We start from the raw sequence: 134,311 nt of genomic DNA, 5'->3' as shown, positions 1-134,311 counted from the left end.
AGTGTGGGAACATTCGAGCGCTTTGTGGAGATGATTTTATACCTTATGAGTTACATTTGGACTGGAGTCATAGGGGTCACATGTTGTGAAGCAATTGGGTCATTCACCTCATGCACTTGACATACATGTATAGGCATCCTCAACAAAGAAAATCACAGTTTTGTATTTTGGCATGGTGCATTATAAGCACTCTTCTTCTGGCACGGTATGGTATGATATGGTAAGCTTTTGGAGCACATCAGGAAGTGGTCCACTTTTGGCACGGTATGGTATGGTACGGTATGCTTTGGGAGCATTCAAGCACTCCTCACAGGTACAATACCGTTTGGTATGCTTGAGAGAATGCTCGAACACTCCTGTGGATTTCTTTTTTAATCTGGAGGCACTTTTTCAAGTACTCACTCTTGGGCCACCCTTGCTTGATGATTCCAACAAGTTCTTATTCAGAGAAATTTACAAGCCTGTTCACATTCAGTGTCTGTAAATTATATAGAAGTGCATGATACATGGTGTAATGTGATGGTATGTTCACATGTCAGTGAGAACTTCCGGAACAAAACATTTCATGCCTTTATTTGCTGTCTTCCAAATTCAATTCACTCCTATTGAATGTTTCGCTGAAGCCCTATACACACACTAATCCACTCATTGTGGCACATCTGAATGCCAGAAGCAAAGATAATTAATTTAAAATTCTAAGTTAAGATATTTGGGCACATCTCCAAAGGCCCTAAGGCTTAACCTTTTGTGTGTCACAGTGTAAACCCTCTGTGTATCACATTCTTCTGAGACCACAAAGCACGATTACTTTGCAAAGCATTCTGGTTTTCCAAGCCATGTACTCTAAAACGAGGAATGTTTGCATGCATTTTAATTTTGCGAATTTCGCAAGCGCCAACATTCACAAAATTAAAATGCACGCAAAAATTCTTGCCTACATTATATGCATTGGACGCCAGTGGCAATTCCCGAAAATTTCATGCCAAAAGAAAGGTTGTCATCCCCAATTCACAAAATTTTCGTTCTGCGAATTTATAGTGTTTTACAGTCACTTTTTTAGAAGCATTTATGCTGGAAATGCATTACAGCACTATTGTAGAGAAACTTACATGCATTTCTATGATGTAAATTTTATGACAAGGCTGGGACTATTTTTCTTGCAAATGGCCAATATTGAAAATGAATCGATTTGTGCGTGGTTGTGCATTAGAGCAAAATATGCCAAGTTCGCAAAGCGGTGACTGAGTTGAGCATGCACATATGGCACGCGAAGATTTAACTCTGTCATGTGTTACCACCTTCTGCTCACTTCTCTCATAATTACTGCAGTGTGAGGGCCCGTGACTAAGCTCACTCCTGACATAGATTGCACCAAGTCGACAGGAATTAGGAACTGTCGCCTTAATAGAATTTTACTTTAGTTTTGAGTCTATAATGGGGAAAATGAATTTGACAAAACTTGTATAAACAGCTGTAGGTATTGCAGCATTTTACAGAAATTGTGAATGGTTTAGACAAGGCCAGTTAAGTTGTATCATATGGCATTGGTTATGCGAAAGTGATTGTTTCGATGCTGTGCCAAGCACAGTTTAGATTCCCTTGAGTGATAATTACTATGTAAATAACTTGATGTGCATTCTCTGTCCAGGTGTATAGCCACAAGATGAGAGTAGCTAGGTAGTAGTCAGTTTGACTGATAGTTCACCAGGACAGAGGTTTGCTTATAGTTTATGAACTGCAATTGAAAGCTGAAAGCCATAGTAGAGAGATGATGACGTGAGTGGGAGGGAAAATACAGAAAGACCCTCCTCAAATTGGTAACCCATTCCATACGGGAACCTGGCGGCCTGTGTATTAAGTCTATGGGGATTTCAGAATTCAGGATGGAATGGGTTGATATTTTGAACTATCAGTTGGAACGCTCTGTATATGTACTGGCATATTCCCGATGGCAAAAGGCATCATGTGTTCAGATTATATGTGTGTTTACATCATAGTACTTTCACAGTAAGACATGCCTTCAAGTCAAACTTTCCCATGGTAGCCATTATTGGAATGTCAACACCAAGCCATTACCAGAGTTTGGTAGCTGTGCACAACTGTTGCATCAATGTTTTTCTTTCATGCTTAGCATAGGTCTTGGTATGTGTATTTTGTATTCATGTAGTTAGGTATCTTGAGTGGAGTGTATGACATACAGCTACCAATGTGTACTGTTTGACTAGTGGTACATTTGGAGTTCTTAAGTACAACATGAAGCGATTATTAGGACTTTGTGTCACAGTAATTCAATAGCTTTAAACAGGGCTCAATGCTTTTGTCTAATGGCCCATTCGGACCATTAATATCATTAGATTTAAAATTTCGGTGGCCCCAAAAAAGAAATGTAGGGGTGCTGAGTGAAATGAGAGGAAACATAGCAATCTATTTTGAATCTTATTTGCCCACTCAAGCCACCATATTATGCTTTTTAAAAGTTTGGTGGCCCAACACCAATTCTTAGTGGCCCTGGGCAACTGGGCCACCGTCAATGTCGAACACTGCATTAATCATGCCCAGTGTTGTGTTGTTGTTGTTGTTGGTTGCTTTTTTACATTACTCAATTTGTTTTCCTTTTTATATATGATCTGTAATTAGTGAAAAACTGATCCTGGTGATAATTGTGTGTTATGGGATCTCGTTTCTGGTTGACTGCATGTTGAAAAAGATTTCACGGAAGATCACTTCACTTTGTATGATAATCATTTCTATTTGACTGCTAAAAAAATGACTATGTATGTTTTACGTACAGGATGTTTCATGTTTAAAACATGCAGAAGATACTTTGCCGTTACACAACATACTGCATGATATTAATATTGGTTGTATAGTCGGGCCAGGTCATGTAATGTTCTTTTCTTTGATATGTCTGTATTAAAGAGAGTGACTTTTGCTTGTAAGACATTCCCTGTGTACAACGTCACAGGTAGGACTGCAGTTTGAAATATGTGGAAGCTGTTCCAACCATTTTCAACACTGCATCATTTTATTTTAGTGTGAAATATGGAGTCTTCTAAAAACTAGAGTTAGCAGCATGTAGTAGGAGTTATGACTTTAAGCAGCTGTGTTGAATTTCTATTGCAATATTCATTTACGAAGAGATTCTTTTGATGCATATTGTACAGTGCTTGTTTTTTCCTTCAAAAGGCAAAAGCTATATTGGTAGTTTTGACAATCAATTTTCAGAGAAAATGTGAGGACTTTCTTTACCAGTACTTATGAAATTATGATATACGCAAACTTAACACCATAAAATAGCAATTTATATGTTTGCTTTTTAAAAGCACATTGAATTTTTCTGAAATAAAATTACGCTGAGTTCCCTGTAGTGTGTCACGTGATGATATTATCATGTAGACAAAGTTTTAAAATTAGAATGTGATATTTCAATTCCATTATACTTGCCACCAAACATAGATATCAATATTGCAAAGTACTATTAGCTGTGATTGTTTTTGGTGTATACAACTCAAATTCAGTGCCATCATGGTGACTTACTGATTATAAGGAGGTACTTTTCATTGTTGATTTTTTTACCGTTTAGATAGGGTTATCAATGTCCTGATTGACTATCACAGATGCTGATGAGTGGCACTAATTATGGTATACATTCATTGTTGCCCGACTCCTCTGTTCGATTTCACAATCTTGCCGAACTATTAAACGCGCCTATACAACAGTACTCCAGATGTCTATGCCAACAAGGTTGCGGGGTCGATAAATGTTGCCCTTGAAAGGAGTGCAACTCAGTAGAATCTGCCTCACCAGAAAGCTGTATTTGTTTTAAGCTCACCTGAGCCAAGGGCTCAAGTGAGAGATTTATAACGTTTCTGGTGGATTGCTTTTGGGTTTTTTTGTTTGTTTTTTGGTGTGTTTTTTTTTTTTTTTTTTTTTTTTGGGGGGGGGGGGGGTTTGGTCATTTTTCTGTGTATATAATGTAACTATATCGTATTGGTTGGTAATGAATGGAATACCAGGAAATATTGCACTTGTTAGGGCCAAACTTGCACTCATCTTCAATTTGTGCAATATTCCCTGGTATTGATTCATAAAATAAAGCCATCCAATACAATCAGTTATTGTTGACATGACTGTATAATCATTATCTAGAGAAGGCATAAACTGTCAAAAGAAGTTACTAGAATTTGAAGTACTAGTAGACTCTCCATTTATAAAAAGTTTGTGACTTGGACTTGTACAAGTCATAGAAAGAGTTTGCACACTTAGTAAGCATTTACACACTCAGCAAGCGTTTGCGCAAGAGATGAGATTACAAAACATGATGTGTTATTGCATGACCACTTCACTACACTACATACTTGCCAACTAGTAAGATTTTATCAGATTCAGTAAGATTTTTTACGTTAAAAGTAGCAAAATCAGATTTTCTGTCAGAGAAATCAGATTTTTAAAAAATATTTAGATATACCTTTCATGTGTATTTTCTGAAGATTTGACCAAAAGTAAGATTTTTAACTTCAGTTTGCATATAAAATAAGATTTTTGCGATCCATGAGTAAGATATTTCATCTTGAAATGTTGGCAGGTATGTACACTAGCCTGTGGACAATTGACACATAAGCCTAGTTTCCATGTGTGGTGTCAGTTGTAGTTGAAAATATGTAGAAATCATGTTCAAATTATTGATCCTTGCACCAAGTTGTTTATATTGTAATTGATTGACAAATTGCATTCTATTAACAACAATAAATGCAATTATTCAATGTTTTTTGTAGTGTATAGTCATGATAAGAAATCATGGGCATACTGTAGATACTCTCTGTAAAAAAAATTCGCTGTTATAGTGTCTCTAGGAGAGCAACATTTCTGTATTATGTAGCTGATCAGCTTTTACACGTAGGATATTTTATGTGTTAAAAACATGCAAAAGTTACTCCACTTTATACAATGTATACTGCATGATTTCATTTGGTTGTATAGTTGGGGTCATGTAATGCTTTTAAAAACTCTGTTCTTTGTTTTTAATGCATGTGTATAAAGAAAGATACTTTGTGTTTAAGAAATTCCTTGTGTACAACATCACATGTAGGACTGCAGTTTAACCTTAGTACTCCCGGGGGGGGTGTCGACGTTTCATGCGATATGTCTGCAATGCGAGAAGCCATCGACACAGCGTTTCAAGACTATTTTCATTCAAGTCTCGAGCAACTTTTTAGACCAAATTCGTGATGCTTGGGTCTGCGGTTCCAAAGTGAAGCAACATTATGTATGTGCATGTCAGACCCAAAACTGCTCAAAAATGTGATTTAGTACACAAATCCAATGAAAATACAGTGCACTCCCGTTACAACGAACACGGTTATAACGAAATTTCGTTATAACGAAGTAAAACTTCTGGTCCCAAAATTATCGCCATTAATGTCTATGGTACAAAATTCGCTTATAACGAACACGGTTTTAGCGAAATTTTCGTTACAACGAAGTCTTTTCCGAGCCCCACGGACAAGGAAAAACAAAAGAAATGTGCTCCGTTATAACGAAATGCGGATCGCTTTTGAAATTCGTAGCGGAACAAGCATGGGCGAACGCTTTACATCACGGTGTGTTCGCTCCGTGTGTCACGCACAGTTTCCGTCAATTTTATGCTCTCTTTAATGTATGATTTTTTTATCCAAACGAAATTTAAAACGTACAGTGTACCATTCCGTTTCACATATCTTCACAGCGTAAGATGAGTATTCAACAAACGGAATAATTATGATATATGCGTGGTTTCCTTGTTTTTGTTATATATTGTATTTGTTCGGTTATAACGAAATTTCGTTATAACGAAAGAAAACTGCCGGTCCCGAGCATTTCGTTATAACGGGAGTGCACTGTACTGTGTTAAGCCAAAATTCATAAATGTATCATTATTTTGACTTTTACTAATTAAAATGAATGGATTTTATGTTGTTTATTTTTGAAATAGTGTCGCCGACAATTTCCATCCAAAAAAAAAAAATGAAGAACAAAAAGTCGAAAAACAAAGAAGTACATAAGAAATTAAAAAATAGATTACATAAGAAATAAAAAGATAATACCATTTTTTTTTTACATATGCATTCAATCAAAATCCCCAAAAGAGTGACTGAACAAAACAAAAACAAAAAACAAAAACAAAATGAAGCCTGGGGGTTTTACTTTAGTGATTTACAGCCAAATTCTAATTTCATTCATAAATTAGCATAATTAATTCTCATAAAATTGAATGAAAAGATTTAGTGAATTCTAACTATACAGTCCTTTAGATTGCATCATGAGTGACTTGCGTATTAATTTTAATTGCAATCGCGCAATCTGCGGCTGAGGTCTGAAGGGGGACCATAATGCCCCCCCTCGTAAATGAAAGTTGTGGAATTACCCTGAGAGTATTAGGGGTAAAGGGATCGTATAGTTTGGTTAAGACCTAACTTCAGGTTTCTAACATTTGTGGATGAGATATCAAGAAACCTCTTATGCAAAATGAAAGAGTATGTAATTCCAAGAGGGATTCAACGTTTGTTTGATGAAAATTGATCTTGAAATGGCTCAGATATCCAAAACAGAGCAATCCGTATAAAAGGTGGGGCCCACCTTTTATTAGCATCACTTTGTTTTACCTTGTTTTTGGATGTCTCAGCCATTACAAAACCAATTTTCATCACATAAATTTTGAGTTCCTCTTATAATGGTATGCTCTGTACAATTTCATAATTGGTTTCTTGGTATCTCGCAAAGAATTGAAAGCCCAATCCTCATTTCCACCAATACTGTACCATCCCTTTAAAACATGTGAAAGCTGTACCAATCATATTCAACACTGCATCATTTCATTTTGTGTGTGTGTGTGTGTAAAATATATGGAGTCTTCTGAAGATTAGAGTACAAAGTAGAAGGATGTAGTTGGAGTCATGACTTGAAGCAGCTGTGTTGATTTATTTTTTTTGCGATATTTATTTCTCAAGAGATTCTTCTGTTCCATGCAATGCATTTTTTCTTTTACATGTTAGGAAAATGCTTTGTTGACAATTTCGACAATCAATTTTCAGAGAAAATGTGAGCGCTTTAATTACCAGTACTTACCAGTACTTCTGAAATTGTCATTTACACAAACTGAACGCCATGAAATACCTGATATGATTTACCTGTTTACTCTTTAAAAGTACATTGTAATGTTTAGAAATATATTTTTGTCCTTGAGTGTGTCACAGGCTAATACTATCATGTAGGCCGAAGCAAAGCTTCAATATTTGTATGTGATATTTAAATTCCATAATACTTGCCGCCAAACTTAGTTTTCAATTGCAAAGTACTATATCTCTGTTTGTCCTTGATGTACACAACTGAAATTTATTGCCATGGTTACTCACTGATTTTAAGGAGGGTTCTTTTTGTTGTTGATTTTACTGTTCAAACAGAATAGTCCTGATCTCCTGATCTTGACCTCTGCTTGCCAAATCAAAACCAAATTTGTCCAAACTGTACAAGTATCTGTAATAGGTTTTGTCAAGTTAATACATGATGCACGTTCACACATGACTGTATAGCTTTAAGGTAAAACATAGCTTCCGTACACCTGGAGAAACTGTTGAAGTTTGCTCTGAAATGGAAGCATTATGTATGAGAAAGGTGCATAATGACGCTGTGAAACACAATTTCATGGGAATGAAACGCGGAATATCAGCCAAGAGGTTCGCCAACAGTATTGCAGTCCAAGAACATAATATGCAATCATGGTTGCACATATTTTATGAGCAATTATTGATTATGATTATCGAGAAGATAGGCCATAGCAGTTAAGCGGAAACTCGATATAAATTAATCTGATATGACAAAATACTTTATATAGCAAACTTATTTCTCTGGTCCCAATGAATTTATTTCCTTTGTTTTGTATTGTTTATTAACTACTAATAACAAAATATCTGTTCTAAAGAACAAATTGTCATGGTCCTTGGATCTCGTGATACTGAGCTTCCACTGTACTATATCTATTAATCCTTTGCGTGAGGGGTCCTATGCATGGGAAATATGATTGCTAGGGCACAATCACTATCAATCATCATGTATGTGGTGTTCTACCTACCTACTACTGATCGAGGGGGGGGGGGGGGCTTTTCTGGAATAAAAGTCGTGTGCAAACAATCAAAATTGTTTTGCTCTTTTGATCTCAAAATACCCCATAACAACTCATTATCCCTGCAATCATGTCAGCTAGGCAAGTTTTGTGGTAGGCCCTTTCAAAGTGTTTCAAGCAAATTCCAAATGGTGGAAGATATTCATCTGGAGAATTATAGGTCTAAAGGAAATTAATGTGTAGAGACTTTATCAGGCTGTTGTGGTGACAAATCACTAATGATTCACTATCACATCAAGACAACAGGCTGAAAGTTGGTTGAAAATATGTGAACTTGTTGTCTTTCATTTCATTTAGTTCTACAAATATCGCATTTATTAGAAATTTGATGTGTATTGCTTATCTTGAAATTGAATTCTTAGCTTTCTTGAGTTGTTTTTAAACCCTATTGACAAGCAGTAGCTATAACAGTAGGCAAAATATCAAGTCCAAAGTGATCTCTGCCCACCCATATCTTTTTATTTAAAAGAATGATGGTAATAATAACTGTGAAGAAATCATGTGTGAAAAATTAGGGTTTTCATTAAGTGATGAATTTAATGACAATAAGCAAAATGCACTCCATTGTATGCATGTGTCGTTGTTTTCCAGGGGGAGGGGTTCATTTGTTTGTTTGTTTGTTTTTTAATCTTGCCGATGTGTCAAAAAGTAATTGACTGGCATTACTAGACTTATAGGTATTATTCTCACTTATAAGATTGCATGATGTATCCACGCTGGAAGAGCACTTGGTAATTCAAATCTTTTCCTCTCATCAAGACTGGGAAACAACATTTCCAATGGTTACATGCTGCATCTTTTTTACATTTAGTTTTCTTACCTCAAAGTGTTTTCTAGGGTCAAGTTTGAAAAAAAAAAAAAAATTCCTTTGTTATTCATATAATTGTTTTGATCGCCAACTTTTAGGAAGCTTTTTAGTTGCCAGATCTATTCCTGATTTTAAAATTGGCAACACTTTTTGGCAAGTTGAAGGTTTTCATTTTCTCTCAAATTGGCAATTTTCTTGTAGATCTCAATGAAGAAAAAAAAAATCGTTAATTTAACTAATTAGTCTAAGTTCTTTATCCAACATATTACATGAAGTGAAATTCAGTGTAGCCAATTTAGTGATGACAAAATGATAATTTAATTTCCCTGACAGAAATCCCCAAGGACTTGATAGTTGAGCATGTATGTAGTTCCTGACATAGTGAGTTTTATCTAGTATGTGTGGGAATCGGTGGCATTGCATGGAAACTGAGAAAGAGGTTGTTTTATTGCCTTTGAGTGAATTTCCAGTAGTTGCAATTATACAGAATCAACATAGAATCATGTATAAGTATCGACAGTCTACCCAAGGGAATAGGATTTTTATTTTTGTAGCATTAGCCACTTTGTTTGGGCAAGTATGCTCTGTTGTGTCTTGCAACAGTCTGTGTCCAACATATGTTTATTTGGCAGTACTCAGAATTTCAAATAAAGAAATATTTACTCAGATGCATTTTCCAACAACTTTTGTCTCCCATGGCTCATCTATTTGCTGTACCTGAAATGATTGTGGTGTTGGTGTCTTGATGCATTAAACCAGACTATCTGGCAAGGGTCTGGCAGGGGATTTAACCCATCCAGTCCCAAAACCAGATTTCCATGAATTGGTGCTTTTACTCAGACTTTGGACCTGTTCCACGCGGAGTTATGACTGATCTTACGCTCAATTTTAAGACTAAGTGTAACTCAGTAAATGGAGTGTGACATCAATACTAATCCCAAGTCCATTTCGTACAGATACACTTTATATCAAGCAAGAGTTTTGAGCAGATTGAGTGTCATTTTTTAAATTGCTTCATTTATCTCTGGATCAATCTTTAAGAAACGGACCTGTTACCTTTTTAACCCGTTCCTTCCGCAATTCTCTGAGTGCCTTTTATGCCCCCAAACGAGATTCTTTTTGCCCGTCGACAGAGAGGCCGACAGGTTGGTAATCCACCTGTGAAGGCAGTCAAGCGGTACATTGTATCCCCCTTTCAACGGTCAACTACATGTGCCAGTGAACAATGGAAATATTGATTGGGTGCGAGGTATGAATAGAGCGTGCGCTGATGAGCTCACAGAATATTTTGTTCTAAACAAAACCAGGCACCTGAATGGGGTGACTGGGGTCAGCGAACGCAAAAATCTAACTGATCTCAGCCTTGATCGCTATGTACATGTTCGTACGAATTTACAGTAGAACAAGCAAAAACTAAATCAGGAAAAAGGTAAATAATACTGTGAAATATGCATTTTTCAAACAGAAAGAGAACAAATACAGATAGAATAAACTCTGATCTTTCTTATCAAACCCACTTTTCTGGGCATTGTAACACAGAGAAACATGAATGTAGGCCAAGAAAGCAGGCACTCTTGTCTTCATCTTCAGAACCTTGTACACCAGGTTCCCGTAAATCAGTTGCTCCCACGGGAACCTGGTATACCAGGTTCCCATAAGGAACGGGTTAAACAAGACTGACTGGGCCCACGTGGTTGCCTACAAAGGTCAACCACATCTAAGAACAGCATCCTGTGCATAAATGCAAATACCACATGAGATGACCTCAAGATATCTACATGCTCACTAAATACAGGTAAATAATCTTCTTTTTATTGATCTTATGAGATGATATTACTCTCCTGATACATGACATCATATAAATGTATCGCTCCGTGAGATTCATTCAATATTGACCTGAGTTACATCAGAGGGTGTGGAATACAGTTCAGTTACATTCATACAAATACACCGTGTATATATACACAACACATATCTACTATAGGATTATCTACTCATGATTAGATTAGATTTGTGATTGGTCAAATTGGTACCATGTGACATTCATTGATTTTTGTTATATTTCACGGTCGTGAATCAAACGTTTGATTCTTGCATGTGGCATCTTGCATGCATTGTTACTCTAGTGTACAGTGACATTTTCGCATGTTGCTAAATTTGGGATCCAACTGTGATTCGCGAATTTCGCGAAAATTAAACCCTCGCGAAAATAACCACTTATACAGTAGTCAAGTGTTGTGCATTCAAGATTATGTGCTATTTATATACATGTATACAATCAAAATGTTGCAGTTTGATGTTCAGTCTGTAGCAAATATGAAGTGCTTGAGATATTAAAAGCACAAGAACTATCACGGAATGTGGTTAATACCCCCACCTAAAACTCAAGATGAATTTGCTCAATCCACAATCAATTTGTATGCTCTTGCCTATTGAAAAATATGCTGTTACATGGCAACATATTTTGATATATACATTGATTAAAGGTGCACTTCGCTCATTTAAAAAACTGTGTGGGTCTCATGTGCCATATCTCTAGTCAAATGCTCAAAAACTGAGTGAGTGAGCTAAATTCAGTGGTAATTTGTATGATTTTCATTTTTTAGAAATGCTGTACGAAAGATAAGATTGCACAGCTACATAGCAAAGCAGTCACATGTGCCAAATTTCAACAAAAAAGTCGAAAGAAAATAACAGTAGATACATGCGTCTACGTCATAACTGTACAAGTGTTTACTTTGACCACAGAAGACTTGGCTTATGTAGATGCATTCACACTGCCATTTTGATGGGTTCTCTCCGAGTCTGGGCAAACTGTGTCAACAATAGCACTTGACCCCAAGTAGCCCCAGAATAAAGTGAGAGTCATTCATACTTTCATCCCAGTCTACACTTGGCTCAGACTGTTAAAGGTACAACAGATTTCTGGTACACTTGCAGAATTGTTGAATTTCGCTCCAAAATGTAATATGTTTTGTACACATATGCATAGTAAATGTGTGGAATGATGCTGTAATAACAAGAAATTCATTGGGTAACAATGAAAATGCAAAATATTAACCAAAAAGGTTTGCCGGAGCCACAATCTCAGTAACAGGGTCAGGCTAATTCGGACTCAAGGACAACTCGGCCTCGCTTGGATGGTAGGGCCGTGTTGTCCCTCTGGATTGTATAGTGTTGTAATATGGGAGCGCTTCACATTCTGGCTGGTCGCAGTTAAGGGCCGAGTTGATACAACGCGCATCAAAGAACCTCTTTGGCAAGCATACAAAATGAGCATGCGCCTATGCATAAGATATGGCGATCACAATCTGCACGTATTAATTGTCTGAAATAGGGCCGAGTTGTCCCCGAGACCCGAGTTAATTTGCCTGGATCCTTTTGGAATAACAGTCTCCACCGACTTTTATTTTTGCTCATGATCCTGGCAAATTGCGTCAGCCGGGAAAGTTTCTTGGTAGATCGACTCTTTCGATACATTGGAAGCAAATATGAAATAGTGCAAGACAGGTTCTCAAACACTTACCAGAAATATTTTTCATTTTTTTTAACTTTAAAGTGTCAGTATGAATGGGTATCATCACCATTGCAAAGAGGGTAGAAGCATATCAGACTCATTGCAAATATTAAAATAACCTTACTAAAAGTGCCATCACATGGCTATACACCTATACAACATAGTATATTTAAAGAAAATAACATGTGCAGACTTGGTCTGACTCTATTTGCTTTTTCATCAACTCATTCTCCTATCTGCTACATTGCACACTATGGTTATACACACTCACCCACAGCTAATATCTCCTTTATTTATCTTTATCTATTTTTCTATACAGTGTATATCTAATATCTATAAATCCATCTGTCTCACTCTCTACATAATGTAAATGTACAAACAAATTGACCTCATTGTATATATATATTGAATCCTGAACAGTATTGGATACAAATTTGTGTAATAATCGTAACGTTCAAAGCAAAACATAGAATACAAATAATTACGTTGAACAACTGGTGCTCCAGATATACGATAGGCATGACCTCGTCATAAGTAAATGACGTTAGATGTAACAATGCTCTACTGTACACCAATATCAGAAGTGATGATAATGTCTGCCTGCATAGTAATTCAAGCACCTTTCTTCCATCCACTCCCCCCCCCCCCCCCCCTCCCCGCCCATGCACAGCCACAAAGCTGTTTTTGAAGGTTTTATTAATTTTGTAATCAATTTTCCCTAAATATTTCTATTACACATTGTACGTGTTTGTGAAACAAAATAACTCAGCAGACTGCGTAGTAAGAGATTCAAATAAATTCCTACCATCTTTCTTCCCCTTCCCTTTCCTTTCACAGAAGCCTAGCTTCTTCTTCTTCTTTTTCTTCTTCTTTTTTTTTTGGGGGGGGGGGAAGGTACTTGCATACCTATACACAAATCTTGTATATACATGCAGTGTTTAAAAAAAAAAAAAAAAAAAAAACAAATTGCTGACAACTGCTTCTCCAATAATAGTGAGCCAGTGGCGCAAGTTGAGTAAAGTCAAAAGGGGCCTGACCCTGCATTCTTAGCAGATTCCTTGCCAGAGGCAGTTGCCTCTTGCAAAGATTCTGCTAGGATTGACAGTGTTAGCCTCTATTGCCTCTGACAAAGATCTCCTAGGTTAGAAAGGTCAGGCCCCCTTTGACTACAGATCTTACATATTCAAGGTAGGGAATCCCATTTGCATGCCTTAAATGAAGAGTTGTATAAATACAGTGGTATGTTGAAGAGAGTATCATTTTAGAAACTCCCATAAAGTATTGAAAGTGGAAGGTAACATTTAGTACATTTTTATTGACCGTTAGATTTTGAATTGATTTTTTTTTCGGGGCTCACCGTAAATTCCAGTACATTGCTAGGCTACCTTTGCAGACCCATGCACTGCATGTGTGTCCATCATATATATTTTGTGAAGAAAGTTCATCAAAACTTACAAACATTTCTATATACATTCTTGCCACACACTCTATTATGCTATTACATCAGCTCTTATACTTTTAGATTTGTGTTTATAGATTTAAAAAAAAATACAGAAGACTGCAACAAAAAGGCTGAAGTGTGGCTGACACACAGAACTACTGAGTAGTTGAGTTTTGTGCATTATTCAAATTGTAGATAACTGTTGACTTCCAAATTTTTCAGTAGTGGCCTAAACAAGTCCCCTGAGGTTCATATTTAATGTTTTGTTGCATTTTGGGAGGTATGTAAAAGGTATCCCCTACCTTTAAACATTATTGAACTTGCATAATACTATGTATACCATAAGATATTCCTCCTGCCATAATGGAAAAGCTTTTCACCCGTGTTGGTCCACTCCTGAAGGCATATCTCAGGTGCAAAACAGGGAAGAACTCCCATGTGAGCACACAAATATAAATTGACAGGATAGGCCTATGCATGGGGCAAAATTTCTCTAGCAATTCTGTGGATGCTTCTTGACGCATAACACACTGTGATGTGAGTATAAATTACCATGTACGTGTATCACATACAACTGATGTGGACCATTCAGCTTGCATTATCATGCTGTGCAGTTTGTTTCCATTACTCAGGACCTTTCATATAACTGGCTCACGCTGAGTAAGCAGGTAAAACACACATACCAGTTAATAAAATATGAATTAACTCATAAGCAAGCTGGTTTTGTAAAGATTTAAACCATTTCGGGGGTAAGCGAGAAAGATAAAAATTGAATTGGCCCATTGTTTGACATGTAAGATGACTTTGAACCCCAAAACTGGGTGGCCCTTTTTTTTTGTTTGATTTACTATCACTAATCAAAGTTAGCTTGGAATTGGACTTGAAAGTTTCTCTTTGAAAAGAGTAACTCCACAGTGTTAGAGCTTTTCAAAGTTTGATTAAAGTTTGAAGAACCACAGTCCTGACTTCTCATCACAAGTAGGGGTGCGTTCAGTCTCAAACACTAGCGCCTTGAAGAGAGTGTGCTGTCTCTTCTTGAGAAGCCCTTCCGGCACTTTTGAGTCTGAACGCATCGAGAGAAAAATCACGGCCTTGCTATTTATCCAAAGCTTTCTGGATATCGTTCTGCAGGCTGTGGAGACCAGTCTTGAACCGGTCTGGAATTCTCTTGTCCGTACGTGCAGCTTCCGCTCCGAGGAGCGCCCCCAGAGCAGCACCCCGATGGCAGTTCTCACCTGCAAAAGTACAGACAGACGAATAAACAGGTTTTAATACATCAAGACCCTGCATCACAAAACCAACAAGAAGGTCGCCAGACATGGATTTTTAGTCAAGGGCATATAGATTCCCAAAGAGCAGACTTTAAGCTTTAAAATGATGTATAACTCACTTCAAATGGACTATTCTTTGAGTACCTATCTGAATATTTGAAAGGACGCACACACGCTACAAAAGTGTGAACTGAGAAAAGAGGCCCCAAAGTATAGGGTCTATTCAAGTGCTTAATCTTACCAAGCTATGCTAGCTGAGCAATGAATGTGACAAAAAACAGGATGTAAAGCTCTGTAGCAACCACTATTAAGGGATTATCAGACTAAGCTGATCTTTTTTTTTTTTTTGCACTCATTAAGCACATTATACGGTTCCATGACATTTGCTCCTGCGACAATTACTCCCATGAAATATCTGTAGGCTAAGCCCAACATAAAACCTACTCAAACACATAACCCTCACCCTAATCCTAATCCTCACATCAAAATAAACCTGAAACCCTATCACAACCCTAACCCTAACCCTAAGTCCTTGGAGAAAATAAGACCGGAGCAATTGTTGCAGGAGCAAATGTCGTGTCACCCATTATACATGTATTCATGATTGGTGCCAACTTTAAACGCAGTGGCACAATCCTTTCAAAAGTGATCAGTTGCAAGTGAGGAGCATGTCAAGGGTTTTAAGAAATGAAAAAGGGCCTTCAAGACATATGTAAATTGTAATCACACTATTCAACAAAAAAGTGCTCCAGAAAAATTGGAAAAAACACAATTTCCAATTCGCTTCAAGATCCCAAACTTTGCTCTTTCAGAAATTATTAAAAAACTGAAGATCGACTAGATTGACCTCACTTCACTTTAATATTTTGATTCCTATTGTAAAATTAGGGTAAGCAACATTTTGTTGGTTTTGTGATCCACGATCACAATTATCAATCAAAAAAATTTACTGTCTAGATGACCACCAGACTATAATCACCATGTCTAGTGTTTCCCTAGAGCAATCATTGTATGTACAGATTTGGCAGGATGTAAAAATATTTGCTGCTCATTCACTATAATTATGAATTTTTGCATGAGAATATATGCTTTAAATGCTTTTATACATTGTTACACTTTATTCAACACTGGACTATATTCAAGCCAAATGCATAGATAGTCCTTGCTACCTTCTTAACCTTTTCATTAGGCCTGAGTGGCATCAAAAGCAATTTGGTTGATAATGTATATGTTGGGACATAACATGATATAGTGCATTCAAATTTTATTTTCTTTAAATCATCCACAATGCCAGTGCTCTACTATTTCACAGAACAAATTTCAACAGTGTACACTACTTTATAAATTCCATATATTTAGCAAGTATAATCTCAGGGCTCGACACTAACTTTTTTGTTTGGTGGCCCGATGGGGCCACCAAAATCCTCAATTTCAAATTTTCGGTGGCCCGAAAGAAAAGTTTGGTGGCCCCGAAAAAAACAAACAATAAAAAAACATTAAAAGTCCTGTTTTTTTAATGAGTCAAATATCTAAGTTTTATCCAGTCATAGTAAGAATAGGAAGTTGGACATACATCTACTCATAAATAAACCTCAACAAACTCGCAACACTCACTCTCAGGCACTCATTCAGTCCTTTTCATCCATCCTTTAAACAAATATAACTGCTAATTTCCGGCGCAAAAAGTTACGAATTAATTGACATACTTTTCAAAAAATTTTGGTGGCCCAAGGCGGGCCACCAAATTTGCCCTTTTTTGAAATTTGGTGGCCCGACTTTCAATTTTGGTGGCCCCGGGCCACCGGGCCACCGTTAGTTTCGAGCCCTGCTTCATGTATCGGGACTTCCAGGCAATCTCGAGTGGTTATCAAATTTGCAATCATGGGGTACAGTGGTGAACACAGCTATGTATGCTTGCACATCACATTCATGACGAGATAGGAGTTAATATTTTCGGCTTGTTAAATTTGTGAATAACACCAACTTTGCAAAATTCATGATTTTTTTTTTTTTTGCTCAGTTGTCATTTAGATAATATATATTTCCCATCAGTGTGTATTGAAAAAAATAATAAATCACAAAATATATGTCACAAACATTGGTCATAAGGCACGCATGCAAGTTTTTCTATGCAGGAGCACAGCGTGTTGGTCAATATACTGACCTCCACAATTTGTATTGGTGAGCACACCGCCTTCAAAGTCATCATGGAACTCATGGGCTAGGAAGAAGAGAGAGGTCATGGCTCCTTGGATGTAGCATGCCAGACCCATTTGACCCACGGCACTCTGGTACACTTCCAGGCGTCTATCAGATCCTTTACTGTACCTGGAACAAAATTCGACACAAGAGGGCGCCATGTGCCTTTTACTGAACACGAGAAGATTCACTGTACATTTGATGATGGTGACAAAAAAAGAAATGATGAAGGAATGATGAATGGGGGGAAATTCGGACATGTAAAAGTGGTTTAATCTATGTACTGCCATTCATAAGAAGGTAGTTATATTTTGTAATTTTACTTATTTTCAGATCTCTAACATAATGAAAGAGCACTTGACATATACCTTGTTTAGAAGGAAAGGGAGTGGAATTATCCATATTGCATATCATTACCCAGTTGAGGGAAATTTTTTAAAATCTGATATTGTGAAAATGAAGCTATTTTCTTGAAAAGGTGAATGTATAATACTCCTCACGCTGGGTAATTTGATGATGTGTCCCACTAAAATTATATGCATTCTAATGGATCTGCATATATAATGCTAGGGGAAAAGAGAATCTTTAACCCACCGAGGACAAGTTCGGAGTATATATCGAGCAAGCGTCTATGGGAAACGTGTGTTGTAGCAAAATCAGTCTGTCCTCAAGGGTTAAGGGAGGAAATACACAATAATCTTACTCATCTTTCAGCATAGGACTATAGTATCAAACAGGTTACTCAGTTGACGAGAGCCACGCAACCACATTCCTATCAGGTATCATACTTGAGAACTGAATCGCATCACCATTCATTCTTCCCAAGAACTGTAAGGAGATGGAATTCCCTGTCGTCAGAAATTGTTTCAGTGCCATCTGTGGGATCATTCCGAAACCGACTAACGGTTGATCACAGTGGCTAGTTATTTTCTTCATATTTTCTATGTGCTTGTAAACATCTGTAAATAAACTGTATTATTATGTAAATAGCACAGTACGCAAGAATCTTCAGCCTACTGAAGGAGGCTGACTTAATCAGAAGAAGAAGAAGAAGCTCGCTGCCCAAAGTTCACTTACTGGGCCGCCCTTCTGGAAAACTCCTGCACCATCCTCCATGTTCGCGCATTTCCCACAGGTGGTGTCTTCAGGGCTTCCTCCGCCTTCTCCCGAAGACTGGCCCCGTTCAGAACAGCGTGGAGGGTGCGGGCGTACACGTCCACAAATGGGTCCAGGTTGACCGAGCCGTGGGTCATTCGAACCAGCTTTACAGCTTGCTGTATGGCATACAAATAATTATGTATTTTATATGACAAGAGTCAACTCACTTTGCCATAGGAAAGGAATCTAGTTGCCAATGAGAGGGGACGGCACAATTAGCAAAAAAAAAAAAACATCAAGTCATCATATCCAATGCAACTGAAAAGCGAGTAGTTTAAATTACTAAATATGTGACACAGCAACAAGTGAACAAGTAGGATTTACATTCTTCATTTGTAATGAGAAAGTTAATAAGAGGTAAGAGATATTCAGTAAGGTTGTAAAAGCACATATTTCGTCATCCCAGATAACAGTAGTTTCTCTCAACTGACAGTATATTATATCTACCCTGGTAGATGGTGTTTTTGGTTGAAGACCAGTAACCAACCTTTCTCCCTCTCCCTCTTAAAACGGAACAAAACAAAACAAAACTTCCTTTCCTCATTGCGTTTTTGGTACTTTGCACAAGAACTTACAATGAACAGGATATAATATTTTTTTTTCTTCTTGAATCCATGTCAAAGAAGGGACTTTAGTGACTATTTGTACGTAAGCAGCTGGCATACTTGTGTAGATACGACATTAAAGGGCCCCTTAAATCCAAATACATGTTGATTTGTGTTGATTTATGATACCCTCAACATCACTTTTGCAGTGAAGTGAATATCTAGAAACATTCCATATTTTTTTAACAATTTTTTCTTTTATTTTTCTTCAGATTACTTGGGAACGCCCACGAAAAAAATCCTTCCAAACCAATATTCCTCAGATGACCTCATCTGTGATATTAATGTGACTAACAAAAGACATGGCGAGGGAACATGCAAGTTATGCTGAGTTGAGGGGAAGGTGCATTCCAATGTCTTTTGTTAAACATTTCAGTACTTTAGCAATAATTGACAAATGAGGTCATCTGAGGAATATTGGTTTGGAAGGATTTTTTGTGGGCGTTCCCAAGTAATCTGAAGAAAAATAGACGAAAACAAAATTGTTAAAAATATATGGAATGTTTCTAGATATTCGTTTCACTGCATAAGCGATGTTGAGGGTATCATAAATCAACACAAATCAACATGCATTTAGATTTCAGGGGCCCTTGAATACCTCATCTTGCTGGCATGTGTGGCTGAGACTGACATTACTGATCTGGAAAAATTCCCAGAACTTTTTAATTTTTTTTTGCCCAAAGTTAAAGAAATGAACGATTTCACTACTCTGTACATCTAACTTGATAATGCAAGCACATAATATACTCAACTTGAGCATGGACTGTGTTGTCACTAGGAGACTCCTGTGCCCACACTCAACTTTTCTTGTTGTTGTTTTATTCATTTTTTGCTTGTTGCTTTGTGTTTGGTAAGTTTGTTTGTTTGTTTGCTTATTTATTTATTTTACCCTTGCAGCTGTGTCTTCTGATTTGTCGGCATAGTGCAGAACGATAGGGATGGGTTGAACCAAGGCCCCGACGCTGTCAATGTTGTGATCGAGGTGAGTGGTCTCCAATACTCCTTGCCGCTCCTCGATGAATTTCATGACCATTTCCGGCTTGGTTGGCCTGCCTTTCATATCCCAGTCCCTGCGTGAAAAGTTGCAGACAAGAGTGTTCAACACTTCCCATCCCTCAGTGAAATACTGTATACACCATATATTTCAACAGGTTTTTACTTTTGCATTTTTCTTTTTTTGAGTCAGATGCTATTTGTAAATTTTGAAACACATAAAACATGTTAACTGTGAGCCCTACATGAATGTGATGTGCATTCATATATTTTTTTCAGCCTATTGCTGGACTCCAAAATTGCTGATTTTACCACTCGCAGTTGTCCACAAATGTCAATTCAAGAAAAATTAGAATTGCAATGTATATGGTATTTCTCATTTGTACTTGCAGTTGATATATATGTTTGTTTTTCTTGTGAATTGTAAAGAACTCAAAATCAACTGGGTCATAAGTATTATATACATTTTTTAAAAATAGGGTCATATTACTATTATTTAAAAAAAAAATGATACCTATGCTAAAATCCTCCATGTGACAAGGCTGTTTCTTCTACTCTACTGTTTTGCTCAACTGTTATCATCTTCTACTCCTCTTCTCACATTTCTCCATTTAATCATCATCTTTCTTTAATCTTTCTTGATTCCTTCTTTCTTCTCTCCCTCTCTTTCTTTCTCTCTCTCTCCTTCCATCTTTCTCTGAGTTTCCTTTTGAATACCCAATACTATAAAAAATTGGATACTCAATGGCATACAAACTGTACTTTTAGTCTGTGCCAACACAGGGGAAAACAGTGAAAGATGAGAAATCTATCATATTCATAATATAAGGCTTAAGAATAAAGTTAACCTGTTGAAGTCAGACTGGTTTTGCTCAAACACACATTTCCCATAGATACCTGCCTGACTATGCTCGGGACTCGTCTTCAATGGGTTAATAATGATCACATTCAAGGTCACACAATCAGCATCTAATAATTGACAGTTTGTATAACCCTTCCAAATGAAAGGGGACTGAGCTGAGAATAAAAGGGATATAGAAACTGTCCTGCCAAATGAAAGGGATGTTGATTTAAGCGTCATTTACGGTGCATTATGGGATAATCCGGTAGCAAAGTCACTTCCGTTCGTACGCGCGTGATACGTGACTTATGCTGTTTACACACACAACCGACTGTATTCTACGTGTACTTACTGTTTTCTCGGCTTGAATTTCAGCTTTAATATGATTTGAAATTTCTCCATTCTTAAGAAATTGCTGTCAATACGACTATGGGTTGTTCCTGCGAAGCTGCCATGTATAGATGTGTTGTTTGCACGACAATAAATGGAAAAATACTACAGAAATAGGTCCCTTCCTGGCATGCGAGATGTGACATGGCCGCATGGGTGAAGTTTGCAGGTGACTCCACAGCGCAGTACATGCGCACGCGACTTACTAGTAGTAGTACTTGCTTGGAAGAAATTGCTTCAGAGACAGGATAAGTTCGAGATCATGGTTCGTTCCCGATTGTGTTTGCGACACTTCGACAGAGAACAAATAAAAAAGATGGGCATAATTCCATGACGATATCGAGGTGGGTGAATATTTTCCAGCATATTTTCAGCGTATGCCGAGATGACTGATCAGTGATGTGCACATCGATCGCATGATCAAGCAGTACGATGTACCGTTATGTGTTAGCTTATGAGCTGAGCTGGGAATAAAAGGGTTATAGAAATTGTCCTTCCAAATAAAAGGGTCTACACTGAGCTGGGAATAAAAGGGTTAGAGAATTTGTCCTGCCAAAAGAAAGGATGTACACTGAGCTGGGAATAAAAGGGCTACAGAAATTGTCCTACCAAATGAAAGAGTCTGAGAGAGTTTGTATAACCTTTTTATTCTCAGCTCATTGAAAATCATTTCATTTGGTAGGAGGGTTTGTATAACCCTTTTATTCCCAGCTCAGTGTACATCCTTTCATTTGGCAGGACAAATTCTCTAACCCTTTTATTCCCAGCTCAGTGTGGACCCTTTAATTTGGCAGGGCAATTTCTGTAACCCTTTTATTCCCAGCTCAGTGTAGACCCTTTCATTTGGCAGGAGAGTTTGCATAACCCTTTTATCCCCAGCTCAGTGTAGACTCTTTCATTCTGCAGGACAATTTCTATAATCCTTTTATTCCCAGCTCAGTGTACATCCTTTCATTTGGCAGGACAAATTCTCTAACCCTTTTATTCCCAGATCAGTGTAGATCGACCCTTTCATTTAGCAGGATAAATTCTCTAACCCTTTTATTCCCAGCTCAGTGTAGACCCTTTCATTTAGCAGGACAAATTCTATAACCCTTTTATTCCCAGCTCAGTGTAGACCTTTTCATTTGGCAGGACAATTTCTATAGCCCTTTTATTCCCAGCTCAGTGTGGACCCTTTCATTTGGCAGGGCAATTCCTACAACCTTTTTATTCCCAGCTCAGTGTACACCCTTTCATTTGGCAGGGCAATTTCTATAACCCTTTTATTCCCAGCTCAGTGTAGACCCTTTCATTTGGCAGGAGAGTTTGTATAACCCTTTTATACACAGCTCAGTGTAGACCCTTTCATTTAGCAGGACAAATTCTATAACCCTTTTATTCCCAGCTCAGTGTAGACCTTTTTATTTGGAAGGACAATTTCTACAGCCCTTTTATTCCCAGATCAGTGTAGACATTTTCATTTAGCAGGACAAATTCTATAACCCTTTTATTCCCAGCTCAGTATAGACCCTTTCATTTGGCAGGAGAGTTTGTATAACCCTTTTATCCCCAGCTCAGTGTAGACCCTTTCATTTGGCAGGACAATTTCTATAGCCCTTTTATTCCTAGCTCAGTGTGAACCCTTTCATTTGGCAGGGCAATTTCTATAGCCCTTATATTCCCAGCTCAGTGTATACCCTTTCATTTGGCAGGAGAGTTTGTATAACCCTTTTATCCCCAGCTCAGTGTAGACTCTTTCATTTGGCAGGGCAATTTCTATAACCCTTTTATTCCCAGCTCAGTGTACACCCTTTCATTTGGCAGGACAAATTCTCTAACCCTTTTATTCCCAGCTCAGTGTAGACCCTTTCATTTAGCAGGGCAATTTCTATAACCCTTTTATTCCGAGCTCAGTGTAGACCCTTTCATTTGGCAGGACAATTTCTATAGCCCCTTTATTCTCAGCTCAATGTGGACCCTTTCATTTGGCAGGGCAATTTCTACAACCCTTTTATTCCCAGCTCAGTGTACACCCTTTCATTTAGCAGGACAAATTCTATAACCCTTTTATTCCCAGCTCAGTGTACACCCTTTCATTTGGCAGGACAAATTCTCTAACCCTTTTATTCCCAGCTCAGTGTAGACCCTTTCATTTGGCAGGAGAGTTTGTATAACCCTTTTATCCCCAGCTCAGTGTAGACTCTTTCATTTGACAGGGCAATTTCTATATCCCTTTTATTCCCAGCTCAGTGTACACCATTTCATTTGGCAGGACAAATTCTATAACCCTTTTATTCCCAGCTCAGTGTAGACCCTTTCATTTGGCAGGACAATTTCTATAGCCCCTTTATTCCCAGCTCAGTGTACACCCTTTCATTTAGCAGGGCAATTTCTATAACCCTTTTATTCCCAGCTCAGTGTAGACCCTTTCATTTGGCAGGAGAGTTTGTATAACCCTTTTATCCCCAGCTCAGTGTAGACTCTTTCATTTGACAGGGCAATTTCTATATCCCTTTTATTCCCAGCTCAGTGTACACCATTTCATTTGGCAGGACAAATTCTATAACCCTTTTATTCCCAGCTCAGTGTAGACCCTTTCATTTGGCAGGACAATTTCTATAGCCCCTTTATTCTCAGCTCAATGTGGACCCTTTCATTTGGCAGGGCAATTTCTATAACCCTTTTATTCCCAGCTCAGTGTACACCATTTCATTTGGCAGGACAAATTCTATAACCCTTTTATTCCCAGCTCAGTGTAGACCCTTTCATTTGGCAGGACAATTTCTATAGCCCCTTTATTCTCAGCTCAATGTGGACCCTTTCATTTGGCAGGGCAATTTCTATAACCCTTTTATTCCCAGCTCAGTGTACACCCTTTCATTTAGCAGGACAAATTCTATAACCCTTTTATTCCCAGCTCAGTGTACACCCTTTCATTTGGCAGGACAAATTCTCTAACCCTTTTATTCCCAGCTCAGTGTAGACCCTTTCATTTAGCAGGGCAATTTCTATAACCCTTTTATTCCCAGCTCAGTGTAGACCCTTTCATTTGGCAGGAGAGTTTGTATAACCCTTTTATCCCCAGCTCAGTGTAGACTCTTTCATTTGACAGGGCAATTTCTATATCCCTTTTATTCCCAGCTCAGTGTACACCCTTTCATTTGGCAGGACAAATTCTATAACCCTTTTATTCCCAGCTCAGTGTAGACCCTTTCATTTAGCAGGGCAATTTCTATAACCCTTTTATTCCCAGCTCGGTGTACACCATTTCATTTGGCAGGACAAATTCTATAACCCTTTTATTCCCAGCTCAGTGTACACCCTTTCATTTAGCAGGGCAATTTCTATAACCCTTGTATTCCCAGCTCAGTGTTCACCCTTTCATTTGGCAGGACGATTTCTATAACCCCTTTATTCCCAGCTCAGTGTACATCCTTTCATTTGGCAAGACAAATTCTCTAACCCTTTTATTCCCAGCTCAGTGTAGACCCTTTCATTTAGCAGGACAAATTCTATAACCCTTTTATTCCCAGCTCAGTGTAGACCCTTTCACTTGGCAGGACAATTTCTATAGCCCCTTTACTCTCAGCTCAGTGTGGACCCTTTCATTTGGCAGGGCAATTTCTATAACCCTTCTATTCCCAGCTCAGTGTAGACCCTTTCATTTGGCAGGAGAGTTTGTATAACCCTTTAATCCCCAGCTCAGTGTAGACTCTTTCATTTGGCAGGGCAATTTCTATAACCCTTTTATTCCCAGCTCAGTGTACACCCTTTCATTTGGCAGGACAAATTATCTAACCCTTTTATTCCCAGCTCAGTGTGAACCCTTTCATTTGGCAGGGCAATTTCTATAACCCTTTTATTCCCAGCTCAGTGTACACCATTTCATTTGGCAGGAGAGTTTGTATAACCCTTTTATCCCCAGCTCAGTGTAGACTCTTTCATTTGGCAGGGCAATTTCTATAACCCTTTTATTCCCAGCTCAGTGTAGACCCTTTCATTTGGCAGGACAATTTCTATAGCCCCTTTATACACTGAGCTGGGGATAAAAGGGTTATACAAACCCTCCTGCCAAATGAAAGGGTCTACACTGAGCTGGGAATAAAAGGGTTATAGAAATTGCCCTGCCAAATGAAAGGGTGTACACTGAGCTGGGAATAAAAGGGTTATAGAATTTGTCCTGCCAAATGAAAGGGTGAACTCTGAGCTGGGAATAAAAGGGTTATAGAAATTGCCCTGCTAAATGAAAGGGTGTACACTGAGCTGGGAATAAAAGGGTTATAGAAATTGCCCTGCCAAATGAAAGGGTCCACACTGAGCTGAGAATAAAGGGGCTATAGAAATTGTCCTGCCAAATGAAAGGGTCTACACTGAGCTGGGAATAAAAGGGTTATAGCAATAACCCTTATAACAATAGACAATTTCTATAGCCCCTTTATTCTCAGCTCAGTGTGGACCCTTTCATTTGGCAGGGCAATTTCTATAACCCTTTTATTCCCAGCTCAGTGTACACCCTTTCATTTAGCAGGGCAATTTCTATAACATTTTTATTCCCAGCTCAGTGTTCACCCTTTCATTTGGCAGGACAAATTCTATAACCCTTTTATTCCCAGCTCAGTGTACACCCTTTCATTTGGCAGGGCAATTTCTATATCCCTTTTATTCCCAGCTCAGTGTAGACCCTTTCATTTGGCAGGAGAGTTTGTATAACCCTTTTATCCCCAGCTCAGTGTACACCCTTTCATTTGGCAGGACAATTCCTATAGCCCCTTTATTCTCAGCTCAGTGTGGACCCTTTCATTTGGCAGGGCAATTTCTATAACCCTTTTATTCCCAGCTCAGTGTACACCCTTTCATTTAGCAGGGCAATTTCTCTAACCCTTTTATTCCCAGCTCAGTGTACACCCTTTCATTTGGCAGGACAAATTCTCTAACCCTTTTATTCCCAGCTCAGTGTGAACCCTTTCATTTGGCAGGGCAATTTTTATAACCCTTTTATTCCCAGCTCAGTGTACACCATTTCATTTGGCAGGAGAGTTTGTATAACCCTTTTATCCCCAGCTCAGTGTAGACTCTTTCATTTGGCAGGGCAATTTCTATAACCCTTTTATTCCCAGCTCAGTGTAGACCCTTTCATTTGGCAGGACAATTTCTATAGCCCCTTTATTCTCAGCTCAGTGTGGACCCTTTCATTTGGCAGGGCAATTTCTATAACCCTTTTATTCCCAGCTCAGTGTACACCCTTTCATTTAGCAGGGCAATTTCTATAACCCTTTTATTCCCAGCTCAGTGTTCACCCTTTGATTTGGCAGGACAAATTCTATAACCCTTTTATTCCCAGCTCAGTGTACACCCTTTCATTTGGCAGGGCAATTTCTATAACCCTTTTATTCCCAGCTCAGTGTAGACCCTTTCATTTGGCAGGAGAGTTTGTATAACCCTTTTATCCCCAGCTCAGTGTACACCCTTTCATTTGGCAGGACAATTCCTATAGCCCCTTTATTCTCAGCTCAGTGTGGACCCTTTCATTTGGCAGGGCAATTTCTATAACCCTTTTATTCCCAGCTCAGTGTACACCCTTTCATTTAGCAGGGCAATTTCTATAACCCTTTTATTCCCAGCTCAGTGTACACCCTTTCATTTGGCAGGACAAATTCTCTCACCCTTTTATTCCCAGCTCAGTGTAGACACTTTCATTTAGCAGGACAAATTCTATAACCCTTTTATTCTTAGCTCAGTGTAGCCCCTTTTATTTGGAAAGACAATTTCTATAGCTCTTTTATTCCCAGCTCAGTGTACACCCTTTCATTTAGCAGGACAAATTCTATAACTCTTTTATTCCCAGCTCAGTCTAGACCCTTTCATTTGGCAGGAGAGTTTGTATTAACCCTTTTATCCCCAGCTCAGTGTAGACTCTTTCATTTGGCAGGACAATTCTATAACCCTTTTATTCCAAGCTCAGTGAACATCCTTTCATTTGGCAGGACAAATTCTCTAACCCTTTTATTCCCAGCTCAGTGTAGACCCTTTCATTTAGCAGGACAAATTCTATAGCCCTATTATTCCCAGCTCAGTGTAGCCCCTTTTATTTGAGAGGACAATTTCTATAGCCCTTTTATTCCCAGCTCAGTGTGGACCCTTTCATTTGGCAGGGCAATTTCTATAACTCTTTTATTCCCAGCTCAGTGTACACCCTTTCATTTGGCAGGGCAATTTCTATAACCCTTTTATTCCCAGCTCAGTGTAGACCCTTTTATTTGGCAGGAGAGTTTGTATAACCCTTTTATTCCCAGCTCAGTGTGGACCCTTTCATTTGGCAAGACAATTTCTATAACCCTTTATTCCCAGCTATGTGTAGACCCTTTCATTTGGCAGGGCAATTTCTATAACCCTTTTATTCCCAGCTCAGTGTGGACCCTTTCATTTGGCAAGACAATTTCTATAACCCTTTATTCCCAGCTATGTGTACACCCTTTCATTCGTTCGGGCAGTCTATATCACTTTTTTATTCCCAGCTCTGTGTAGACCCTTTCATTTGGTAGGACAGTTTCTTTAACCCTTTTATTCCCAGTTTTGTATAAACCCTTCCATTTGGAGGGATAGTTTCTATAACGCTTCTATTCTCAGCTCAGTGTAGACTCTTTCACTTGCCAATACATTTTCTATAACCCTTCTGTTCCCAGCTCTGTGTCAACCCTTTATTTTGCAGGACAGTTTCTACAATCCTTTTATTCCAAGCTCAGTGTAGTCCCTCACTCACACATTCCCAAACTCGTGCCTGCTAAGTCACACAAAACTTTCTTACAAATTATAGAACGTACCTGAAAAACTCTCGATGCCACGACTCGGCGTATGTGTCGTTGTGAGTTCCTGGCGTTGTCATGAACTGGACGTAGTCTGTCATGACGGCTGCTAATAGGTCATCCTCCTCTGAAGCGGGCTCGGAGTCTAATCTTGAGGCTTGAATTGCTGCCCTGGCTGCACAGTGTAGGTTGAGGGTGTTGTCCCCAGCTGACATGCCTGTAGAGAATGAAAGAAAGCCTCAATCACAGTAGATAGGAAGACAAAGTATTTGCATTAACATGACATGTGACAGAGTTCATACTGAATTGGCAACTTTATTGGTTTGGTTATAAAAATCAGATCAACACGACTGAATTTATTTTCTTTGCAAATTACATTTACTCATCTCCTTTTTATTTTTTCCTTCTCTTTTGTTTTATGACATTCATTTTAGGAAGATTTATTTATAGTCAGTGAAGTCATAATAATTTTAAGACCTGAACGTTCTAAACCAATTATGTTTCAATGTAAACTGGAAAGCTTCCACTAATCACATTTCACTCATTCCCAGGGCATTGTACCCCTACCTTGATGGTAGTGAATCGATCGATCATTCTTGGTCCAGAACTTTAGTTTATTATGGAGTATCACATCACCAATGACAGACTTTTTCTTCCCACTGAAAGTCGATCTTCCTGCGCCACCTACCAGAGAGAAACACAAAAACAAACAAACAAACAAATGATTTATTCATTATAAGCAAACATTCATATCTTTTGCTTTCTCGGTCATTTAATTATTGTCTGTATGTATATGTCTCTTACACTATATGGTAGCTCAATATTGAAGTATATAATAAATGCAATTCCATTCAGAGAAAGAAGACCAAACCTATAAAGCCCAATCCTCAGAGTGGCATATACACTCAGCAAAAAAAAAAAAAAGAAAGTAAACACTTTTTCGAAGTCATATTTTTCATAGAAGATTTTTATGAAATCAATGTATTATATACCATGTTAAAGGTAATTTAATTGGCTAGTAAGCTAACAGGTTAATTACAAAGAAAACTTCAGGCATGAGTGAGCACATTCGTTTTTGTCCTCCAAAGCACAAAATCAAAAATTGCAAAAATTGACATGATATCTTTCATTTGCAAATGCCCTTCACGATAACATTGACAACAAAAGACCAGTTTTACACAATGAGAGACATGAATGAAATAGGAAAAATATGTTTTTGTTCTCTTTATCTCTTTAAAACCTCTAAGAAAAACAAAATGGGAAACTAAAGGGGAATAATAAGAATTTTCTTTCAAGTGAAACTTCAAATGACATAGGGAATAATAAGCATAAAGACGGTTAAATTAGCAGAATTTCTTTATTTATTTCTTTTAATCTAGTGATTTAAGAGTCCATGTGACAATTTCAAGAACCAACCATTATCTACAATTTCTAAATTTGACAAAAAACCCTCATATTTCTACCATTTTTGTTAATGTTTACTTCTTCTCTTATTCATTTGAATTTGGATTTGACATAAGATGCTTTATTTTCCTCCATTATTTTTGGCCTTCATTGATCTTTTGGGCTTTAGACATATCATAGAGATCAAAGGTTTATTTTTGCAACTTCACTCATGTTTCTTTTTGAGTGAAAGTTGTTGTTTCTTATTATTGATCCATGGAAGAGCACATACGCATCAATGACAACTTGTTCAGTTTTGCAATTTTTACTTTTGTGCCTTGGAAGAGAAAAACAATTGCGTTCACTCATGCGTAAAGTTTCCCACTTTGTTAACGTACCAGGTTGAAAGCCAATTAAATTACCTTCAATATGATATATAATACATTTGCTTGCAGCCAAATATTGTATGGGAAATCTAAACTTGAAAAAGCGTTTACTTTTTTTTTTTGCTGAGTGTATACATGCTTGTTCATATCTTTCTACTCTTCACAAATCTGCTATGGCAAAAGAAAATGATCAAGTTCTAAAAGGCTGACATGGACAAGCTGAACAGAGAAACAAGCAACTAGAGTGCAACAAATATAGGGTCGAAACTGTCGAGTGAATTATGTTACTATATGAATGAATGGAATTTGATGGAGTGACCTAAAAGTGAGTGAGGGATACTCGTGCCTAGCCTAAAAGCCTTTTATTCAAAATGTCCTCATAATCGTGATATATCTCAATATATCACCATTTCCCATTCTGAAGTCTGAGTCATAAAATAAACAAACAAACAAAAAGATACACAGCTATTGAGCAATGTTCATTATGATTGATTTTGAACTGGAAGGCAAACCAGTCCAAGCTGTGTTTTCCTTCAACATATAACAATAATAAAAATAGTAACAACTTCCTGGTTCCTAAGCAAGCTACTGTAAAACCAGAAAGTTTTATGTGCATGAATATTTAATAAATTTTGTGAGGAGCCAAGATTTGCAAGAGTAAGATGCACACATTTTTTTTTCCTTACACAGTGCATTGAATGCTAGTGGCGATTCAAAAACGTTTCATGCAGCAAAAAAGGCCGTCTACTCCAATTCGCAACAAGTTTCATGCCACAAATATTTCTAGTTTTATTGTAAATCGATCGAATCACTGACAAAACAAAAGCAGAACTAAACTTTCTCATAATCTTTTAAACAATTTCCTGTATTTACAAACCTGTGGCTGAAATGGTGAGAATGCTGCTTGGGTGTCTCTTGCGAGGTGCCGCGTAACCCGTCAGCCACCCATCGAAGTCCCGCTGGATGTCATCGGTGTTGTAGTACCAATGGACTGGCATGGAGAGGGCATCAGCTACAAACATACCCCAGAAGGCTTCTTGGCAGGTCTTGCTACGTAGAGACATGTCTGGCAATCTGAACATTGCATGCGATGAGTAAGAATCAAAATGAACAAAATTCAGTGAGCTCTCAATGCAATCATAGCAAGTTACACAATCATTAATAATTGCAATAATGATTGAGGATTACTGAAAACTCAGAGACATCTGCATGGCATGAAACTATAAATTGGAGCTGATGGCCTTTTTTGCAGCATGAAACTTTCGTGAATTGCCAACCTTGAAAAAATTATGAGTATACTACAAGTACAAGCATTCAATGCATTGTGCAGACAAAAACTTTCATACTTGCACTTTCCTTTAATAGTAAATCTCGACTCCTCGTGAAATTGCCAAAGTTTCTTGCACATGAAAATTTCTGGTTTTACAGTGTTACTACATCTCAATACCTGTAGAGTTGTTTTATCCCCAATATTTAGTCAGCTCATTTGCAAACTATCTGTCATTTCTCTACTAGTGCAACAGCCCATCACCTAGATACTCATCCCAGCCAACAAAATAAGAGATACTGTAAAACGAGGAATGTTCGTGTGCATTTTAACCCGTTTAGGACGTGTCCCGAGTATACTCGGGCTGACGTTTTCCAGGCTGTGGACTGGTCCCGAGTATACTCGGGCTGAGAGAGTGAAATGAACACGCATTTTTAAACTTAGAATTTCACCAACAATACGATGCCTATGTTGAAAATGATTTATATTTTGTGGGACTACATACATCAAAGTTGTCATCTGTGAACATTTTGTGATGATTGGTCATATCTTATGTCTATAAACAAGCAAAATATTGACAAACATAAGTGCAATTTTCACGACATTCAGACCTTCGCAACGGTCGGGAAACTGACCAATGACGAGCGACCAGCCGCACGCTCTGGCGATCTCATTTGCATCGGTATGCAAATTGTCACACTCAAGTGAAAAGCGTGCGTGCGGCGGTCAAGACCGTTGCGTGCACGCACCTACCTTATTAGCACACATTTACATGATAAAGTATTGTAGCATACTACTTCGTGTTATATCAGTAATGCAATGTCGTACTTATGGATTTTCTATGAAAGCCATCTCGGCATGGCAACCTGCTTACGATTATTGGCATGAAATGTTGGCCTTCTTCTTCCGCTGCCGAGTCCTGGGATTTACCAAAACTCGGCGAATTGAATAAATTCAAAAGTAAATCTTTTGCGTGTCCCTGCATGCATGTGATGTATGTGAATGTTTTTGTGTCTGTTTGTTATCATGACAGCGATGTTACTTGTAGTTGTTTGAAGAGTTTTACCGTCATGAATAATATTCTGATTATGTTATAAAATCATAAAAAAAAAAAGAAACCACTTGGCCAAGAACAAACCGAGTAGGGGATGTACTGCATACAAACAACGCAGTCGATTGTGCTACTTCATCGAAGTCGTAAATTCATCATGGCGTAACACAGCGTCACATGTGCACGTCATCATGGTAAAACACAGCCTAACATATGTGCGTGTTTTAGGCAAGAATACTTTGAATAGACCAGGTGGCCAGAGTATCAGGTTACATTGTACCTCCTTGAATAGACAGGATGTTGATACAAAAACATTCCGAAGACGCACTCGTAGATGCCATCTCAAAAGTCGGGGATTATGAGCATAATAGAGAAGTTCAAAGGCCGATTACAGACAGTCTCTTTATTCTGCACCGGTCCATAGAATGCATTAATAATGATATGCATCGTATGTATTACGTAACCGCTTTTACGGACCCCAATGATTTTATGGTTGTTGGGAAGCGAATGTGCAAGTTCTCATGTGGTTGTAACCAACATATATGTATAGAATTTAAACTTCGACAACGAAATACGCTGCAATAAAGCGAGTAAACAAGACATATGGCATTTTTTTTTTCTCTCATACGCTTAGCATTCGCCAAAAAATTGTAGATATAATTATGATGTTCGGTATTTGATGTTTGCACCATTTCTAAGAAGCAGTCAAAATAAAATAATATCCCATACAAAGTGTATTTCGATGATACCGACGATGGTGATGTCGACTGTTTAGTCTTTTTTGTTTCAGTTCTGTATGAATTCCTCATAATATGCTAATATTCGACTATAGTCGCTCTGTCAATTACTTGTACATTTAGAAGTCTGAAGTGTTTTCAGTCCACTTCTTTCGTAAGTTCACGAGTCAATTTTTTTTTTCGATCATTGAGTTCAATCCATTTATAATCAGTCAAATATGACAACTTATACCGGAAAAAAAACCCGATTTTTCTTTTTTTTTCTTTGTAGAAAGCGCTCCAAATTTGCGAGGTGGTGATTCAATTTTGCGAGAGACGGAGATGTGATAACCACATCGCTTCAATTGAATACTTTGTTTAGGAGCAAGGTTTTTCGGGCAATAAAAACATGAAATTAATGTTCTTGTCTTATCTCATGTTTATCGATGTAATCAATTTTTTTTTCATGTTGCTATTGAAGTAATTTATGCACTTATCGTGCCTGTGTATTTTTTATGTCTACGTATATCTCTGCATTTAGGTATGCCTACATTCATTCATTCCATTAGACTTCGTGAAATCGCATTGAAGCATTTTCATATTCATAAACGATTGCAGCAAATGCTCATTTCCTTTATACATTATGCTTATTGAATGAGATTGTTAGTACTTCATTTTTGTTTTTGTCCTTTATCGGGGGATGACTGGTATACACAATAAAAAAATATTGTTTTACACTCATGACATAAGAGAAGATCATTTCAGCAAAATTAGCTGTCTGTTATGAGATATCAAAGAATGCCGGGAGAAATGTCGTTTATTTCAACAAAAATATCGTCTTTTCCTTATTTTCTGAAGTGATGTAATAACTTTAGGCCTTCAAGCCTGTGTGGCTTGTGCTTGCCATACTTCCATGATCATGTCGGCTTCTTCTACAGCTGCCGGATGGCCAACCTTTTTTGTTGCTTAATTGAATGAATTTCTCCGTCGAACTCGGGAATGCTCACCTGCGACCCTGTTTGAAAAGACGCTCTCTCATATTGAGACGAATTTGAATTCTCAATGGACATTCTAATTTGAATTGTGTTAAGGCTACGTAATTTGAAGTGATAGGATATAGTGAAAGGAAACTGAGATTGAATGAACATCTTCATTGCGCGATTTTTTTTTTTTTTTTTTTAGGCGATTTTGAATTACCTAACTGTGAAATTAGAAGACAAACGTACACACACACACACACACACACAAATGACTGCAAAATCTTTGCATAATGTTGAACCATTTTGAACACTCGAATATGCCGTTTTGCTCTTCCTTTGTAATACATTTGCCTCGATTAGTGCTGCTTCGATTTATCTCATTGCATCTCATTACTTTCATTTCCAGCTATCCACTTCTTCATTCCCATCATCTACAATTAATCGTTTAGATTGAATATCCCCATTGGTGGTGGCGATCACCTTTCCAAGATACTTTGCCCGTATTATTATATATAATCTCATAAGATATCACCATAACACAGATTATAGACAAACCTAGCCGTGTGTAATATTTCATTTCGTTTGCAAAAGTGTGTTCAGATTACCGTCCATGGAACTAAATTTAGAAGACCAGCCTATTTTTTTTATCTCTTTATCTCTCAATCTTTCTTCTTGTCGCATAGACTCCGATGTTTCGTTTGCAGACTGGAAGAGCTCATAAATGCTCCATCAACTGACTTGAATAGGTGTATATATATATATATATATATATATATATATATATATATATGAAGGGTTTGTTTGCAAAAACCGATAAGTCCATTTTTGAAGATTTTTAAGTACGATCTCTGTCATAAAGTACAAAATAATACCTTTTAAATGATATATTGGTCACTACATATAAAGGTATATTTTTGAAGTTATGGTCAAAAGAAGCAAAAATTTTCTTATTATTCTCTTTATTTTTCTTGACCTTTAATGGCAAATATCTCCATTTGGCAAATATGGACTTATCGGTTTTTGCAAACAAACTCTTCATATATATATCAGGCCTCGAATTTCGCCAGTTTTAGGGACAGGCAATTTTTGGTTTTAGGGGCACTCTCTCTCAAAATTTTTTAAGGGCAGCAAGGAAAAGCTGCAGTAAGCATGGTAATTTTGAGAGAGGCATTGCGGCAAGTAGATAGGGCATTGCGGCAAATTGCCTTGTGCCTCCCGGGTAATTCGAGGCCTGTATATACATATATATATATAGCAATAATCTATCCCGTTTGCTGATGATTATCATATCACTGTGTGACATTTAATTTCAAGTGATGTGCAGTGAACAATACCTTCCCGCCATTACGGTAGAGTTGTAAGGAAATCATGATTGCACATAAAATTTGCAACATAAAACCCGACAGTAAACTTACAAATGCGCTCGTTGATCTCCTTTATTCATCTCATGGAAACCTAAGTCATATAATTATGGTCGAAATCTGGAGGCAGTCATGATGGATAATTTCACAAAGCAAACGTCTTTATACAAAAATGCATGGAGTTCGCAGGTTTAGTCACCATTAGCTGTCAAAGATTGCAAGAAAGATGCAACGATTTATCTGAATATTGAACATCCCATCCCTGCCATCAGGCTCTTGTCAACATTATGAAAATTGTTGAAACAAAACCAAGAAACAAACTCAAATGGAAGATTGGTTTGAGAAAATCAACGTCGATGTTGCTTGAAGCTTTTTTTTTCTCTCTCTCATACTTATGAATGACAGCGTGATTATGTTATAAGATCGTTCAAAAAATCTACTCGGCCAACGAACCAAATAGAGGATATACTGTATAATAGTCATCATTTTCATACAATGCAAGAGCCGATATTGCCACTATGGGGTCTTACAATTATATTCATCATGGTGAAACACAGCCTAACATGTGCGCGTGTTATAGGCAAGAATACTTTGAATAGACCAGGTGGCCAGAGTATCAGGTTACATTGTACCTCCTTGAATAGACAGGATGTTGATACAAAAACATTCCGAAGACGCACTCGTAGATGCCATCTGAAAAGTCGGGGATTATGAGCATAATAGAGAAGTTCAAAGGCCGATTACAGACAGTCTCTTTATTCTGCACCGGTCCATAGAATGCATTATAATGATATGCATCGTATGTATTACGTAACCGCTTTTACGGACCCCAATGATTTTATGGTTGTTGGGAATCCAATGTGCAAGTTCTCATGTACTTGTTAAGAACATGTATTACAGAATTTAAACTTCGACAATGACATACGCTGCAATAAAGCGAGAAACAAGACATACGGCAGAAGTTGTCTTTTTTTTTCTCTTTCTCTCTCTCATACGCTTAGAATTCACAAATAAAAATATTGATGCTCAGTATTTGATGTTTGCAGCATTTCAAACAGGCAGTCAAAATAAAATTACATCCCATATTACGACGATACCGACAATGGTGATGTCGACTGTTTAGTCTTTTTTGGTTCTAGTTTTGTATGAATTCTTCATAATATGCTAATTTTCGGCTATAGTCGCTCTGTCAATTATTTATACGTTTAGAAGTCTGGGTTTTTCAGTCCATCTCTTTCGGAAGTTCACAAGTCAAATGATTTCGCGATCATTGAGTTATAGTGGTTTTAGCAACACACTACCGTTTTGTATCTCAATCGATTTATAATCAGTAGAATATGGTAACTCATGCCTAAAAAAAAAATAAACCTTTTTCATGTATATTTGTAGAAAGCACTCCAAATTTGCGAAGTGATGATTCAGTTTTGCGAGAGACGGAGATGTGATAACCCGTCGCTTCAATTGAACACTCCTATTTGTTTAGGAGCAAGGAATTTCGAGCAATAAAAGCATGAAATGTTCTTGTCCATCTCATATATTGATGTGATCAAATGTTTTCATGCTGCTATTGAAGTGGTTTATGCACTTATCGTGGCTGCGTATTTTTTTTTAATAATAATTGCATTATACATCTCTGTATTTAGGTAGACCTACTTGCATTCATTCCTTTAGACTTCGTGAAATCGCATTGAAGCATTTTCATATTCATAAACGATTGCAGCAAATGCTCGTTTCCTTTATACATTATGCTTATTGAATGAGAATGTACTTCATTTTCTGTCTGTTATCGGGCGATGACTGGTATACACAATAAAACAAAATAATATTGATTTACACTCATGACATAAGAGAAGATCATTTGAGCAAAATTAACCGTCTGTTATGAGAGATCGAAGAATGTCGGGAGAAATGTCGTTTATTTCAACAAACATATCATCTTTTCGTTATTTTCTGAAGTGATGTAATGATTAGACCTTCAAGCTTGTGTGACATGTGCTCGCCGTTCTCCCATGGTCGTGTCGTCTTCTTCTATCAGCTGCCGGGTGGTCAACCTTTTTGTTTCTAATATGAATGAACTTCTCCGACGAACTCGGAAATGCTCACCTGCGACCCTGTCTGAAAAGACACTCTCTCACATTGATGCGAATCTGAATTCTCGATGGGAATTCTAATTTGAATTGTGCTAATTCTACATTTTTTGTAGTGATAGGACATAGTAAAAGGCAAACGAGGTTGAATGAACATCTTCATGGCGCTATCTTTTTTTTCTCTCTTTTTTGTTGTTGGCTATTTTGAATTACGTAACTTCGAAATTGGAAGGCAAACGTACACAGAAAATGACTGCAAAATATTTGCATAATGTTGTACCCTTTTGCCCTTTTTTGCCGTTTTGCTCTTCCTTTGTAATACATTTGTCTCAATTAGTGCTCCTTCATTTTATCTCATTACATCTCATCACTTTCCTTTCCAGCTATCCCCTTCTTCATTCCCATATACAAACATGTAGATTGAATATTATCATTGATGGTGACTCTCTTCTCCAAGATACTCTGCCCATAAAATTTATATATGTATGTATATTATATATATATATATATATATATATATATATATATATACATATACATATGTATTATATAAAACGTAGAAAGATATTACCAAAACACAGGTTGTAGGCAAACCTCATCTTGTATAATTTTACATTACGTTTGAAAAATCTTTTCAGATTATCTACCGTCAATCAAACAAAATTTAGATGACCAGCCTATTTTTCTCTCCTTTTTTTTTTCCTTCTCATCGTATAGGCTCCCCTGTTTCATCTGAAGAGCTCATACATGTTCTGTCAACTGGCTTAAACAGGACCGGTGTTTTATTCTTAGTTTTTTTTTTTTCTATGTAAGAAATAACGATACTCATCTAGGTTGGTGATTACTTTTTATGATAATTAAATGTATGTCTTGTATCACTGTGTGAAATCTCATTTTACTTGATACATAGTGAATAATCATTATCTTCCCGACATTACGTCGAAGTTGTAAAGGAATTGTAAGATCGCACAGAAAAATAGCAGAATCAAACCCCGATAATAAACTCACAAATCCACTCGGTGATATCTTGTATGCATCCAATGAAAACCTATTATAAGTCGCATGATCGAAATTTGTAGGTAGTCACGATTGATAATTTCAGGAAGCAAACTTCTTTATACAGACTTCTTCAGGGGATGGCAGCTATCGCGCAAGCGTGGATTATGCATTTCTATTCGTCTCAACGAAAGTTAGAAAGATGCAAAGATTTGTTTGAATATTGAACATATTCCAGGCTCTTGTCAATTTTATGGGAATTACTGCAACAGAACCAAGAAATAAACTCAAGTGGACGTTATTCTATTACGAAATTCGACTTTGATAAATCAGTATCACCAATTCTACTTGTGATATTACATCGTTGATGGTTTGCCTAGTGTTGAAATAAAGCAACGTGCTTCTGTTACAGACACGCGAGCTTTGTATTTGGATACAAGTAGCGGGGACAAACAAGGTGTAACAGATTTTCAAATGTTGTATACAATGAATAAACTTCCTTCTGTTTCCAAAATTCATTGACTAGCTATGGTAAGGAATTTTGTGAACAACAGGAAGTCAAGAGTGGGTTCGTGTGCCTTTGATATCGCCACAATACGAGATTTACTTGGCGTGTCTTACAGTCGTGTAAATGGAAATACGCAAGCCTTATACACAATCCTCCGATCAATCGCTTTTCATTGAAAGACTTTGAAGGCTTGTGATCAACGGATTACAGTTTCCATAAAAGATTGCCTCCATGAATCAGTAAATTCAAGACAATAACGTAGTAGAAATTTCCGACACCCTCGGCATAGCCTGGTGCCCAATAATAAAAGACGCTATTCATTTGAGTTGACGAGGGAACGTAAATTGACGATCGTACAGTACGTGAAGTTCAAACCGCGCGCGCGAACCCAGATAGCGAAGGGAAGCGACATTATTATTCATGAGCGGTCGTTATTCATCCAATCAGAAAGCGGATTCCTACACCGCATACACGGCAATTTGATGATTGGGTAAAGTGGGACCGTAAGTCACACCCCCTTAGTAACCCTCGGTTCGGGCTCGATTTTGGAAAACCTGTCCGTCTGTGGGGGTGTTCGCTCGCCAAAGCAAACCGTCCTAAACGGGTTAATTTCGCGAATTTTGCAAGCGCCAAGATTCGCAAAATTAAAATGCACGCAAAATTTGTCTATACATGCAATGACCGCCAGTGGCAATTTGCGAAAATTTCATGCCACGAAAAAGGCTGTCGGCTCCAATTCGCGAAAATTTCGTGCCGCAAATATATCATGTTTTACAGTACACAATCATACTAGTTAGTAGTTGACAAAATGACTGACAATCTACAATCTACACATATGTACATACCCCTAAGGATCTAATCCTGGATATCAGTGCCCATTCTAATGCTCAGCGGCAAATTGGCTGTACACGAAATAAACATGCCTACAATTACAATAGAGGCCGAGTGCTCAATCATGAAAATCAAGCATTACTGGTACAATTCTACGTAACGGCAACTATCCAGTCAAAACTGGTGGCAGGGTACAGACCTGTTCAACTGGTGATTGGATGATGATTTCTGAGGATGTCTTGTGGGTGTTGGATAGGACAGATAAGAAACCAGTCCTATCACAGATGCGGCAACAGCAAGCACAAGTCCACCAAAGTTTCGCCTGCCAAGACTCATCTGTATGAGCATACGGAACACAAGAGTTGTCACTTATCTCCATACTGGATGCAGTACTTCTCATTCAAACATTATTTTCAAAATGAGACAGTACCAAATTCCTCAACCACACAATATCTCTTACCTAGATTCCTACTTTTAATAACCTGTTGAAGACAGTTTGATTTTGCTACAACTCATATTTCCCAAAGACCCCTGCCCGAATATACTCAGACCTCATCCTCAATGGGTTAATTTGTCATGCAAAATTCAACTAGATAAGTTGAGATTAAATCTTGAGCAAAAGAAAAATTACTCTTTTTGAGAGTTACAAATTGATTTTTTTTTAATATATATCCATACATGTGCACCACATAATTTGAATTTGAGAGATTTGAACACTATCCTTTCTTTTTCTTTTTTGCAGTTAATAAGAATACTAGTCTGTTATTATGGAGAGGATCTGAGATGATCGAGAGAAACAGGACGACAAATACAGGTATGGTACATTGTCTACTGGACTTTTTCTCTAACCCCAACAATTAACAGATGAGAATTAACCCTGAAGAGTACTGCGGTAAGTTGAAATATACTATTTTTAGTAGAGAGTAAAAGAAAAACTGAACAGATCAAATAAGAGGCGGCATGCATACACCTGCAGTTACCATGGTTAGTGACTAGTTAGTAAATTACTAGACAGAAAGATCCATCTGTCCAGAGGAGTCTTCTATATTTTTGATGTTATCACTCTCCTTGGAGGGGATCCGTGAAGCCAGACCCAGTCTCCGCAGAACATATCCCCAACGACCTGATACAGACCGATCTTTCAGTCAAGCAGATTACTTACTACAGTACTCCTTCTAGACTATAAAAAAGATTTTAAAAAAAAAACATTAATTGTAATAATTCCTTGTTACGATATAATCCAATTCCAGGCTTGTTTGTTTCTTCAGAGACAATCTCGATCATACAAAATGTTAGACCCTCTAAAGGCTCTATACCGAGGCTATACCTATACCCACCCTATTAAACTGCGACCAGCCTGAACGCGAAGCGTTCAGTCCCATAGATAGTATGGACCTACCAATACAATAGGGGTTGGTAGGTCCATGGACATGACTGTGTACAAGGAGTGCCCCTGGGTGAGTATATCCACCCTATCACGCATTCTACCTAGCCTAGTAAGTAGTATGATACTGTGCCTGTGCCTATTGATTGCAATTGGATACATCTGTCACTGATCTGTTCCAATGCCACAATGACAATGACAATGGCAACACGCAACAGCTTGAACAGGATGTCGTGAATTCGGAAGAAAACATGTTACGATGAAGAAAAAAAAGTAAATATTCGAAGCACAGAAGTGCCACCGAATAAACTACCACTTACTGACTATGTAAGAATAAAAAATAATGCTCTGGCAAGCTTCTGGGACAGGTCGATGACGATAGCTCGATTACCGACCGGTATGCAACCACTGCCTACCCCACTTCTGCACTGCCAATCCTACCACCGCACCGGCGACGCACCACCACTGTCGCACACCCGCCACACAACACAGCGCAATTTTACGTACACGGGACTGTAGATAATAAAGTTACACAACTCTCACGATTTCGTCTCGTAAAATCATAATATTTGCATGTCTCACCTTCACTGAAAACTATTGTACGCGGTCACTTGTTTTGAAACTTACCGAACAATTTGAAGTGTTGACAATTATATTCTGTCACCTGATATTCGACTTGAACGATCGAGTCTTCCCACTTTCTGCTGCGTTGTGTAATGTGGGTATGCTCGAAGATATAGATGTCAAGTAGGCCTACGGGTCGTGTGCACTGCACCTCCACCAGCCGTCGCGTGCATAGTGCCGTATGTACTGGTCGCGTGTAGTGTAGCAGACAACTTTGTGGTTACGTCATAATGTTGTGCAACCTACACAGTCCTTCTAGTCTTTATCACCTAAATGCAACTTTTCAACATCATGTCCTTTCATTCATGAATGAGATAAGAAATTAGCCATGTGTAATGTCTTTTGGGTACTAAACAATATGAAGTTAAGATAGTTCACGTAAATGGTATTATGTGCCATCAGAGTAAAAGACTGAACCTGCTGGAGTTATAAATTTAATGCAATCCCCGGGCTGAAATCACGTCTAATACTACTACATGTACTTGTATAATCTTTTTAGTTATTCCTTGTGCTTATCTAATATAAGTTATTTATCCAAGGTTGTCCATTTATAGATCTATAGCTGTTCATCTATTTCTTCTTTTTTTTTAACGAAACCACTCATCATTGTTCATTTCTCTATCCATTAACTATACTTTTTTTCTAGATTCTTTCATTCACTTATACTTCATTCCATCTTTTATTCGGACCTATACAAACTTGAGCCCTTGAAAGCGAGGGACAACAGTGGAGCTTAACCAATAGGGATTGAAGGACATCATCATAATACACAACTTGAAGAATTTTTATTGCGATGGGTTTGACTTCTGCCGAAACTCAAGATTCAACATTCTATATCTCTGCGACATCCCCTGCTCAACTTGACACCCCAACAAACAAACAAACAAACAAGCAAACAAACAAACAAACATTATGGTGGATATGACGATTGTGCTTTTAACTTTTTGCGACATATAACCGAAACTACTTATGAAATAGTACAGACTACAGAGCACACGACTATAAGGAATTGAAAGTTAAGATTTATATGATCAAAACTTATCGGTTTTGGAATGGCCAAGATATCCTAAAACAAAGTAAAACAACGCAATTTCCATCAAATAAACGTTGAATTCCTCTTGGAATTACATCCTCTTTCACATATATCTATTAGAGGTTTCTCATTATCTCACCAAAATTGGTAGAAATCTGAAGCTATTTCTCAACCAAAACTCTACCATACCTCAAGATTTAAAAACAAAATTTAACAAAATAAAGCAAAATCTGAAAATCAGTAAAAAAAGTTATTTGCTTTTTGAAGTTTTGAAAGAGAATACTATACAGCACTTCAAGATGCCACAGTGCGGGGAATATTTAGAGAAAATGAAAAGAGATTTCCACAAACTATCATTTTTTCAAAAATAGGTAAAAGTTTTAACATTCCTTCTACTTGTCACTGACGTAATTTCACTGTTAAGGGTAATCCATTCCTTTTGAGTTCAGAAAGAGTTAGGTCAAGCGCTCTTTTATTAGAAATATTAATGTAGCACCCGCGCCGAGGGGCGGCGGGGTGGGCTGTTATACTCAATCAACTTGACAAAAGAAGAAGGGAGGAGACACGTCTTAGTGGGTTGTATGGGCACAAGCAGCAATCAAAAAGTGATCATTTATTCATAATCATTCACTGTTATCCGTTCGATAACTCTCTCTCATACATTCTCATAGTTATCATATGGAGCATCAGCTCGCAGTGAATATATCAACTCTTACAATAAGTCTCCATTTACAATATTTGATATACCACCATGTATGTGTAATCTTCTATAGTAAACCTAAGCAATAAAACAACACACATTCTTAGCATTTACTGATAACTAATTAATAAAATGAATTAACATTACTGTCCTTTTGCAATGACGCTTTGATCTATTCTAATCCAAATGAATGTAAAAACATATCCATGCCATGATCCTTTAACCTGTCATTACCAATACTTATCTAGTATAACATATATATACAACCTAGTTATGATGTTGCAACTTATGCATTAAATAGCTTTGATATTAATCTAACTCATCATAACTCAATAACAACCAAAAGGAGTTAATCAACACTATAACTATGTTCACCATGATTTGTCAAACAACAACTATTAAAAGGTAATCACATTCTGTTAATAAATCTACTAATCTAGTCAATAATGTACAATGCTACTAAAAATGCTACTAAACAATCATACCAACAATAACTTCACCCAACACATCTTCTAGTACTCTGTTCTGTGAGTAGAATGGTATAAATTGTAAATGGAAATAAAATAAAATGGAAATGGAACTGATATTATACCTTCTTTCGCATATTATTCATGTAAGGCACTGGACATGAGATATCAAAATAGCTACACTCAATCTGATTTCATTTAATGCTTTACAAGGGATGTGCAGTTTCCTTTAAAAATGAGGAACCACACAAGTGAGAAAAGCACGGAAAACTGTAATCTTCTGCAGCAAGTTCAAAGACAAAGAATTTGTAAACTTGTACCAGCAGGTCTACCTCATTCCTTGGTACAGTACTGAATAGTTTATGTTTCAGACCCTGTATCCATAAACCACTTCTCTATTCTCATTTATAAAACCTTTAATACACTATATATACAGGTATATATTTATTCTACTTCAACTATATTGAAGAATGCTCCTTCATTCCAATCACGCATCCAAATAATTATGTTAGAGACAAGTACAACATACAAATTATATATCATATTACTGAACAATCTTAATGGGTCTAGTTTGTGGGACTAGCGCGTGGTTGGAGACAAGCTCTGCCAGAGTTTCTATCAGCCCCAGCTTATCCCTTTATTCTAGCTGGACAGCATCCACTATAAAGAACACCTAATTCACACCTTACATTAAGTGTGCCTCCTCTGTGAGGAGCATGCTGCTACCTTTATTTTGTCTTAGCAAATGTGTTTACACAGACCAAAGATGCTGAATGCAAGGGGTAGGGGTATTAAGGTACTAATTTCTGCCCTCACTCTACCCTGTTGCACACACACACACTTTGCTGGCTTTGTTCTCATCTACTGGGTAGTGAATGGAAGGTGGTGCAGGGGGAGCAGGCAAACAGATTAATCTGATTCAGGCTTTGTTTCCACTTCCTTTGCTATATAACTCCCCTGGCCTGTTCTCACAATATACACCAAGCATGTTCACATTGCTGTCTTATAGCTATTCCCAACACCTGTTAACTCTATGCTGTACTAACTCCCGTAACTACATATTGCTCTCCAAACTAACACGAACATAGATAAATATTTATATACATGGTTATGTACAGAACATATAAATATATAGGCAAAACGGTATGAAACATATGAGAATGCACATATTATATTCATGTGTATTCTCCTACAAATCCTGATACCAACAAGTCTTCTTTTTTAATATACCTTGTTTGATATATTTCCCTCATTTAACACTTTAGGATGCACTTATAATGAAGATGGATGAAGTAGAGACATACTCAGAACAAGTTACCATGTATTAACACACCCAAAATCTATCTAACATAAGTTCTCTAACTTGATTATATCGCCCGTCATTCAAGCTGTAATTCATTATTACAAATTGACACAATCACACTTATAACTCACATCTTTCACCATTGACTATATATATATATCATACATACAAGTAGAAATATAATTGAATATGGTGTATCAAGAAGTTTCTTACCTTGACAAAAGAAGAAGGGAGGAGACACGTCTTAGTGGGTTGTATGGGCACAAGCAGCAATCAAAAAGTGATGGGTTAGCTGATGCTGCTTTGGCCACATGTTACCCTCTCCTTTGTTCTCGACTCTTCCACTCTTGTGTAGGGGTGAGAGAAGATCTCTCACAGAGGGATTATATGTTTCACATAGGACATAGCTTATATAACAAAAAAATGGGGGGGGGGCATATTTTCCTGTGGGTTCTACATTAAAATATGTTGAATTCTTTTTGAGATTTTGTTGAATCGTTTTCCTGCATGCTGTGACATCATGGAATGTTGCAATCTCCTCAGCCAGCAATGGGTACATGCATGGATTTGATCAAAACTTTGAAAAAATAACAACTTTTGAGCGGATTGTTGGTTTTCCTCATAATTATACACTTGTTTTGGGTAGAGTTTAACCCTTATCATAAGACCATATTAATTGGGCTAAGATCCCCTTTAATGAAAGAAAAAAATCATTTAAAGAAATCGGTATGAGAGAGTGAATAACCATGTTATCAAATCATTATGTTTTACGTGTTTTCAAAGAACACTGATATCAGTGACAATAATAATTTATACGTCATCGTCTTGCAGGTATCCCATCTACCATCCTATATAGCTATTTTGACTACTTGAAATCAATAACGATAAGTTTTTGTTTGCTTGTTTTTTCTGTTAGTTTATAATAAGCCTATACCTGCTTTATTTCTTCATGTTTCCTCGAAGAAAAAAAAAACATGATCACCAAATAGTACAATAATAAGACACATATTTTTGTAACACTATGTGAATAAACAAAATCATGCAGCAATACATAGTTACCTGCACTTATGGGTTTGTTTGTTTTTTACTCTATATACTTCATCTTGCCAATGGGAAACGTAAAACAGAAAAAAAAATGGAGGAAACCGCTATAATATATCAGAAGCTACAATTGATGCTTGGCAATGCCATTATTCTCTTTTGGATAGGCATTGTCTTACTGAGGCCGGAGCTAAGGTCAAGGGGTTGGTCCTATGACTTTCCTAGAGATTTCTTTGAAATTATTGTTCTACAGATGAGACATAAAGAATATTGCTGTGTTACAGAGTTACTTTAATAGAGATGCTGGATGGCGCATACAAAAATATTACAAAATTGACAACTTTTGAACAAATCATCATAAATCATAGCCGAACTTTCACTGAGTGATTCACCAATCTTCAATTAGCTGAAACCCTGTATTTATACCTGCGTTGTATTGTGCAAAACTGTGAGAACCTATCATCATAATGCCTATGGAGAATGATGACATGGCCCAGCATAGCAGCTTCTGATGACGGTTTCCTTCATTTTTCTGTCTTATAACACAACAATTATTTATGTCTCAGTTGTGGTTAAGCAGTTGTGTTAATGTTTTTGTTTGTTTATCTGTTTTTTGTTTTGTGTTACAGAGCGAAAGGTACCTGCCGTGCGCTGATAAATGCATAAACGACGATAGGAGGCGTTACTCTCGAGAATCACTCGACCCGGAAGTCGTTGTTGTTGTTGATGTTGTTGTTGTTGTTCTTGTCGTTCTTGTTCTTGTTGTTGTTGGGTTTTTGTATGTTTTGGCTGTTGTTGTTGTTTTTTCTTCTTCTTTTTTCTCCCCGGTTGAGCCCACTGCTATTGTTTTAATAGAAAAAGAAAAGAAGAGAGAGAAAAATGGGACCCAATTAAAAAAAAAAGTAGTAATAACCTTTTGCTTTCAAACATCACTGTTTGAAAGAACAAAAACAATTTCTACATGATGAAATCAGATCAAAGGAATGATAAAATAAATCTAACAAGTCTTAACATTAACCTTTTAAAGCAACAACCATGATATTTAAAACTACACCCCTCGAGTTGCTATGCTCTTTTACAAATTACATTGAAAAATATAAAGATAGAACAAACTTAAGATTCACAGTAAGAATGGAAATAAATACCCTCTTTACAAATCATATCGAAAAACATGAAAAGGTAGCACTCATGACACAAATTCATGTCATGAGGAGTAAACTGTAATGCACAACCAAATCATCAAAATATGAAAGTAATACGAGAAACTTCATAAGATTACAAACCTAAGCAACAAAATTGAATTGAAAAGAGAATTAAATAGAAAACTGTTGATAAAGCTAAAAGAAATCCCTGCCTCCTCATAATTCCCGAGATATGAAAATTTTCTTTCTTTTTTTTTTTTGATAGAAAATTGTCCAAATATTTCACCATGTCACGATGAGGAATAAATTGTAATACACAACCATATTATCAAAATACATGTATGAAAATTATACGAAAAACTTCATAAAATTCCAAGCCTATGATAAGCAAGAAAACTTGAATTGAAAGAGAGAATATAATAGAAAACTGTTGATAAAGCTAAGAAAAATAAAAAAAATAATGGAGTAAATTAAAGGGAGGCAGAATTCACTCTAACAGGTCACGTATGCTCGCGATAATCCAGCGGTGTGCTTCCTAAAATGGCCGCTTTTTTCTTTTTATTTATTCTGTTTTAACCAAAAATAAAGAGGGGGCGCCCTCACACGACGTAAGACGTGGCAGGTTGAAGCTGGATACCAAAGAGCACTGCCCGGCAAAGAGCGTGAAGTGCGCCAAGAGGGTCTACCCTCGTTAACAGGTGTAGTAAGCCATGGAGCCCAACAGTGACCATTTTAGGAAGCAATAAAGGGGAAGCACCTTTTTAAAGACCTTTTTTCTTTTTATTTATTTTGTTTTAACCAAAAATCAAAAGGGTGCCCGGTGCGCCCCCTCTGGATCCCAGAGCTTAAGGCTCTGCTGGCTGCCGATATTCGGAAGCAAATACATGCAGTGGATGGTCTGCACGAAAGACTAGATGCGGGCTCACGGTACTGGTGTGCATGCGATAAAAAAAAAGGGGGGTGGTAACAGGCGAGTATAATAGGTAAGGGGGGGGGGGGGGGCGGAAACACCAAAGGCGAAATGATACTGTAGGCCTAAACCTAAAGTCATTTAGTTGGCTCTTTCCAGACCCGGGCTTCCCAACCTGGTGCCCCCTTACCACTCCAATGTACAATTTTCTGATTTCGAAAAATGTATTTGTGATTGAAAGCCGAATAAATAATAATAATAATAATAATAATAACCATAGGAAATCCAGTTCAAATGTAAGTCAGTCTGATAAAAAAGAGTACAATAATTTTACGAGTTCGATGGTAAAAATTTGACTGAAATCGGATGAAAAATAAAGAAGTTATGAATTCTTAAGTTTTGATAATTTCTCCAAAACAGTTCTTGTACAGTGGATATGAATATGCAAATGAGTGAGCTAACCAATTGGATGTCATACCCTCACAATTTTCCATTGATCGTCTACAAAAAAAAAAAAAAGACGAAAATTCAATGTTTCTGTCATTGAAGTCTGAATAATGACGTTATTCCTGGCTGAATAACTTCAGAATAGTGATCAGTTAGATATATGAGGATTTGAGCCTCGGGCATAATTGCGTTTGAATGAAAAAAAAATGGAAATTTCAAAATTTTATCAACAAACTATATGGGGAGTTGTGAGGGAATTAATGACACGCTCACTTTGCCATTTGCATATTCATATTGACTGTTCAAGAACTGTCCCCCCCCCCAAAAAAAAAAAAAAATAGCGAAACTTCAAAATGTCATAACTTCCTTATTTTTCCTCCGATTTCGATCAAATTTATCCCGTTGAACTTATAATATTTTACTCTTTCTTATCAGACTACCTTATATTTGGACTGGATTTCCCCTTTAAGCGGGAATATAGCACCCGAAGACGGCAACAACACAGCGAGGGGATGTGGTGTGTCATGTGCAAGTGCGGTGTGTGTGTGTGTGTGTGGAGGGGGGGGGGGAGGGGGTATATTCAACGATCTGGTGCATGCACACTTCAGGTGAAAATTCTCAAACCAAAAAGATGAATTTCGCACGATTATGTTTATGAGCACACACAAACACAACCTGAAAGTGCTACACTAAAAAAAAAAAAAAAATAAAAAAAAAATAAAATAAAATAATAATAATATGGTTAGAAAAATAAAAATGATAGGCCTATGCATGGGCAATCATATTGTAGGCCTAATTCCATGGCTCAATCGCCGGGTACAAACCATTCTGTCAACTCTTGTTCCGCTTGTGCATCTTTCACTTTTTTTCTTTTTTTTTTATACTAAGTTCGGTAACCGAAAGGAAAAGGCTGTAGGAGGGATATTCCAGGACAAGGAATCTCAGAATGATAGGCCTATAGAATGCAAGAAAATTCCACGAAGTTCATTATTTCATGAAAAGTTTGTCTACAGACCTTATCATTCCCTCTAGGTTATTGTTACTGACATATATTTTGAGGAGATCCTGTTTTCAGAAAGAGTTGAGTCAAGTATTTTTCATGCTAGCAAATTAAATATGTTTAATTCATTTTATGTCATTTTTTTTTTCATATCGTCCTGATGGCGAATCTGAAACTTTAGAAAAAAAATCACAACTTTTGAATTGATTACTTTCCATCAAACTTCACTGATTTAATCCATGATATGAATTATAATTGGGTATGACTATTATTCTTCTGGGTCGCAAGAACAAGATATATTTGCAATTGGGGTAATCAAACTGATGGTGGATGATATCTGGAAAAATTGAAATCTGACATTAAATAACATTAGGCCTGCTTATTACTCTGACAGTTTAACATTCTCGTTATGCAAGCTCAAACAGATAAGCTCAGATAAAACACAAACAAACACAATACTAATATCGTATTTCTCGATTACGCCATATCCGCAACCTTTACCAGTGAATTGAAATACGGAAACCCGTCACGAGAAAAAAAGCTATAAATACAGCAACAGCATCTGTACAGTTGCCAGTCGCTCTGTCAGCGACGGGCATGAAAGCGACCCATAAGCTGTGCTGAATTCGTGCAGAGTGATTACTAAATAGCTGTAGCCTTGTGAGATGGTGTGATAAGCTTTCACTTTGTACCTCTTTCTCTTGTTGGCTAGGTTACTTAAACGTGAACGTTGAACGAGTATTGCCTGTTTTGTGCCGCAGTTTGACAGTCTTCAAACGTCCAAACTCATCGGAAAATGGCGACTCTTCAGTTTCACGATTCTAAAGCGCCGATGCGCAACGTACGGCGTGTGCAATTCGGTATCCTCAGTCCAGATGAATTGGTAAATACAGCACTCGTGAACTTATTGCCTCTTGTTTTAGCATTGCAGGACAATCATGAACCTAATATCACACAATTAGAAATCTAGACCCTTCTTTATACTTGTAAACTGTGTCATGATGATCTTGACTTTCGCCTTAATTTAAAACAGTTAGGCTAACTTTAGATGAGAGCCTACTCCGGTAATTGGCCTAACTAACATTGCTATTTAAACGTTAGATTGATGTGGCACTCGGTGCGGATGAACACATTGTCATTGACGGTCATTGTTGGCAATGAATGTATGAAACTATGATGGGGGATTGTGTCCCCGGACACTTGTTGAGATTTAAATGAATTTTTCACATTGCCATTCTCAATAAAATTAATATTCCAATACATGATGATGAGGTTCTGAAAATGATACTTAACAGTTCTTCCAAAGCAAAGCGAACAAAATCAATTTTTGTCGTAATTAACCATAACAGTTAGGTTCTAGACTGTCTATCGGCCTCGTCCATATGTTCATGATTTTTTTTTAGAGAACTGAACTGATACCCTTGCAAATATACTGTAAAAGTGGAAATTTTCACGGTGTTGAAATTTTCACGCATTTCGTGCAACCAGAAACTGACGTGAAAATAAAAGCATGCGAATATTTTTGCTTGCCATGTATGTTCCTGTGCGTGATGTCTTGATTCCACGGAATTAAAAACAGGCGAAACTCTTCCTAACGTTAGAGATCCGGCCAAGCGTGAAAAATTAATCGCGCAAAAATATCCACTTGTACAGTATTTTGAACGTTGTAGCCAGCCTGCGTGTATTGTCTGTGGGAATGGATTAACACTGAAGTTTGTTGTTTCTGACTTGACGCGCACAAGCTCAAGTTTCACATTGCGCATGTATTGCGCACTTCTTCTGCTGGTTGACAAATCATGAAACAAATCGCCGAATTCTGCTTTAGTGAAGTTACCTCAAAAATTGGTATAAAATATTTATTCAAAAGCCACTGTATTTTATGCTTATATTTTATGGGATTTTATTGTGTTTGTGGAAGTAAATTTTTAGTCCGGTCCCACAACTTGTCCGGTCCGACCAAGTATGGTCATACACTCACAGCTAGTCGAGTGGCTGCACAGCTCAGCATGCGCATGTACAACTGTATGGTTGGACCTACTAGTAAATATACTACTGTTATACTCATCGATCGCCTAATTTTTATTTGCTTGATAAGAATACTTAACACTGAAATTCACTTAAAAACTTGACCTACATGATTGAGAAAATCCAGCACTATCAAATGCTGTTGTTCCCTTTTCAATTCAAAGTTTCAGTGCAAAAATATTGCCGTCGAACTTGAGTGGCCTCTTTTCAGCTTCCCGCGGTGCCACTCCTTTTTTAGATCGACTGCTGTTTTTGCATCGACAATGCACAGAAACCGAGTTGTATTGAACACTATGCTGTGCGAAGCTTTTTAGAAAATGCATTGATTGACATTACATTACGATTCGGTTAAAATATTCATTCGAAATTTTGTCCTTGATTAAAACCATTAATGAAAAGTGAATTTTCACGTTTTCCCACACATCCTCATCAACGGTCAAAGCCAATACATTTTTATGTGCTCTGCGCGCAGTGCAGTGCGTACTAAGTATAGCGTTCTGTGCGCCAAAACTATGCTGTCGGTTTCAAAAAGGGTGGTCGATGTGTAGTAGAGCTACCGTACATGTGTAGCAATAGCATGCACTGCTTTGAGCTGTGTCTGATGCAGCAATGTAAATCCAAAGCAAAGGGCGCTAGTCTTTGGCCATGCAATGCAATGTAGACAAGCCCCGCACAGGTTTATGGTACTTGGTAGATAATTCCCAACATTTGGAACAATGCACGAAGGCCTTGCTAGAGTCCATATGTAGATCTGGAGTCTATTTAAACTTTGTTGAAGTAAATTGGTTGTCAGAAAGCATCAATATAAATTGTGACTTGTGTAAGCTAGATGCTATGCTACGAGCGAGAGATTTGAAACACTTCAACACCAACACTGCGTTGTCACTCGAAACAACTCTCTCTAGTCTTTGCGAGATCGAGAGATCTAGAAATCTAGCTGCCCCGTAACCGTTAGATCTAGCTTTGTCTTTGCCTTGATCCGCCTGCGCCTGACTTTTCGCAATTAGTCTAGAACGTAATCTGAACAAATCCCAAAAGACATATTACAGTAGAGTCTACCCTCCCATTATAAAGAACACAGTTATAAAAGTAACAAAATTCTGGTCACAACGCAATAAAAATTCAGGCTACATCATTATCCTGTCTTTTTTTAAAATTATTTATTTGTTCATTTGGAACAAAATTTCGATGTACACTTTGTAACGAAAGAAAATTGCTGGTCCCAAGGACTTCATTTTAAAGGGCCCACTGTACCAGCCATTGCCCATAGTTTCGTGATGTATTTCTGAATGAAGATTAATATGTTGTACTCTTTGATTTTGCAGAGGCGTATGTCTGTGACAGAGGGTGGCATCCGATACTCTGAAGTGATGGAGGCAGGCAAACCTAAGCTGGGAGGTTTGATGGACCCCAGACAGGGAGCCATTGACCGGACGTCAAGATGCCAGACCTGTGCCTGTAACCAGACGGACTGTCCTGGTAGGAAATTCTTTCATTGCATCATCGATCATTTCATTTCATTGAGTAGAAAATAATTTGCGCCTGTCAAACATATTAGAATGGCCATGGATAAATGAATCTATCAGTGAGTAATTGAGTTTCCCAAGTTGTGGAATTAATGCTTTGTATAAGCCAGGAGTTCGTAAGGGCAAGGAAACTGCAATTCTAATATAGTTATACCCATATATTTATATGACTGACTGTTCATTCCAGAGAGGAAACAATTTCCCGGCTTCTTATGAGATGCATAGATTCCACTCAATGTAACATTTTGATAAAAGACTCAAACCTTTTCCTCATCTGGTAACCAGGGCCCTGTTGCATAAAAGTTGATATCAAATATGAGTACCGACCTCTGAATACTTAGTTTTTATTGGCAGATACCTGAATTATATTTTTTTATTTTTCTGACATGCATTTTATTACGTCATTTTTATGCAACAGGGCCCGGGTTTCGTAACACTGCTGAGCTGTTTCCTTTTATCAGTTAGCAATTATTGCTTTCTTCTATCAAATACAGCTTATTCAAGGAATTTTGTGTATGTTCTATATTCTCTAGTTAGTTTGATGTATCATATCAATTTTGTTTTTATCCTTAGGTCACTTTGGCCACATGGAGCTGGCCAAGCCAGTGTTCCATATTGGATTTTTGACCAAGAGCATCAAGGTTCTGCGATGTGTGTGCTTCTTCTGCTCCAAGTTGCTTGTCGATGCTGTGAGTGGTTACATTTGTAGCTTCTTGTAATTGTCTCCCCAGTTTATCATTTGCGTGTGAAATCCGCCCACGCAGCTGGGAATACTCTGCCAAATATTCAAAGGTGTTTTATGTCATGTACTGTATAAATAAGGGGGAAAAATAACAGAAAGAAAGACCTGTATACTTGATATACCCAATCCGTAAATGGGCTGGCCAGTCTATTACAGTACTTTATTGTTGCGGTCGCACAGCATCTGAGATGCCAAAACTCACTTGACTAGTATATACATTGTAAAGCCTTTTAAAGGCATAATTTACCATTTGCAGATGAAAGCATTAGTGCTATAAAATAGTTCTAAAATGTGAGTTAGGGATAGAAACAACCGCTGTCAAAATTTGAATCCGTATAATCGATGTTAAGTGTTGTTAAATACACAAAATGTGAACAATAGTTATAATAAAAAAATTTCCAGACTAAACCGTATACAGTTACGGTTTATTGAGAAAAACCCTGATATCTCCTTATATTTTAGGTTTTATTGCAAATATTTCATATGGTAGGATGTTTTATGATACAACAGACCTACACATATGCATCAAATATGATATCTTGAAAATTTTTGAAATCACTGCTCCCAAAGGTAAACTGGACCTTTAACATCCTGTATAGCATTCACAATTCAAAAAGTAATATTAGTATTGTCCAAATATTCAAATAGATCAGTCAGTGCAATTATTTATTATTGTTGAGAGTTATATTGGTTTAATGGTCCTAAATTCACCTGTGATAGTATTTATTGGTTTTATCATCATTTTCCAAGAGATAGTAAAAGAAAGCATGTTAAGTGTAGAAACTAAATTCTTATTTACTGCAGAATCACCCAAAGATCAAGGAGATAATTGCAAAAACAAAGGGGCAGCCGCGAAAGCGACTGACTCACGTGTACGATCTGTGCCGCAAGAAGAAGTTGTGCGAAGGAGGAGAGGAGATGGACCAGACGTTTGATGCAGAACTGGCAAGGAGGGATGGGGAAGAGACTGTGGAGAAGAAAGTGGTGAGATTGTTGGGATACTGATAATGCTCCCTGGGGTTTTACCCTCTTTTCAGGGATTCTTACTGCAAAATCTTATCAAGTACAGAATGTTATTCTGTGGTTGGAAATGATCAGAAACACATGTTTCTGGATATATGGAGAATGGTGTATGTGATCTGCAAAGCTTATGTTAAACTTTCTTTCATTATTGCGTGAGAGAAATAGCGTTATGAAGGAAAAGATCATGCAGATTGCCATATTTTGTAGAATGAGAATACGATAAAAGTCACCTTAATATGAAGAGTTAGCAATAACGGTTAGTGTTCTGCCTTTTTGTGTTTACTGTGAAAAAGAAAATCACATAAGGCAGGGCTCAACACTTATTTTTTTTTCTTTCTGTAATGGCTTATTTGGTCCATTAATAACCTTGAATTTGAAGATTTAGTGACATAAGGGCTATTTACTCAGAGATGACACTAGCGCAAATTGTAGTGTACAGCAAGCATGCATAAAGTATTTTCAAATTTCTGTGGTCTATGTGATAAACAGTATATGAACAGGTGTGAATATGTGTACTAAATGTAGAGTACATATTCAGTGTAAGGTATATTTTAATACACTGTAAGTTACAGTGAATGCGTGATTCAATCTGATACTGTCTTCAATCACCAATTCCAGAGTCATGGTGGTTGCGGGCGATTTCAGCCGCAAATCCGCCGCAGCGGTCTGGACCTCACCGCAGAGTGGAAGCACACCAACGAGGACTCCCAAGAGAAGAAGATAGCACTCACTGCAGAGCGCGTCCATGAGATCTTCAAACGCATCACGGAAGAGGAGTGCATCGCCCTGGGCATGGACCCAAAGTTCACCCGCCCCGACTGGATGATCATCACAGTCCTCCCAGTCCCACCCCTGTGTGTCAGACCAGCGGTGGTCATGTTTGGCTCCACCAGAAATCAGGTTATTCTTCAAATAATGAATGCTATGCTGGTGTAAAGGTTCAGCTCTGAAAAGGGGCAGTGGTCTCTATGTAGTTCTGAGATTTGTTTTAAATCTTTACAGATATCTCGCAATGAACTGTGGTGAAACAGAAAGCTGATGATAATATTTTGTTTAAATTGGTTTTAACGTTGAAGACTTTCTTTGCCTTCAATTCCAACAAAGCATGATTTGACAAAACAGTTTCTCATATCTCAGACAGCTCTGGCATGAAATCGCTTTTAACAATCCATTACAAAAGTTCTGAGTTAAATTGATTTTACATCTGGACCTTGGAGTACTGTATACGCCAAATATTTCGCGAGATTTTTCTTTTTCGCGAGTTAGGTGCTATTCGCGAAATTAAAGACACGCAGATCCTGATGTAAATGTGACGTACGCGTGTACACTTCTCTGTTCAGTACAGGACTCCATGATGCAAATTTAACCACTCGCGAAATCGACGGGAATTCCAGATTCGCGAAATATGTGGCATATACATTAGTTGGAGGTTTTAGGAGCATATAAAACCTGGCCCAGTTTTGATTGAAAGTCACACTTTTTAACACATCTGTTTGTTCAAATTCATTCTCTCCATACAGGATGATCTCACGCACAAGTTAGCAGACATCATGAAGGTCAACAATCAGCTCAGGCGAAACGAGCAGAATGGGGCAGCAGCACACATCATAGCTGAAGATGCCAAGATGTTGCAGTTCCATGTTGCCACTCTAATCGACAACGAGTTGCCAGGACTTCCCAGGGTGAGCTCTCCAGAATCTCTGCTCCTAGACTTGGGACAACAGAGGAGCTGTTTAAAATGCATTGATACTTACTTTGAAATGCAAGCTTGTTGTGAAGAAAATGTTATGTGCAATTAAAGAAAAATCTAAGCTCACTAATTACTTCTCCTAAACGGGGACAAAGGAGATGTTCAAATGAATATTTTCTTTGCAATGGAAGCATGTAACAAAAAGTTCACAAAGCATACTCGATGCAAGTACACATTATTTCTTAAATTTACCAGTCATGATGTCTGCATTGTAAAATGGATTAACATACCATCTTCTTGAAAAAAAAAAAAGAAGAAAAAACGGGGGTGGTAGGAAAAATGTATGGCATTTTAGATAAGTCTGGTATAGATTACAGTAGGGGAGTGAAGGCAACTAGAACACATGCTTTCAATTACCTTCTGTTGGCATTCTTTCAGGCCATGCAAAAGTCTGGGAGACCGCTCAAGTCCATCAAGCAGCGGCTGAAGGCCAAAGAGGGTCGTATCCGTGGTAACCTCATGGGGAAGCGTGTGGACTTCTCTGCCCGTGCTGTCATCACGCCAGACCCCAACTTGATGATTGATCAAGTGGGCGTGCCCAGGACCATTGCCACTAACCTGACCTACCCCGAGATTGTCACACCCTTCAACATTGCAAAGTGAGTGTGTGTTTGTTACTGGAGGGGAAGATTGCTCTATTTTGTGTTGCACTGTGAATTCATTGTCAAATGGTAACTAAAACAACAACAAAAAACCTGTCGTTGAAAGTTTTGGTACAAAATTCAAGAAGTACAGGGGAATTGTTGAGACAAATGCTCATTTCATCATGCAAGTTATTTTTATGGGAGCCAAAGGACATTGGGGGTAATACAGTCAACATCATCAAGTAGGAAACCTTGAAAGTAGATAGAGAAGAACATGTTTGTTATTTGATAGGTGTGATGTCATGCTGGTATGTTGTAAATGCTTTGTATTATGAAGTGTTCATGTAAGTCTAAAGCATGACTGTATCATCTTGCTTCAGGTTGCAAGAACTTGTTTCCAGAGGTCACAACCAGTACCCAGGAGCCAAGTACATCATCCGTGATAATGGTGAGAGAGTCGATCTCAGATTTCACCCAAAGCCCAGCGATCTCCATCTTCAGTGTGGCTACAAGGTAATGCTCTACTATGTAACAACCTTAATGAACTTGAATGAATTACACTAAACGGATCCCTGCACACACTCAAACCTGCCTGTACAGAGCAACCAAATCAAGGCTTGATTCAAGCGAGTCAATTGTACAGGGCACTTGCTGATGAAGTGAATGTATAAGCACTGGCCTGATTGTCAGATGACTTGAGGTAGAAAAATGTCTGGCTTTGTCACTTGTGTAAGAATCAATGTATATGTGAGCTATTTTGCAGTGCAGTGTGCTGTATTAAGATTTCAATCTTGATCACAGACTTTCTATGTAGCAGAATATCACTATGTGATTGTGATAAATTAATTTCCAAAACATCATAAAGTGGTTCCCAAGACAGACAGGTGTGTTTGCACTCTGAAATGTCAGACTTCAAAGTTAGCTTTTGTCACCATGTTTATGGTACCAGGAGCAAAGTGGTGAATTCTTCACTTTTTTGAAGCTTGTGTACTAAGTATAGAAAAAGGAGGAGAAAGGAGGGAGCTGTTAGTGAATGATGACTAACTTTACCTTGTCACATTCACACATTATTACCTTTCTGTACTTTTCTCTCTGCAAGGTTGAGAGGCATCTCAGGGATGATGATGTGGTTATCTTCAACCGCCAACCCACCCTCCACAAAATGTCCATGATGGGTCACAGGGTCAAGATCTTGACGTGGTCCACCTTCCGTCTCAACCTCAGGTGAATATCCCCATTAATGTTCTGACCATTGTTGCATTATTACAAGTAAAACCAAAGAATTGTTGACGGATGAAGTTACAGAGCTACCAAATGTCCCTGATTCTAAAGGAAGCTACTTGAAACATTGACTATCTTTTCACGTGTAGACCAAGAGAATGTAAATGCCTCCCTGACCTTGGTATTATTTTGCCTGTTGAGATGCATGCAAGAAACAAGTATGTCCATGAAAGCCTTTGGGAATCTTCCTGAGTTGATACAAATGTTGGCTGCCCTGAAATTACATGAACAGAGATTGACTGAAAAATAAAAAGGTGGCTGCTTCATGTCATGCAGGCTAAGCCCCGGCAAAGATGTTGGGATTTTGTAGATAACTGAAAGGAATAAATTTTGTTATGAAAACGGTGGTTTTGCCAAGTGGTGTTGTAATAGTAGGGGTACTAGTAGTACTGGAATGAAAGTTTAAAGCAAGTGCTGTGCTAATGGGTGCTGTTTGAGCTGTGCCCATGCATATTTTTAGCTGCAAGTACTTAATCTTCAATCTGTCTCCATCTCTTTCAAGTGTGACAACCCCTTACAATGCCGACTTTGACGGTGACGAGATGAATCTCCACGTGCCCCAGTCGATGGAAACGAGGGCAGAGGTCACAGAGATCATCATGGTGCCTCGCCAGGTCATCACACCCCAGTCCAACCGCCCTGTCATGGGTATCGTGCAGGACTCCCTCTGTGCCATCAGGAAGTTCACCAAGAGGGACGTCATGATCGACAAGGTAAAGGATAAAGAGCTGTCTGTACCTTCCCATGCAGTTCCGAAGATTTGCATGTTCACAACCAGTAATAACAACATGTTAATCTTCAATTTTGTGTGTTGCCTGAATAGAAGATATGAGACATATACACCATAGATTGTTTTAGTGGACGGTAAAATAGTTTATGCATGACGAGACACCCAGGAATAATCCAAGAGACCAAAAGCATCTGTCATTTATCATATTCCTGTGAAATAAATTTTATCATCAAGATTTGACAGGAATATTTTCTGAAGTATGTATGTACTCTGTATGTGAAGAGAGCAAAAACTTTTGCCCAACCTGTGCATTGTATGGAAATACTTGCAGCTAGCTGACAGACATGCAGTTATAGTAGGAACCATGCCTATGCATTATGTAGTTCTATGACTGTGCAGCCCTTGAATGAAACTTTGTTCAACTTTTCTCTTTTTGAAGGAGATAGAACGAGTGGATATTTTGTTAGAAGGCAAGTTGGGGGAAATTACTTTTTCTCTTTTTGCACCCAGGCCACTGTAATGAACCTGCTCATGTTCCTACCCAACTGGGATGGCAAGATCCCCAAGCCAGCTATCCTCAAGCCCAAGCCCCTGTGGACGGGCAAGCAGCTCATGACACTCATCATCCCAGACAACGTCAATCTGATCCGTGCCCACTCCACCCATCCTGACGGGGAGGACAGGGGACCTTACAAGTGGCTGTCGCCTGGAGACACCAAGGTGACCCATCATCTTCATGCATATTCATCCAGCTTTCAACCTACCCACCACCTCCCCCACACACACACATACATACATACACACACAATGTGAGGGATGCTATCACTGTGTTTGTCTGTCAAGATCAGTGTGTACCCTGCAAGAATATGTAGACACAATTACTTACCTTTCAGTTTCAAAACAAAAGCAGTTCCTATTTTCCAAGATGCTATTTCTTCAGTGCTAAAGAAAAAAAGAATGAATCAGGGTCTTTACACATATAAAATGGTCATAATGCATTTGTGCAGTTGATAGGGAGCTTGAAAAGCTGAATAGATTGAAGGCAAGCGGTGTTTGGCAGGAAATTAAAATATATATGTAGATATAGTATTTTGTATGCTGCTGTGTTCAAACTAGTGCATTACTCTGTATTAGACATTGAAAATATCAAATGTATTTCGTAGCAAGCCCAATTTGAATAGGCATATGTTACTGCATTCAGTGTCTTGTATTTCAGAGTCATCACCCCAATAGGAACCAGATAATCATTGACATGTTGCTGTGCAGGCAGAGAGTGTAGTCAGCAACAGTGCCAGTCATAACTGAGAGGGACGTACGATTTCACTCATGGCACTGATGGCCAATCCTTGCTTTCTACCCTGGGTATACAAACGTAAATCAGATTTGTCTGCTGACATACAAACAAAGGCCATTGATATCCTCTCCAATTTATGATTTTGTCACAGGTGTACATCGTGAATGGAGAGCTGATAACTGGCATCATCTGTAAGAAGACTGTTGGTGCCTCCGGAGGCTCCCTGGGTCACGTCATCTTCATGGAGAGGGGCCACGAGATCGCCAAGGAATTCTACAGTATTGTGCAAGTGAGTACCATGTCTACCAAAATGGACCATCCTCACAGGGTTTCTTAAATGTGGTCCGCTACCCGTCGCACTTAAAATAGCACGCCAGGGTGTCGGTGGCTGTTAACATTTCTGGTAAGCCAGTGTAAACTCATTGGATGTTTGCATGTGAGGTATGCAGGTCGTATCAGGGCAATTACCCCCCGGCTGAATACTGGTTAGTGGTAAGATTAGAGTAAAGATTAGGGTGAGGGTTAGGTTTAGGGTTGAGAGTTGAGAGTTTGGGTTAGATTTAGGATTAGGATTAGGGCCAGGGTAAGGGTCAGGGGTAACTGCCCTAGACCCATGCACATAAACACACAAGGAAGACTTTATCAGTAATTCAATCCCTACTCTGTCACATATGTTCTGCAGCCATCACTGTCGGTCCACAAATGTCATATGAGGAACTCCTGCAACTCCTCTCTTTCAAACAGGTGCTGGTGAACAACTGGCTTCTCCTGGAAGGGCACTCCATTGGTATTGGTGACTGTATCGCCGATGCCAAGACATATCAGGACATTCAGAACACCATCCGCAAGGCCAAGCAGGAAGTGATAGAGGTTATCGAGAAGGCACACAATGATGAGCTGACCCCAACGCCAGGCAACACTCTGAGGCAGACTTTTGAGAATCAGGTGAGATCTTGGAAGGATAGGATATATGTCTTGGGTAACAAACATACTGCTAGTGAGATTGTTTTAGAGAGAGCTGGGGCTCTCCTTTAATGGATGCCTTAGTGACATTGAAGTCTCGTTGCACTTGAATGGTTTTTGGTAAGGAAGATGTGGGTAAAAATAAATGGGAAGCAGACTGTTTGAATACAAACAAAATTTTATATGATTTTTACAGATATTTAACAGTCGATGCATATGGCACGTGGCAGTTTGATTAGATATCTTTCCACAGAGTGAGACCAGTTTCAGGAAAAGTGTTTACAACAACTTTGTACTTATGGGAGTTGGAGAGTTCAACTGAAGAATGTATTGGGACTATCGGTACCCTTATGAAAATACAGAAAATTGCACACAGAAGTACCCCCCCCCCCCCAAAAAAAAAAAAAAAGGAAAGAGAAAGCAGAGGGTATGTACCATAAATCCCGATAACTTTTTCTTACCTGTCACAGGTGAACAGAATCCTGAATGAGGCTCGTGACAAGACCGGTGGCAGTGCCCAGAAGAGTTTGTCCGAGTTCAACAACTTCAAGACTATGGTGGTAGCAGGCTCCAAGGGATCCAAGATCAACATCTCTCAGGTGAGCATATTGTTAAAGTACTCCACCTCTTCAGATACTTAGAGAATAAGTGTGTGCTACCACAGACTGCACGAATACTACAAGAGGTTTCATGAATGACACAGATATTCACTGACAAGAATCATTCAGTCTTGGAGACACTGAAAGGAATAAGATGCTTTTGTATTTTGTGGCTCATGAAAGGTGAGTATACAAGGGTTTTTTATCCTTCATTTTTTTTTCCCACCCATTGTAGGTTATTGCCTGTGTGGGGCAGCAGAATGTTGAGGGTAAACGTATCCCATTTGGCTTCCGCCACCGCACCCTGCCTCACTTCATCAAGGACGACTATGGTCCCGAGAGTAGAGGATTCGTGGAAAACTCGTACCTTGCCGGTCTCACCCCCTCAGAGATGTTCTTCCACGCCATGGGAGGTCGAGAGGGTCTCATTGATACCGCCGTGAAGACTGCCGAGACTGGTGAGGCTAGCACTCATGGGCAGTTTTATAGTACAAGTTGGGCAAGAAAATCAGAACTAATTTAGCCTCTATGCAAGGCTATTAATGGCACGTACATGGAATACTATCAAATTGGGCTTTTCAGAAAACATTGAGAATTTTCAAATGCAACAAAGAGTTGTGTATGGATAAAGGGACTACAAGATCAGAGAAAATGGAAGTGACTGAGACCAAACAGCGATTTGTATGCTGTCTTCCTGCATACTGTAGTCTTTAAAAGAGCTTTCTCTGGACTTCATGGTCGTGCTCACTCAGAGCAATTCTGCGACCATGTTGTAATGTTTTGCATTACTGCATTTAAAGTGAAAAACAAGCAGTGACAACTAATTACATTCTTTCTGTGACAATTTTTGACAGGTTACATCCAGCGACGTCTGATCAAAGCTATGGAGAGTGTCATGGTACGCTACGATGGCACCTGCAGAAACAGCAATGACCATCTGGTGCAGCTGAGGTACGGAGAAGATGGACTAGACGGAACATCGGTAGAGTTCCAGAACCTGGCCACGCTGAAGCCATCTCACAAGGACTTTGAGAAACGCTTCAAGTTTGACTACTCTAACGAGAAGTGAGTAGGGACTGATCCAACCTCTTGGGTAGTTATACTTTGGTTATAGACTTGTTTTTCCTTCTGTCTGGATGAAAATAAGAATTCCAATGTTTTTAATATTGTGCACCCCTGCAGCCCAGTTTTGTTCGGTCCTGTATCTCATGTTTTGCTTATTCTGTGGCTGTTATGGCTGTGAGATAGTAAATGAGCCAGAGTCATACTCATGGTGTCATCTGTTATCATCCCAGTACCTTTCCTCCAAGGGACATCTGTTGAGAGAGCTGACATGATTCCAGATGTGGTGTAGTTCTATGCCAATTGACTTGGTATATTACAGATATATCGCACTCCTGTTATAAAGAACACAGTTAAAACGAAGTAAAACTGCAGAGATATTCGCTTTATGTTTTTTATTGTTTATTTGTTTCGTTACAACGAAATTTTGATATAACGAAAGAAAAGTGCCAGTCCCGAGGACTTCGTTATAATGGGAGTCCATTGTATTTTGTCGTAAATTTGATTGCCCTTTGAGAGATGTGTTGGTCGTACTGTTTAATCGGTGACTGAACCATCATGGCGTGTCCTTTCTCACTGGCAGGATGCTGCGGCGCTGCTTCAATGAGAAAATCGTGAGGGATGTGGTTGCCAACGCCCACGTTCACATGGAGCTGGAGAAGGAATTTGAACAACTGAGGGAGGACAGAGAGATTCTGCGCAAAATCTTCCCCAAGGGAGAGAGCAAGGTGAGTGGAAGTCTCTAAATTGCTATTTCATACTTGCCAACTAGTAAGATTTTATCAGATTCAGTAAGATTTTTGTCCCCGCCGAACGAGTTCGAGCAGGGGACTATGAAACGGGCTCCGTACGTGTGTGTGTCCGTCCGTGTGTCCGTGTGTCCGTGTGTCTGTCCGCGTGTACGTCCGTGTGTGATCAAAATGTTCAAAATGCTACTCCTTCGCCATTTCTGACCCGATTTTGATTCTGTTTGCTTTATATGATAGCACTACATGGGAGCTTTGAAACTTCTATACAGAATTTCAATTGTGACCTTTGACCTTGACCTTTGACCTATATTGTACATTTTGCTTCAAAATGCTACTCCTTCGCCATTTCTAACCCGATTTTGATTCCGTTTGCTTTATATGATGGCACTAGGTGAGGGCTTCAAAACTTCTACACAGAATTTTGACCTTTGACTTCTTTGACCTTTGACCTTGATTTTTGACCTATATTGTACATTTTGCTACAAAATGCTACTCCTTCGCCATTTGTAACCCGATTTCAATTCCCTTTGCTTTAAGTGATGGCACTTGGTGAGGGCTTCAAAACTTCTACACAGAATTTTGAACTTTGACTTCTTTGACCTTTGACCTTGATTTTTGACCTATATTGTACATTGCCTACAAAATGCTACTCCTTCACCATTTCTAACCCGATTTCGATTCCGTTTGCTTTATGTGATGGCACTAGGTGAGGGCTTCAAAACTTCTACATAGAATTTTGACCTTTGACTTCTTTGACCTTTGACCTTCATCTTTTTACCTATATTGTACATTTTGCTACTAAATGCTACTTCCGGCGGGGACATATATTACGCACCGCGTAATTTCTACTTTTCCTTGTTTATGTTAAAAATAGCAAAATCAGATTTTCTGTCAGAGAAATCAGATTTTTAAAAAATATTTAGATATACCTTTCATGTGTATTTTCTGAAGATTTAACCGAAAGTAAGATTTTTAACTTCAGTTTGCATATAAAATAAGATTTTTGCAATCCACGAGTAAGATATTTCATCTTGAAATGTTGGCAGATATGCTATTTGCAAATTGAATGTCAAGTCCTGCTATTTATATCACTGCCCCTAATGAATTCAGTTGAATTTTCAGTCCAGATGTTATAATCATTTCCACATGTTGATGTTTTTAAATTTATTATTTTTTTTTCCTGTAAGTTGTGTTAGCTAAGCTGTAGTCATGTTGATGAGTGGACATATTTCTCTCTTGAGTCTGTCCCAAAATCTTCTGTTTCATCGAATGACTTTATTATTCAGCATGTGACGACAATCACAATATGCCATAGTTCATTGGAAGAGACAAAAATCCTCACAATCCAGCACTTGTATGAGTGAAAGATAGCCATAGATAATGTTGGTCACAGATATTTCTTCACATTTTTCTGTTTTGTTTTACAGGTGGCCCTCCCATGCAACTTGGATCGTATGATCTGGAATGCTCAGCAGATCTTCCACATCAACACAAGACAGCCATCAGATCTGCATCCCATCCAAGTAGTTGAAGGTACAGGGTTTGGTCTGATCACATTCCTGACATGACACTCTAATGATGCAACAGCAGATTTAAAAGGAAAAAGGAGGTTGCTTGTTATGTGAGATACACTTTGCAAAAAAAAAGAAAAAAAAAAGTATACATAATATATTACAGCGGACTTTCCTAATGTGAGACGAAGTATTTTATGCACCCTGCACTGGGAGATAGTAGTCAGAGAAAGATACTTCATATATTTTTCTTGTTCCTCCCTCTTTAGGATAGTGAAGATTAACCAGATGAAATATATGCAGAGACACTCGGGAACAAGAAGTTTTTAAATGTTTTGCAGTATACACTTAAAAAACATACACCCATGAAATAAGATTTTATTAACATGTCAAAAGTTCTGTAAAAGGGATATAACTCAACACAACAGTGAAAGGACAGCCGTAAGAAAGTAAAACAAATGCTTTTTTTTTTTAAATTCAAAACAAGCAAATACTTTCAAGATTTTGAATGTAGTTTGCAGGAAAATTAGTCTGGGTGGTTCCATGACCTAGGGCAATTCATCTGGTAGGCTGGTGTAGGATTTTCCATGCAGTGCGATTACCCAGTTGATTTGATAATGCTCTTGATCACTACCGCCTCAACTGCACCCCCTCAGGTATTCGTGAGCTGAAGAAGAAGCTGCTGGTTGTGAAGGGAGAGGACCGCATCAGTCGGCAGGCCCAGGAGAACGCCACCTTCCTGATCAACGCCCTGGTCCGCTCCACCTTCTGCTCCTCCCGAGTGGCCATCGAGCACCACCTGTCACCAGAGTCCTTTGAGTGGCTCCTGGGAGAGATCGAAACTCGCTTCCTACAGTCCCAGGTGAGGCATTTTAGTGCACTCAACAAATTGATATTGCACCATTTATATCTCTCTTACCTACAGTGAACTGCAGTCTCGTGTCCCCCTGTAAGATTATTAGTCAGAAGACTTCAAGAGGTCAAGTAACTGAAGAGTTACCTCCAAAGAAGTCATTTTAAATGAATGTACCTGTAGTTAACAGACACACCAACAACAACATAGTGTTATGCAAGTGAAAGTATTCCAATTTGATAAATGCCCATTGTAATGTTAGTTAAAAACAACAACAAAGCTAACATTTCTTAATTACGTTTGTTAATTATTTGACATGTCAAGCATGAGACTGTACATGTACTTCATGCATGGCATAAGAATGTGGGCACAACAGGCAATGTGTGGGTCACAAGTGATATAAATCTTATATTGGTCTTTACGTAGGCTGCTCCGGGTGAAATGGTAGGCGCCCTCGCTGCCCAGTCGCTGGGAGAGCCTGCCACCCAGATGACACTGAACACCTTCCATTTTGCCGGTGTGTCCGCCAAGAACGTCACCCTGGGAGTGCCCCGCCTCAAAGAGATCATCAACATCTCCAAGAAGCCCAAGACCCCGTCCCTCACCTGCTTCCTGCTCGGCAAGGCAGCTCGAGATGCAGAGCGGGCAAAGGTGGGTGTGACCCTCAACATCCCCTTGGTTTAGATCCATAGTTCAGAGATGGTGATCCCTCAGAGTCGGTGGTATTTTGAAACCTCAAAGTTTTGAAAAAGTCAACCACCAGCAGTAACTCTTCGGCAAGCAAGATGATGAAGAATTTCAGAGGCTGTTTACTTTCCATATTTCCATGCTTTTTAAGATTGGTTGCTATCGAGATTAATTCCCACTTTGTAAGAAATCCTTATGAAATCTGAGTGTATATGCCACAGGGCAAAATTGCTGTGTTAAGTTGTCATTTTCATAATACGGCTGTGTGTGATTCACCTTTTTGCGATTATGTATGAGAACAGTCACAAATTTGCATTTATGTAATGGAAAGTTGCCAGTTGAGTTCAATGTATGTTTAATGTGCAGATGTGTGAGGGACTTTCCAAATGATGACATTCACTGGACTTCAGATGGTGCATTTATCTTGCTTTGCTCATTTATATGACCGAGGATATTGCTTTGGTCAGAGATTTGAATGAAATGGAAAATGTATGCATGAATTTGTGCTGGACCTCTCCCACAGGATATCCTATGTCGCCTGGAGCACACAACTCTGCGCAAGGTGACCGCCAACACAGCCATCTACTACGACCCTGAGCCGCAGAACACTGTGATCGCCGAGGACCAGGACTGGGTCAACCTCTACTACATGATGCCTGACTTTGACCCTACGCGCATCTCGCCGTGGCTGCTTCGGGTGGAGCTGGACAGGAAGAGAATGACAGACCGCAAGCTGAGCATGGAGCAGATTGCGGAGAAGATCAACGCCGGCTTCGGCGACGACCTCAACTGCATCTTCAACGATGACAATGCGGAGAAGCTGGTGTTGAGGATACGCATCATGAATAGTGACGAAAACAAGTTCCAAGATGTAAGAACATCTGCAAATGTATAGAGACATTCTGACGGATTAGTTTATAATTTCAGTGTAGCAGAAGAAAGGAAAGAGGAATGCATGTATGAATTGTTGCTGTCTCAGTAGTGAGCACTGGTGGCTACACTCATAGCATACTTGCCAACTAGTAAGATTTTATCAGATTCAGTAAGATTTTTTACATTAAAAATAGCAAAATCAGATTTTCTGTCAGAGAAATCAGATTTTAAAAAAATATTTAGATATACCTTTCATGTGTATTTTCTGAAGATTTGACCGAAAGTAAGATTTTTAACTTCAGTTTGCATATAAAATAAGATTTTTGCAATCCACGAGTAAGATATTTTATCTTGAAATGTTGGTAGGTATGTCATAGGTCTGTTATGAGTGTGTAGAATATATACGTATCTGTAATGCTGTCTAGACAAGTAAACAGCATGCGTAGTCATTTACAAATCATACATTATCGGCATTTACCTCTTATTCAAACCATTTGAACACTTTTCAGTTAGACAAGGCTACTAAAGTGGCAAAAAGAAAATCTTATTCTGTGACTGTAAGCATTAATATTGGACTGCTGTTCGACTTTGTGGATATTAACTGCCTAAGTTTTTGACCCCACAATGTACACTAGATGTGCAGATTCTAAAATAATGAAGGCCTCTTCGTCCAGAGTTAATCTCACAAATATTTGTATTCATTCTTTCCAAACAGGAGGAGGAACAGGTTGACAAGATGGAAGATGATGTTTTCCTGAGATGCATCGAATCCAACATGCTGACGGACATGACACTGCAGGGCATCGAACAGATCAGCAAGGTATGCATATTGGATGGACAATTCCAGTCGCTATGTTCCAGTCCTCTATTATTTGTTTGTGTTTGTAGTTTTCCCAAGTGGGACCATGAATTTTTGACATCTGGTTTTACTCACAATTACCTATAAACATTTCACAGTAGCTTAGTGCACCAAATTAGTAAGGTTTAGTTAGGGTTGCGTTTTGTTTGTTTGGTGGGGGGTACCTGCAGTCATAAACTTCATGCGTGCGCAAAACAAGGAAAAACTGATAACCAGAGTTGTTTATGATGTATTGTTGCTACTCATCCTTCCCCGAAAGTGATTTACAGGAATGGCTTCAAGTGGATGTTGCACAGGAAGGATCTAGACTATCTGTTTTATATCTATTTTCACACTGCATATGTTTTGTTTGATGCATTTGAGTAAAATTTACCTCACATTTGTACCAGTTTGGAAATAATAATACTCATGTACAGAGATGCATGAAGTCTTATTTCCTCTCCTATTCTGTGTGACAAACTGAAAAGATCTTTATGTGACTTGTAAATTTGTGGCGGAGTTCTTTTTAAAAATTGTTGTTGATGGTTTATAGAACGAGTGTTGAAGTGATATCTTAATCAGGCATGTACATTACAAGTAATTGCTTCCCTCCTGCCACACAGGTGTACATGCACCTGCCGCAGCAGAACAACAAGAAGCGCATCATCATCACGGAGGAGGGCGAGTTCAAGGCCATCGCTGAGTGGATTCTGGAGACTGACGGAACCAGCATGATGAAGGTCCTCAGCGACTCAGAAGTGGACCCCATCAGGACGTTCTCCAACGACATCTGTGAGATCTTCCAGGTCTGCATATATGCTGTTTCATTGACCATATGTGACATAGGCAAGCCTTGGAACCTTTTCTGTGATAGAAAGCAGACACTCGTTTCTCGCTATCTGAGCTTGCGTGTTATCTGGTCTTATCATTTGGGTCCAGGTTTATATGAGACAGTGATGTGTTTTGCTATGTCCTGTCAGATTTGATAACAACAGCTGCCTGTAAGTGGCCAGCAGGATGTGCCTTATTTTGCTCGAGTAGATTTATTACATTGATGTACCAGTTTGAATTAGCCTTTAGTTATGATGTGAAAATTTCTATTGCTTATGTTTCATGTGACCAAAGGTGTTTAGGTAATGACACACTATTAGAACATGGCTTCCTGTGGACTCTTTACTCAACCTTCAAGTGTTGGATGCTTTGTTTGTCCACTCCCAGGTGCTGGGCATTGAGGCTGTGCGCAAGTCAGTGGAGACTGAAATGAACCATGTGATCTCCTTTGACGGCTCCTACGTCAACTACCGACACTTGGCCCTTCTTTGTGATGTCATGACAGCCAAAGGTCATCTTATGGCCATCACACGTCATGGTATCAACAGGCAAGATGTGGGCGCCCTCATGAGATGTTCCTTTGAAGAGACGGTGAGTCACCTTTTTTCTTCTTTTTTTTTTTGACACATTGTACTCATAACCAACCCTGTGTACATTGTATTTCTATGGTATGTATGATTTTTTTTTTTCATTTATTGTGCATGTTTATATCTTACTCGAATGCCAGATCTATAGTAGGATGATCATCATGTCAACTTCTCTTAACCATTTTTACCTGCAAGGGACTCGAGAAAATGTGTAATATGCTGTGGGATTTTTTGTGTCAATCAGCAGTCAAAGGACAAAAAGGGTTGAGCTAAAAAAAAATCTTTGTAGAGGGTTGATATTTTAGAACAAGTAAGGGCATAAAAAGTGTGTTTTGTCAGACTTTCTCACTGAATGGACAGCATATGTTCACCATTTGAACATGCAGACTAGAATCAAACTACTCAAAGGTGTTTTTGGTGAAAAATGTCAGAATTAAGCGAGAAAGGCTTCGGCTTTGTGAACTTGACACTCTGTTGAGGGATTTACATTGAAGGGATTCACAGTGATGACTCAACACTGTGGACATGTCACCTACTGCGTGAACAAGCTATTTGATATAATTTTGTGGAGACAGGAGTACATCACTGCCTTCTTTGTATAATTTATGTGGTGCATCACACCACATGTAACAGATAAATGAGTCAATTTAGCACTAAAGATGATTGGCCATTAACTGTTGTCTTATGTCACTGCTCTGCTGTTCAAAGGTGGACATTCTGAATGATGCCGCAGCCCACGGAGAGACGGACTACCTCAAGGGAGTGAGTGAGAACATCATGATGGGCAAGCTGGCCTCCCTGGGTACCGGTTCCTTTGACCTCCTCCTGGATGCTGAGAAGTGCAAGCAGGGTATGGAGATCCCCATGGGCATGGGACCGGGATACGGTGAGTGTTGATCTCCCATTTGTAGCCAAGTCAGTTTCCTTTTTGGTGCACACTGTCCTGAAAATAACTGTCCTGCCAAAAAAGAAAAAAAATCTGAAGTATCGTTCAGGCACTCTCTGATAGTGTACTTGAAGTGAATTCTCTTGAATTTGGAAATGTTACTTTATGGGCATATATTGCTGTTTTTAATTTCACCTTATGGTGGTTTTTCAGATATATGTGAATATTAATGTTAGCTTTATGTTTAGAATATGTGACATATTTTATGAGCATGATCATTTCATAAATTACAACAATCTGGCTTGTAGCTTCAGTCACTTTTGCAAACCAGAGTGACAAAATGGCAAAGTATGCATTACCCCTTTCCATGATCGAAAGTGTGGTGGTTTTTCACCACAGAGATGATAAAAATCGCATATTGAATCACAAATAGGCAATACTTTGGTGTGTTTTCGAATTTTACATTCAGTCAATATGGAACATCCAAGAGAATAAATCCACCAAAAAAGACATTGCATATACAGTGTTTGACCATCTCTTTGACAAGACAATAGTGTGCTTTTTTTAGTTGAGCAATATCTAATCTCTTCTTTTTTTTTTCCACTAGTGGGTATGCCTGGGATGCTGTTTGGAGCCATGGGATCACCATCACAAAGTATGTCGCCTCAGATGACACCTTGGAACCAAGGGGGCACACCTGCATATGGTACCCAGTGGTCACCAATGGGTAAGACTGATACTTATGACTTTCTAGTACATTGCCTTCAAAGAATGCATTGATTTTTGGACCTCTGATTATTGGAGACAAACTGGTCAATTTTTGTCAAGCCCACCGGAGGTGAGGGGAGACTAAGGGATCGCCTGCCGTGTCTGTCTGTCCGTCGTCCGTCCATAACGCTACAAAAACTTAAATTACTTTGCACTGAGTGCTTCAAATGCAATCAAACTTTGAGTGAAGAGTGTTTATGCAAAGTGACACATGTTACCAAACAGGAAGGTCACCTTATGGTCAAAGATCATAGGCAGGGGTCAACAAACTTTCAGGGGCCAATGTTAAGTTTTTACAGTGAGTTTCGATTATGGCTCATAACTTTTGATTGGTATGTCCGTTTGTGACCAAACTTATATGGTAGGTGTCCCTTGGGGAGTAGAAGGTCACCACGAGGTCAAAGATCACAAACACAGGTCGATAAACTTTTAGGGGCCAATGTTAGTTTTTACAGCGCACTTTAATTATGGCTCATAACTTTTTATTGGTATGTCCGTTTGTGGGGCCCTAATGTATAGGGCCCCAATTTTTCTCTCTTTCTCTTCTTTTTTTTTAAACAACAACATGATGTCCAAGGTGTCCCTTGGGAGTTGAAGGTCACCACAAGGTCAAAGATCTCAAACAGGGTCAACAGACTTTTAGGGGTCTATGTCAAGTTTTTATGACGCGTTTCGATTATGACATAACTTTTGCTCAATAGGACTGTTTGCAACCAAACTTTATGGTAGATGTCTCTTGGGGAGTTGAAGATCACCAAAAGGTCAAAGGTCACAAACGGGTCAACAAACCTCTAGAGCCCATTGTGAAATTTTAAAGGCACGTTTCTATTGTGGCTTGTAACTTTTGATCATGCTACTGTATACAAAGGGATGCAGGGAAGGACAAGTCAGCAACCCAAAAATGTTGCATCACTCATTCATGATACTAAGGTACCAAACTGTATTCACTTTATGGAAGTTAGAAGTTATTTTCTCTTTCTTTGAGAATTTTCTTTGTTGCTCAATAATTGTTACTTTACTCTTTTTGAAGTTTCAGTTTCAAGTACTGATAATTTGTTGTGGTCATCTTTGTTCTGATTGAATGAATTCTAAGTTTGCTAATGCCTTCTCTTTCAGATTCTTGTTTGAGTATGTTCAGTTGTTCAGCTATGTTTATCCACACTGATTAAACTCTCAACACTTTGTTGACTGTTTATATATTTCGGCACTTGCCTTGTTCTTTTTTCTTTTCTTTTTTTTGCCATTTCTGAATTGTAATGCTGTTAGTGTTCTGTGATTAGAGACATTCAACATGCATATTCAGAAAAATGTCTAAACTGTTTAGGAATGCTTCATTTCAAAAGTCTTTATGCTCTCTGTTTTGAGTTTGATACATGTGAGGTGTACACAGCTGAATAACAAGAAGTATTCAACAAAACTCTTTTACTCAATAACAGTTGTCATCCATATGACTCCACTTTACAAAGCTTAAAAATTACCAGAGCTTGATATGTGCTGTGCCACCATAGCAGAGGAAATTTATTTGAATTTTCCTATTGAATGTTTCATTAAGCTGCAGGCATGATGATTACTAGATAATCATGTCAGTAATTCATGGTGTTCAACTATCTAGAATTTTGTTTCTTTTGTGATGATGTAGGCGGTGGTATGACTCCAGGAGGTGCAGGCTTCAGTCCTTCTGCTCAGTCCGATGCAACAGGCTTCAGTCCTGCCTACAGTCCTGCTTGGTCACCACAGCCTCAGTCTCCAAGTTCTCCAGCTACCAGCCCATACATTCCATCTCCCCTGGGCCCAATGTCACCTAGTTATTCGCCAGCCTCGCCTTCCTACCTTCCAGCATCACCTGCTACACCACAAAGTCCCGGCTATTCACCGACATCGCCATCGTATTCACCAACCAGCCCTGGCTACTCACCAGCCAGCCCAAGTTACTCACCAACAAGCCCAAGTTACTCTCCAACATCTCCCAGCTACTCCCCTACAAGCCCGAGCTACAGCCCAACCAGCCCTAGCTACAGTCCAACCAGCCCAAGTTACTCACCAACGTCGCCGAGCTATTCCCCAACCAGCCCAAGCTATAGTCCCACATCTCCAAGCTACTCGCCAACAAGTCCTAGTTACAGCCCAACCAGTCCTAGCTACTCCCCCACAAGTCCGTCGTACTCGCCAACTTCACCAAGCTACAGCCCAACATCTCCCAGCTACTCTCCAACAAGTCCCAGCTATTCACCCACGAGTCCCAGCTACTCACCAAGTTCGCCAAAGTACTCACCCACCAGTCCAAGCTACTCTCCCACCTCGCCAAGTTACAGCCCCACATCTCCAAGCTACTCACCAACGAGTCCATCATACAGCCCCACTTCACCCAGTTACTCTCCCCAGTCACCCAGCTACAGCCCTGGCTCCCCCAGCTATTCTCCCTCAAGTCCCAAGTACTCGCCTACTAGTCCCTCTTACAGCCCCACGTCACCAAGCTACAGTCCCACATCGCCTAACTACAGCCCAACTAGTCCCACCTACTCCCCAGCTAGCCCTAGCTATTCTCCCACTAGTCCCAAGTACTCCCCGTCAAGCCCCAAGTACTCTCCCACTAGTCCCACCTACTCCCCAACTTCTCCTAAGTACAGCCCAGCCTCGCCTACCTATTCTCCAACCAGTCCCAAGTACAGCCCTAGCTCCCCCACCTACTCACCAACCAGCCCCAAGGGATCCACCTATTCTCCTACCTCCCCGTCCTACTCCCCAACATCACCATCCTATAGCCCCACAAGTCCAGGCATGGATGATGATGAGGATGATTAGACAAATAGTTTTCAAGCAGCTGTTCTTGCGTGTTAATGTGCAGAGGCATTTAGTCAACTTATTTCCTTTTTTGAAATTTTTCAGATGCCTGCTGCAGAAAGAGTGTATGTTTTATGGTATCAAGGTAACAACGCAGTCATAGGGAACATGGTATTTCACATGATTATTTCCCATGTAAAATATTTATGAACAATACTTCATTCAAGGGCAATGTGTGAGCCGGTTACTTATAGTGTGACAGTGTAGGGCAAGCTCCCCACCATCAGCAGGTTCAGATTTATGTATAGAGAGAATTTGTAATTTTGGATGAGTTGTGTTTCTGCCATATCAAGTGCTAACTGTACTCCTTGTGTATAGGCCATATTTGTGGATGAGCTTGCTCTATGAAAATTGTGCCTTTGTTGAGACAAGAGAAGAGTTTGTGGAAGCATCATGCCAATACAATCATGACCAGCAGTGTACAGATTTTACTGGTGTTCAGTATCAATAGTGTCATGAGTCAGTTTACCCAGGAAGTCACTGGATTTTGCTGTCAAGTGTGGGACAAACTCATGGTTTTGATTTAATGTGTGGAGGAAATGGCACCCTTTGTATGCTATTGTGTCTATTCATTGAGAAATTAATGGAATAAGATAGCCATACATATCTCTATGGCATCACATGTTGCTGTTTTCCAGTGTATGCCAGTTGTCGCCACATTGAATGTGCACTGTGTCGAGGATTCATGCTTTTTATATCAAAAGCCATGCCCAGTTCCCTTCACAATGCAGTCGATTGTAAGTGAGACCTGTCTGTCCTCAATAAGGGCATATATACAACATGTATGCCTTCCATATCTCTCGCCACATTTTGATTTCCAAGCACCCACTTTGTGTACAGTTCTTTACTAGTGATGCTGAGCTGTTTGATTGCAGGCAACCAACCATTCAGCTTTGCCAGTGAGAATATCCTTAAAGCCATCTTAATGGCAGTGAAAATGTGTGATCCAGGTACTTGCTGATACATACTGGCATATGCGTACACATCTGAAAAAAACCCCCGATGGATGTGTATTTTGTCTCAGTTGCAATTTGATTGAGGAGGCATTATTTGGAGGTTTCTGTGCTTTACCTAAGATGTAAAGGATGTGGCATTACTCTGACTTGTACATTAACCCAAGTTATTACTTATTGCAAGAGCAGGTAAATTTGTTTCCTTTTCCCTTTTGTGATTATCTAGTATGGCAATACAGCTGCCTCACAGAGGTTAGGAAATGCTATTTGCATGTTTTTAGAAATCACATCATTTTGGATGCTTTCTTTGAAGCTTATGATAGTTATTGTACTTTTCAGTGTTGGAAGAACCATTCAAATTCAGTTTTGCTCACATCTGTGTTCAGTCTGAAAGACATCAGTGTTTGCTAAGCATTTAAGAAAGCCTGTTGGTTGTCTCTGTTAAGAATTGTTTTGTTTTTGCGTTTTTTCAGTATGGAAAGAAGAAAAGAATGTCTACACAAAGTGGAAACTAAAAACTAAATGTGCAACTGTTCATGTATAGTATCTTTAAACATCCACCATTTTTGAAGTGTTGCTTGTTGCTTTCTGACAGTGCTCAAAAAATGTAATGAACAGTTGACATCTGTGACTTGGCGACAAGAAAAAAAAAAGAAAAAAATAATGAAAAAATAAATATGTAAATGATGGTTTGAGGCATGTCACATGTATCTCTGTAATGTAGGACTGAAACTTGTAAGATTTACCAAACAAAAACAAAATTGCAATTTTTAATGTGATTTCCTATATTTAACATGCCAGGGAATTCAGATATGGTATGGTAGAGGCAGTTCTTTGGACTTTTGTGTACAGACTCTATACTTTGTGAAAGAATTACAGTTTTTGATTTCTGAGTGGTACACCTGGGTATGTAGAAACCATATAAAGAAAAACCAAGACAAAAAAATTACCAGCACATCTATAGTGTGAAAGCAGAAGTGTTGCACTTTGATGTACATCGGCATATTTTATCAATGATGAGAAGGCAGGAATATGTAAAATTTTAAAAAGATCGTGTGTTTCATTTCTCTACACATGTTTCCTTGGTATTAGGAACCTGTCTAAGCCATGACTTGATTGAGGTATTGATAACAAGTGCACATGACTTTTTCCTGTGTTAAGTGCACAGCAGTGAAACATGTATGGCAGGCCAAACTTCACAAATCATTGTTAGATACATTTTGTATGTATTTGATGGCCATGGCCATAGGGAGCATACAGGATCAGGATGTGGCTCTTTATCTGATAGTGTAAAGTAACCAAGAAAGACACCCTTGACAGTGAGTACTTGACCTTGTTACACAATAATGTGAAATGTTGCTTCCAACATGGAGGTAGAAATGTCTACGAAAATGATTATTTTGTACAGTATTATTGTAGTTAAGCATATTTTGTCATGTACAAACATCAATAAACTACCAAAAAAAAATGATAATATTAATAATTTTTTTTTGCGTCTTCATTGTTCAGCTGTTGGCAGGCATGAATTTGTTGGTGCAATTGTACATGTACTATGCTTCTCTTTGGTGTTTGCTGTTTACCTGTGTTTGTGTGTGTGTGTGTGTGTGTGTGTGTGTGTGTATATATATATATATATATATATATATATATATATATATATATGTGTGTGTAAATGTATATTGGCAGCTCCCATTGTAATGAAGACCTCGGAACAAACCATTTTCTTATGTTGTATTGAAATTTCATTATAACCAAAATTAATGTTATATAACGTGTGTGTGTGTGTTGATATATATAATGTCCGGTTATTACACCTTAATCGAGAGGAGAAAGAAAATGCCAATGCACTAAAGGGGGGGGGGGGGGAGGCAAGTGGTTAGTCCCTATGCATTTCCATGTAGGTCCTATTAAAAAAAAAAAAAAATGGAGGGGCCTTAGGCCCCACCCCACCCCTGTTGCGCGCGCAGGCCTTCGGGGTCATATTTATGATCTCTACCCCCAAAAAAGAATAAACGATATCTTCTTCCTCGGTGAGGAAAAGACAAAACAAAACAACAACAATCAATCATTTGAATCTAGAAGAATAGAAAAATGTATGAATTGTGTATATTGAGTGTCTTGGAATGACAAATGAGCTTATTGATAAACATTAAGAAGGACAATGAGATTTCTGTACTACTAGTACTTTGTATTTCAATCACATTCTAATTTCATACATGTATTGCCATAGTTTCATATCTACTGAAGATAGTATGCAGTGGAATGTGTTAGCCAATCAAAGTAAAGCGATTTACAACACTTTCGAACGAATGAAAATCGGCAATTTAACACAATGGGTTACTGTACTGTGTCATGCAAATTTTTAAGGGCTAGAGCGATATTTCGCCCAACATCAATCATCCCATTAACTGCTACAAAAGAGATAAACATGATTATTGAAGAAAAGAATTAGGGCCTACTATTTTGACATACGACGATGACATGACAATGATATTCATCACATTCTTGTTTTTTTTTTTTATTATATCTATAATTTCTGTTAGATGAATGAATGAAACATTATTTGCACATCTGACGGAACAAAATGCGTAGGTATCATATCACGATATTACCTAAAATCAATGTGGGTCATACGTCACAATGGAGGTCATATTGCTGCGCGCGCGTATCTAATGCTCTTGCGTACATTGTGATGTAATGGAATCTTCGGTTATAAATGATCATCATAATTTGTTTAAGAGATTTATTTTCAACAGTTTTCTTGTCATTGCTTTAAATGCCAATCTTAAAGACTGTTTCAATAGAACTAAGAATCATTACTCATTATTACTCTGCCTTGCCTTGATAACAGATAAATGGAGAACTGACAGAAAAACAAATAGTTATGTTTATTTCTTTGTTTGGTACCATTTACAATGTCTGCGTTATCGCGTTATGATAGCGCGTTAACTGAATGACGTCACAATACGCTATCCCTGTATCCATGTGTAAGCAAACCAAGGCCAAACATTATTTTCTCATCGGATGACCGAATCACTCGAGAAATTAATTTTATTGATCAAAATGGGCAATAATTTGACCAAAGTTGATCGCATTGTGGACTTATTGGCATGTTGCAAACCGAAAAGGGGTAAGTGACAAATTAACAACTTTTTGTCCGAATTTCGCTTATATTTCTTGAGATATGAGGGATTCTATGGAAGCAGCCTATTCATCATTATACTACATGACCTTATGAGTGATACATACAGCGGTAAGTTTGCGTTTCATTTGTGCGTACAAAATATATGTACATGTTAAGCGAAAGCTGAAAGGAAAGCTAGAAAGAAACTATTATGCAAGACACAATGAATCAATATTAAACCTGAATGCATTCACCGGAGCTACATTGTTAGCGAGGCTACTATTGAAATTGCTAATAATGAATTCATTATATCCGCGAAATAAAGGATAACAGGGCATTTAAATTCAATTTCCTTCTTTTATCTTCCAAATGGTTGAGAGTTTTTGACTGGACACCTTGCTGCGTTATTAATCACGTTCAATTTCCCACATTATACCATTTCAGCAGTTATTTTTATAATATATGTGTCTCTAATTTCTCTTTCAATCTAGTTAATCATCCTCGAACTGCAACCAGCCAAGTAATTCATAATCCTTATAATTTATGAGGTTTGTGCGTGTCTCTGTATTTTCATTCAGGTCGAAAACAGAGGGCATGGAAGACCCGCTCTCTCCCTAGACTCGCACGCCACACAGTCATCCTTGCATGCTCGTATGGGATCGGGTGAGTTATTTACCATTAGAAAAAAGAAATGACGTGTAAGAAGAAAGAATATGCTTACACTAACTTATTAGTTGTGATGTGAAAGGGCACAGAACATGTTCGAATAGCACAGACACAACAGATAGATATTTTGTCTTCTTACTATATGATGAATATATGACTGTAACCCCCGTATAAAGCGCCATGGTTATATAAATACAAGATAATGATGATGATGATGATTATGATTATTATCATGATCATTATTATTATCATTACTATTATAATTTATGACAGTGTCATTTTTCCTATATCCTAAGTATTTTTTTTTTCGAAAGATGAATTTACATCTAGATTTTAGGAGTTTCTCGTTTCCTATTTTGTATGCTTTAAACGAAATAATCATTGGTGTGGTTAAAGAGAAACACGACGCCTCTTGAAGGTATGGTGCTTCATAGAGCTCAAATATGTGGGGATAACTGCAAGATCTATTTCTGTTTTTATTTATTCTCTTGCTGCAGAAACACAGCCACAAAGAAGGACCTAGAGACTGCACATTTTCAGGTAGTGACCCGTACATTTCCTAACGTGAAGCTGTACAGTGTACTTCTGCAAGAGCGCGGTGACACTATAGCCAAGTCTGAAGCATGAACGAAAGAAAAAAAAAATAAAAGTTCACGAATTATCAGTTTTAATCGTTATGATAGAATTATTTCATACAAAATATACGATATATATTTGTCAAAAAGAAAATAAAACATAATGGTATTTTAGTTATAGTTTAAAGTAAATACAACAGGTTCAGTTGCGTCATTTGTAAAACAAGATTATCTTAATTAGAAGTTTGGGATGGCTACAGTACCAAACTTCGCTGTACCTTTACAAGTCCTGTTTCTATCATTCGCAATTACAGTAATACACAAATGTTTCGGCGACAAAATGTGGCCTGTGATACCATCTTTTACTGGGTTCAATAATCTTTTTGCTCTCAGGAGGGGAATGGTCACCAGGCTGCTGCAGAATCAGGAGCAATCTTCCTTGACGATGTGCTCGAGGTGAGAACCCTCAATGTTTCCCTTGGTCTTTTTACTATTCAATTACTTCACCAAACTTAAAGTCGAATACAGTGAAAACAAAGGGAACAAGTTTCACGTTTGTGTTCGCGAACTATAATAGAATCGCCTTGTTCTGCAATAAAGGAACGTTCAGCAGAATTATTGGTAATGTTTTATGCATGGACATTTCCAACGAGATGGCGTTAATTATAATTAGATAAACTATTGAAATTGAATTAAAATTGAAATTATGTTGTTTTTCTCTTTCTTTTTTTCTTTTTGCATGTTTTGGGTTTTCGGAAAGTAGATACTGAGTTTCTATTGTTGTCATTTCCTCTTGCAGAAAGTGGGAGCAGAGGAGGATCTGAATGTACAGTCTAAGGTCATTGTCCAGAATGTGCACAAGGTGAGTATAAGGGATTTTATCGGCTATCGCCGTATGCCAGTTATCTGCAATATCTGATGTGTTTATGAAAGGCAAATAAGGGCAACACACCATCGCCATTCACGCGTTCACGTAAAATTAACGTAGTTTATATATGTATGGTTAGAAAAGATACTTAAGTGCCCGGGTATAAAACTTTACTGAATAAATCCGAAGCAGGCTTCCATTACGTCAAGTTAAAAATAGCAGATCAGACATTGAAGACATAAAACATGTGAAATCAAAAAAAAAAATCAGAACAGCCTATATAATTACATATAATGATACCTAACATTGATAGTCGGGAGCGCGAGCGTTGCCGTTAATTCAGCGTTTTCAATGCATGATACATGATATTACAAGTTTCAATGAACTTTTCCACACTCAGGTAGCGAAGGACCACCAAGCTGCTGAGGAATCAGCAACACTCTTCCTTGACGATTTGCTCGAGGTGAGAAGCTGCGGAGATTTTTCCTTTTCAAGCTTGTATGGACTTCACCGAAGTTGTGAAAACACAAGCCGGAATATAAACACTACAATAATGAGTTTCTCTGATACATTGCAAAGCAACACAAATTTGAGTTACTAATATTAGTTAACAATATTCGATGTCGAAATTATTATCTACCTTTGCAGAAAGTGGGCAAAGATGTGGATCTGAAGGTACAGTCAAAGGCCATTGTCAAGAATGTGTACAAGGTAAGAGAATACATTATAACGACGACATACGTATAACGTTAAAGAAATCTCTGTATTTTTGTTTACATAAAACCAAATTAGATAAGCTACTTAACCGAGTGCTTGGGCAACTACCTTTAGATACAAGACCCAGTAATTATAGGCATCCGCTTCCTCATTCTAAAAAAGGTAAATAATATAACATATTAGCTTAGTTTAGAAATGTATTCATTGATTGTCTAAGATTAGGGAGAGGGTAATTATTCTTCACTAGCTGATCAATATCTAGCAATTTTGTTTGTTAGTTTGTTTTGTCAGTATTATATGTTTCTTTCGGTAGCAACCTAACGTGAATGAAATATAAATTTTGTACATGTGGTATATTTTGTTTTATGTGTACATCAATTATGTAATTGTATTGTGCTCAGTATATGTGATTTTTAATTAACAAACTCGCCGAAAAACAGCCATATGGCTGTGTCCAGTACCGTGACAAAAGAAAATGAAATGAAATCATATGAAATGATGTATATAGAATGTCATTTTAGACATTTTGCAACCGTTTTCAGATTAGCCTGTGATGTCTTCAAGTGATAATATGTCCTTGGACGTATCTTATCGAGCGTGTCATCTCTGAAACAAAAGAGTGATAAAACGCTTTCTAAAATTCATAATATTCCGGGTTAACTACTTTTTTGTTACTCGCAGGCAGTGGATGCTCACCAAGCTGCAGAAGAATCTGCAACGATCTTCCTTGACGATGTGCTCCAGGTGAGAATTAAACGACGTCAGTTTCCTAGCTCTCTAAGTACACTCAGGTTTTGAAAGACTCCAACAAAATGGCAGTAAGTGAATGGGAGAATAAATAGATTGAAGGTGAAAAATGAAAGAAGCATATATCGGAATTCATTCTACCGTGGTTTTTTTTTTTTTTTCAGGAAGTTCAAAAGGAATTTGATTTGAAGGCTCAGTCAAAGGTCATTGTGGAGAAAGTGTACATGGTAAGAGAAAAACTATATACTGACATAAATGAACACAAAATTGACGAAAAATAGTATCGTATTCACAGTTTCTGAACCTCAGTATTTGCAATTTGTGCTCGCCTTTATCTTTTCTTCGTCAACTCGAACGTCACCACACTTTTGATATATTGTAAATAACAAATGACTTCTGGTTTTACATTTCTTGATCAGTGAAGTATCAAAGGAGGAAAAAAAAAAACAACCCAAAGTAACGTAAAATGTGAAGTCGCTTTTAATCATTGTGGTATTGTGATCATACATATACCACAATGTAATCAAATTTATTTGAACTGCAAATCTTTAAGTAAAACAATAGCTGAAAATATAAAAGTCTATATGCTTCGCTCCTCATGTATATGATTTCAACTGATACTTCTTTGTTTCGTAGGAGGTGGGCGAGGAATTTGAAACGAGGGCACTGGCAAAGACTGTTGTGCAGAATGTATACGAAGTAAGAGTCCATAGTCTGTCTTTCATTTGTTTTCTATGCTTCGGTCACAGCAATAAGAGTCTACAGAAGTGTTATTAAATGGAAAGGGGGAGGGGAGGGAGAAAATAGAGAAATAGAAAGAAAAAAAGTGACAGCCTTTAGCTGGTTACTAAATCCGTCTTTTATCGAAATACCTTTATTCCACGTCACATATTATGCTGGAGTCTTCCAATACGTCTTTTTTTTCCGCAGGGGGTTCGCAAGGAATTTGAAGTGAGGGCGCAGGCAAAAGCTATTGTGCAGAATGTATACGAAGTAAGAATCCACCGTCTTTCTTATGTTTTCTAAGCTTCATCTTCAGTTTCATTGAGATAAGATTCTGTGGCAGTGTCGTTAAAGGCACAGGTAGAGAAAGGGAGGGGGTAACAGAAATATAAAGAAAGGAAAAAACAAAAAGTGAGAACTATTAGCTGGTTTCCGAATTAATCTTTTATCGAAATTACTTTATTATTCAAGTAACATTTATGCTAAAGTCTTCAAATACGTCTTTATCTTCTTCTTTTCCCCCCACAGGAAGTTGGCAAGGAATTCGAGCTGAAGGCACAGGCAAGGGTCATTGTTCAGAATGTACTTGAGGTATAAAAAGATACGCTTTTTGCTTGTTTTCAAAATTCACATTTCACATAAAGGAAGGGCTTTTATTACTTGTCACTTCGAAGAAAGAGATGCTTGTGTGTGTGTCGGTGTGACGGTTCCATGATTATTTACTCTTGCTACAATTGCTCCCATGAAATGTATACATAAAATCTACCCACAAACATAATCCTATAAACCCTAATCCTAATCCTCACATCAAACTAAATCTAAAGCCCTATCACAACCCTAAGTCCTAAGAAAACCTGAGTAATTATTGTAGGAGCGAATGTCGTGTCACCCGGTCTGACAGAAAGAAATATACATAAATACAATATTGTATAAAGAGAGAGGGAGAAAACTCTAAATTCGAACAAAAAAACGTGATATCAGTTATAGCATATGCAAGAGCCTCCTAATGTAAAAAAATATATTGTCTTTATCTTACAGGAAGTTGGCAAAGAATTGCAATTGAGGACACAGGCAAGGACTATTGTGCAGAAGGCATATACGGTAAGAATGCATTTTTTTACATGCTTCCTGGTTGCTCTTTCGTAGACAACAAATTTTAGGAGAGATTTCGATAAATTGAGAGATGCAGAGGGAGACTGGTGGAGAAAGCAAGAGAGAGATTGAGAACTTAACTTTCAGATTCAAACTTGCGTTTATCTTCAAATTTTGCTTCACAAAGAAGCTATTTCCAGTCTTGGAAATCTATATCGTACATTAGTGATTAGAATGATTAGAATGATCGACGCAATGACGAGAAAGTTGTAGAAACTTGCAATTAGACCAGCATAGATACAGCTCATTTCATTTGTTTTTCAACTGATCTTGGCAATTAGATTATTGTCATATTTTCTTGTAATATGTCTATATAATATGATATACGAACGTTCCTTCTCGGTTCCTTTCCAGGCCGTCAGTATTCACAAAGACGTCGAAGACTCTGCACAGGCATTCCTCGATAATATCCTTAAGGTAAGAAATGCTTCTTTGTAAAGCATGTCATAAATCTTTTCAGCGTGATAAAGATTTCAGATCTCTTCCCATGTGACCCTACAAATAATTATGTCAATTACAGATAGAAGCAACTTCAGTCGTCTTTCATTTTTCACCTTGTGAAAGAATATCTTACCCCGATTTACTCACTCCTCGTTTCTGTACACAAAATGTCGAAAAGGTGTCACAGCTGAGGGAATGTACACAAACTGTTGTACACAACGGCGTATCTAGGGGCAAGGGGGGCACGTGCCCCGGGCTCCACTCCTCGGGGGCGCAAAAAACGAAAAAAAAAAAAGAAGAAGAAGAAAAAAAACGAAAAAAAAAACGAAGAAGAAGAAGAAAAAAAGAAAAAAAGAAAAGAACAAGAACAAGAACAAGAACAAGAAAAAAACTCGCCCGGGAAGGGGGGGGGGGGGGGCAGAAAACCAAATCAAACAAGATAAAAACAAAACATGATGATGACGCGGGCTTATTATCTGTGTTCACACAAGAATTCCATGTTCTGTAAGTAAGCTGATCTACAAAAATTGTCGGCTCGCTCGCTGCGCTCGCTCGCCAAAACTTATATAAAAAAGAAGGTAAGAAGAAAATGTGATGATAACGCGGGGAAAATGACAATGTCTATTGTGTTCACACGTGTCATTTTATATTTAGCAGGCAAAATGTTTCACAGAGCAGCGGCTGCAATTTCTTCCGTTCTGAAGCGATCGCCAATTGGATCAAAAGAAGGCGCCAACGGTTTCGAACAAACGGAGGGGGGGGGGGGCGCAAAAAACCCCAAGATAAGAACAAAACGTAATGATGACGCAGAAATATACAAATTTCGGCTCACTCGCTCGTACTAATTTAGAGTATTTTTTCAAGTCCTCAGTTTGTTGGTATAAATCGTTATCTATATTATAATGTCGTCACCATATCTTGATTAGAATTGTAAGATTTAATAAGCAAAAAATGACAAGAATTCCATGTTTTGTAAGCTGAAATACAAAATTTTTCGGCTCGCTCGCTGCGCTCGCTCGCCGCAATTTATCAAAAAAAACCCAAAAAACAAGAGATAAGAATTAAACGTGATGATAACGCGGAAATATACAAATTTCAGCTCAGTCCTCAGTTTGTTGGTATAAATCGTTATCGTCGCCACTATATCTTTATTAGAATTGTAAGATTTAATAAGCACAAAATGACAAGAATTCCATGTTTTGTTAGCTGAAATACAAATTTTTTTCGGCTCGCTCGCTGCGCTCGCTCGCCAAAAAAAAAAAGAAAAAAGAAAAAAGAGAGAGATAAGAACAAAACGTGATGATGACGCGGAAATATACAAATTTCGGCTTACTCGCGCGTACTAATTTAGAGTATTTTTTCTAAGTCCTCAGTTTGTTGGTATAAATCGTTATCTATAAGGCCGTCACTATATCTTTATTAGAATTGTAAGATTTAATAAGCACAAAATGACAAGAATTCCATGTTTTGTAAGCTAAAATACAAAAATTTTCGGCTCGCTCGCTGCGCTCGCTCGCCAAAATTTATCAACACTCATTACATTTAAATCAATCTCAAAAGACCCCTTTTAAGTGCTTGAAAAAGCATATCATGTGGACTTTGTTTAAAGTCCCTACCGGGATGGGGTTGGGGTTGAACACTTTTTCAGAAATTAGGGGCGCAATTTTCGCGCTTGCCCCGGGCGCCGTTTTCCCTAGATACACTTGTACGCCACGGTACACAACGTGTTCAAAGTAATTAATCGACCTTTACTCAGTTTCTCCCAACATGTCCATCAATGTCTTTTGCTGTATTCGGAAGATCCCGATCCTGTACACACTCGGAAGCATCCAAACGCAGTCATCCAATGGTTAAAAAAAAAAACCCAGCTTATTTGCTTTTTATGTCTTTTTGTGGAACATGACGTGTCCCTGTGTAAATCTAAGATTTAACTGTGGTGATGATTCACTTTTCCACTTCCAGGAAGTGAGTAAAGACTTCTTACTACACGCTCACACGAGGGACAGCGCCAAGAAAGTTGACCAAGTAAGAAATGTCGCTGATTCATATCGAGTAATTTCTTATGCACCTATGGTACACTATATTGCATTTTAGTATCATATAATCAAATGACTGCTGCATTCATTCACAGAGAGACAAAAAAGAAATGAACAGGGGCCTGTTTCATAAAGATTGACAGTAAGTTGCTATTAATCGCAAATTGCGTTTCATAAACAATTTTGGAATTGATCGCAAGTAACGCTCAATCGAAAGTTACGCTTGATTTAGTCTTGAAATCAAGCGTGTCTTTATGAAACGGGACTTGCGCTCATTATTGAACTTACGCTCAATTCAGCGAGTTACGCTCAATAAATTTTGCGTAAGATCATTCGCAACTTTTTATGAAACAGGCCCCAGATATCATCAAAACTGTGAACTCCAATACGGCATATGTGACATTATTTTGGCTCAAATCTTCTGCCTTCTCGTAGGGGAACATTATAGTCACCAGAGCGACACAACACGACCATTTGTGTCTTAATGGCCCGAATTCACGAAGGTGGTACAAATGAAACCATGGTTTAAACCATGGACAAAAACCATGGAGCGCCAAGTGTCGCACGGAATATTTCGTTACAAAATTGGTCATTTCGTCGACAAAATGACCGTTTCGTTAACGAAATGTTCATTTAGTTACAAAATATTGTCATTTCGTTACAAAATAATCATTTCATCGACGAAATGACTGATTTCGTAACGAAATATTCCACATGTTCCATGCGACAGTTGGCGCTCCATGGTTTTTGTTCACTGTTTAAACCATGGTTTCATTTGTACCACCTTCGTGAATTCGGGCCAATGTGTCAGTGCTGATGAAAAATCATTGCTGTAGAGTAAAATGCTCATGTCGTAACACTTCGTTCATGGAAAGGGAGATGATAGATAAGCAAGCTTTGGGAAGCGCTCTTCTACGTCATGTATTATTATGTGTTACAGGCCTAATCTTAAGAAAAATACTTCTGTTTGTTTTACAATCCCTTTAACTGTTATATTTTGAGAAAAACATATCAATTATTGAAAGTTGCATCGCTTATAGATGTGGTACTATGACTGATATATGCAATAATCTGCACACCTGTCATTCTGTATCATAGGTTGACTACTCAGACCTTTGCCTTCCTCAAAGCTATTATCTCAGTGGGATAAAGATTGATACCACAAAGCTTCAAGCGAGAAAGGAACTGCTGTCCAATCGCGGACCATGGCCCGGGAAGGACGCTATCACCTACCAAGACCAGTTCATCACCGACCTGAGAGCTGTGGAGAAAGAAATTGCATCGGGAAAGACACACGACCGCGTCCAAGACGATCGACACTCCGACGATCCTGACATCGACTCCGTCTTTCCTGGGGACACTGGAGGCGAAAGCGACGACGAGGATGAAGACAGTCTGACGATCTCGTTCATTATGGGGACTGCAGAGCACGTCGCCTCGTTAGATATCATACAACACAATGAGGAGTGCATAATTCTCTCCCAAGACTGTGACGATGATGATGACGATGTGGATGTCGATGGCAGTGGAGGAGAACTTGGTATCTCCCAAGCGAAGATGAATGACTGCCTTGGAGATAACGCAACCGCCGAGACCCGGCATCCTTCACCTCAAGGATTCGCCCTTCCACTAACGGCAGTGTCAGTCTGTTTGCCCCCGATCCCTCCTCCCCTCACTTTCCGGGATATCAAAAACCTCGAGGGAGTGGCTCTTCAGAAGATGATCAAGAAGGAGAAGATTCACTTTCCTCCTCCTTACCTCCCCTCATCACTGTCTTCAAACATTACAGTGAATGGTGGAAGTTGCTTCATGGTTCCACCTCCTTCCCGCCCGGTGATGCCTGCTGCTCAACCTCTCCCAGGCAATGTTTCTTCAGCACCAAATATCTGTGCCTACCACCAGGAGCATGCACTGAACAATGGGAGGATCACCGGGTATCCTATCAATCCCCTTCTGCCACTCATTCCGCCCAAATCACCGTTGGTTGCTCCACCCCCATATCCACCGCCAGACGAGATGTCTCGGTTACTCCAACTTGCACAGGATGTCACAGAACACGCTGACCAGGAGCTAATCAATCAAAACCTGCCGCATCCACATAACCAGGTATTGCATTGTTTTTATCACACTATATATATTGCCCCTCATACAATAAATTCATGGTCTTTTATACATATTAAGAACCAATAAAAGTATACTTTCTTTTCTCTGTAACAGTTTGATTTATTGCTATTTAAGTCTTACATGTTCTCTACAACCATGTTTATTTTTTTTTTCAAAGAATGTGCACCTGTTCTACAATTTGCAGAACATGCTTGTGCCGAAAGGATGGGTTGGGTAGTGGCGCGTCGCGTTAATGGGAACCCCACCCTTCGTCCAAAGCCTCCCCCCCCCCCCCCCCGGTTTTGCCGAAAGGGTGCGTTGGGAGCGTTGGGTCGCGTCGCGTTGACCGGAACCCCACCCTTCGTCCAAAGCCCCCCCCCCCCCCCCGGTTTTGCTGATAGAGTGCGTTGATACTTTTTCTCATGTAATATCAAAAGACGAGTTTTGAATTTATATCTAACCTTCAAACAACCATTTCAAAGAGGCTATCGTCCGGATCGGTTTACACTCTATTACCACTTGGTCTACAGCCAGTTGGTCTAATAGACCGTTTAATATCAATTGTTCTAATAACCAGTTGGTCTAGTCATTATTTCTTCCAATTGCTGTTTGATCTAATTGTTATTTGGTTTAATTACTATTTGGTTTACAGTCAATTCGTCTAATAATAGCCATTTGGTCTATTTTTGGTCTATCATGAGTTGGTCTAATTCCATTTCGTCTAATCATCAAATGGTCTAAAATAAAACCAAATTTGTCCAATATAAATTTGGTGTACACATCAATAAAAAGGCCCCCCCCCCCCCACAAAAAAAAAAATAGCCCAGTTGGTCATATAGACGAAACGATGATTGGACCAAATTGTACCTGATTAGACCAGGAGGCTGGCTATTAGACCAAATGACAATAAAATCAATGGTTATTAGACTAAATGGGTGTAGACTAAATGATGATAGACAGAGGCTAGACCAACTGGGCAATGGACCAAAATTAATGATGTGTACACCAAATTTATATTGGACAAATTTGGTTTTCTTTTAGACCATTTGATGATTAGACGAAATGGAATTAGACCAACTCATAATAGACCAAATCGGTATTTGATGATATAAATTGGTGTTAGGCCAAAAATAGATCAAATGGCTATTATTAGACGAATTGACTGTAGACCAAATAGTAATTAAACCAAATAACAATTAGACAAACAGTAATTGGACGAAATGATGACTAGACCAACTGGTTATTAGACCAACTGATATTAAACAGTCTGTTAGACCAACTGGCTGTGACCGAGTGGTAATAGAGTGTAAACCGATCCGGACGATAGCCTCTTTGAAATGGTTGTTTGAAGGTTAAATATAAATTCAAAACTCGTCTTTTAATATTACATGAGAAAATGTACCAACGCACCCTTTCGGCAAAACAGGGGGGGGGGGGGCTTTGGACGAAGGGTGGGGTTCCAGTCAACGCGACGCGACCCAACGCTCCCAACGCACCCTTTCGGCAAAACCGGGGGGGGGGGGGGGCTTTGGACGAAGGGTGGTGTTTCCATTAACGCGACGCGCCACCACCCAACCCACCCTTTCGGCACAAGCCTGCAGAACAAAGCTTGAGCTGTCGTTCTTTTGCATACAGGGCAATGATGCTCAACACTGGGGGCGTCCTCCTGCCAATCGCAGAGCCAACCCAGGACCTCCAACCTGGGCGCAACACCCACAACGCATCCCTCTCAAACCAGTATCTAGACCACGCCCACCAATGACAATACGGCGATGCTACGAGCATAATATGCGTCATGCTCGCAGCCAGCGGAGAGGGTTTAACAACTAATGACAATAGAGACATTGATACGGAGGATGATTATTCAAAGGATCATAAATCACCAACATTGAAATGGACGTACGTTTTGTCCGTGACAAAATTGACATTTTGTCAATTTCAAGCATTTACGCAGAAGTAGGCCTACATAATAACAATAAGAAGAACATACTCTTATCTACTCAGCATCATTCACCATCCCCGCAATCAGCAGGGAGAGTAAAAAGCAATTGATGACAATAGTCACTTGATATTCGGAGGACGATTGGAGAAATGATCCGAAATAACAAACATTGATATGTGCGTAACTACGTTTTGCCTGTGCCAATTGCAAGCGCATGCGCAGATAAATGAAGCCAACTTCGTCTTTGACATCGCTGTATGAAGAAAACGAAATAACTATGAAAAACTACACTGCCAAAGTATGGTATTCATCATGAAAAAAAAAAGAAGAAGAAAGATCCATGTGTGGGATCCGGTGCTTTAATCAACAAAGCAAACTACCTATATCCAACCTCCTCCATATAGAGAGTGAAGTAAACAATTCCTCTAGCATAGATTGATCATTCCACGTCTATGAAAAAAAAAATGTATATATATATCTATGAATATTTCTTCTGTGAAGAATGTTTAAATAAAATACAAATTAATAAATATATCTCTATTTGTGTCTAATTTTTGCTTGGTAATCGTAATCGTAACCACACGCTGCTTTCACCATTCCTATATTATAATATAAGTATGCCAAGGGACGCACACTCATGTTGTAGAAGGACAAACAATCCCAAGCATGCACTTAATGTTTGACACAAGAGATTGCATTCCATCACACTCACTTTTACTACAGAACAATGCATCACCAGTAGCGGATCCAGAGGGGGCGCACCGGGCGTGCGCCCCCCCCCCCCTTAATTTTGTAAACGCACCTCGCCTTAACGGAATTCCTGGATATGATGCATGGTGTGAGGGTGAGTGTTTGTGGATGTGGGTTTGTGCGTGTGTGTGTGTCTGTGTGTGTGTGTGTGTTTATGCTTGTGTATAATGTCAGGTTGTTACACCCTAATGACAGATGAAAGAAAATAAATATCCACTGATGTTTTTTTTTAATCCATATGACACCATGTGAGTAACATCCCCGTCGTGGTGTCATGTTTACATGGCTGCCCCTCCCCCAATGTAACAACAGAAATTACTTAATATCATAATCTCCTGTTTTTGTTTTTGTTTTTACAAAGAAAAAGAAAATTGGGGAAAAATGTCCGTACATGATGCATGCACACGTCTACATGTCTACTGCATTCAACTAAATCAAAACTGCCCGCCAACCAGTAACTGTTTATAAAGGTCATTTTGTGTTGTAGCTCCATGGGTTAATGCCTCATCACTGTTGGAACCACCTAGGGTTGTCCCATGATTGGGGGGGGGGGGGGGGGGGTGATTTCATGCATTGCGTAGTTTTAATCCAGTGCATGCGGGGCTTTGTGTTTAAATACACAGACAATCATGGTAGCAAAGTAGTCACATGGTACGTAGGTCCTGACACCACAACACGCTTCTCCCACCCACGTTATTCTATGTACACATGGCAAATGAGACCATTTAAATGAGGTCGTGTCCCTCTCTCGACATGTGGTGGCAGCATGCCGGTTTTGGGGGTTTCGCCTTACAATACATATAAACAAAGAAGGATTGTACAACATAAGATTCCTGGTTGGTTTAAGTGTACTACTTTGTATTTCAGTCACATTCACGTTTTATATTACCATAGTTTCATATCTACTGAAGACAGTACGCAGTGGAATGTTTTAGCCAATCAAAGTAAAGCACTTTACAATACTATAGAACGAATGAAAATTGACGATTTAAGACAATGGCCCGAATTCACGAAGGTGGTACAATCTTCTCTACGGTTTAACCATGGACAAAGACCATAGTTTTTGTATGGGGCACCAAGTGTCGCATGGCCTATTTCGTTACGAAATCAGTCATTTCGTTGATGAAATGATTATTTCGTAAATACAATAATTATTATCATTATTATTATTATTATTATTATTATTATTATTATTATCATTATTGTTATTATTATTATTATCATTATTATTATTATTATTATTATCATTATTATTATTATTATTATTATTGTTGTTATTATCATCATCATTATCTTTATTATTATCATCATTATTTCCGACATTGTTATTTTTCCTTTATGTTGAGGATTTTTGTCGAAAGATGAATTTACATCTGGATTTTAGGTGTGTCTCGTCTCCTATTTTGTATGCTTTAAACGAAATAATCATTCCTGTCGTTGAAGAGAAACAAGACGCCTCTTATGAAAAGTATGGTGCTTCATATAGAGCTCTAATATGTGGGAAAATTGCAAGATCTATTTCTGTTTTTATTCATTCTCTTGCTGCAGAAACACAGCCACAAAGAAGGACCTGGAGACTGCACATTTTCAGGTAGTGACCCGTACATTTTCTTACGTTAAGCTGTACCGTGTACTTCTGCAAGAGCACGGTGTCACTATAGCCAAGTCTGAAGCATGAACGAAAAAAGAAATCAAAGTTCACGATTTATCAGTTTGAACGTCATAATAGAATTATTTCATATATTATATACAATATATATTTGTCAAAAAGAAAACAAAACAAAATGGTGTTTTAGTTATAGTTGAAAGTCAATACAACAGGTTCAGTTGCGTCATTTGTAAAACAAGATTATCTTAATGAGAAGTTTGGGATGGCTACGATATCAAACTTCGCAGATTACCTATACAAATCATGTTTTTATCATTGGCAAATACACTTAACCACAAATGTTTCGGCGACAAAATGTTGCCTGTATGATGCAATATTTGTATTGTACATCTTTTACTGGGTTCAATAATCTTTTTGCTCTCAGGAGGTAAATGCTCATCACCAAACTGCTGCAGAATCAGCAGCAATCTTCCTCGACGATGTGCTCGAGGTGAGAACCATCAATGTTTCCCTTGGTCTTTTTTCTATTCAATTACTTGACCAAAATTGAGTCGAATACACCGAAAACAAAAGAAACAAGTTTCACGTTTGTGTTCGCAAACTATAATAGAATCGCTTTTTCTGCATAAAGGAACGCTCAGCAGAATTATTGGTAATGTTTTATGCATGAACATTTATAACGAGATGGCGTTAATCACGCTGTTTTTCTCTTTCTTTTTGCATGTTTCGGGTTTTTGCAAAGTAGATACTGAGTTTCTATTGTTGTCATTTCCTCTTGCAGAAAGTGGGAGCAGAGGTAGATCTGAATGTACAGCCTAAGGTCATTGTCCAGAATGTGCACAAGGTGAGTATAAGGGATTTTATTGACTATCGCCGTATGCCAGTTATCTGCAATATCTGATGTGTTTATGAAAGGCAAGTATGGGCAACACATCATTGCCATTTACGCGTTCACGTAAAATTAACGTAGTTTATATATTCATGGTTAGAAAAGATACTTAAGTGCCCGGATATAAAAATTTACAGAATAAATCCGAAGTAGGCTTCCATTACGTCAAGTTAAAAACAGCAGATCAGAGATTGAAGACATGACACAGAGCATGTGAAACAAACAAAAAAAAAAAGTCAGAACAGCCTACATAATTACATATAATGATACCTAACATTGATAGTCGGGAGCGTTGCCGTTAATTCAGCGTTTTCAATACATGATACATGATATTACAAGTTTCAATGAATTTTTCCATTTTCAGGTAGCGAAGAACCACCAAGCTGCTGAGGAATCAGCAACACTCTTCCTTGACGATTTGCTCGAGGTGAGAAGCTGCGGAGATTTTTCCTTTTCAAGCCTGTATGGACTTCACCGAAGTTGTGAAAACACAAGTCGGAATATAAACACTACAATAATGAGTTTCTCTGATACATTGCAAAGCAACATAAATTTGAGTTACTCATATTAGTTAACAATATTCGATGTCGAAATTATCTACCTTTGCAGAAAGTGGGCAAAGACGTGGATCTGAAGGTACAGTCAAAGGCCATTGTCAAGAATGTGTACGAGGTAAAAGAATACATTGATAAATCTCTGTACTTTTGTTTACATAAACCAAATTAGATAAGCTACTTAATCGAGTGCTTGGGCAACTATAACTTTAGATACAAGATAGGCATCCGCCTCCTCATTCTAAAAAAGGCAAATGATATAATATATTTGCTTAAATTAGAAATGTATTCATTGATTGTCTAAGATTAGGGAGAGGGTGATCAGTCTTCACTAGCTGATCAATATCTTGTAATTTTGTTTGTTAGTTTGTTTTGTCAGTATTATATGTTTCTTTTTTGTAGCAACCTAACGTTGAATGAAATATAAGTTTTGTGCATGTGCTATATTTTGTTTTATGTGTACCTCAATTATGTAATTGTATTGTGTTCAATGTATGTGATTTTTTTAATTCACAAACTGGCCGAAAAACAGCCATCTGGCTGTGTCCAGTACCGTGAAAAAAGAAAATGAAATGATATGATATGATTATGAAATGATGTATATAGAATGCCATTTTAGACATTTAGCAACCGTTTCCAGATTAGCCTGTGATGTCTTCAAGTGATATGTCCTTGTACGTATCTTATCGAGCGTGTCATCTCTGAAACAAAACAGTAATAAAACGCTTTCTAAGATTCATAATATTCCGGGTTAACTACTTTTTTGTTACTCGCAGGCAGTGGATGCTCACCAAGCTGCCGAAGAATCTGCAACGATCTTCCTCGACGATGTGCTTCAGGTGAGAATTAAACGACGTCCGTTTTCTAGCTCTCTAAGTACGCTCAGGTTTTGAAAGACTGCAACAAAATGGCAGTAAGTGAATGTGAGCATAAATTGATTGAAGATGAAAATGAAAGAAGGATATATCAGAATTAATTCAACCGTGTTTTTTTTTTCTTCAGGAAGTTCAAAAGGAATTGGATCTGAAGGCTCAATCAAAGGCCATTGTGGAGAAAGTGTACAAGGTAAGAAAGAAACTATATACTGACATAAATGAACACAAAATTGACGAAAAATAGTATCGTATTCAGTTTCTGAACCTCAGTATTTGCAATTTGTGATCGCCTTTATCTTTTCTTCGTCAACTCAAACGTCATCACAGTTTTGATATGACTGTGTAAACAAACAATGACTTCCGGTTTTACACTTCCTGATCAGTTAAGTATCAAAGGATGAAATCACATAATTGAACAAGGTAATGTAAAATATGATGTCGCATTCAATCATCCTTGTATTGTTATCATATATACCACAATGTAATCAAATTTATTTGATCTGCAAAATCTTTAAGTAAATCAAAAGCTGAAAATATCAAGGTCTATGCTTCGCTCCTCATGTATATGATTTCAATTGATATTTCTTTGTTTCGTAGGAGGTGGGCAAGGAATTTGAACTGAGGGCACAGGCAAAAACTATTGTGCAGAATGTATACGAAGTAAGAGTCCATAGTCTTTCATTTGTTTCCAAGCTTCAGTTTCACAGCAATAAGACTCTACAGAAGTGTTATTTAGTGGAGAGAGAGAGAGAGAGAGAGAGAAGGGAGGGAGAGAAGTGTAGAGAAATAGAACGGGAAAAATTGAGAGCCTAATTTAGCTGGTTACTTAATCCATCTTTTATCGAAATACCTTTATTTCATGCCACAATAGAATGCTGGAGTCTTCCAATACGTCTTTTTTCCGCAGGGTGTTCGCAAGGAATTTGAAGTGAGGGCGCAGGCAAAAGCTATTGTGCAGAATGTATACGAAGTAAGAATCCACCGTCTTTCTTATGTTTTCTAAGCTTCATCTTCAGTTTCATTGAGATAAGATTCTGTGGCAGTGTCGTTAAAGGCACGGGTAGAGAAAGGGAGGGGGTAACAGAAATATAAAGAAAGGAAAAAACAAAAAGTGAGAACTATTAGCTGGTTTCCGAATTAATTTTTTATCGAAATTACTGTATTTCAAGTAACATTTATGCTAGAGTCTTCAACTACGTCTCTATCTTCTTCTTTTTTCCCCCACAGGAAGTTGGCAAGGAATTCGAGCTGAAGGCACAGGCAAGAGTCATTGTTCAGAATGTACTTGAGGTATAAGAAGATATGCTTTTTGCTTGTTTTCAAAACTCATATTTCACATAAAGGAAGGGCTTTTATTACTTGTCACTTCGAAGAAAGAGATACTTGTGTGTGTGTCTGTGTGACGGTTCCATGATTATTTACTCTTGCTCCAATTGCTCCAATGAAATGTATGCTAAGTCAATCATGCATTAAATTGAATTGAATCATAAATTCTACCCACAAACATAATCCTATAAACCCTAATCCTAATCCTAATCCTCACATCAAAATAAATCTAAGACCCTATCACAACCCTAAGTCCTAAGAAAACCTTAGTAATTGTTGTAGGAGCGAATGTCGTGTCACCCGGTCTGGCAGAAAGAAATATACACAAATATGATATTGTATAAAGACAGAGGGAGAAAACTCTAAATTCGAACCAAAAAAAAAAAAAGGTGATATCACTTATAGCATATGCAAGCGCCTGCTAATGTAAAAAAATAAATTGTCTTTATCTTACAGGAGGCTGGCAAAGAATTTCAATTGAGGGCACAGGCAAGGACTATTGTGCAGAAGGCATATAGAGTAAGAATGCATCCTTTTTTACATGCTTCCTGGTTGCTCTTTCGGAGACAACACATTTTAGGAGAGATTTCGATAAATTGAGAGATGTAGAAGGAGACTGGTGGAGAAAGCAAGAGAGAGAGAGAGAGATTGAGAACTTAACTTTTAAATTCAAACTTGCGTTTATCTTCAAATTTTGCTTCACAAAGAAGCTATTTCCAGTCTTGGGAACCTATCGTACATTAGTCGTTAGAATAATTAGAATGATCGACGCAATGACGAGAAAGTCGTATAGAAACTTACAATTAGACCAGAACAGATACAGCTCATTTCATTTGTTTTTCAACTGATCTTGGTAATTAGATTGCTGCCATATTTTCTTGTAATAATGGATATACGATATACGAACGTTCCTCCTCGGTTCCTTTCCAGGCCGTCAGTATTCACAAAGACGCCGAAGACTCTGCACAGGCATTCCTTGTTAATATCCTAAAGGTAAGAAACGCTTCTTTATAAAGCATATCATAAATCTTTTTAGCGTGATGAAGATTTCTTATCTCTTCTCATGTGTCCTTACAAGCAATATGTCCATTACAGATCTAAACAACTTCAGTCGTCTTTCATTTTTTTTTCACCTTGCAAAACAATATTCTACTCTGATTCACTTACTTCTCGTTACTGTACACAGGATGTCGAAAAGGTGTCACAGCTGAGGGAATGTACACAAACCGTTGTACACAACGCGTTCAAAGTAAGTAATCGACCTTTACTCAGTTTCTCCCAACATGTCCATCAATGTCTTTTGCTGTATTCGAAAGATCCCGATATACTGTACACACTCGGAAGCATCCAAACGCAGTCATACCCAATGGTCAAAAAACAGCTTATTTGCTTTTTATGTCTTTTTTTTGGAACATGACGTGTCCTTGTGTATAAAATCTAAGATTAAACTGTGATAACGATTCACTTTTCCATTTTCAGGAAGTGAGTAAAGACTTCTTACTACACGCTCAGACGAGGGACGACGCCAAGGAAGTCGACCAAGTAAGAAATGTTGCTGATTAATGTAGAGTAATTTCTTATGCTCCTATGGTACACTATATTGCATTTTAGTATCATATAATCAAATGACTGCTGCATTCATAAACAAAGAGACAGAAAAGAAATGAACAGGGGCCTGTTTCATAAAAATTGAGCGTAAGTTGCAATCAATCGCAAATGGCGTTTCATAAACAACTGTGCAATTGATCACAAGTAACTCTCAACCTATATAAAGTTACGATTGGGTTTTTTTTTTCTTGAAATCAAGCGTATCTTTATGAAACAGGACTTGCGCTCAATATTGAACTTACGTTCTATGCAACGAGTTACGCTCAATAAATCGAGAGTAAGATCAATCGCAAATCTTTATGAAACAGGCCCCAGATTTCATCGAAATTGTGAACTCCAATACGGCATAATGTGACATTTGATGCAATGAAATTGGCATCATATTTCTCAAATCTTCCGCATTCTCGTATCTTCTCGTGGTATCTCGCATAATAGAGTCCAATGATGGGAACATCATAGGTCACCAGAGAGACACAACGCGACTATTTATGTCTTATGGTGTCATTTGAGTTAGTGCTGATGAAAAATCATTGCTGTAGAGTACAATGTTCATGTCGTAACACTCCAGTCATGGAAACCAAGATGATAAATAAACAAGCTATTGGAAGAGCTCTTCTACATCATGTATGTATATCTGTTACAGGCCTAATCCTTAAAAAATCCTAATGTTTGTTGGACGATCCCTTTAACTTTAACATTTTGAGAAAAACATATCGATGATTGACAGTTGCATCGCCTATAGATGTGGTACTATGACTGATATGTGCAATATCTGTGCACCTGTCATTCTGTATCATACAGGTTGACTATGCAGACCTTTGCCTTCCTCAAAGCTATTATCTCAGTGGCATAAAGATTGATACCACAGAGCTTCAAGCCAGAAAGAAACTGCTGTCCAATCGCGGACCATGGCCCGGGAAGGACGCTATCACCTACCAAAATCAGTTCATCACAGACATGAGAGCTGTGGAGAAAGAACTGGCATCAGAAAAGCCTCACGCCGGCCTCCAAGACGAGCGACACTCCGACGATCCTTACATCGACTCCGTCTTTCCTGGGGACGCTGGAGGCAAAAGCGACGACGAGGATGAAGACAGTCTGATGATCTCGTTCATTATGGGGACTGCAGAGCACGTCGCCTCGTTGGATATCATACAGCGCAATGAGGAGTGCATAATCCTCTCGAAAGTCTCTGACGACGACGATGACGATGATGATGTCGATGAGGAGGTTGATGGAAATGGAGAAAAACTAGAGATCTCTCAATCGGGAAGTGATGACAACATTGGAGACGACCCAATATCCTCTCCACCAACTGCGATACCAGTCGTTCTGCCCCCGATCCCTCCTCCCCTCACCTTCCGGGATATCAAAAACCTGGAGGGAGTGGCTCTTCAGAAGATGATCAAGAAGGAGAAGATTCATTTTCCTCCACCCTACCTCCCCTCATCACTGTCTTCTAACATCACAGTGAATGGTGGAAGTTGGTTCATGGTTCCACCTCCTTCCCGCCCGGTGATGTCTGCTGCTCAACCTCTCCCAGGCAATGTTTCTTCAGCACCAAATACCTCTTCCTACCACCAGGAGCATGTACTGAACAATGGGAGGATCACCGGGTATCCTATCAACCCCCTTCTGCCACTCATTCCTCCCACATCACCGTTGGTTGCTCCACCCCCATATCCACCGCCAGACGAAATGCCTCGGTTACTCCAACTTGCACGGGAGGTCAGAGGAAACGCTGACCAGGAGGTTATCAATCAAAACCTGCCGCATCCACATAACCAGGTATTGCATTGTTTGTAATATATATACATATATATATATATATATATATATATATATATATATATATTTAATATATTGTCCCTCATTACTTGTCAGTATCTTTAACTATAAATTCATGGTTTACATAAGAGCCAATAAAAGTATACTTTCTTTCCTCTGTTAACAGTTTGATTTATTGCTTTTTAAGTCTTACACGTTCTTTACAACCATGTTTGTTGTTGTTTTTTGTTCAAATAAAGTGCACCCGTGCTACAATTTGCAGAACAAAGCTTGAGTTCTCATTGGTTGAATTCTTTTACATACAGGGCAACGATGCTCAACACTGGGGGCGTCCTCCTGCCAATCGCAGAGCCAACCCGAGACCTCCAACCTGGGCGCAACCCCTCCGCTCTCAACGCATCCCTCTCCAAGCAGCATCTAGACCACGCCCACCACTGACAATACGGCGATGCTACGAGCATAATATGCATCACGCTCGCAACCAGCGGAGAGGGTTAAACAACTAATGACAATAGAGACATTGATACGGAGGATGATTATTCAAAGGATCATAAATCACCAACATTGAAATGGACGTACGTTTTGTCCGTGACAAAATTGACTCAAGCGTTTACGCAGAAGTAGGCCTACATAATAACAATAAGAAGAACATAGTCTTATTTACTCAGCATCATTCACCATCTCCGCAATCAGCAGGGAGAGTAAAAAGCAATTGCTGACAATAGTTACTTGATATTCGGAGGACGATTAGAGAAATGATCCGAAATAACAAACATTGATATGTGCGTAACTACGTTTTGTCTGTGCCAATTGCAAGCGCATGCGCAGATAAATGAAGCCAACTTCGTCTTTGACATCGCTGTATGAAGAAAACAAAATAACTGTGAAAAACTACACTGCCAAAGTATGGTATTCATCATGAAAAAAAAAAAGAAGAAGAAAGATCCATGTGTGGGATCCGGTGCTTTAATCAACAAAGCAAACTACCTATATCCAACCTCCTCCATATAGAGAGTGAAGTAAACAATTCCTCTAGCATAGATTGATCATTCCACGTCTATGAAAAAAAAATGTATATATATATCTATGAATATTTCTTCTGTGAAGAATGTTTGAATAAAATACAAATTAATAAATATATCTCTATTTGTGTCTAATTTTTGCTTTGTAATCGTAATCGTAACCACACGCTTCTTTCACCATTCCTATATTATAATATAAGTATGCCAAGGGACGTACACTCATGTTGTAGAAGGACAAACAATCCCAAGCATGCACTTAATGTTTGACACAAGAGATTGCATTCCATCACACTCACTTTTACTACAGAACAATGCATCACCAGTAGCGTATCCAGATCCCCGTTAATTTTGTAAACGCACCTCGCCTTAACGGAATTCCTGGATATGATGCATGGTGTGAGGGTGAGTGTTTGTGGATGTGGGTTTGTGCGTGTGTGTGTGTGTGTGTGTGTGTGTGTTTATGCTTGTGTATAGTGTCAGGTTGTTACACCCTAATGACAGATGAAAGAAAATAAATATCCACTGATGTTCTTTTTTTAATCCATATGACACCATGTGAGTAACATCCCCGTCGTGGTGTCATGTTTACATGGCTGCCCCTCCCCCAATGTAACAACAGAAATTAGTTAATATCATAATCTCCTGGTTTTTTTTTTTGTTTTTACAAAGAAAAAGAAAATTTGGGAAAAATGTCCGTACATGATGCATGCACACGTCTACATGTCTACTGCATTCAACTAAATCAAAACTGCCCGCCAACCAGTAACTGTTTATAAAGGTCATTTTGTGTTGTAGCTCCATGGGTTAATGCCTCATCACTGTTGGAACCACCTAGGGTTGTCCCATGATTGGGGGGGGGGGGGTGATTTCATGCATTGCGTAGTTTTAATCCAGTGCATGCGGTGTTTTGTGTTTATACACAGACAATCATGGTAGCAATGTAGTCACATGGTACGTAGGTCCTGACACCACAACACTCTTCTCCCACCCACGTTATTCTATGTACACATGGCAAATGAGACCATTTAAATGAGGTCGTGTCCCTCTCTCGACATGTGGTGGCAGCATGCCGGTTTTGGGGGTTTCGCCTTACAATACATATAAACAAAGAAGGATTGTACAACATAAGATTCCTGGTTGGTTTAAGTGTACTACTTTGTATTTCAGTCACATTCAAGTTTTATATTACCATAGTTTCATATCTACTGAAGACAGTACGCAGTGGAATGTTTTAGCCAATCAAAGTAAAGCACTTTACAATACTATAGAACGAATGAAAATTGACGATTTAAGACAATGGCCCGAATTCACGAAGGTGGTACAATCTTCTCTACGGTTTAACCATGGACAAAGACCATAGTTTTTGTATGGGGCACCAAGTGTCGCATGGCCTATTTCGTTACGAAATCAGTCATTTCGTTGATGAAATGATTATTTCGTAACGAAATGACAACATTTCGTAAAGAAATGAACATTTCGTCGACGAAATGAGTGATTTCGTAACGAAATAGGCCATGCGACACTTTGCGCCCCATAAAAGACTACGGTCGTTGTGGACAAGATTTTACCATCACCTTCGTAAATTCGGGCCAATAAATTTTTGTATTGTGTCATGCAAATATTTATTGGTTAAATCGATGATTCGATAATCACTCATCCTGTTAATTGCTACAAAAGAGATAAACATAATTATGGAAGAAAAGAATGGTTACGGCCTACTATTTTGAAATACGACGATGAGATGACAATGATATTCGTCATATTCCTATTTTTGACATATTAATCTATAATTTCTGTCAGATGAATGAATGAAATATAATTTGCACATCTGATAAAAATACGTATTCATTATCACGATATCGCCCAAAAGTAATATCGTCTCACGTCACGATGGAGGTCATATAGCTGCGCGCGTATCTATTTGGTTTTATACAGTGTAAATACCCGTGCGTACATTGTGATGTCATGGAATCTTTGGATATTTTGATAATCATTATATCAATTTGTCTAATGGATTTGTTTTCATCAGTTTTCTTGTCATTGCTTATAAATGCTAATTTCAACCACTGGATCAGTAGAATTAAGAATTATTATTCATTATTACTCTGACCTACCTTTATAAGAGAGATGGAGAACTGACAGAAAAACAAATAAAGTTTTGTGTATTTCTTTGTTTAGTACCAAAGACGCTTAACCCTCTACTCTCTACTATCTTTGTTAATCTCTTTGGTTTGGCACCATTTACAATGTCTGCGTTATCGCGTTATGATTGCGCGCTCACTGAATGACGTAACAATACGCTATCCCTGTATCCATGGGTAGGCAAACCAAGGCCAAACATTACTTTCTCATCGGATGACCGAATCACTTGAGAAATTAATTTGATTGATCAAAATGGGCAATAATTTGACCAAAGTTGATCGAATGGTGGACTTATTGACATGTTGCAAACCGAAAAGGGGTGAGTGACAAATTAACAACTTTTTGTCCGAATTTCATGCGCATATCTTGAGATATGAGGGATTTTGTGGAAGCAGTCTATTCATATACATAACCTGATATATGAGCGATATACTAGTACTATGTATAATACAACGGTATGTTTGCGTTTCCTTTGCGAGTACAAAATCCATGTCAAGCGTAAGCTGAAAGAAAAGCTAGAAAGAAACTACACGAGATGATGAATGAATGAATCAATCTTGAAATCTCAATGAGCTCACCCGAGCTACATTGGTAGCGAGGCCATTCTTGTAATGGTTAAGAATGAATTTATTATGTCCTCGAAATAAAGGATAACAAGTCATCTAAATTCACCAGACATTAAGGTCGTAGTTTTCTTTTATCTTCTAAATGGTAAAGAATTTTTGGGTGCACGTCACGAGACCGACACCCACGAGTCATACAGCCCACAAGTCATTCAACTCACAAGTCATACAGCCCACGAGTACTGTTAGACAAGCATTCGCTGTTTTATAAAGATTGGTATGAAAGTGGCATACTCTATTTTGGAGATTTAGTAACAATAAATGGTTTCCGATCTTTTTAATACATTATGTCAGAAATTGATTTTGAAAGAAGAAAATGTACTGCAATTTTTGATTATGCAACATTACAAAAAGCAATACCATTAGTATGGTATAACATGATACATAAGGAAATGTTTAATAGTTATATCAGAAAAGAAACAGGATTGTGTATACCAAGTGTATGTGTTTCAAAAAAAGTAGTTTTCATTACGGATCTAAGCAGCAAGGCATTGTATAATTTGATACCTTCAAAAAACTTGTTAACCAATACATGTTCCTTATATTGGGAGAACAAGTTTCATTTCCAAGCTGATTGGGCCAGTGTATTCAGATATAATTCAGAATATATAAAAGAAAGCAAATTACGAGAATTTCATTTGAAATTGTTGTATAATTTATTGCCAGTGAGAAGTAATCTATTCAAATGGGGTTTAAGTCATGATGATTTGTGCCCGAACTGCAACGTAAAAGAAGACATTGTTCATGCTTTCATTGAATGCAAACTTAATGAAAATTTTCTTTTATACGTAAGGAGTTTGTTACAAGATGTATACCATGCAACAGTAACAAATATCAACGTTTCACATTTGCTGAAAATACAGTGTAAGAGTCAGTATAGTTTATTTTTGACAATAGCATTTTGGAGTATTCATAAGCTTATATTGAAACGGAATGAAACCAGTAATGATAAAAGAAGTTGTTGAATAGAAATACAATGTTGTATGAAACATTGAAGAACAATACGGAGAAATGAACAATTGTTACCAAGCGAATTGTTGAACCTCTAATGCACGATTGTGCTTGCATCATTTTTATGTGACATCGTTACGATGATATTATTTTGATTGTGTATTTTGAATGGAATCCTGAATAAATCCTCAGATGAGGCAAAAGGAAAAAAAATACAGCCCACGAATCATACAGCTCACAAGTCATACAGCCCATGAGTTCGACACGAAGCCAACAATGCCCACGAGACCGACACAGTCCGCGCCGTGTTGTATCTGTCGAACTCGTGGGCTGTTTTTACCTAGTGTCGAACTCATGGGCTTTATTTGCCTAGTGTCGAAATCATGGGCTGTATGACTCGTGAGCTGTATGACTCATGGACCTGTTTTCAATGTCGAACTCGTGGGCTGTATGACTCGTGGGTGTCGGTTTAGTGGGATGACCCCGAATTTTTGACCGGACATCTTACTGCATTGTCAATCACCATGATCACGATCAATTTCCCACTTGATACCATTTCAATAATTCCTTTTATATCATGTGTGTCTCCAGTTTTTCTTTCAATCTCTATAATCGTCCTTGAACTGCAACCAATCAGCTAGCCAAGTAGGCCTAATCCATAATCCTGACGGGCTTCATGTGTGTCTCTGTGTTTTCATTCAGGTCGAAAAAAGAGAGCAAGGAAGACCCGCTCTCTCCCCAAACTCGCACGCCACACAGTCATCCTTGCATGCTCGTATGGGATCGCGTGAGTCATATAACATTTAGAAAAACAAAATGACGTATAATAAGAAAGCATATAGCTTACACTAACTCATTAGTTGTGATATGATAGGGCACTGAACATGTTCGAATAGCACAGACAGAACAAATAGATATTTTGCCTTCTTCTTATATGATGAATATATTATGATTGGAACACCCGTATAAATACAATTATTATTATTATTATTATTATTATTATTATTATCACTATTATTATTATTGTTGTTGTTGTTATAATCATCATGATTATCTTTATTATTATCATTATTTCCGACATTGTTATTTTTCCTTTATGGTGAGGATTTTTGTCGAAAGATGAATTTACATGTGGATTTTAGGAGTGTCTCGTCTCCTATTTTGTATGCTTTAAACGAAATAATCATTCCTGTCGTTGAAGAGAAACAAGACGCCTCTTATGAAAAGTATGGTGCTTCATAGAGCTCTAATATATGAGAAAATTGCAAGATCTATTTCTGTTTTTATTCACTCTCTTGCTGCAGAAACACAGCCACAAAGAAGGACCTGGAGACTGCACATTTTCAGGTAGTGACTCGTACATTTTCTTACGTTAAGCTGTACCGTGTACTTCTGCAAGAGCACGGTGTCACTATAACCAAGTCTGAAGCATGAACGAAAGAAAAAAAATCAAAGTTCACGATTTATCAGTTTGAACGTCATAATAGAAATATTTCATATATTATATACAATATGTATTTGTCAAAAAGAAAACAAAACAAAATGGTGTTTTAGTTATAGTTGAAAGTCAATATAACAGGTTCAGTTGCGTCATTTGTAAAAAAAAAAAAAAAAACAGATTATCTTAATGAGAAGTACCCTATGGGATGGCTACGATATCAAACTTCGCGGATTACCTATACAAGTCATGTTTTTATCATTGGCAAATACACTTAACTATAAATGTTTCGGCGACAAAATGTTGCCTGTATGATGCAATATTTGTATTGTACATCTTTTACTGGGTTCAATAATCTTTTTGCTCTCAGGAGGTAAATGCTCATCACCAAACTGCTGCAGAATCAGCAGCAATCTTCCTTGACGATGTGCTCGAGGTGAGAACCCTCAATGTTTCCCTTGGTCTTTTTTCTATTCAATTACTTGACCAAAATTGGAGTCGAATACACCGAAAACAAAAGGAACAAGTTTCACGTTTGTGTTCGCGAACTATAATAGAATCGCTTTTTCTGCAATAAAGGAACATTCAGCAGAATTATTTGTAATGTTTTATGCATGAACATTTATAACGAGATGGCGTTAATCATGCTGTCTTTCTCTTTCTTTTTTCTTTTTGCATGTTTTGGGTTTTCGCAAAGTAGATACTGAGTTTCTATTGTTGTCATTTCCTCTTGCAGAAAGTGGGAGCAGAGGTAGATCTGAATGTACAGTCTAAGGTCATTGTCCAGAATGTGCACAAGGTGAGTATAAGGGATTTTATTGACTATCGCCTTATGCCAGTTATCTGCAATATCTGATGTGTTTATGAAAGGCAAGTATGGGCAACACATCATCGCCATTCACGCGTTCACGTAAAATTAACGTAGTTTATATATTTATGGTTAGAAAAGATACTTAAGTGCCCGGGTATAAAACTTTACAGAATAAATCCGAATTAGGCTGCCATTACGTCACGTTAAAAATGGCAGATCAGAGATTGAAGACATGAAACATGTAATTTTTTTTTTATTAAATCAGAACAGACTATATAATTGCATACAATGATTCCTAACAATGATAGTCGGGAGCGTTGCCGTTCATTTAGCATTTTCAATGCATGATTACAAGTTTCAATAAACTTTCCCATTCTCAGGTAGTGAAGGACCACCAAGCTGCTGAGGCACCAGCAACACTCTTCCTTGACGATTTGCTTGAGGTGAGAAGCTGCGGAGATTTTTCCTTTTCAAGCCTGTATGGACTTCACCGAAGTTGTAAAAACACAAGCCGGAGTATGAACACTACAATAATGAGTTTCTCTGATACATTGCAGAGCAACATAAATTTGAGTTACTAATATTAGTTAACAATATTCGATGTCGAAATCATCTACCTTTGCAGAAAGTGGGCAAAGATGTGAATCTGAAGGTACAGTCAAAGGCCATTGTCAAGAAAATGTACAAGGTGAAAGAATACATTGATAACGACGACATACGTATAACGTTAAAGAAATCTCTGTATTTTTGTTTACATAAAACCAAATTAGATAAGCTACTTGACCGAGTGCTTGGGCAACTATACCTTTAGATACAAGATAGGCATACGCCTCCTCATTCTAAAAAAGGCAAATAATATAATATATTTGCTCAATTTAGAAATGTATTCATTGATTGTCTAACCCGTTGAGGACGGGCTGATTTTGCTACAATACGCATTTCCCATAGACCTCTGCCCGAGTATACTCGGGACTCGTCCTCAACGGGCTAAGATTAGGGAGAGGGTGATCAGTCTTCACTAGCAGATCAATATCTAGTAATTTTGTTTGTTAGTTTGTTTTGTCAGTATTGTATGTTTCTTTTTTGTAGTAATCTAACGTTGAAAGAAATATAAATTTTGTGCATGTGCTATATTTTGTTTTATGTGTACCTCAATTATGTAATTGTATTGTGGTCAATGTATGTGATTTTTAATTCACAAACTGGCCGAAAAACAGCCATCTGGCTGTGTCCAGTACGGTGACAAAAGAGAATGAAATGAAGTGATATGATTATGAAATGATGTATATAGAATGCCATTTTAGACATTTTGCAACCGTTTCCAGATTAGCCTGTGATGTCTTCAAGTGATATGTCCTTGTACGTATCTTATCGAGTGTGTTATCTCTGAAACAATGCAGTAATAATAATACGCTTTCTAAAATTCATAATATTCCGGGTTAACTACTTTTTTGTTACTCGCAGGCAGTGAATGCTCACCAAGCTGCCGAAGAAACTGCAACAATCTTCCTTGACGATGTGCTCCAGGTGAGAATTAAACGTCGTCCGTTTTCTAGATCTCTAAGTACACTCAGGTTTTGAAAGACTCCAACAAAATGGCAGTAAGTGAATGGGAGCATAAATGGATTGAAAATGAAAAATGAAAGAAGCATATATCAGAATTAATTCAACCGTGTTTTTTTTTTTCAGGAAGTTCAAAAGGAGTTGGATCTGAAGGCTCAATCAAAGGCCATTGTGGAGAAAGTGTACAAGGTAAGAGAGAAACTATATGCTGACATAAATGAACACAAAATTGACGAAAAATAATATCGTATTCACAGTTTCTGAACCTCAGTATTTGCAATTTGTGATCGCCTGTATATTTTCTTCGTCAACTCGAACGTCCTCACACTTTTGATATAATGCAAATAACAAATGACTTCCGGTTTTACATTTCTTGATCAGTTAAGTATCAAAGGAGTAAAAAAAAAAAAAAAAACCCAAAGTAACGTAAAATGTGAAGTCGCTTTTAATCATTGTGGTATTGTGATCATACATATACCACAATGTAATCAAATGTATTTGAACTGCAAAATCTGTAAGTAAATCAAAAGCTGAAAATATCAAGGTCTATGCTTCGCTCCTCATGTATATGATTTCAACTGATACTTCTTTGTTTCGTATAGGAGGTGGGCGAGGAATTTGAAATGAGGGCACTGGCAAAGACTGTTGTGCAGAATGTATACGAAGTAAGAGTCCATAGTCTGTCTTTCATTTGTTTTCTATGCTTCAGTCACAGCAATAAGAGTCTCCAGAAGTGTCATTAAATGGAGAGGGGGAGGGGAGGAAGAAAATAGAGAAATAGAAAGGAAAAAGTGAGAGCCTTTAGCTGGTTACTAAATCCGTCTTTTATCGAAATACCTTTATTTCACGTCACATATTATGCTGGAGTTTTCCAAAACGTCTTTTTTTTCCCGCAGGGGGTTCGCAAGGAATTTGAAGTGAGGGCGCAGGCAAAAGCTATTGTGCAGAATGTATACGAAGTAAGAATCCATCGTCTTTCTTATGTTTTCCAAGCTTCATCTTCAGTTTCATATAGAGTGTCATAGGCAGTGTCATTTAAAGCAAGAGTAGGGAAAGGGAGGGGGTAACAGAATATAGAGAAAGAAAAAACAAAACAAAAAGTGAGAGCCATTAGCTGGTTTCCGAATTAATATTTTATCGAAATTACTTTATTTCAAGTAACATTTATGCTAAAGTCTTCAAATACGTCTCTATCTTCTTCTTTTCCCCCCATAGGAAATTGGCAAGGAATTCGAGCTGAAGGCACAGGCAAGGGTCATTGTTCAGAATGTACTTGAGGTATAAGAAGTTATGCTTTCTGCTTGTTCTCAAAACTCATATTTCACATAAAGGAAAGGCTTTTATTGTCATTTCGAAGAAAGAGATGCTTGTGTGTGTGTGTGTGTGTGTGTGTGTGTGTGGGTGTGACGGTTCCATGATTATTTACTCTTGCTCCAATTGCTCCAATGAAATATATGCTAAGTAAATCATGCATTAAATTGAATTGAATCATAAATTCTACCCACAAACATAATCCTATAAACCCTAATCCTAATCCTAATCCTCACATCAAAATAAATCTAAGACCCTATCACAACCCTAAGTCCTAAGAAAACCTTAGTAATTGTTGTAGGAGCGAATGTCGTGTCACCCGGTCTGGCAGAAAGAAATATACATAAATATGATATTGTATAAAGACAGAGGGAGAAAACTCTAAATTCGAACCAAAAAAAAAAGGTGAGAATCACTTATAGCATATGCAAGAGCTTGCTAATGTAAGAAATACATTGTCTTTATCTTACAGGAGGCTGGCAAAGAATTTCAATTGAGGGCACAGGCAAGGACTATTGTGCAGAAGGCATATAGAGTAAGAATGCATCCTTTTTTACATGCTTCCTGGTTGCTCTTTCGGAGACAACACATTTTAGGAGAGATTTCGATAAATTGAGAGATGTAGAAGGAGACTGGTGGAGAAAGCAAGAGAGAGAGAGAGAGAGAGAGAGAGATTGAGAACTTAACTTTTAAATTCAAACTTGCGTTTATCTTCAAATTTTGCTTCACAAAGAAGCTATTTCCAGTCTTGGGAACCTATCGTACATTAGTCATTAGAATAATTAGAATGATCGACGCAATGACGAGAAAGTCGTAGAAACTTACAATTAGACCAGAACAGATACAGCTCATTTCATTTGTTTTTCAACTGATCTTGGTAATTAGATTACTGCCATATTTTCTTGTAATAATGGATATATGATATACGAACGTTCCTCCTCGGTTCCTTTCCAGGCCGTCAGTATTCACAAAGACGCCGAAGACTCTGCACAGGCATTCCTTGTTAATATCCTAAAGGTAAGAAAAGCTTCTTTATAAAGCATAAATCCTTTTAGCGTAATGAAGATTTCTTATCTCTTCTCATGTGTCCTTACAAGCAATATGTCCATTACAGATCTAAACAACTTCAGTCGTCTTTCATTTTTTTTTTCACCTTGCAAAACAATATTCTACTCCGATTCACTTACTCCTCGTTACTGTACACAGGATGTCGAAAAGGTGTCACAGCTGAGGGAATGTACACAAACCGTTGTACACAACGTGTTCAAAGTAAGTAATCGACCTTTACTCAGTTTCTCCCAACATGTCCATCAATGTCTTTTGCTGTATTCGAAAGATCCCGATACTGTACATACTCGGAAGCATCCAAACGCAGTCATCCAATGGTTAAAAAACAGCTTATTTGCTTTTTATGTCTTTTTTTGTGGAACGTGACGTGTCCCTGTGTAAATCTAAGATTTAACTGTGATGATGATTCACTTTTCCATTTCCAGGGAGTGAGTAAAGACTTCTTACTACACGCTCACACGAGGGACGACGCCAAGGAAGTCGACCAAGTAAGAAATGTTGCTGATTAATATAGAGTAATTTCTTATGCTCCTATGGTACACTATATTGCATTTTAGTATCATATAATCAAATGACTGCTGCATTCATAAACAAAGAGACAGAAAAGAAATGAACAGGGGCCTGTTTCATAAAGATTGAACGTAAGTTGCAATCAATCGCAAATTGCGTTTCATAAACAACTGTGCAAGTGATCACAAGTAACTCTCAACCTATAAAAAGTTACGATTGTTTTTTTTTTTTGAAATCAAGCGTGTCTTTATGAAACAGGACTTGCGCTCAATATTGAACTTACGTTCTATTCAACGAGTTACGCTCAATAAATCGAGCGTAAGATCAATCGCAACTCTTTATGATACAGGCCCCAGATTTCATCGAAATTGTGAACTCCAATACGGCATAATGTGACATAACAGATGCAATGAAATTGGCATCATATTTCTCAAATCTTCCGCCTTCTCGTATCTTCTCGTGGTGTCTCGCATAATAGAGTCCAATGATGGGAACATCATAGGTCACCAGAGCGACACAACGCGACTATTTTTGTCTTATGGTGTCATTTGAGTTAGTGCTGATGAAAAATCATTGCTGTAGAGTAAAATGTTCATGTCGTAACACTCCGTTCATGGAAACCGAGATGATAAATAAACAAGCTATTGGAAGAGCACTTCTACATCATGTATGGATATCTGTTACAGGCCTAATCCTTAAAAAATCCTAATGTTTATTGGACGATCCCTTTAACTTTAATATTTTGAGAAAAACATATCGATGATTGACAGTTGCATCGCCTATAGATATGGTACTATGACTGATATGTGCAATATCTGTGCACCTGTCATTCTGTATCATACAGGTTGACTATGCAGACCTTTGCCTTCCTCAAAGCTATTATCTCAGTGGAATAAAGATTGATACCACAGAGCTTCAAGCCAGAAAGAAACTGCTGTCCAATCGCGGACCATGGCCCGGGAAGGACGCTTTCACCTACCAAGACCAGTTCATCACCGACCTGAGAGCTGTGGAGAAAGAAATGGCATCAGCAAAGCCTCACGCCGGCCTCCAAGACGAGCGACACTCCGACGATCCTTACATCGACTCCGTCTTTCCTGGGGACGCTGGAGACAAAAGCGACGACGAGGATGAAGACAGTCTGATGATATCGTTCATTGTGGGGACTGCAGAGCACGTCGCCTCGTTGGATATCATACAACGCAATGAGGAGTGCATAATCCTCTCGAAAGTCTCTGACGACGACGACGATGATGATGTCGATGAGGAGGTTGATGGAAATGGAGAAAAACTAGAGATCTCTCAATCGGGAAGTGATGACAACATTGGAGACGGCCCAATGTCCTCTCCACCAACGGCGATACCAGTCGTTCTGCCCCCGATCCCTCCTCCCCTCACCTTCCGGGATATCAAAAACCTGGAGGGAGTGGCTCTTCAGAAGATGATCAAGAAGGAGAAGATTCATTTTCCTCCACCCTACCTCCCCTCATCACTGTCTTCTAACATTGCAGTGAATGGTGGAAGTTGCTTCATGGTTCCACCTCCTTCCCGCCCGGTGATGTCTGCTGCTCTACCTCTCCCAGGCAATGTTTCTTCGGCACCAAATACCTCTGCCTACCACCAGGAGCATGTACTGAACAATGGGAGGATCACCGGGTATCCTATCAACCCCCTTCTGCCACTCATTCCTCCCACATCACCGTTGGTTACTCCACCCACATATCCACCGCCAGACGAAATGCCTCGGTTACTCCAACTTGCACGGGAGGTCAGAGAAAACGCTGACCAGGAGCTAATCAATCATAACTTGCCGCATCCACATAACCAGGTATTGCATTGTTTGTAATATATATATATGTAGGTATACATAATATATATAAAATTTAATATATTGTCCCTCATTACTTGTCAGTATCATTAAATATAAATTCATGGTTTACATAAGAGCCAATAAAAGTATACTTTCTTTCCTCTGTAACAGTTTGATTTATTGCTTTTTAAGTCTTACACATTCTTTACAACCATGTTTTTTTGTTGTTGCTTTTTTGTTCAAATAAAGTGCACCCGTTCTACAATTTGCAGAACAAAGCTTATTGGTTGAATTCTTTTACATACAGGGCAACGATGCTCAACACTGGGGGCGTCCTCCTGCCAATCGCAGAGCCAACCCGAGACCTCCAACCTGGGCGCAACCCCTCCGCTCTCAACGCATCCCTCTCCAAGCAGCATCTAGACCACGCCCACCACTGACAATACGGCGATGCTACGAGCATAATATGCATCACGCTCACAACCAGCGGAGAGGGTTTAACAACTAATGACAATAGAGACATTGATACGGAGGATGATTATTCAAAGGATCATAAATCACCAACATTGAAATGGACGTACGTTTTGTCCGTGACAAAATTGACATTTTGTCAATTTCAAACGTTTACGCAGAAGTAGATAATAATGACAAGAAGAACATGGCTTTATATATCCAGCATATTCACCGTTCCCACAATAAGCAGAGAGGGTAAAAAGCAACTAATGACAACAGTCACTTGATACTCGGAGGGCGACTGGAGAAATGATCCTAAATAAGAGACATTATGGGCGTAAAGTACGTTTTGCCTGCGCATGCGCAGATATATGAATCCAACTTCGTCTTTGACATCGCTGTGTGAAGAAAAAAAAATATTGACAACCTAAATGCTTAACTGGGAAAATTACACTGCCAAAGTCCAGTATTCATAATGAGGAAAAACAAAATCCACTGTGTGAGATTCAGTGCTTTTATCAACAAAGCAAACTACCTTTATCCAACCTCCTCCATATAGACAGCGAAGTAAACAATCCTTCCAGCATGGATTGTTCATTCCACGTCTGACATGAAAAAAATAGTATATCTGAATATTTCTTCTGTGAAGAATGTTTGAATAAACTACAAGTTGATAGATATATCTCTATTTGTGTCTAATTGTTTTGTAATTGAAATCGTAACCACACACCAATTTCACCATATCTATATCTATATATATCATAATATAAGTATGCCCAGGGACGCACACTCAAGTTGTAGAGGGACTAAGCATTTAAAACCCTTAAACGAACTTGACACAGGAGATTGCATTCCATCAAACTCACTCTTACTTCAGGATAATGCAAAACACTAACATAATTATCATAAGTGCACACGTATTTCATACATAACACAATGTTAATGCACTACATAATTTGTACTATAGATTAGTAAAGTTGTAAATGCTCAATAAATGCAATAAACCATTAGCTGAAAGAAATTGCATAACTGGCCCTCGTTCAATTCAATTTGAAAGAGGCCCTGATTCATTTTCAAAAAAACACTCAGATCACTGTTACTCAATGATTGCAATAATTTGTCAGACTAGAACCCTTTAGCCTGTTATTTTACATTATCATCTCTTAATGCGCAAGGGGTATTCAGCGCCGCCGCTGGTTTAACCCTATAAAGCCCAAGGGGTTTGCCACTCTTTTACCCTTGATCCAATTTCAACCAAATTTGGTGACTTTTCCTAAAATCTCATTGCAAACAGTTTGATGTCTAATTTACCTATATTTGATATTGCTGGTTGCCATGGCAACCATAAACTGCCGATCATGTCAGTCAGATTTTGCATCTTTTTTTCTGTTCCAATTTCACTTAACAAGATTACAGTGTATGAAATGGATGTTTCTTCGCTGAAATTTGCTGAAGAAGCAAAATATGAAATAATTATAGTCCTGGGATTTTTTTTTCTTATTATTTCCTTTTTTATGTAACAACGGCATAAAACAATAGATATAATGGAGATAATTGAAAACAGAATATTTTCCAAAGATTGCCCCTCTATTTTGTGTCAATTTGATTCTTTTACCCAAGTTATGGCTGTACTAATATCATTAGTTTATCATATTGTCAATCTGCAAACTAAAGATTCCAATATTATGCAAATACGAAATGTGATAACTATATATACATGTACCTATCCAAAACATTTCATTATAGGTCTCATAATGTATTTCTTTATGTTGTTGTAAATAGCGCCCCCATGTGGTGACCTTGAGAAATTTCAACCATAACAAAATTAATAATAAGATTCCCATTGCTTATCATTTGTGCCAAATATGAAACTGATTGGTCTATAATAAGACAAATATCCTGGGAATAAAAATCATATTTTTAGCATATTTCCCATATATTTTTCTTTATATTTTGGTAAATACCGCCCTCTATGGGTGACCTTGAGTGAATTTGAATGTATGGTCATGAGAGTATGAGTTGCTCTACCTATGTACCAAATATTTTTTTCAATTCAATCATAGTTTATTTCTAATCAACGAAGATCATGAACATAGTACAAAGTATACATATCATGAAATGAAATTGTCCAACCGTTTACAAAAGATTCATGTAGTATATGAAATAAATTATACATAACAACATAATGTACAATAAATACGAGGAACAATGCATGGATACTTCGTGAGCGTTCGGAAAATAACTTCAATGACGGAAAATAGCGATCCACTAAAAAGCAAAGCTTGTGGGACGTGGCTCGCTAGATAAATGATGAGTAAACAATATATTATTCAAGGTTTTTTTTTTTTTTTTTTTTTTTTTTTTTTTTTTTTTTTTTTACAGCTAGTATATTAAATATAGATTACTTAAGTCATTTGTATAAAGTTATTTTGAGATATGCTTGCTTCGGCAGTAATAAGAAATAAGAATGGAGTATCAATGCTAATGCCCAGACGGTGTTCGTTGAACTGCGTGTACCGGGAAAATATGAAGGACAACACACTCGTACATACATTCAGTTACCCACACACATATAAGACGCGAGACAGTACCGAGAAGAGAGAAGACGGTAACAATACAAGTCTACGAGGAACAAAAAACAGGAAAGGAAGAGGAAAGAAGAAAGAAGAGAGAAGAGGAGAGGTCTGCATACAGATCACGCCAAGTGCTGCAACATCAGGACATGTGCAACTTCAAGCATAAATTAAAGCAATTAAGAATTCAGATTATCTAGAATTATAAGTAGATAGTAAGTGTTCTCTGAATTTGTATTTAAATGTGAGGAATGACGATGAATCTTTAACGCTATTATCTAGATTATTCCAAAGTCTGGGTCCGGTATAAAGAAATGTATTTTGGGCATGTGCGGTTCTCATTAATGGAAGATGGAATTCATCGGATCGTCGCGTAGGATATTTATGTACATGACTGTTCCGATGAAATGAGTCGTGGAATATTTTGGGAAAAAATTGCTGTTGTAATTAAATATGAACTGGCCAAGTTGAAACACATACAAATCTTTGATTTTTAGTATTTTATGATCAAAAAACAAAGGATCTGTATGTTCTCGGGTACTTAGGTTAAAAACAATTCTGAGCACTTTCTTTTGCAAAAAAAAAAAAAAAAAAAAAAAAAAAGTTTATCAAGTAATATCTGATATGTATTACCCCAAGCAAGGATCCCGTAGTTTGAATAAGGTAGTATCAAACTAGAATAAAGAGTTAATAATGCAGATGAAGGAGGATAATATTTTAATCAGTTCATTACGCCAATGTTAAGTGAAATAATTTTACATATGTTATCAATATGATTCCTCCAAAAAAGCTTGTTATCAACGCAAACACCAAGAAATTTAAAAGTAGAAACTTCTTCTAAGGGAGTAGTATCAAATGTTATATTGCCTGGTAGGCTATCTAAAGAGTTACTAAAAAGCATAAATTTTGGTGTTTTTTTTTATATTTAATGGCAATTGAATATTCATATTCAATTGTCATATTTAATGAATATTTAATGACAATCAAATATTCATTAAATATGACAATGATATATCAAATAATAAAAAAGTCATATAGGGTGGCAGAATTTGCCCCCCCCCCCCCCCTTGGACCTGGGAAGGGTCAAAATAGCTTGGGCTTAATAGGGTTAACTAACTCGATAAGCCAGTACGTAGTTCCACTGTGCGCATGAGCAGAAGGATCAATTTTTTATTATTATTATTGTTGTTATTATTGTTATTATTGTTATTATTATTGAACATGCATTCATGTTGGCTGTAAAAAAAAAAAAAAAAAAAAAGAATCATTAAGATGAGCATCTGTGATGTAATTATTATTCATGCAGTCTTTCTAATGGTGCTTTGCCAGCTCATTCATTTGACAATAACAAGGAGATCATTATTGTCTGTAGTATTTGGCCAAAAAAAAAAAAAAAATCATATGTTTTAATACATTCTGTGCACAATATTGAAATGGATTCTTCCCCAAATGTTAATTGATGGGCCATTCTTGAAAACTGGTCTATGCAATTTCAAGGTTTCAAGTATTTATTAGAATCTGATCTATTAGAATCTGATGAAAGTCAGTCGTTATCGGTTATTGGATTAAGTGAAACATGGTTAACTTCCAATGCAGAAAATTCCTTTGCAATTGATGGTTACGATTTATTTGTTAATAATAGGCCTGATAAGAATGGTGGGGGTGTTGCATTGTACATATCATGTTCCTTTGAAACTATTGTCCATCAAGATATTTGTAGAATGGACGATACGGTTGAATCTTTGTTTATAGAAATTCTCATCCCAGGATGTAAAAATCTTATGTTAGGCATTGTATACAGACCTCCTAATTCAAACGCTAATGATTTTTTAACTTATTATTCAGATTTGGCAAATTCACACGTTTTCCGAAATAAGGATTGCTTTTTGCTCGGCGATTTCAATATTGATTTGCTGAAGTCTAAGCATGATAATATCTCTAGTGATTTTCTTCACACACTTCTATCCTCATCCTTTCTTCCGCTCATTTCCAAACCCACACGTATTACAGATCGTTCTGCCACCCTCATTGATAACTTTTTTTGTAATATTCTACCCCTCCCCGATTCTTTCATAATTCTTTCAGATATGACTGATCATTTTCCAATAATGACTTATTTTACTCTTAAAACATCATCTAATATTAAACCTCCTTCATTTCCTTTGTTTAGTCGTAGAGTTTCACCCGAAAAGTTGGCTAGTTTTGATGTGGCTCTCGAGAATGCTGACTGGTCAGGAGTGTTTGGCAGCGATGATATCAATATATCTTTTCATAATTTTATGGAAATATTCAATCATCATTTAGATGATGTAATTCCAAAACAAAAAAATAGAACAGATTACAAAAAAAAAAAAAACACCCAGGTTACCTTGGATCTCAAAATCAATCCTTCGTTCAATTAATAGGAAAAATCGTTTGTATTATAAATATAAGCTGGAAAAAACCGAGCGATCGAAGAATAGATACACATCATACAAAAACACTTTGACAATGATTTTACGTTCTGAAAAGAAAAGATATTACTTCAAGCAATTCTCGAGATATAGGTTTGATATGAAAAATACTTGGAAAGTTCTAAAACAGGCCATGAATGTTCCGAGTAAAAACTCTGACATTGACAAAATTAAAATGAATGATGAATCGATTAATGATTCTCTTCATATTGCAAATATCTTTAATTCGTAGTTTTCAAAAATAGGTGAAAATTATGCTCAAACTATTCCTGCAACAGAAACTAATTTTACTGAATTTTTAGGCCAGCGCAACTCTGATTCCATATTTTTTACACCGACTAATAGATTTGAAATTATTGATATAGTTTCCTCTTTTGAGAACAAACGAAGTTCTGGTTATGATGAGATAGATAATTTTATACTTAAGGGTGTTATTTCCTCGATTGCTGATCCACTTGTTCACATATTTAATTTGTCAATCCTTAACGGTGTGTTTCCCGATAAAATGAAATTGGCTAAAGTAATACCAATATTTAAGAAAGGCGATAAACTTGTAATCAGCGATTATCGCCCAATTTCATTATTGTCCTCACTGTCTAAGGTTTTAGAAAAACTTATTTATAAGAGAATGATCATTTTTTTTTGAAGGTACATGAAGTTTTTACAAACTCTCAGTTTGGTTTTCGTGAGAAACATAGTACTTCGTATGCTCTTTTATATTTCGTTGATAGAGTAGTTCATGCCATTGATAATCATTCTCATTTAGTTAGTATTTTCTTGGACTTCTCCAAGGCCTTCGACACCATCAATCATGACATTTTACTTTATAAATTATCGCATTATGGAGTACGTGGGAAGGCCTTGGAGTGGTTCAAGAGTTATTTAGTCGATAGAAAACAATTTGTTACAATCAAAAATAATGATTCAGTCATCAGAGAAGTTAAATGTGGCGTCCCACAGGGAAGTCTTTTAGGACCGTTATTGTTCATTATTTATATAAATGATTTTTGTCGCGTATCTGATGATCTCTCTTTTATTCATTTCGCAGATGATACAAATGTATTTTTCGCCCATAACGATATTGATTTTCTCGTCCACAAAATCAATATTGAATTGAATAAAGTGACAAACTGGGTCAGAGCTAATAAGTTATCACTCAATGCTCAAAAAACGAAATATATGATTTTTAGTAGTACTGTTGACAGTTTAAACACAAATATAGTTTTAGATGATTCTCATCTACAAAGAGTATCAAATATTAAATTCTTGGGGGTTACTGTAGACGATAAACTTTCCTGGAAATCACATGTTGATAATATTTGTAACATAATATCGCGTAATATAGGTGTTATAAATAGAATGAAATTTCATATTCCACAAAAAATATTACTTATGTTATATTCGTCGTTAATATTGCCTCATTTGAATTATGGAGTTTTAGTTTGGGGCAATACGCATCAGAATTTACTTGAAAGAGTGTCCCTCTTGCAAAAGAAAGCCCTCCGCGTTATCTGCCATTCCCCTGTACGTTCTCATACAAACACGTTGTTTGCCTCTAACAAGCTCTTAAAAATTAAAGATCTGTTTTTGTATAATTTAGGCCAATTTATGTACAATTATTGCAACAATTTGCTTCCATCTATTTTTGATTCTATGTTCCTCAAAAACCAATCATTTCATGAATATCCCACTAGGCGTTCCAATGAATTTCATTTACCCCTTTTACGCACGATCCTTGCTAAAAATACACTTATTTACAATGGCCCAAATTATTGGAATTCTTTGAATCATGAGATAAAAAACGCCCCATCCATATATTCTTTCAAGAGGAGACTGAAGTCCTTTCTATTGCAATCGTATGACTCTACACTACTGAACTAGCCATTTGGCCTTCTTTCTCACATACTGACTTACTCACCTTTTCTCCTCTTTGAAGAATAACTTGTATTCTTTTGGATGTCTGCTGCCATCTACGCTATCGCCCAAAGCGTCAAAGACTTGCATTTCTGTCTTGCTCCTGTTCATACGTCCCTTCATTTCCTTGCTTTTCTCCTTTCAGGCGTTACAATATCACTTTTTTTCTCCACAACTATCATCTGTTTCTCTTGACATGCTTCTGTCGAAGATCGCTGTCTCTGTTGTGCATTTTCGTTTGCTATTTTGTCTTCTGTTTATTAGTCTTGTCCATTCAGTTTTGTCCCGTACAGCCTTTTCTTCAGTAGTTGTTTCGTTGTCTAGTCTTTTTCTATGTTTGTTTGCGTCTACGAAGGTAAATGAATTTATCTGTGAATCTAATTCTCAGTGGGCTTCCAGACTTCTTCCTCTTCTTTTTTCTTTTTTTCCCTTTTGTATTTATGATGCTTCAATTAATCTTCCCATTGATGTTATTTTTCCAGAGGGGCCCACATTCTACAAGCTCTGTCTTTTTAGTGGGTCTCTCCATTTTTCACACTTTAAGCAAAATTATACATGTACTTCATTTCGATCACTTCTGTTTCTTTTTTACAACAACGTATAATTACTATAAGGTCCTCAATTGTTGTACATTCTTTTCAATACATAATGTTCTGTTTACCTTATTCTCTGTTGTCAAAAGAAGTGTAACTTATGTTTTGTCGGAAAATGAAATAAACTTTGAATTGAATTGAATTGAATTGTTTGAACATGCCAGTGCCATAAATCGTTACGTCTGAAAACGAGTGAAGAGTTAGTGGGTAACCAACCGCGAGAGAGAGAGAGAGAGGGAGAGAGAGAAAACGAGAGGAAGTGTAATGTAGGGAAATGTGCACACGACCTAATTACGAACTGGCATATTATCTTTCTTTAACCCTATAAAGCCCAAGCAATTTTGACCCCTTCCAGGCCCAAGGGGGGGGGGGGGGGGGCATATAACTTCTTTATTATAATATGATGTATGACCGTCATATTTGGCACATGGGTAGAGCAACTCATACTCTAAATGACCCGACATTAGAAATTTCTCAAGGTCATCCACTGAGGGCGCTATTTACCAAAATATAAGGAAATACATAGGAAATATGTCAAAATCATTTTTTTTTCTTTTTATTTTTTCCCAGTATATATGTTTCTATTTTATATCAATCATTTTCACATTTACCATAAAGGAAAAGCAAGTCAACCTTCACTATTTGTAATGGTTGAAATTTCTCAAGGTCAACATGTGGGGGCGCTATTCATTACAAAATAAAGAAATATCTGAATCCTATGATATATTGCTTCCATGGGTACATATATTGGTATCACATTTCATATTTCCAAAATACTGAAATTTTGAGTTTGCAAATTGATAATATGATCAACAAATGATATAAAAGGCAAAGCTTCTGTGAAAATAACCCTAAATAAAAGGGTAGTCTTTGAAAAATGCTGTATTTTTTATGAGTTCTATTGTATCTATTGTTTGATGCCTATGTCATATAAAAATAAAGGAAATAATAAGAAGAGGATTTCAGGGTAATTCACAACCATTATTATTTCACATTTTGGTCCTTCAGCAAATTACAGGCAAGAAAAACCCCATTTCATCCATTATTATACTGTTAACTGAAATTGGAACAGAAAATCACGCAAAATCTGGCGAACATGGTTGTCAGTGTACGGTTGCTATGGCAACCAGCAATGTTGGACATAGCTAAATTATATATCAAAATGTTTGCGATAAGATTATAGGAAAAGTCACCAAATTTGGTTGAAATCGAGTCGAGCAGTGTAGAGGGTGTGGGAGTGGCAAACGAAAATGTGGTAGGGGGCACAATGTGCCCCCCCCCCCCTCCTTGGGCTTTACAGGGTTAAAGGGCAAGGTATTCTTGCAATAAAAAGAGTGAAGAACAAGTCGAAATGTAAAACTCTGTACTTACTCTTTAAATTCTTCATTGCATTGCTTTTAGTTACCAGACATCTCGACCTCTACTAGTAGAGGTCGAGATGTCTGGTAACTAAAAGCAATGCAATCTCGACCTTTACTAGTAGAGGTCGAGATGTCTGGTAACTAAAAGCAATGCAATGAAGAATTTAAAGAGTAAGTACAGAGTTTTACATTTCGACTTGTTCGTCACTCTTTTTATTGCAATTATACCTTACCCTTTAACCCTATATGCAGTATGCACTGTATTATTTTCTCTCGCATATTGTCCTGTTTATTCAGACTTATTGGATATTCAACAATGTGGGGAAACTGATGTAAAGTGCACACTTGTAAACTGAGTCCAGTGCACTGACATGAATACAACCACGACGTTAAAAAGATGACAATATCAATTATTCTTTGGTTGTAATTGGTGCGAAAAACCCATTGCCCCTCACCCATTTTTAAGGAGAAAGAGACCGGGCAGTAGTGTCTGTGCTTGCGTATGCAGTGTGCGAATGAATAAGGTGTATGATTTATAACGCAAGTGGTTAATCTTTCAGAAAGAAAAATGACCGTATCCGAGCGGTTTCTTATTTGTTTGTTTGTTTGTTTTTTTACCATTACGTATGCGGTAGGAATTCAACATTTATTTGATGAAAATGGGCTTTGAAATGGAGGAGATATCCAAAACGGAGCATTTGGAATAAAAGGTGGGACCCATCTTTTATTATGATCGCTTTTTTACTTTATTATTGGATGCCTCAGTCATTCCAAAACTGATTTTCATCAAATAAACTGTGGATTCCTCTTGGAATAGTATGTCCTGTGCTATTTCAAAAGTGGTTTCTTGGTATCTTGCAAAAAGTTTAAAGCCCAATCCTCATCTCCACCAATACTATACCATCCCTTTAATTTACTTTTTTTTGTAATTTTTTTGAAGGCGAAATGGAATATCACTCTATACTGAACCTCCGTCAAGGATACCAGCACATTATTTGAACTCCTTTCCACGAGTATTAATGTGTAATGTGGTTTATCCCCCCCCCCCCCCCCCAGCCTGGCACTGGTGCGCAAGCATATCAAGTGCGTGTCATTATGCTGAGGGCGTTGATGTACAATGAATAAAATAACTATTACGGGCGTAGTCGTAGCGTTCAAGAGTTGTGCTTTGCGTTTCATACGATATCCTTTGACAAACGGGGAGGGGACATGGCGCTATTCGCCATCCTATGGTTTACTGTGCCCGGTGAAAGCAGTGGTTGTGGTTAGGTGTGCCCTTTATAGGAAAGAAAAATACGGATAGAAATTTGCCTAGTAAAGATTGATACCATGGAAGAGCATTCAGTTAATGCCACAGTGGAGAATGTGACAAATTGGTCCTACCACAACTATCAAATGTGGACGAGATTCGTCATCATATGGCAGTCATGTGCAAGCAGTGTTGGTATCCTAGGAAATGGAAGCATTCTGCTCTTGGTGATATTCGTGACGGATCTTCGAAAACGGTTTAACGTCTTGCTCGTCAACCTTGCTATAGCGAACGTTTTGAATCTCGCCGTTTTACTGTTTTTCGTACTCGGATTTACTGAAATAGGATCTAGCTGGTCGCTTAACGCGAGAAGAATTCTTAATCTTTTGCGGATTGGAAGTGGTGTCGTTTTCATCGTCACACTTATGGCCCTATCGATTGAACGCTATCTTGTCATTGTGAAGGCCATTCGTTATCGTCATCGCAGCAGACGTTATGCTGGAACGTGCACATGTGTTTCTATCATCGGGATTTGGGTGAGCGGCTTCGTGGTTTCGATTTGCTACCAGTTGATCTTTTTGAATTACGGCGGTGATCCTCCAATGTATGCAATCATATTCTATCTGTTGCTCGCGGTGTACGTCGGCCCATTATGCTGCATGATGTATTGTTATTGTTGCTGCGCAAATGTTCTGCTAGCTCGGCGCCGAGAACTCGAGAGAGATGATAGCATAACCTCTGGCGGTGTTCCTTTTCGTCGGTACAAAAAGAGCGTTCGTCTCATCCTGTTGTTGTTTACCACCACGGCAGTGTTTGCAATCTCCAGGATCCCTTCCCTGGCCAACTTCATGTGGCATCACTTAACTCAAGCAAGAGTGGAACGGTCAGATCATGTGACACTCTTGTACTTTGCTTCCGTGGTAGAGAACCTGTCACAGTGTGCCGAACCTGTGATATGGTTTAGTATGAGCACTTCGTTTCGCCGTCATCTCAAGAACGCGATATCATGTTATACATGCATGTGCTTCTCCCGCTCGATCGATGTCTTTTTAGTCAGTCTGAAAAAAACTGAATTGAAGTGAACTTAAAATCATAATTATTTTGACATAACCTACACGTATGATTTTGGGTTTGTCTACATACCTTTGTGATTCGTAAGCAGAATTGGAAGTATTTTCAGCCTTTCAAGTATCAATCCAAACTTTGACAGAAAAAAAAATGAATGACCCCAAAACAGCTTGACTTTTCATGAGGGATAACATTATTTCCAATTATTTTGAACCCTTGTTCCATTGACAGCTCAATGGAAACTGGTATGACATGAGTATTCATACAAAAAATTATCTCATCTTACTCAAGCACAGAAACGGAAGTACCTCCATTTAAAGAAAAAAAAAACAGCGATAAGGTAAGGTAACGTTGCATGTGTACTTTCATTAACACTTTTTTAACATTTAGGAAAGCAAGCGGCATAACCGACAGCAACATGTCGGCGATTCGCACTAACGTCATTGCAGACGTGCGACTAATACTAAATGTAAGGGTAAAAGTCAGTATCTATATATTTGAATCAAGAAAGTAAACGGTGTACAACAAAAACAACAACAACCAAAAACTGCTCTGACACTATTTCATATCCGTAACGACACCTATCATGATGTTAACCAATATAGTGGCATGAGTCAGAAGAACACATGAGTCCGAGTCAAAGAAATCTCGAAAGACAGTTAAGAGATGGATGATAACTGGGATAAGGTGTTTAATTTGGACTGTAAGTGTAAACGCAGATTGTGTTTTCTGTGTGTCTACTCTGAACGTATGCCTCTGGGCTTCTCTGATTATGTTGGTTATTAGGCTAAAACCTTTAAAACGCATTGAAGAAAACCTCCGGATGATTTTCAGACTTGCACATTTGAACCACTATAAATTGGTTATATATACTGGGTAGAGAGTTTCAGAATTTATATTGATTTCGATGAGGAATAAGAACAATTCACCATGAACAAGGATGATGACATGGCAGCTTCACCATAAGAATGCATGAGTTTTGTCTCAAGGAAGAAGAACAAAAGAAGGAAGCATACATAGATTATGCACAGTGAGCTTCCTATAAAAGCGGTATTGTAATGGACTTACATTGTGACGTATCTGAAATATGTGAGCCTCCAATACAGTCATCATCTTTCTTCCGTGTAATTTGTTTCGAAGTTTCAGGGATTAGTTTCACTGCTCAAGGATCAACATGAATTCCAGAAATCTATGGAGCTGTCGATTTATGTACTACATGATGTGAAATTATGAAAATCATATGGAGTTCCCATTTGAGCAAATTATGATTATACTGATGGTCTTCTAGTGAATCTACTTGTAAGCACTTCATGTACAGATTGAAAGTAACGTAAATAGTATAATGCCTGCTATCAACTATAACTCTTCATGCGTGTTGTATTGACATTCGTACATACTAATAATGAAAACAGTGGCGATGCAATTTCTTAATGTTAAGACATAAAAATATTCTACTCATCCTCTGTCTATCAACCTTTGAATACATATACAATTATCATACAGTCATATATCCAAAGGAATGGTGAGAAAATGTTAAAGAGAGAGTCAAATGTTTGTGTTCTTGTCAATGATTTTACAGTGCGCCGAAAATTATGTGTAGGACCTATAAAAGAAGTCGTATGTTTTTATTTTATGATTTTAAGGCATCCTAACATGCCTATTTAAAGGTATGGTGTTATATTGTAATAATATACCTTAGGATGTAGGACCAGTTCTGTCTCAAGTGCTGTTTATGTTATTATACGCAAAAGTTATAAGCCAAACAAAAATGGATTTTTGGATTTTTGTTTTGCTTTGCTTTGTTTTGATACCGTCATTGTCAAGACTCCTGAAGAAGGCGGAGGCCGCTGAAAATTTGAGTGGAATAAACTCATTCTTTATTGGCAAAAATGCATTACCAGTTTATTTCTTCATTATATATATATATATATATATATATATATATATATATATATATATATATACATATACATATATTATATAAAAATATAAATATATATATATATATATATATGTATATATATATATATATATATATATCATTATAATTATATAGCTAATAATGAAGTTCATTGTTGCGTATGAAATATTGAGGCTCATACAGAGTCCGATCTTTAAACGATGTGTCATCTGTTATTACTTATTTTTCATGTTTTTATTTACATGGTCACATGACATGGCTTTACTTCCTTTTGATGTGTTCGATGCCTGTGATCTGTACGCCTGGACCGAATGATTGAGTCTTTAACACCAGAAACCACACAGGTACACTTCCCAAAGCCTTTAACAAGCCCTGAAGAAGACCTGTCAAGCTTGGCAGCAATAAAAGGCAATAAGTGAACTAATGCAACATCTGCTAGCAGCCCTTCTTTCTCCGCCACAACTATACTTGAATGTAGCACCCACCACGTATATCATATATATATATATATATATATGATATGCACTGACGAAGGTCTGAGGCAGACCGAAAATTATGTAATAAAAATTTTTTGTAATCGTTGGATCCATGGCGTACTTGAGACTCTTTATGTATATATATATATATATATATATATATATATATATATATATATATATATATGTATAAGAGGTTTGTAGTCCGCGTGTTGGTACCAGTAAAGAAAAGATGACGAAGTAGGATAGTAATCCATTTCAGTCCAACAGAAGACGTGTGTATTAGTCGAAAATTTGGTTTGAATAAATATCACTGTTGGACTGATAATGCATTACTATTCCCTTGAGAACGGTGAGAACATGCTTGCCGAAACGTCGGGACTGGGTAGGCCCTTTTCAAGGCCAAATACATACCCTAGAAAGAGTACGTGGTGCTCCGTTAAGCCTTCTACCACCCAACATTACTATCCTACATCATCTTATATATATATATATATATATATCCATGTGTGTACATGTGCATATTAGGCCTATAGTAATTCTTTCTTTGCGAGGATGTGAATCAATACACACTGTGTGCCAATGCAATATATATATAGTGTGTAAAGCCTCGTGTTCTGTGTTAGCTTTACTGTAAGGAATGATTTCATGCAAAAAAAAAAAAAAAAGATTAACAATGAGTGAGGATGTGTGGAAGATCCTCGGACTCGCAGTTCTGTATTAGCCGTAAGCTGGAAATTATTAAATTATATATGTTCAAGAATGGATGAAAGGATCTATACAAGCTATGTATAGAAACCACAAAGTAGCATGGTACCCGACTCATTTGCTCTGAAAGTATACCTCACTTCTGGCTCTGAACACTGAACAGAGAGGTGAGTCTCACCTCCCTGCTCTGAAGCGACTGGTTACACTAAGTCCTTTATTACCTGCTGACTTGCTATATTTTGTGCAGACCAATAGATCTGCCTCTTGTTTGGTGGCCTCCTGTTCGTTGTTGGAGGGGCCGATCTTATTACCGACCGTATACTATGAACAGATAACAAGAGGGCAAAGAGGCAATTGAACAAGAGGCAGATTTTTGGGTCTATATTTTGTGGAGATAATTAAAGCCTGGGAGACATAATTTGCCTCTGGACAGTTAACTCGCAAATATTGGTGGCCGTCTCCGTTTTTTTTGTTTTTTTTTTTTTTCATTTCTGTGGGTATTTCTTCATCAAAGCGGTGACTTCCCTGGATTACTTGCTGGATATCTAATTGCTGAATTATATCAATCGCATATTAAAGGACGCGGTCTGTGCACGCAGTCTGTGCGGTCTGTGCGTGGCGGATCTGTGATGCGCATCGAGGATCATTCATCTGTGCATTGATCCTAATTCCGGCATTTCCAGGCCAGGAGATTATCATGGAACTTGTGATTATTTACATGATAATATTAGGTGTATTCAACTGTAACATATGTAAGTGGTTTTGTTATTAATTGCACCTAGTCTATAGATCCGTGTTTGTACCGGTAATATTACTGCGATCATTCTCAGCGTGATTCTGGTCGTAACAAAGTATATATCATTGGAATAAGAGGCCTATATTAGCTGCAATATTATAGGTGTATCCAACTGTAACATAATTATGTAAGTGGTTTTGTCATCAATTGCACCTAGTCTATAGATCTGTGTTTGTACCGGTAATATTACTACGATCATTCTCAGCGTGATTCTGGTCGTAACAAAGTATATATCATTGGAATAAGAGGCCTATATTAGCTGAAATATTATGATCGCAATACAAAGAACATACAGCATCTTTGAAAGTCTACGCTAGACAATGGTTCAGTGAGGTAGTTATAGCTTCAAAGTTTTCTGGTTTTTCCTTTGTTCATTTCTCTATGATTGTTTTTTATTGCATTGAAATTCTATCTTTGATGTTGATTACGATCATTTTCTTGATTTTTGTCACAATATAATCATGTTATCAATGAAGACTGAATTATATAACAAAGTCCTCTTTTGTGTATTCCCTTGAGACAGCATTAAAAAAATGCAACTCCTAACGAATATCATATTCATTTCACTAACATCATGTATATATAGATAGTTCCATCAGTTGGTTACCGTGTTCAGACCGGCCCTTGTGATGTTTGTTATTTGCGTAGCTTAAGTAGGGATGTTATAGTTTTGGCTGACATGGGGCTTCAGATTTCCACCTGATTTTGTGAGATAATGAGAAATCTCTTATGAAAATATGAAAGAGCACACGAGTTTATAAGAGGAATTAAAAGTTTAGTTGATGAAAACTGGCACTGAAATGGCCGAGATATTCAAAAACAAAGAGGTCCTAATGAACAAGATGAAAGGTGGGACCCATCCTCAATTAGGACCACTTCTTTTCTAGTAAGCTCAGCCAGATTTTCATTATACATTGAATTTCTCTAGAAATGTTGAATATGCTCTTTAATATTACATATGTGGACTGGTATTGACTGGTGTCTAATTATCTCGAAAAAAAAAAGTAAAAATCTAAATCCCCACCTCAGCATAAACTACATCATTTCTTTAAACTGTAGAGAGACTGATTCAGGCGCATTGGATTGGTGCACGTTACGAGCTAGACACCCACGAGTCACGAGTCATTGATATCCCTACACTTTGTACAGCTCACCAGTCATACAGCCCATAGAGCTAGACGCTAACCAACCTGAGCGGTGCCAGGTAAAAATGGCAGAGGTAAAAATGGTAGAGGTAAAAATGGCAGAGGTAAAAATGGCAGAGGTAAAAATGGAAGGGGTAAAAATGGCAGAGGTAAAAATGGCAGAGGTAAAAATGGCAGAGATAAAATGTCAGAAGTAATGAGAGCGATTTCGTCAGAGATAAGCGTATGAAGAAGTTTTGAATGATAACCTAGCCAGAGCAAACTGTATTTATGGAATTATCAAATCCAAACTGCAGATTTTAAGAATGTTTATTGAATTATGTTTTAAAAAGATTAGAGCACTCTCATTCTGAGTTTGATTCAAGTGCAGTGGAGTAATCTGTCTGTTCAGAGGAATGATAAACCAGCTAAGAGCCTAGTAGGCCTATGGGAAATTATTTTTATTATTCATTATTATTATTATTATTATTATTATTATTATTATTATTATTATTATTATTATTATTATTATTATTAATGTTATCTATCATAATAAGGGGGTTCCAACAATGCTGCAAAGCCCTTAAACAGTATAATCCTACGTTGTTTCGCCCAATGAAGTTATCACACACACACACACACACACACACACACACACACACACACACACGCATGAACCCACTTTTGGTATAAACATATACTTCTTTACGCAGATATACACATGTACATACTCTCACATACACACTCTTACACAAACGAATTCCGCTCACGTCCAGGCTAGTATATTGTCATTATTTTTCATCTTTTGAACCGTTTAGTGTAAAGAAGTGAAGGAGACATAGTCGAAGCAAACCGCTAAATTGTCACCTGTTCTATATGTTATTTTCTCACATTCAGGTTTCGTAGGAGCCTATTTATCTCACAAGGCCTGATCGCGACATAATGTAGAAGTAAAAATACAAAATGCAAAAAAATCAAACTACAGCAGATGTATCGGCAGACATAAGTAAGCTCTTGCAAAATGTTTTATTACATTGTTCAAGTATCACATGGCGCAAAAACAAATATCTCGAAGTTTAATGAACACTTTGTGGTCATTTAACAAACTTATGCCTATTAAAACTGGAGACGAACATTGGCAATAGACTGTTCTAGTGAGAGTAAAAACCGATAGTTTGCCATTGGATTTTTTTTCAATTATTGTTGAACGAATCCGCAGGCGAAAAAATGTAAATGTTTGATGCCTCTCAAACTTAGCTGTTGCCCCAAAACGTGGGCGTAAATCCCGGAACACACCAGAATCAGGTCAATAGCACCATTAGACCCAGACATAATCGAAACTGTAGATTTCAAATGGCGACCATTTTGAAATTCAATATGGCGGACATAAAGAGATAATTCCAAGTGGCCCAATATCTGAAAATGTTTGCAATATATATGTTAATGTACATTTTGTGCCTAATTTGGTGCTTGTATCACAAAATGCACGATAGGTTTGCTAAGCTGCCCCACTAAGAGTATTTAGTGATACCCCTTTATATATAAAACATTTTCGTGTAATTAATGATTTGTTTAACCCTTAATTTTGGGGGGATGGGACATCAAGCGGGGAGAAATGAGACAACCTGGAGAGAAATTGGATAACCATCATGACCAAAGTAGGATTTACATGTGCCGCGGGGAGAAATGTAACACTGCCCTATTAAATTTCTCCCAGCGGTAACAGAAACAGTAAAAGATCCCTGCCAATTTTTCATACCTGCATGTCTGTTATCAAGCAATTTTATTTTCAGAAGTTTGCACACTGATATTAAAATACCTATATTAACATAGTATAGGACCTACCAGATCTAAAGTAAGTTTGATATTTTACTGACAAGATACCTGTAGAGCTGTATAGTGGTTAATATGTCCATTTTCAGGTGTACCGAGGATCATCTTTTTACTGATATAATTGGATTGTTGACTGGCCAAGCATTTTTCAAGTTACATGAGTGTCCCATATTTCTCGTGTCCCATTTCTCCCCGGTCTCCCCCGTCCTTTATTTCAGCAGGCACGAAAAGCGCGTATTGCGAGAAAGGTGTCAGAAACATGAAGAAAAAAATCTGTCTTTTTTACCTCGTCCTCTTGCATTTCAACGACTGAATTTCTATCAATGGCATTTTTATCTCTAGCATTTTGACCATTGACATTTCGACCACTGACAACTTTACCTCTGACATTTTTACCACTGACATAATTTTTTACCTCTGACATTTCCCCTGCCATTTTTACCTCTGCCATTTTTACCTCTGCCATTTTTACCCCTGCCATTTTTACCTCTGCCATTTTTACCTCTGCCATTTTTACCTCTGCCATTTTTACCTCTGCCATTTTTACCTCTGCCATTTTTACCTCTGCCATTTTTATCCCTGCCATTTTTACCTCTGCCATTTTTACCTCTGCCATTTTTACCTCTGCCATTTTTACACCGAACCAACTGAGCAAGGCCCATGAGCTCAACATGAGGCAAAATAGGCTCACGAGCTATGGGTCTACGGTTGGCCAGTTCGATATGGGAAAATTTGAATTACGTGGTAATAGGGCCCATGAGCTTGTCACTATAATGTATAGGCAAACAAGGCCCGCGATGCTAGTGTCGAACTGGTGGGCTTTTTTTTTTTTCTTACCTGAGGGGGTATCTCACCGGGCTTGAAACTAGTTTGCGACTAGTTCGCGACTCTAGATTTTGCTAGTTGCACAGACGTCTCCGCGACGTCTCCGAGACGTCTCCTGAAAATTACAGAGTCTCAGACTAGTCGCCAGTTAGTCGCAAGAAATTTGAACATGTTCGATTTTTCAAGAAGTCTCCGCGACGTCTCCGAGACGTCTCCATCAGTCGCGGAGACGTCGCGGAGACTAATCATATCCGCGACTGCTGAGACGTCTCCGCGACGTCTCCGCGATGTCTCAGAGACGTCTCAGAGACGTCGCCGAGACCTGCTGGAGACCAGAAAAACTGGCGAGAGGTCGCGGAGACGTCTCCGCGACGTCTCCGCGACTCTATTTGACGCTGTTTGACCTACGTGACCTATCTGCTTGCTGACATCCTGCCTAGATCAAGTCAGGTGATCCTGCAACGGCTCCCTCATATTTGAAATTTTTTGGCACCTGCCATAAATAACTCGTCTCAGAGACGTCTCCTTGGTTTGTTTGTTTGTTTATTCCCGTCACAATCAATCAAACAAATACAAATATAAAAATAATACAATGTTGAGAGCGGCTGGATAAGCCTCACTCAGTAACTATTACCATCATGGCTTACTGTTTTTCAGGAGGGTCCAGTTGCATTTACAAATCATTTACTGCATAAAACTACTTATTATACAATTACACACGAACAAATCAAAAACGCCCTCCCCCCCCCCCCCATCCTAACATAAAAAACCCCAGCATAATCAGCCCTGCATGTAGCATTATACCTGTCTATAATCTGTCACCTTTTATACACCGTGTACTTTATACTCTGTTACCTTTTTACTCTGTAGCAAAAAAAAAAACCCAAACAAACAAAAAACAAACACACAAATCAAATCGATAAGCCAGTAAAACCCATTGACGAATAAATGTGCTCTTTAATATACCTTTGAAATGTATTAAAAGTTGTTGCATTTTTTACATTAAAAGGAATCACATTAAAGTGAAAGCTTCCTCTATAAGAAATCATTCGCTTACAATAATTAGTCCCTGGTGTTGAAATCTTTATGTCATAATCAGATCGCAATGAATATTCATTCTCTTTAACTTGAAAAAATTCACTTAAATAAGGCGGTGCCAATCCATTCAATGATTTATAAACTAAGTGAAGAAGATGCTTTCTTCTTCTCGAGACAAGAGAATCCCACTTAAGCATTTCATGCAACCTAAGATTAGAAGTATGAGAAAAGGGATCAATTTTCAGAGTGATTCTCCCTGCTCTATTCTGAAGTTTTTGAATCATATCCATTTGTTTCTTTTTGCCAGAATCCCAAACAATATCAGCATAATCTAACTGGGGCAATATGAAAGACTTATATAATATCTTTAAACTTCGTTCATCAATAATACAACTAAGTCTTCCCATAAAACTTATCATTTTACTCACTCTCCTACAGACATTAT

The 134,311-nt window shown here is 38.0% G+C and overlaps 2 protein-coding genes across 2 annotated transcripts; one reads left to right on the top strand and one right to left on the bottom strand.

Annotated features, from left to right (window-relative positions):
• Positions 1-14,580: 14,580 nt before the first annotated feature.
• On the bottom strand, positions 14,581-41,839 carry LOC140244652 (uncharacterized). The gene is made up of 9 exons (XM_072324272.1): positions 41,744-41,839; positions 39,932-40,068; positions 30,813-31,009; positions 28,734-28,850; positions 28,185-28,383; positions 20,047-20,227; positions 18,472-18,668; positions 17,360-17,523; positions 14,581-15,159 (listed from the first exon to the last, which is right to left on the bottom strand). The coding sequence occupies exons 2-9, from the start codon at positions 40,066-40,068 to the stop codon at positions 15,020-15,022; spliced, it is 1,332 nt and encodes a 443-aa protein (XP_072180373.1). The 5' UTR covers positions 41,744-41,839; the 3' UTR covers positions 14,581-15,019.
• An 8,691-nt stretch (positions 41,840-50,530) lies between these two features.
• LOC140244558 (DNA-directed RNA polymerase II subunit RPB1-like) lies at positions 50,531-77,214 on the top strand. The gene is made up of 27 exons (XM_072324184.1): positions 50,531-50,666; positions 53,134-53,287; positions 53,908-54,023; positions 54,881-55,060; positions 55,718-55,999; positions 56,620-56,781; positions 57,228-57,448; positions 57,814-57,946; positions 58,533-58,657; positions 59,217-59,427; positions 59,955-60,164; positions 60,890-61,027; positions 61,483-61,683; positions 62,172-62,300; positions 62,536-62,758; positions 63,155-63,365; positions 63,946-64,090; positions 65,539-65,644; positions 66,279-66,484; positions 66,902-67,126; positions 67,686-68,033; positions 68,751-68,855; positions 69,497-69,679; positions 70,092-70,295; positions 71,000-71,177; positions 71,785-71,904; positions 73,585-77,214. The coding sequence occupies exons 1-27, from the start codon at positions 50,580-50,582 to the stop codon at positions 74,745-74,747; spliced, it is 5,766 nt and encodes a 1,921-aa protein (XP_072180285.1). The 5' UTR covers positions 50,531-50,579; the 3' UTR covers positions 74,748-77,214.
• Positions 77,215-134,311: the final 57,097 nt, after the last annotated feature.

Source organism: Diadema setosum, chromosome 21 (genome assembly GCF_964275005.1).
Source record: "Diadema setosum chromosome 21, eeDiaSeto1, whole genome shotgun sequence".
Lineage (NCBI taxonomy): Eukaryota > Metazoa > Echinodermata > Echinoidea > Diadematoida > Diadematidae > Diadema > Diadema setosum.
Note: the sequence above shows the minus strand (reverse complement) of the source record. Positions and strands in the feature narration are given on the sequence as shown.

What these genes read in the sequence shown, in the direction of transcription:
- LOC140244652 (XM_072324272.1), bottom strand. Translation starts at nt 40,068, where the DNA reads ATGAGTCTTGGCAGGCGAAACTTTGGTGGACTTGTGCTTGCTGTTGCC. An exon ending in TCCAATCACCAGTTGAACAG is followed by an intron (nt 31,010 to 39,931) that starts GTCTGTACCCTG and finishes TGCAATGTTCAG; the next exon opens with ATTGCCAGACATGTCTCTAC. An exon ending in CAGAAGACACAGCTGCAAGG is followed by an intron (nt 18,669 to 20,046) that starts GTAAAATAAATA and finishes TATGCCATACAG; the next exon opens with CAAGCTGTAAAGCTGGTTCG.
- LOC140244558 (XM_072324184.1), top strand. Translation starts at nt 50,580, where the DNA reads ATGGCGACTCTTCAGTTTCACGATTCTAAAGCGCCGATGCGCAACGTA. An exon ending in ACCTTCCGTCTCAACCTCAG is followed by an intron (nt 58,658 to 59,216) that starts GTGAATATCCCC and finishes ATCTCTTTCAAG; the next exon opens with TGTGACAACCCCTTACAATG. An exon ending in TCCCCAAGGGAGAGAGCAAG is followed by an intron (nt 64,091 to 65,538) that starts GTGAGTGGAAGT and finishes TTTGTTTTACAG; the next exon opens with GTGGCCCTCCCATGCAACTT.